The sequence below is a fragment of the Furipterus horrens genome, unplaced genomic scaffold, assembly GCF_987537825.1.
Source record: "Furipterus horrens unplaced genomic scaffold, mFurHor1.1.pri manual_scaffold_17, whole genome shotgun sequence".
Classification (NCBI taxonomy): Eukaryota; Metazoa; Chordata; class Mammalia; order Chiroptera; family Furipteridae; genus Furipterus; species Furipterus horrens.
This window is the reverse complement of record NW_028327187.1, coordinates 118,323,251-118,462,730: the sequence shown is the minus strand read 5'-3', so window position 1 is coordinate 118,462,730 and position 139,480 is coordinate 118,323,251. Positions and strand designations below refer to the sequence as shown.

The 139,480-nt window shown below is 56.4% G+C and overlaps 5 protein-coding genes and 1 long non-coding RNA gene across 6 annotated transcripts; 4 read left to right on the top strand and 2 right to left on the bottom strand.

Annotated features, from left to right (window-relative positions):
• The first annotated feature begins 18,896 nt into the window (after positions 1-18,896).
• On the top strand, positions 18,897-33,792 carry LOC149991916 (uncharacterized). Its single transcript, XR_016508620.1, has 4 exons — positions 18,897-19,042; positions 31,478-31,504; positions 32,543-32,587; positions 33,747-33,792. It is a non-coding gene; the product is annotated as an uncharacterized LOC149991916 (long non-coding RNA).
• Positions 33,793-34,008: 216 nt separating this feature from the next.
• CD99 (CD99 molecule (Xg blood group)) lies at positions 34,009-47,447 on the top strand. The gene is made up of 7 exons (XM_090264181.1): positions 34,009-34,296; positions 34,349-34,439; positions 35,931-35,975; positions 36,913-36,999; positions 37,509-37,622; positions 45,468-45,524; positions 46,934-47,447. The coding sequence occupies exons 1-7, from the start codon at positions 34,009-34,011 to the stop codon at positions 46,957-46,959; spliced, it is 708 nt and encodes a 235-aa protein (XP_090120307.1). The 3' UTR covers positions 46,960-47,447.
• A 5,044-nt stretch (positions 47,448-52,491) lies between these two features.
• On the top strand, positions 52,492-75,815 carry XG (Xg glycoprotein (Xg blood group)). The gene is made up of 13 exons (XM_090264180.1): positions 52,492-52,868; positions 61,220-61,261; positions 62,984-63,007; positions 63,643-63,705; positions 65,003-65,065; positions 65,783-65,868; positions 65,921-66,119; positions 66,217-66,273; positions 66,881-66,940; positions 67,732-67,854; positions 68,664-68,699; positions 71,208-71,324; positions 75,595-75,815. Exons 1-13 carry the CDS (start codon positions 52,799-52,801, stop codon positions 75,615-75,617), a joined length of 963 nt encoding a protein of 320 aa, XP_090120306.1. The 5' UTR covers positions 52,492-52,798; the 3' UTR covers positions 75,618-75,815.
• A 2,435-nt stretch (positions 75,816-78,250) lies between these two features.
• Positions 78,251-98,303, top strand: GYG2 (glycogenin 2). Its single transcript, XM_090264179.1, has 10 exons — positions 78,251-78,507; positions 81,519-81,660; positions 84,080-84,254; positions 85,347-85,509; positions 86,334-86,460; positions 92,904-93,126; positions 94,831-95,001; positions 97,570-97,671; positions 97,755-97,877; positions 98,028-98,303. Exons 1-10 carry the CDS (start codon positions 78,354-78,356, stop codon positions 98,187-98,189), a joined length of 1,542 nt encoding a protein of 513 aa, XP_090120305.1. The 5' UTR covers positions 78,251-78,353; the 3' UTR covers positions 98,190-98,303.
• Positions 98,304-105,210: 6,907 nt separating this feature from the next.
• On the bottom strand, positions 105,211-118,774 carry ARSD (arylsulfatase D). Its single transcript, XM_090265125.1, has 10 exons — positions 118,492-118,774; positions 116,928-117,077; positions 116,175-116,296; positions 115,589-115,711; positions 114,805-115,228; positions 113,542-113,678; positions 111,985-112,122; positions 109,167-109,329; positions 107,323-107,519; positions 105,211-105,756 (listed from the first exon to the last, which is right to left on the bottom strand). The coding sequence occupies exons 1-10, from the start codon at positions 118,524-118,526 to the stop codon at positions 105,392-105,394; spliced, it is 1,854 nt and encodes a 617-aa protein (XP_090121251.1). The 5' UTR covers positions 118,527-118,774; the 3' UTR covers positions 105,211-105,391.
• A 500-nt stretch (positions 118,775-119,274) lies between these two features.
• Positions 119,275-130,900, bottom strand: ARSL (arylsulfatase L). The gene is made up of 9 exons (XM_090264178.1): positions 130,494-130,900; positions 129,860-129,981; positions 127,933-128,055; positions 126,838-127,261; positions 125,426-125,562; positions 124,538-124,672; positions 122,457-122,619; positions 121,620-121,741; positions 119,275-119,630 (listed from the first exon to the last, which is right to left on the bottom strand). Exons 1-9 carry the CDS (start codon positions 130,736-130,738, stop codon positions 119,275-119,277), a joined length of 1,827 nt encoding a protein of 608 aa, XP_090120304.1. The 5' UTR covers positions 130,739-130,900.
• Between the last annotated feature and the right edge of the window lie 8,580 nt (positions 130,901-139,480).

Sequence of the window (139,480 nt, the reverse complement as noted above, 5' to 3'; positions counted from 1 at the left end):
TCTCTGTCACAGGGGTCCCTGTGCTCATCGACATTGAGAGTCTCTTTCCGTGTCCTGGGAGAAAGAGAACACACCTTTTTGTCTAGAAGGAGCCTCATGGCTTTGGGCAATGATTAAAAAACAGGGTGGTTCTCCAACACCCTGAAAATCAGGGGAAATCCTGCCAGGTTCCGGCCTGGGGACTTCTTGCCTGAAAACGCTGAGCTGGAAAAGGGCCGTGGACGGTGGTCACTTCTGTGAGCAGCCCAGCACCCAGTGTCCTTCCAGAGATCCAAGGGACCCCAAGACCCGAAGCGGAACTTGTGGGTATTTGTCAGCTGCATTGTGGACAAGCAATTTTCTATTCTTTGTAAAAATACTACCCCTGGGTGGTCCATATCCCTGATCACCAGCATGAATGGAAGGTAAGGTGGGGGTGTTGCAGAATGAGAAAATGTGGGACCCCTGGATTTTGGGGGGCAGGGGGGTGTGCAGACAAGATGGATTAATCCATTCCTCTTCTATGCTTTTTATTGTGTTGAAATACTTCACAGAAAGCCCTCTGAGGGAGGTAGAATGTGGCCCCCTTCTCAAACGAGATCTCTGGTGGCGTGGGAACCCCGAACTTATGTGGGGGACAGTTTTAGGAGTCATTCCATGTTTGTAGAGAATTATGTTCTGTTTCCCAAAAGGTAGAAGAGGACGGTGGAGAAATCATCCGGGATAAGCGACTGAACAGCAGCTGGAGGGGAGCCTTGTAACCCGGACACACATGTGTAACATGTGGGTCAGTTGTATGATGCCTGACACCTTTCCCGCCTTCAACACACGTTCTCCGCTTGCCAGCAGGGCGGCTGGGTTTGGGAGCCCATGTGTGACCTCTGAAAACTCATATAGTAAAGGGTTCTTTGTTTTAGTGTCTCCGTGACGCACGTCACGCCGTAGCTGGAGTCCCTGCGGGGCTGGCAAAGGTCACCTGCGTTTGCATGGGAGGAAGCTCCCAGGTCGGGGGTCGCTGCGAGGTGCAGCCTATTTGCAGGCAGGTAGCCGAGCTCAGCCTGGATTCTCTTGTCTGAGGGTGCCACCTGCCGGTACCCAAGCGCACAGGCGCCTCTGCCCGGGGCACTTTCAGCCGCAGCGCGTGCCCAGCAGGGCGGTGGGGTCTGCTGGGTCCCTGCAGGTGGGACGCTCTGTCCTGTGGCCACCAGTCTGCTGCTGTCCCACCTTGTTGCAAGGCAGGGCGGTTGGGAGGTTGAGCGCTCCACAACAGTTTGCATTGAAGCTTCTATAACAAAGCAGACTTTTCCCAAAGCGGGGAGAGAGGAATGGAGGCATGAGCGCGGGCACAAAGGAAATCAGAGCCAGGCGGTGGTGCTGACGGCTGCGCCCCAGCGAACGGTGGCAGGAATTCTGCACACGGTCCCCTGGTTCTGCGGCTCGGGTCCAGGGAGGCCGGCCTTGGCACGGATTCCCGCATCCCCAGGATGGATTCCCGCTCCCCGATGGAAGGTGTGGGGGTGCCTTCATGTTGGTGGGCAGTTCCCCAGCCACCTGGAAGGAGAGCAGGACCCAAGTTCGTACGGGACTCTGGGGAGGACAAGATTGGGAACCACAGAGACAGCCAAGACGGCATGTTCCGTGGAGGCGCGGGTGGGAGCCAGTTCTGTCCGTTGGATTGAGATAAAACGGTACCAACGGCAAAGCGCGGTGGTTCCTCCAAAGATGAACCAGACACTTACCGTGGGACCCGGCAGCTCCATTCCTAGAAGCCCCTGCAGGGTCCTCCTGAGGACACACAGGGTGGCGTTTACAAGGAAGGGAAGGGACCGTCACCCCCGCAGCAGGAAGGCAGGGCTGGGGATGCAGATACCAGGATGTCCTGACGCTGGTTCTAAACCACGTGTGTCCTGCTCAGCCCTGGGCTCACCCGTCCGGTCGTCACGTCTGCTTCCTCGTCCCCTGTGCGGGCAGCTCTTTGGGACCCAGGGCGGCTCTGGGCCCCGGGCAGAGGTCCCTTTGTCCTGTTTTCACATCCGCAGGTTTGAGGCCCCCGACGGGCCAGGCAGGTCCTCAGGGCTCCTTTGTAAAGGGGGGTCCTTTTATTCTTGATTTTATTTATTTTTTATAATACGGATGGAAAGGAGCAGAAAGGCGAGATGGGAAAACACAAAGCTGAGAGTCTGAAATTGCTCACAGGGGCTACCGCCCAGGGGTACCCAGCCCCATCGCAAGAGCAGACGTCCTTATGGTTCAGATGCGCAAGCCGGCAACCTCCCCTCCACCTTTTTCCAGCCCACCGAGATGTTCCCAGACGGTAGATCTCTACCTGAGCATGGCGCTCAATATTTAATGAGTTGGAGCTCCCGGAGAGCAGGACGCTCCTTCTAAAATAAAAAGGAAAGCTGTTATGTTTCTCATCCAGATTTCCCCAGATGCAGGAGACGCTTCCTTTTATATTAAAAATATAAAGAAACTTGACTTCTCATTAGCCCCGAAAAGCATCGTGGTGATTTCCATCCGTTGAAAACGCCAGAGGCACCGCTCGCGGACCGAAGACGTCACCGTGGCTTAGTTTGCCTCTGGTCAGGGTGCCTGGCTAGTGATTGCATTTTGTGTTTAAATTATTCAACTCCATTCACTGAACGGTAAAATTTCATATCCAGAGTCACCTGCAGGGCACTGAGCATCTAGACCGGCTCTGTCTTCATCCCAGAATAGGGCAGGTGCACTGGGTGGCCTCGGGATAGGAGACGTCACCGAGCTGACTCATTCCATCTGCCTAGACGTCACGTGTGCCTGTGATGCTTGAAGGACAAGGAGGAAGGAAGAACGGGGGGCAGAAGACCCCGCGCTCCTTCCAATGATGAAAAATCTCCTTCTAAACAAATACTTCTGCGGACCCCCTTCCACCTCACCCGTAGGGACGTCTTCTTCCCTCTGCTCCTGGGGTCTCTCCTCAAAGGGGACAAGTTCTTCCTCAGTGGGGACCCGAGAGGCTCTTTCTGTTCCTTGCACCACCTGCTGGGAACCATGCGAGATGTGATCCCAGAAAATGTGTGAGTACATGTCACCTGTGTTGTCTGTGCTCAAGACATGAATAAATAGAGCGAGGTGGTTGGATAGATACGTAAGTAGGTGAGGGCTCATATGAAGATAGGTAAGTACATATGCAGATAGATGTACAGATGGGTGATACCTGGGTGAATAGGATGGATGGTGGGTGGGTGGATGGATGGGTGGGTGGATGGATGGATGGATGGGTGATGGATGGGTGGATGGATGGACGGACGGACAGATAGGTGGATGGATGGATGATGGATGGGTGATGGATGGATGGATGGATGGATGGATGGATGGATGGACGGATGGGTGGATGGATGGATGGTTGATGGATGGACGGATGGATGGATGGGTGGATGATGGATGGATGGATGGATGGATGGACGGATGGATGGACAGATAAATAGACAGGTAAAGCGTGGATACAACTGAAATAAAACGTGGACAGCCCACCCCAGTGGAAGGAAACACAAGCCTTGAGGATGTCCTTCTGGGCGGTACATGCTTACAAAGACCTGGGGCGCTGCCTCCGCCATAAGAGAAGGACTAAGACATCGGAAATGGATGCATTTCCTGTCTCCCTCTCAAGACTCTGGCCGTGGCCAAGCATCTTGAGAATCCTGTGATATCTGTGACATTTCCTGAAGCCAGCCCCCCAAGATGTGACCTCCCCAGGGCGCGCATGGGCAGGTACAGCAGGAGGCGTCCTGAGGAGAGGGGGATGGGGCACAGCAGGGTGGCCTGATGAGCAGACAGGCCGGGGGGCAGAGAGCTGTCCAGCAAGGAAGACCCCAGACCCAAACGCCCGTTATGTGGGGGCCGAGAGCTGGGCCAGCTCCTTTGGGGGCCACGGCTTCCGGGGTCCTCCCCCATGAAGAAGAGGAGGACCTCCCATTCACACCGGACGCTGTGAGCACCCAAATGCTGCCCAGATGTCACGGAATCCTCCCCTACACCCATGAGATGGGCATCAGCACGGGGACTGACATTGCTGGGACGTGTGTCCAGGGTTCTCCCATGGCTACAGAGTTGTGGAGCATTTATTTTCCACCCTCAACCCAGGATATGTTGATTGATCTTAGAGAGGAAGAGAGAGAGAGAGAGAGAGAGAGAGAGAGAGAGGAACACCGATATAGAAGAGAAGCACTGATCAGCTGCCTTCTGTACGCGCCGTGACTGGGAATCAAACCTGCAACCTTTCGGTGCGCAGCATGAGACTCCAACCACAAGCCACCTGGCCAGGCAGAGTGACATGCATTCTTTGCGCTGCCATCTTGGGTCCCTTTGGAGAGCTCAGAGGGACGGGCCCTTGGATATTAGTTCAATTTTTCCTTCCTGACTCCCCTGGCTAATCCCCTTCATGCAATGCATGAGCTCCCACATTGGGGTCTGTTCAGAAAGGAACAAAGATTCCCGTTACATGGCAGGCACATGGACTTCTTCTTTCTGTGCCTGTGTGTGTGTGTGTGTGTGTGTGTGTGTGTTTATCAGCCCAGGCTGAACCTCGCTCCCCCTGGGAGATACGATCCGTTCATTCATAAACGGAAATACAATAGAACCATTCACTAAGGAAGTTCCCACGGTGACACCGTGACCCCCCGGCATGGTGCGGCAATCAGGACTGCCACTCCTCCTGAACCCGCGGGGCAGAGCGCCAGGCAATGTCATTGCCATCCGTGGGGGCTGGCTCCTTGGGTCCCGGCAGGGGACCGGCCAGGGGCTCTTGCCCATCTGTCCCCAGCAGGGAGGGGATGAATAATTCACAGCCCTCTATGCCCCTCATTTAATCAGCAAGAGGATCATTTCAGTGTAAGGCATTTTTAAAAAAAAAATCAGCGAAGAAGGAATTTTTTCTTAGACTCTTGTAGCTAAAAGGAGACCCGCTCCCATTTTATTCATTTATAAACACTTCAAGGGAATAAGGCTATTTCTGGGGGGGTGGGGGGGGGATATCCAACGTCTCAATTTCTGCGCAGTGGAGAGGCCGCAGGTGAGAGGCTGCGTTTCCCAAGCCCGCGTTTGCCCCCTAAGGACGGCGAAGGATGGACACCCTGTGTTCTTTGCTTCGGCTGCTGGAAAGCTTTTGCAAATATTGGGTTGGCCAAAAAGTCCACTGGGGACGTTTTTTTTTTTTTCTTTTTTCCATCACAGAAAAGACACATGTTTCCTTTTTCGCCAAGAAATTTATTGGTGTGGATATTTTGAGTATGGCGGCTGTCTCCTGTGTGGTAGCACGTGGATCATTCTCTATGAAGGTCTCAACTGGGTCGCTATCAACACCAACCAGTCTACCTGACCGTGGAGCAGCATCCAGCGAGAAATCTCCGGCACGCAACTTTGCAACCCCGTTCTGACACCTTCTATCCATCCCAGCAGCTTCTCCGTACACGGCGCAAGTGTTTTTCGGGGAAGGTTCCGTCTGCCGGTTTACCTCTCTTGAAATGCTCCATAAAGCACGCTATGCTGGACACGATGCGTCATTTCTTTGATCTTCGTGCGTACAATGGCTGCGCACAAATGCTCCCATCGGGTGAGCTTTCTTGAAAGGCACGCGGCCAGGGCACCTGTCACAACACGGGCCAACAAGGCTGTTTCAGGTGACGTTAAAGACAGCTGAGCGCTACTAGAGCCATCGTATGGGGGGGGAAGCAAATGAACCCGCAGGCCACCCCAACATCGCTGTTTCGTGGATAAGGCGCAGGGTCCCAAGCCCGTCCGGGAAGATGCTAACCTCAGGCTTGCTTCCCCGTACCTTCCGACGCCTGGCCATTTTCGTGTATTTAAGCACGTTTTCCTTTGCCCTTGGGAAGGAACCCACGGTCCTCTTTGGACTTGGGAAAGGCTGTGAGAAGTTTAGTCTGTATCCCACCACGGTTACGTCAAATGAAACCAAGCTGCAAGCCAGCTCCGTCTTCCCTCAGCGTCGGCCTGGGTCTGCCTGTCTCTGTCAGAAGCAGAGCCAATAACTCAGGGCCTCCCGGGAGCTGGGAGGGACCTCGTTTTCTGGGGTCCCTTCTGCCTCAGCACCTGGTATGCAAAGCCTCCATCTTGCATTATGACGATTATTATTATTGTAATTATTATTATTGCAACGACAGTCCTGGTCTGTGATTTGCAACATTTCCCTGGCTCCCGTGGACTCTGGGGTCTGCATGGAAGTCTACAAACTCAGGGAGGAAACAGAAGTCCTCTTGAATCCGCTTAGAATCCACGTCACACTGGGTGTAGACTCGGCAGTGGTTGGGAGGGGCCTGTCACTCAGCATCTGGTGACGGGACCAGAGCCTTCCTCCCGGTTCAGTTCTTTAAGACACAGGTGACCTTTATGTGGGGCCCTCAGGCTCTCGGCGGCCTTCAGCGCCGCATGATCTGCTTCCCAAACTGACGGACGTAGGGAGCCTGTTCTGCCCCCCTTCATGTCTAGACCAGGTGGCCCAGGATGCTGGTGGCTTTCCAGGGATCCGTGCAGGGTGGCAGGGGAGATTTGGGACAAGGACTGGGAGCGTCCAGCCGAGAGGGGGTGCCCCCTGCACTCAGAGAAAAAACTACCCGTTGTATCTGCAAGAGGAACTCCCCCACGGTGGACAAGTTCACCCTCAGCGAGAGGGGCCCCAGCGGTAACCCCTGGGGCGCTGGCCATAGTCCCCTGAGGGGGTTGTTTGGTTTGGTTGGATTCTTTGGGTTCTCATGGTTGTCCCTAATAAGCACAGGGTGCTTTCATGAGGGGGAAATGAACTTTGCACATTAGCCACAGGGACAGGGCTGGGAGCCTGGGGACCTGAGAGCCGAAGACAAGAGTGGAGAAATGGGCAGGGGCTGGGGGTCAGGGGTCAGGGGCAAGACGACAGAATGAAAGGCGAATATGGGGCTGGCTGGGTAGATGAGTTTGTTAGAGCATCGTCGCGATGCACCAAGGTTGCAGGTTCGATCCCCGGTCAGGGCAGATACAGGAATCAACCATTGAATGTGTCAATACGTGGAACAAGAAATCAGCATCTCTCTTTCTCCCCCTTCCCCTCTGTGTCTAAAGTCAAAAAAAAGGAGAGAGAGAGAAAGAAAGAAAGAAAGAAAGAAAGAAAGAAAGAAAGAAAGAAAGAAAGAAAGAGAGAGAGAGAGAAAGAAAGAGAGAGAGAAAGAGAGAGAGAAAGAAAGAAAGAAAGAAAGAAGAAAGAAAGAAAAAAGGAAGCAAGCGAAGCCGCCGGCTCCTGGGGACAAAGGAACGTCTTCTGGATTGGGACGTGACTGGGGACACACGCACCGGTCACACCCTGCCTCGTCCTGTGCTCCTAGTAACCTCGCCTGCACGCACACCCCATCTGCCCCAGGCCCTTTGCACGTGCCAGTCCCACACGCAAACCTCCCTTCCACCCCCTGTGTGAGCCGCTAACGCTTCTCTGTTCTACAGATGCCCGTTCAGTTGTCTGCTCTGTCCTGGGGAGCCCCTCTGGCCCCCCGCCCCGCGGTCCCTGCCACACCCCGGGTGTCCACGTTGGAAGCACCCAGCAGGTCTCGCGTTCATCACACGGAGCACAACCAGCAGAGAGGCACTGGGAGACGCCCAGAGCCCCGGTGGGCGGGTGCCCCGTGGGACGCACGGAATGTGTTGACCCACAGGAGAAGACCAGCAATGGGACGAACTTTTTAAAGAATGTGCTGACATCAGCTGTGCCCACCGGGGTCCCCGTCCCAGAGGCGGCCGCCACTCAGCAAGCCCCGAACAAGGGTGCCTATTCAGGGCGGCGTGCTGAGCACAGAGGCCAGGAGGGAACAGGGGAGGGCGGGAATGTATGGGGTGGGAGCTCCCACAAACACTCCCCACAGAAGAACGGGACAGTCCATCTGGGGACACTCCGTGCCCACGGGGAGGCCGGAGACAGGCCCCGCTTCAAAGGACGGGTCTGGGCTCTGATGTCGGGGAGAAGCCGGGCGTTTGGCACCGAGCGCCACGGCCGGGTGATTTTTGGGGTGGCCTGCAGGGCGGGGCCACGAAAGCAGGTCCTGGGAGATTTGGGGGGCTGGGTGTCCATTTACCTGCTCAGGAAAATGGCGTAGGCATGCCTCCGTTCTTCTGGAGCGAAGGGGAAGCCTTTGTCACACCTGAATGAAGAGAGGACAGGACACGTCCACCCCACTCAGCTTTCCCGGGCAGCGCGCGTGTCCTTTGTCCCGACGGCATAACAGAACGGGGGGATCAGAGGCGGAAAGCGTTCCCTGAGGCCGTGGCTGCAGGAACCTACCGATTTCTGCCTCGGGGCTTCAGCTGCAGGGGACATCGCATCTGCTGAGGTCATTGCCCACAGGTGCGAAAACAGGAAGTGCCGGCTGCGGCATCTTTTACGTCCTGTTGGGAACAGCCTTCCCGCAGGGTACGCGCCCAAACTCTGGGTACTAGAACCTCCAAGTTCCCTGCAAGCAGCTGGGGGGTTCAGAGGACCGAAATCCATACCCCCTGGAAGGAAAATCAATTTGCACCCTGGCCAGGGGGGCTCATTGGATTGGAGAGTTGCCCTGTGAACCATAAGGTTGCAGGTTCGATCCCCAGGGAGGGCACATAAGGGAGGTCTGAGCAACTGTGCAGACCCCAACATATCATGAGGGTGCTTATAGTGTTTAAAAAGGAAGGGACGCAAGAATTGTTGATGAGCTGGCGGGGACGTTTCAGCCCGCCTTCCTTGCTGGTGGGGAGGTAAAAAGGTGGTGATTCTCCCGAGAGGTGTGTCACCCCGAGGGCATTTTATAACAGTTTTCAAACAAACACTTGTACACAAATGTTCGTAGATGTGCTACCCAAAATAGCCAAAAGGGGGAAGCAACCCTAGTGTCCGTGGATGGATAGATGGAAAAACAGAATGAGGCCTAGTCATGCAGTGGAATATTATGCAGCCCTGAACAGGAGGGAGGCCGAGAGTCAGGCTGCAGCATGGATGGGCCCATCTGTGTCTCCTTCTAACTCTGCCATCCCTGGAAGCACGTCCAGGGAATTATCCACCATCAAAAGCTCTGGGCACGTCTCCCACCGCTGTTTCTACAAAACCTAACAAGTCTCATGCTTGGGGCCTCTGGATCTACCCAAGGTCAAGTTCTCCCACCAAGCGGAGGCCAGGAAACACCTCCTCCTCAAATCAACGCCGGCTGCGAGTCTTCCCAACACCTGTTCCCTGGTCTGAATCAGGAAAAAGGATAAGGGAGAATAGATGGTTTTTCTTTCAACAGGTGCCGTCCCCCCAAAACTCTGCTAACTCAGGATTGGATGGGTCCACACTCTTGGGGACGCCACCTGCAGCGAGCTCTCCCTTAGCTGCTCTGGAATCACCTGCCCAGATTTTCAATCACGGGGGCCCTGGCCACACGAGCATCTTGAGGAGACCAGGCATGCGTGTTCTGTTGCCCTGGGTGACGCAGCGTGTGGCCGGGCTGGAGGACCCCCGTCTTCCTGGCCTCAGCGCAGACAACCTCCCCTGGGGACTGGATGAGGAGAGCGGCGTGTGCCTGGCGACGACCCGGCTTTTGAGGTGCATAGTTTTGAGAGTCCACGCGGCGCCACAGTGGGGGGGCGGGAGGGCGCTTTCCTGCATCTCTGGGTTCCGGGTTGGTCCCACACTGGACGGCGTCGAGTTGACCGATAACAGGGTTATCACGTAGGTCACGTGAAGACATGCGTGGATCGCCTTTGCGAACGTTGTTCATCATCATCCTCCGCACAGGTGTGGGTGTCGCACCTGCCTGGGCTCCCCTGTGTTTCCGGAGACCACGGCGATCCCCCAACGTCGCCGGCTCTTCCGTGGGGTCTCCAGCCTGCCTTTCACGGGCGCGCCATGCCCTCCGGCAAGGAAGGCATGAGCCGAGCTCAGCCGGACTAACAGCGCCAACCAGACGGGGCCGTCATCTCCCCGTCGCTGCGGACCAAGAGCGCGTCGCGGGAGGACAACCCTTCGCGCTTCAAGAATCCGCGTTCCTGACGCGTCCCGCGGGGAGGCATGTCCGGCTCTGCGTCTGGGAAGCATGACATCTCCGGGCGCGTCCTGGGCGCCCGGAGATAGCTGCCCTACCGTCCTAGAGGGGGACGCGTCTTAAAATGTCCTTTGTCGTCCTACTCACTTAAAAGGAGGCACGCTCATCAGACCCGTCTCCCGGTCCCTCGGCGTCAAGGGTTTCTAAAGGCGCAAGGGGGGGGGAGGGGCTTCCTCGCACCCCAGAAAACCATGACTGATCCATCTCGCCCAGGCAGTGTTGAACCTCACCTGGGGGAGTTTTCAGAAACGCTGTGCGGGTCACGATCCCGAATCCCTAGCCGGCCAGGTGCTGTCCTTTTACCCTCCATCCCCTGTCCCCTGCGTGCCATGGTGAGGGCGGCTTGGTCGCCTCAGCTTCCCTTTCTCCCGAATGCAGACATTGCCAATAAAATGGCCAGTACGTCTCCCCTCCAGCAGAGATGGGGACTCGGTGTCTGGCCCTTCCTGTTCTGTAACAGACACGCAGCGGGGGGCCGGGTCCGTATCCGAGGCAGAGACGCTTGGACGGTATCTGCCTTCCTTTTTCTTTCTTTATATTTTTTGGTGATCCTCATCCAAGGATAGAGGTATTGATTTTAGAATGAGGAAGCGCAGGGAGAGAGAGAGAGACAGACCGACAGACAGACAGACAGAAACATGGGTGCCAGAGAGAAACATCCATGGCTTGCCTTTTGTAGGCACCGCGACCGGGGATCGAACCTGCAGCCTTTGGGTGGCCAAGACGGTTGCTCTAACCCACGGAGCCGCCTGGCCAGGGCTGGCTTTCCTGTTTATTAACTTTATCGTTCTGTGTCAGTTGGCATTCAGCGTTATCTCCGGTTCGGCTGTACAGCCCACAGGGACCAGATATCTCCTTGCCTTCGGTTTGGGACTTGCCCGTGATCCCTCAGAGTCAAAGGGATCTTAGGTGAATATTTGGGGAACACGCCCCCCCTTCCAGGAATATGATCAACGTAGAGCTGTTGACGGGGCGCAGAGGGGCCTCTCGTGGGGGGATCAAGGGACGTCGAATCACCCCCGCAGTGGTAGCCGGGCGCGGCCAGACATGCGTCCTCGCTCCCTTCTGGGCTCTGGTTCTGCGCTGTGTCTTTCAAGGTTTCCGTGGGAAAAGCAAAGCGCTTTCAAGATAGGAAATCGCTCCGAGGAAGGAGCGCGCCAGAGAAAGACCAGATGGTCTCCGTTCCACGTGGGAGCTGAGGAGCAAAGTTTGAATAAACCAACCAAGTAGAGACAGACTCACAGACGCAGGGGACAGGTGGACGGCTGTCACAGGGGAGGGACGTGTGGGCGGGGACTGCGTGGAAAAGGTAAAGGCCCTGAGCAAAAAAAAAAAAAAGAAAACTCAGAGACACAGGCCACAGTGTGGGGGTCACAGACGGAAGGTGGGGGAGGTAGCAGAGGAGAAAGGGGGGCTAACGGTGCAGGAAGGAGGCCTGACTTGGGGTGCTGAGCGCACAGGACAACATACAGCAGGTGTGTTATAGACTTGGACCCCTGAATCCTCTCTGATTTCATGAACCAATGTCACCCCAATACATTCCATCAAAATGTATTTAACGCGACCATGATTGACAACTGCCAGAACCCGTGTGCTAACCCCCCGCGCCCCGAAACTGGGAGTTTCAATCGCTTTTTTTGTTTTTTCGTTGTTTACAGCCTGCAGGGAGCGGATGTGCATCGGCAGGAAGCAGCCGGTCTCGGGGACGCGCCCGTGTCCATGGAGACGCGATAACAAAACAACAGAGTCCAGAGCGCGCGCAGAGCGCCGAGCTGGGCGCAGGCGCGCCGCGGGGCAGCCTCGGGGACGCTTTTCTTTTCCTGCTCCTTCGGTCAGTTCATCTCTGGACCTGTCTGTTGACTGGGATTCTAGGAGGCAAGCCCCTCCGTCCCCAGAACGACCTTCTTGGAGCGCCGTGTCTGGAGGAACCCCATTGAGAGCTCGGCGTGCCCCCCGAGAACATGGACTGATTTTATGACTTGAAACTGGGCGCTGTGGTTCAAGGGTCACCCGCAGGCAGCCGGGACGCCGGGCAAGGCCTCCGGGGAGAGAGAAGGAAGCAGGGTTTGCAGTAGGGAAGGGCTGGGGTCACCCCCTTCCCCCCGCATTTCTTCCACCCTGGCAGTTGGCGAAGGCCTCGGGGGGCCTGTGGGGCAAATTTGGAAAGAGGACGACGTTCTCTCGGGCTGGGGAGGGCTGGGAACCCCTCCCCCCAAACACACACACGATTGGGGTTCTCTGAGTCATGCAAAAAGGGGGTGGCTTGTCTAGCGTCCCCCAGAAGCAGATGCTGAGGTTGGATCTCCAGAGAGGGGGTCTCCTGGCTTCAAGATGGGTCCCAGGGGGGCTGCTGTGGATGAGCCACGTCTGCCCCTGCGGTGCTGAGTGAGACCCTTCCCAGCGGAGGCCCCAGCGCGTGCCCGGAGCCCAGGACCCGGCCGCCCACCCCGGCTGCGGGAACCAGCCCGGGGGACGCCACCCCGGCTCCCCATTTCCATGGGCCTTTGAGACCGTCCCATCCGCCCGGATTCTGCGACCCCGGTTCCAAACAAACCCGCCCAAAGCTGACTCAGAAGAAGGCAAGCCCTTCCCCTGCCTCCAAGGCTCCCACCCACGGGCACGGAGCCAGAGCCAGAAGCCCGCTCCCGCCCCCCAAAGGCTGCGTGACGCACGGAGGGCAGCGTGCTGGCCATGAACAAGACACCTTGGTTGGTGTTTCTCAACATTTCTCCAGAATGATAACCCCTCTGCCAGGCTTTGTACGTACAGGGTTAGGCTTAGAGCCACGCATGGCGGGAATGTGTTGCCTGAAAGTGGATGGAAGGGCCCTGGCCGGCTAGGCCAGTGGGTTAGAGCGTCGTCCCCGCTGCGCCGAGGTTGTGGGTTCGATCCCCAGTCACGGCGCCTACGGGAATCAGCCAGTTGATTTTGCTCATGGTTCCGCGGCGTGGCTGTTTGGGGTGGGGTCCGTGGGTCGGTTCTTCTGGGGACGGCCAGATTCACTTGGGGGTCTGCGGTCAGCCGCTGGGTGCTGCTCTGTGGCTTTAGCGGCGATGGCCCGTCCAGGTGCAAGTGCTCCTTCAGAAGCGCAAAGCTGTCGCGGCACCTCGGCTGCCTTCCATTGGCCGACGCCAGCGCCAATCCTGGCGCAGACAGAAGGGGGCGGGCGCAGGCAGTGGCCCCTGGAACTGGGAGAACTGGGAGAACTGGGAGAAGCCAGAAAGCCCCCCACCGGGCAGAAACTCACCAACGGCGTAACCGTGAGTGTATCGGAGACGTGGAGCAGGGTAACTGAGCCACTGACTCTTCCTGCTGTGGTCTGAATTCAGGGGTCGCCCCACCCCCAAATTCGTAGTTGGAGACCCCCACACCCAAAGCCATGGTATTAGCAGGTGTGTTCTTTGGGGCGTGGAGCTGCCATGATGGGATTCGTGACCTTTATCAAACAGGGCCCTTGGCCCCCTCCCCCGGCGTGAGGAGGCCCCAGGAAGCAGGTGGCCTTCCTATATCGGGACGAGGGTCCTCACCAGACACTGCTTCTGCCAGCTGCTGGATCTGGGACTTCCAGCCTGCGAACTTGGAGAAGTTAATGTCTGTTCTGTCTTCTCCACGCGACGGCGGGAGTCCTGCGAGACCAGCCCGAGAGAGAAGGGACGTCCTGAATGGGAACTCTGTGGTCATGGCTTGGGTGGGGGATGACACGTACTTTTGGATGCAGGAGACCGGGGAGAACAGAGCCCGAGGGTGTCTGTGTGGCCTCTCTTCTCTCCTGGCCACGCAGGCGCCAGAGGAAACCGTCACGGAGAGAGAGGGGCTGTGTTTCCTGTGGACTCGTATCAGGGGGAACCACCAACTCCTGACAATGATTTACAACAGGTGGGGCCTGACCAGGTGGATATTTTTTAAATAAATACACTGGAGAATGTTTTTTGGAGACTGGAAAAAAAAAAAAAAGAAAAAAACAGTTACACAGACTCAAAGTATAAAAAATTAAGAAAAAATTCAGGTATCTCCCAAATGCATAAAAGATATGTATGTGTTTTCTCTTCCTGGTCATTTTCTTAAAAAGATTTTCTTTTCCTGGTTCGTGGGTTGTAGGAACACGAGCTGTTATACACGTTCTGTAGAAAATGTGTCCGTAGACGGTTCGTGGGATCGGTAAGGCGCTGTGTCCACAGGAGGCGGTCAGTAGTTACGTGTCGGGGGGTGGGGTGGGGGAAGCAAGATTTCTGGGCACGTTTTCGGCTCCAGAAGAGGAGCTGGGGCCCGAAGGCCCGCCTCTCTCCCTGAGACGGAGGGAAAGGTAAGGAGCGTTGGTACCTGAGTGTCTGGCTTTCTGTGATGAGCTCAGGTTCACGCTGATGCATCGGGTTGTGCAATCAGGCACCTCCACGGTCCGGTGTCTGTCCGTGTGAGGCTTTCAGGCCAGGCGCTGCCGTGGGCCACGTGCCCACGGGTCAGACCCGGTCAGGAGACTCAGCTGTGGAGAAAGAAAGCAGACGTCCGCGCCTGCTCAGCCGCACCGTGTCTTGGGCGCGCCCCTGCGGGCTGCCTTCACACCATGACCATGACCATCCCGGCCCACACCTGTCACCCGCCCTAGGTCCCAGACACGGAGCCAGCAACACACACGGTCCTCACGCCCGAGGCGGTGGACCGACGGAAGCAGACGAAGAGTCAAAGAGGATTCATGACGGAAACGCGGGGTTGTGGGATGCTGATTCCTGGTTCTGAGCCAGACAAACGCCCGGCTTCAGATGCATCAACACCATACTTGTTCCTACAGTGAGCAGGTCCCCTACCTCACTTGCTTTTTGCAGAAGACCCAACTGGCGCTCTGTTTAAGAGGAAACACACACACACACACACACACAGCTTACATCAAGTTTTGGCTAAATTAATTAAACTACCGTATGTGAAATGGGTTGGTCCTCTGATGGGCAGAAGCCATCACGCTTCTGATGCGTAAACTCCAGGCGAAAACAGGCTTTTTGTCTTCAGACGCCATGAACGAACATGCGGGCAGCTCAGAGGCTTGGAGGTGCAAGCCGCTTACACGTGGAGCTAAGGACTCTTGCTCGCGAACCCAGCCAAGCACTCAGGAGTGTTTTGAGCCCAGACCGTCTCCTCACCAGCAGAGGGGGGCCCATGAATTCAATATTCCCGCTTCAAGGTGGTTTCCCAATGTACGACTGGTAGTGAGTTACAAAACAGTACCCAAAGCTCAGGTAAATAAGTCACGTGTTTGTTTGTCCATCCGTTCATCCCTCCAGCAACCCATTTATTCACTACTGCAGCCACCCACGTATTTATTCCATTCCTCCATCTACCCATCCATCCATTTATTGATCCATCCATCCATCAGTCCATCCACCCATCCACCCGTCCATCCGTCCATCCATCATCCATCCATCCATCATCCACCCATTCCTCCATCCATCATCCATCCATCCATCATCCACCCATTCCTCCATCCATCATCCATCCATCCATTCCTCCATCCATCCATCTATCCATCCATCCATTTATTGATCCATCCATCCATCAATCCATCCACCCCTCCACACGTCCACCTGTCCATCCGTCCATCCATCCATCCATCCATCATCCATCCGTCCATCATCTATCCATCCATCATCCATCCGTCCATCATCCATCCATCCATCCATCCATCCATTCCTCCATCCATCCATCCATCCATCCACCATTCTCCTGGTTCAGAACATTCTCTAGAGCATTTGTACAACGGGCATCATGAGTGGTACCAAGACACCTCTTGGCCGCTTTTGTTGGCACAAGGACCTCCCATTAGGGCGCTATTATAAATTGGGCCCCATCTCTCATAGCAAAAACCAGAAATAAAGTAGTTTAAACGAGACTGAACCCAACCTGACTTTAAGAAAGAAGAGTAAGAAAAGCCTTAGGTCTTTGTCTCCTAAAAGAAGTTGAGACAGTGGTCTGAGACTGGCACGGCCATTCTGTGGTGACAGCATGTCCTGTCATTCTTCAAGAGCGGCTTTCATCCTCTAGGTTTTCTCCTGCTCCGGGTGGGATGCTGGGGCTCCGGGCATCCCCTCTGGGTCCCAGGAGGCACAAGATGAAGCACAGAGAGCTGAAAGTGGCCCTTGCCAGCCACAGAGCTGCCTCTAAAGGGATTTTTCAGAAGTATTCCCTCACCATTTCTGCTGACATTCATTTTCTTCTGCAGAAGTTACTTTCTTTCTTTTTTTTCTTTTTTTTTAACAGACTGACCAAATAGTCTCTTAGCTAGGATGTTGCCAACATAAATGAAGTCAGATTCCCTTACTCTGGCAGAAAGTAGAAGGAATATGGGATGAGTAAATGATAGTCTCATGTGCACAAAACATGGATGGGCAGATGGGTGGATGGATGATGGATGGGTGGGTGGATGGACGGATGGACAGTCGGATGGATGGATGGATGCATTAGCAGACAGGTAGATGGATGGATAATATGCACATAAATGTAGATGTGGACATTGACACGCATGAATACTGTGTGTTTTAGAGGAAGTATGTACACATACACATATAACTGGCTTGGAGAACAGGATAAAAATAGAACAAAGTCAGGTGAATTAACCAGTAGAAACCGAGGAGGTGAGCAAGGGTCCGTCAGAAGCTGGGCGCTGCCCAGGGGAGCCATGGTAACACAAACGTACAAAATTGCCATTGGAGCCTGTCAGAAAGGGTCAGAACTTGGCCGCGTCCTGAGGCGGAGCCGGTCTAACGCACAGGAAGCAAGAAGCGCTGGTCCCTGCCTCAGTCTAGCTTACGGTCTCCCAATGCGCCTCTGTGGAGTTTGGATACGACCCAAGAGACATCTTCAACAGATGTAATTTTCATTCTGGAAGATCAGCCTTGGTCGCCAAAGTGTCTGCAAAATATCATGGGCATTTTAATTTTGAGCCAAGCCCTTGGAAATAACCCAAAGGCGTCTTAATGGAGGAGAGAGAGGCGTCTTCAAAAATGCCTCCCTGCGAACCCATAAATAAAACCCTCCAAGTCTGGCCTTCAGCGAGTGACGGCGCACATTCATTACGGCGGGTGACGGGGACCCAGCCCCGCCGCGGTGAGAGGCACCCAGACTCCAGAACTTTCTGGAATGTTAAAAGTGTGTAAAGAGAAGGGTTTCGGCCACGCACGGTCAGAGGTTTGGGATTGCGCAGGTAGGGATTTCTTCCGAAGGCGATAAGAGTGAACCGGACATTTCCCAGGAAAGACTCTCTGGATTTTGCAGGAAGCACTCCTTCCTTCCTTCCTTCCTTCCTTCCTTCCTTCCTTCCTTCCTTCCTTCCTTCCTTCCTCCCTCCCTCCCTCCCTCCCTCTCTCTCTCTCTTTCTTTCTTTCTTCATTTTGACTCTGACCTCAAGGTGCCAAAAAGGCTGCAGTAGCTCCAACATCCCTTCTTCCTCCATAAGAGTCCCTAAGACTCCCTCGGGCCCTTCCGGTGGCCCTGGCCCGGGCTCCCCACCCCCCTTTGGCCCCAAGGCTGTGGCCCAGGGAAAGGAAAAGTACTCATTGGCACTTTCAAGGCTCCATGGGGGAGGCACAGAAAAACATGTAAAGATTCAGAATGCCCCAGGGCAGAACGGGGTGGGGGGGTGCGCGGCGGGGGGGCCCACCCAGGTTTACTACCCTGAGCAACACTTCAAAGGCAGGGCTGTTCCCCCCTCCCCCGCCCCCGCCCCCGAAAACGATCCATCGTCTGCACGTCTTTGGGATTCTGTGCGCGGAGGAGAGAAAAGCCGCGAGGAGCGCTGGGTGCCCAAAACGCCGCTTCCGGGCCAGCAAAGTGCACCCTCGCGCCTGCCACCTCTGGTCACCAACCTGTCTGACAGCTGAGTGAGTGACAGCCGAGGAGCTCGGCCACTGTCGGGAGGGTGGGGGAGGGGCCCTGAGTCACGCTGCGGGGAGGGGAGCCCAGTGCTCGCAGGATCAGGGTAGGGTTTGGAGCACGGAATGCCCGGAATGTGACTCAGGGATCTTTCACCTTTTGAGACGCTGTCCCAGCACCCTCCGGGAACAGGGACAGAATCTGAAGCTAACGTCTTCATTAAAAGATAGATCCATTGTAAGCCTGACACAGAAAAAGACCGCCGCACTTCGGGGGGTGGGGGTGGGGGCTTTGGATGTCACCGGAGACCCCCCCGCCCAGGGCGCAGCCGCCTCAGATGGGAGAGTGGAGACATGTCCTGCCGACCTCTCCAGCCCCCACTCCACCCCACCCTTGCCTGGGGAGATTTTCTGGAACTAGAGTCCCCTGAAAAGGCAGTTCTTGCTCAGGCTGGAGAACAGAGGAGATGCAGGATGCCCAAAAGCCCCCACCACCGCTTTGGGGGGGTCGGTGTGGGAGGCAGTGCGCCCCCAATGTTCCCCCAAAGCTAGAGGATTTCACTTTGCTTTCTTCAGCAGTTTCCCTTGGAGCGGGGCGGGGGGTGGGGGTGGGTCCGTAACAGTCTGGAAGGGGTTGTAGAGACAAGGAGGGGGTCCCCACAGTTTCCAGACAAGGGAGGGCGTTTCACTGTGTTACTTAGAGACACCGTTCTGGGGGGGGGGTCCCCATTAAACAGAGGTAGAAGAGGATTTCATTTGCCCCCTTGGGGTTCCCGTTAAGAGTGCGTAGGGGGTCCCCATCGTTTCCCAGGGAGGCACGGGGCTCTTTTCCCCAGTCTAGGCCGCCCCGAGGAACCCTAACCAGGACCTGTCAGCTCCGCGCCCTCCACCAGGCGGTTGGGTGGGCACGGGCGGGGCGAGCGCGGGTCTGGGCGGGGTGACAGCGCCTCGCCCCTGTTCCCACTCCCGCGCCGGCTCCGCCCCGGCGTGGCGGTTAGGGGGGTGGGTCTGGCCACGGCCGCCGGCGAGCGCCACTCCCGGGACCGTCCTTGCGCCGCAGCGGGCGCACCATGGCACGCCGGGCTCTTGTCGCGCTGCTGCTACTCGGCCTGCTGAACACGCTGGTGTCCGCCCAGGGTGAGCGTGCGGCAGGGCCCCGGGGGCGGGGTGGGGCGCCCCGGCAGGGCCGCGGGCGCACGGAGTGGGAAGGGGCGCATGGAGGGGGCGCAGCGGGGACACCCGGACTCTCCACGCCGGGCGGGACACACGCTGCCCGCGGGTGGCCAACGCCCCAAGGAGGCGGCTGGCCGCTGGGTTTCCTCCAACTTTCTTCCTGGGCCACTTGGGACGCACTCGGAGGAGCAACCTCAGCCTTGTTTTTCTGAAACCGCCAACTCTGAAAAATCTCAGGGGCTTGAGGGAGCGGAGACGTTCGGGTTCCCCACCCGAGGGGCAGCCTCCATTCCCGGGGCCCGCCCTTGCGCCCCCACACGGGCTGGGCTCCCCAGCGCACTCCTTTGTTCTGGGGCGCGGAGGCAGCTCGGAGCCACGCCCTGCGTCCCGGGCCTAAATTTGGAGCGGCTGTGCTGGGGGGGCGGGGAGGGAGACCGGAGACACTCGGGGCCTTGGGCAAGTCCAAAAGCCCGCACTGTGTGTAGGCCTCGGGGACTTGAGCGCTCGCTGGGCGCCCGGCCTGGAGCACACGCTGCGCGAAGATAGAACTGTGTTCTCACCAGATAGTCGTGGTGTCGTGGGAGAGGGTCCCGGAAGCCCGGAGAGAGTTCCCCTCCCGGGAGCGCGCACGCTTGTCCCGGCCTGTGCCCTGCCTGTGCCCGGCCTGCGCTTTCCTTTCTGCGCCCCCCGCACTGCGCCCCTCCACCTCCTTTTAAAAGGAAAGTTGGGAATCCCTCCGGGACATGCCATTTTATCCGTTGGATCCCTAACGGTGCGTTATTTTGCCCTCTGCCCCTGTTAACGCGGCCACACTTGTAAGGGGCCCGGCAGGCGGGCTGTGCAGTTTCAACCCCGGTCTGATGGGCACGGGACATATTTTTGGAACCAGAAATAGGCCGGGAAGCCAGAGAAGAGCTCTTTGGTGATTTTGGAGGAAAGGAAGCCTGATCTATGGGGGTGGGGGTGGGGAGCGTCTCCCTGCTTCTCTGTTGCCTTCCAGAATGTTCTAGGGTTTTGTTTTTTTTTCCTGTTCTTTTCCGTGTGTGTGTGTGTGTGTGTGTGTGTGTGTGTGGTATTTGTTCCAGTCACACCAGCTCCCCCAAAGTTCCCAAATGATCCTTCCCGCTACTTGATTATGGGTTCCTCATGCACTTTTTTTTCTTTTTTCTGAGCACCTCTTATGGGCCCACCTCCAGGGAAGTGGGTGAGCAGTGGCCCTGGGGGGAGGGGGGCGGAGAACTATCGGAACAGGTGAGTGGCACCCGGGGACCCAAGAATGGGTGTAAAGTGGTCAGTATCCGCCAGGGAGACTGTCTCCGGCTGTGGGTTTCCGGGCAGTCTGGGATGGCACGTCAGGGCCGCCTTCTTGTCTTTGGGCCCCCAAATGAGTCCGTGTGAAGTTTTTAGGGGGAAAAAAAGAAACCCACAGCGCTGTTCGCCTGGGGTTGTCTGCTTGGCAACGGGACGTTGGCTGATGCTTTTCGGAAGCTGTTGCTGACCTGGTGGCAGGGGAGCGTGGGGACAGGGACGTGACGGGAGCCAGCCGGCCCCCCAAAAGCGGAGAAATGTGGGTGTAGTAGCCGCTGGCTTCCCTGAGGCCCCCTCCCGGCCCCCACCGTCAGGTTTGGGGACAAGAACAGGGAGTTTGGAAGAAGCAGATAGATTTTATCGGAACAGTCTCTTTGTGGCTTGGCTTCCATTCTGGCCACGAAGGTCCCCTGTGGCTGGGACAAGTGCCCACCTTGCGGCTCGTAGCACCAGCGCGACTTCAGAGTCTTTGGGCCCCAGGGCTCTGCCTTCCCAGGTTTCCTCAGACATTTCTGCAGGACCAGGTGAGAGGTGGGGACGGACAGGCCAGAGAAGGAAAAAAATGGAGACATTTTTCTTTGGCCTAGCCGGGCAGGGCGTGGTCTGGGGGGTGCAGACCCGGGAGGCTGCTTCATGCCCTCAGTGCCCAGGACGCCCCGCATCTGAGAGTCCTCACGCCCCAGATGCCTGCGTGGGCAGGGCGGGAAACTCTGCGCTTTGGGGGACAGGCTGCTGGTCATCAGGGTGACCTCAGGGGTGATGGGTGTGAAATGGGTCCCCGGGAGGCCGCATGCAGGACCCACGCACCCTCATCCCCAGATCAGTTCAGGGTCTCCAACGCCCACCTGTGCCAATGTCCTGCGGTCAGCACGAGGTCTCCCGGGGTCCCCGCTGTCCCTGTGCAATAAGCGTCATTGGACTTCACCCCGTAGGTGCGTGCTTCCACCTTCCCAGCGGGAAAAAGGCGTCCCTTGTCCCCTCTGCCTGATGGGCTCAGATACAACCTAATTGCGTTTCATGGACTACGTCCTGCTTCCTCTTGGAACGGTGCTCCCAGACATGGTGTGTGCATCTCAGGCCGTTCCTCAATGTCATTTCAAGGGAGGGGGATGCGCGCGGCAGACTGTCCCTTAGGAAAGAGGGCCGCATGCCGTCATGGCGGCGTTTCAGGGCGCTCCTGGCAGACGAACGGACCCCCTCGGGGACCGCCTGGCAGTCTTCCCCCTCCACATTTTCTGGTCACGATGAATCTGTTTGAGGGGAAAAGGGTCCCCTGCGGCGCCAAGTGGCGTGGAGAGAAGTCTCTCGCGTCTCTGGAGGCTGGAAGTGACTGGATATTCTGGGTCTGCGTGGCCTTGTTCAGCCCCCCCAGATGGTCGAGCAGTGTGCAGGCCCGGGCCTCATGCGTTCCCCCGCTGTGCTGACATTGGGGCGTCGCTCCCCAGGGAATCCGCAGAGCCTGTCTTGGGATCCACTTTGCCAGATCCTGTGGTTGGATCAGGGCATGTGTGTGCATACAGACGAATCTCCCAGGTTCCTTTTTTTGTGTGTGTATGCGGGGTGAGGGACTGACATACTGGTTTAGAAACTATTTCCTATGGAAATGGGGATTTCCTCAGCCCCCAAGAACAAGACAGACCCACGGCAGCAGAATACCTTGTATACATCCCGGGCGAGCGCGTGGCCGAGGAGGAAGGCGGCCCCGTTCCCGTAGGCTTTTCCACGCGCCACAGACACCACCCCCTCAGCCCACGTTTTAACAGAGGCCCCGTAGCCGTTGAAGGAGGCCCAGACATGTCAGCTTCTTGCACAGATGACCGGTCAGCCCCCCGGCCCGTGAGGCTGGCGTCCTGCCCTTCTCTCTCGGGTGAAAGGTGCTAACTAATCAAATTCCTCTGCGTATTTACCTGATTGATAGTATCTTCCACGGTCCTGCCCAGGGCTTCCCTTTCTTGAAATTCCTGTTCTTATTCTCGGTCTAGTTTTGTTTCAGTTTTTGGCTTCACCAGCTTTGGGAGAGGAACATCTGGGTGTGTTTCAGCTTTTTCTTCAAATGACTCAGGGCTCCCGCCATCCCTCATGTGGTCTCGCTAGTCACCCCGTGTTTTGTTTTTATTAAATCCCCTGCACAGGAAGCAACAGACTTCCTTTGAGTCACCCCAGAAGTAGAGGCGAGGGTGCCAACTGGACTTTTTCAAGCAGCACGCGGAGGCTCACGGAGCGGCCATGAATGCCGCGTGGGGTCACTGGCGTGGAAGAGGACACGTGGGCAGATGAGGGCGGGCACACGGGCCAGCAGGTTCTTCCCGGGCCCTGCTCAGCGGGTATCGGCCGGGCTCGGCTCCCGCTCCGTCTCTCGGGGGGCTCCCCAAACATCATCTGAAGCCCTTGCAGCGACGTGGCTCTCTCCGCGCTCACATTTTGGGTAGAATCCCTCTGTTTTGGGGAAAGGCCTTCACGTGGCAGCTTTTCAAAGAGCAGCGTCATTGCTCCAAGGCTGCTTTTGAAAGAAAAAGGATTCGTTTTCATTGGGGGGTTGGCGGGCGGTGGGGACAAGCTTTCTGAAGGGCCCGAGATGCCGTAACTCATCTCCCGAGTCAGTGTGGTCAGAGCTCCTGCTGCTTCTGTCGGTCTCTGCGGCACCAGGGCCGCCCCGTCCGTGTCCGGGACGCAGGCCAGACGAGGCGCACGTTTCCGCGGGAACGCACGGCCCCCGAGTTGTCTGTGGACGGAGAGTAAATAGGTTACGCTGCCTTGGGGGGCATGGAGATTTTCTAAGCCCTGCAAGCAGCCGGGTCCTGCCAGTCAGCCCCGGCTTTGGTTGGCTCTCGTCTTGTGCAGGAAGACATGGGTGCTGTTCACGGTGTGAGTGCAAGGGGGGCCGTTTGTCACGGACTCAGCAGAAAGTGGACCTCACCCCGGGGAGGGACTCGGTGAGGAGAGTTGTTAGGTGACTGACAGACAGCCGTGGCCGTCGTCGGTAAGGAGGGGTCGGGCTGGGTCCCAGAGTGAGCAAGGACGGCTAAGGACGGGTGGCTCACGGGGGCGGGGGCTGCATGGATAGCGAGGGGGCCTGTCCTTGTGGAGGGGTGCACTTAAGGACCACGGCCAGGCTGGAGGGAGGCAGCACACAGTGGACCTGATAGAGCGTGCGTGGATGGAAAGACGAGTGACTGGATGGATGGAAGCAAGGATGGACGGACGGATGGACAGATGGATGGACGGATGGATGGACGGACGGATGGATGGATGGATGGGTGGATGGATGGATGGACAAATGGATGGATGGGTGGATGGGTGGATGGATGATGGATGGACAGATGGATGGACGAATGGATGGATGGACAGATGGATGGATGGATGAACACATCGATGAATAGATGGATGGATGGATGGACATTATAAATGATGGGTGGATGGATGGATGGTGGATGGATGGATGGATGGATGGACATTATACATGATGGATGGATGGATGGACATTATACATGATGGGTGGATGGATGAACAGATGGATGGAAATTATAGATAATAGATGATGGATGGATGGATGGATGGATTGACGGACAGATGTATGGACGAATGGATGGACGAACGGATGGATGGATGGACAGATGGATGGATGGATGAACACATCGATGAATAGATGGATGGATGGATGGACATTATAAATGATGGGTGGATGGATGGATGGTGGATGGATGGATGGACATTATACATGATGGGTGGATGGATGAACAGATGGATGGAAATTATAGATAATAGATGATGGATGGATGGATGGATGGATGGATGAACAGAGGGATGGATGGATGGATGGACATGATAGATTATAGATGGATGGATGGGTGGATAGATATGAGGATGGACTGATGGGTCAGTGCATAGGCATGATAGATGATGGGTGGATGGACAGATGGATAGATGCACATGAGACATGATAGCTGGGCAGGCAGAGGATAGACAGAAGCTGGAGATACAGAGATGGAGCCTACTTTTTATTCATCCATCCATCTGTCCATCTACCCAGGTATCTTTTTTTTCTTTCTTTTTCTTCCCATCTCTCCGTCATCCATCTATCCCCTCTGTGTCCAGAGAGGTCGCTGCCATAGCCCGTCTGAGGTGGTTCCCAGCCGTAGGTGCAGCTCCTCTCCTTGCTGCGAAACCCCCAGCACCTAGACCTCATCCGAGCTCATTGTAAACACAGACCGGAGTGCCGCGGGCCACGCTCTGCATGCTCAGTGACATCAGGAGCGGGCGTGGAGCTGGGGGACAGATCAGGACGTGGGGACAACGAGGGAAAAAGTCACCTCAGCTGCGGTGCGATTGCACCCTGCGCTTTGCTTCCATAGACAGAGCTCCTCCGGGGTCCCACCCCAGTCTGTCTCCGTGGGAGGCTTAGGCAGGCCCCCGCGGATGGATCAGGTCCCTCCAGCTGTACCTGTGCTCTCTCCAGGACACCTCCCCTGCTGCGCCCCTGCGTTTCGTGAGGCAGCCGTCAGCTCAGACTCTCCATCCGGAGAGCTACCTGTCCCCGTTGCCAGCGCCTTTGGAGACTCCCTCTCAGGACGCTTTATGTTTTTCACGCAGAAGATGAAATAGACGGGTAAAGCAACTCCCCACGGCTCAGAGAAGACGCGGGGCTGTGCTCTGGGCGTCACGGGACTCCCTCCCTTCTCTGTTCTCTCCGTCCCGATGCCTGAGCGGTGCTCGCCATGCCAGGCTGCTCACCCACCCTTCAGTGGCTTCCAGAAACCTCGCTTTGGGGGGCCAGCCGTGGCCCCAGAGCACGGTGCCCTCCGGAGCTGGGAGGGGTCCCTCCTGCCGAGGCCCACCCGCATCATCTATGGGCATGGGCGGTGCGCTGCGTCCCCCTCCGGGCTCATGAGAAGCTCACAGAGGCGTTGTCCCGTGTGACAGGGTCCTGAAGCCCGCTGGTTGTTGGCCTCCCCAGGCTGTCCACTTGCGTGGTGTTTCCCTTGGCGGCTGGAATGTTTTCTGTAACTGCGGAGGGCGTGACCGTCTTCCAAAGGGGTCCGCTCGGTTCTGTTATCTTTGCAGAGCCCCCGAATGGGTCTATTCCAGCCCTTGTGTAGGAGAAGTCTGTGAGGCTGCAGCGGCCCCGTGGCCGGCGTGGGGGCCGATGGAGGTGGAAATAAGTCCTGTCAAGGGCAATACCTGGCTGCTAGGCCCCTCGGGCTCAGGCATGGACGGCCGCCTCCGCAGGCAGCCTTAGTTCGCCAGGCGTGCGCCATGCATGGGCGGCTGCCTCTCCCAGCGACGTGGCTCCGCCGGGGAACAGAATGTCACGTGTTTAGGGAAACAACTCCATACAGAAGAGGACTTTCTCAGTCCTAGTAGTGAATGTGTCTGTCACCCATCACCAAGGCGTCTCCAGCTTCTTCTGCGTTCTGCCATCCATCTGTCCATCAGCTCATTCACCCAGCTGTCAATCCATGGATGCATTCACTCAGTCACCACCCATGCATCCATCCGTCCATCCATCCATCCACCATCCATCCATCCATCCATCCATCTCTCCACCCATCCATCCATCCATCCATGTATCCATCCACCATCCATCCATCCATCCATTATCCATTGAACATCCATCCACTCATCCACCCACCTTCCACCATCCACCATCCATCCATCCATCCATCCACCATCCATCCATCCACCCATCCATCCACCCACCCACCCATCCATCCATCCATCCATCCACCATCCATCCATCCACCCATCCATCCACCCACCCATCCATCCATCCGTCCATCCATCCATCTGTCCATTCATCCATCTATCCATCCATCCATCCACCCACCACCCACCACCCATCCATCCATCCATTATCCATCCACCCACCACCCATCCATCCATCCACCCACCACCCATCCATCCACCATTCATCCACCCATCCGTCCATCCGTCCATCCATCCATTTGTCCATTCATCCATCCATCCATCCATCCATCCACCCACCACCCATCCATCCATTCATTCACCCATATCCACCCATGCATCCATGAGGAATGATACAGGCTTCCCAGAGGAGGTGTCATTTTCTCAGGGCTCTGAGGCATAAATAGGAGTTTTCCTGGTCCGTTTGACATTGACGGTCAAGCGGAGGATCCGAGTGAAGACTCAAAGAGGATGAAAGTGCCCAAACTGCTTGCCTCTGAGGGCCTCACCACTCATTCTCAAGACGCTGCGGGGGATGATACGTTTTCTAGTGCCACGCGGGGGGCTGTCTGTTGGGCACCAGAGGAAGTGTGACAATTCCGTTCCGAGGAGGAAAGCCGGGACGCAGCAGGCTTCTGGAAACTGCCCAGTGCCGCAGGGGTGGAGGAGCAGTTGGAGTCTGAGTGTGCCCTTCAGGAGGGCCCCCCAGGGCAGCCAAGCTAGCGACCCCCCCAGAGGTTGTTAACCACGCACGTCTCCGCCTGATTATGAAAGACACAGTAAAACAACGGACAGGACCCTGCCCTCTCCTCTCTGCGCCCTGGCGCTAACGTCCCGCCCTGAAGTCCCCTCAGATCTGGGCTTAGGGCGGCCGCCTGCGTGTGGTTGGAAAACTAAAAATGCAGACTCCTGTGGAAAGCATGCGGTGTCCCCGGGGTTCGTTCCTTCTCCTCCTGGGCCAGCAGAGGATGTTCCGGGGGCCCGGCGCCCGCCACCCGGGTCGTTACGGCCACGCACGCGCGTCCCGGCGTGCCAGACTGTGAGCTCCAGCAGGCGAGCAGGCGGTCTGTGCATGCTCTTCCCTCGGTTTAATAGCGCCGTGGCCTGCATTGTGTGTGTGCGTGTGTGTGCCTGTGTGTGTGTGCTAGAACATTCTTCGTGACGCAGCTTCATCTATGAACCCAGGACTGTACGGCTTCCAAAACCAGCGTGACCCCGAGTCTCAGGCAGAATGGCAGGTGCATGTGCCTAGACAGGACGATTCCAGAAGCTCTTCCAGCACGTCAGGGTGTTGCCCGTATTCGAAAATAAAATAAACTAACACGCCAGCTGCCGGATCTCTTTTCCTCGCTCCTCTCGTCCCCGGGGAACTTGGGGCTCCGCCTCTACCTGTCCTCTCCGGGTGGCCGCTGCGTCTTGTCCTTGTGGCTTTGTGAGCTGTTGGGCAAGGTCTGTTTTTAGGGGGGTTTGGAGGGGCCAGGGTCAGGAGGAAAGGATTCTCTGGATGGGGGGCTGGGGGCAGGGCTGCAGGAGCCGGGAGCAGGTGCGACCGTCCCACCTGGTGCAGGCCTTCGGGACGCTGGCGTGGCAGTGGGGTGAGGGGTGCGCAGTGGGGTGGGGTCTCCCCGTCTCCCATCCTCACTACGGTGCCGAGGGGCTCATCCGATGATCTGGAAGGTCACGGGAACACAGCTGGCCGCCAGGGAACGCCTCCTGTCTCTTCCTCTTGTCACTCTGTCCTTAGTCTGTCCTTCTTGCTGTTCTTGAGACAACCTGAGCGTGGGAGGGACGCGCAGACGGCCTGGTTTCAATTTCCATTCGGATTGCGTTTCTAGCCTTCATTTCTGTTTTATGTAGACGTGCGTTTATTTACGGAATTCTCAGGTTCTGTTTTAAAAGTATATGATTTATACTTTCTGCAATTTATTATTATAGAATGTCATTTATTTCTATTCTAATTTTATGTCTACAATTCATTTGTTTTAACGTATATATTTGTATGTTTCTAACTTATGTATAAATGATAAATTATGCCATTTATCATTACATATCATTTGTTATTATAAACATTCATATTTCACTTCTATATCTATATTTTACATCAGTTTATTTTTATAATTTATAAATCCTCTGTATAAGTAAGTTCAATATTTAGTAATTGCTTTAATTTATTATGCATATATATATATATATTTTTTTTATTTTTTATTTTTATTTTTTACCACAACAAATATTTACTTCTCATAGTGCCCGGACCGGGTATCGAACCTGCAATCCTTTAGTTATGGGACTATGCTCCAACCAACTGAGCCATGCCAGCCCGGGCCTATTTTATTTCTATTTTACTTATTTCCATTTTGGTTTATATATTCACATAATTTACAGATCCTATAGGTAAGCTGCCTAGTTTTTAATTTTTAGAATTTATTATCGGAGCTATATTTCTATTCTAATTTTAGTTCTATAGCTTATTTCAATTTTATTTTTATTTTTTAAAGTATATTTTATTGATTATGTTGTTACAGTTGCCCCCATTTCATTTCCCCTTGCTCCCCTTTGCCTGGTACCCCTGTTCCCTCCAGCAATCCCACCCCCTTAGTTCATGCCCATGGGTCATGCGTGTAAGTTCTTTGGCTTCACCCTTTCCTAGATTATTCTTAACTCCCCCCTGTCTGCTTTGTACCAACCGATTATGCTTCTCAGTCCCTGCACCATGTCCCCATTTCTCCCCCTCCCCCTCCCAGCTGATAACCCTCCAAATGATCCCCATACCTATGATCCTGTTCCTATTCTGGTTTGCTTAGTGGGATTTTGTCATTTTAATGTTCATAGTTTTGATCTTCTTTTTCTTAAGTAAGTCCCTTTGACATTTCATATAATAATGGCTTGGTGATGATGAGCTCCTTTAGCTTTACCTTGTCTGGGAAGCACTTCATCTGCCCTTCCATTCTAAGTGACAGCTTTGCTGGATAGAGTCATCCTGGTTGTAGGTTTTTGCTTTTCATCACCTTGAATCCTTCTTGCCAGTCCCTTCCTGCCTGCAAAGTGTCCTTTGAGAAATCTGATGATTTCAGTTATTTCAATTTGATTTGTTTCTTCTGTCACATGCAAGGTCCCTGTGCAAAGCGTATGACTTGGACCTCTCATTCCTGTGGATATTTTAGGTCCGCTCTGTTTTGAAGGCGTTGTTTGTGTGTTCATCATCGATACTGGGACGTGCTCCGTAGATCAGGGACGCGAGTCTTACAAGTCGTGTTTGTGAACGGGTCTGTGCCCTGCGTTCCCACGTGGGGACGGCGCCCTGGCGGATGCAGGGACCCCGATCCTAGCTTCCCAGGGAGCACGTGTCGTGGTCGGGGCGGGTCTGTCACAGGCGAAGGTGCCCCCTCCTGGCAGCCCCCACACGCAGGGTCTTGGGGACTCGTTCGGGTCTCCCCCCACGGTGGGCTTGTTGGGGTGAGCCCAATAAAAATGACAAGATCGCTGCCGTCGGAAAACACTCAGAAGGGAGAGTGCCTTCCCGGTGACTCACGCGGGCCTCTGGGGGCCGGAGCGGGGCAGCCTCGCCCAGCGTGAGTCACCACCTGCTGTCACAGCTCGGGAGCGGGAGGGGAACTGAAAACCACAGCCTTCCGGGCTTCCGCTCGGGGACCAGAGCAGCGCCTCACGTCTGCCCAGACGCTGCTGCCTTCCCCGTGCCCGGCGGCAGAGACTGGTCCTTGTCCCCGGCCCAGCCCGTTCCTGCCCAGACCCCAGGGGCTGGCCTAGAACGGGCAGTCCACGGGTCCCCGATGGTCCCCTCCATCAGTAGATTAGGAGGCGCACAGGAAGGGTGGCAACCTGCCACGCCCCCGGGTGCCGTCCCTTCACATTTCCCGATGGTGCCTGCGGGGACTTCCCTTTGCACACGGCTGCACACATGTGGGGCAGGACTCTCTCCCTCTTCACGTCCCTCTCGGACCCGCCTGGGGGCCCCCGGCTGGCCTCGGCATCCGGGAGCACTTCCCTGTGGGGTCGGATGGGGGAGGGGACGGTGCCGGGCACCATGGTCCCCAAGCGGAGACTCTGCAGGCGACAGGTGTCGCCGGGCTGTGTGTGGGTGAGAGACGGTGGGTTCAGGGCTCGGACGTCATGCTGAGCGCTGCTGTGGGCACACCTCTGCCCACGCACACACTCACCGTACACACACACACAGGCAGACACGCACGCCTACACCACACACACATTACATGCATGCATGCCTCCATATGCACACAGAAACCACACACACACCCATGCACCAATACACACATACACATGTGCACACACCATATACAGATCTACACACACACCTGCAAGCTACACACACATGTACTGTACACATAGACCACACACACATGTACACACCTACACACACAAATGACACATAAATGCATCTACACACATGCACACAGACCACACACATCTGCACACACCTATACCACACACATATACATGTATGCACACACGGACATCACACGCATGTGTACACGACTACGCACAAATGACACACAGACACATCGGCACACATGCAACACAGACCACACACATCTACACAAACACACACCAAGGAACTACACACACATGCACATGCACATACAAACACACACACTCCATGTAGAGACACATACACACATGCACAGCCCATACACACATCTACACACACGCTTACAAGCAACACAAGCCACAATACATACCCCTGCGCAAATGCACACACCAACCACACCTGCACACACATGCACACACGGGCACATACATGGGGCGTTAGAGACTCACCTTCCTGACACAGCCTTAGAGCCAAACCATCTGCGGGCCCCTGGGGGTGCCCGCCCCCGGCCGGGAGCGCCCGGCCCTGCACGCCGACCCCTCCACCCCCCTCAGTTCCCTTCCGTCCCGTGGGGTTCCCTCAAGCGGCGTCCGTGCGATGGACGGGGCCGTGGCGCGTTTCCCCTTCCTCTGCGATCCTGGGAGATCCCCCAAAACTTTGTACGCGTGTCTCTGCCTGTCTGTTTCCACGAGAAGCGTGCGTGGGCCGTGGCGCTGCAGAGACGCGGCGACCCGCGTGGATCGGAAACCGTTCCGTGGCTGCTTCCAGGGGCCCCGGTTTTAGCATCGTGCACGCACCAGGTGACCACGGTCCGCCCTTTTAGTTTCTACTAAATTCTACGGTCGGCAGTTGTTTGAAACAGAAAGCCACGTGACTTTCAGGCATCGAAGAGACGATTTAGAACGAGAAGACACACCAGAATGCGTTCATGCATTTTCAACACCCGCCGGGTGTCCGGGACGTGACGCAGCCCGGCGCTTGGCTTTGCAGTTTTCTTTGTTTTCCAGTTTACGTTGCTTTTCCTTTGTTCTAACGGGACTCTTTTTTTTTTTTTTTTCTTTTAGACCTCAGTTTAGCGGATGCTCTGGACGGTGAGTAATATTTGTGAACAGCATTTTAAAGGAAAGCGTGTTCCTATTCCAGCGGGAGGCCCCGCGAGGAGATTTAGACGTGTGGCGTGGGGAACACAAGATGCGTGAGAAAAATCCATGTGCCCTCGGGGGGGTAATGTTCGCACCCTTTGGTGGTCATGCCTGGCACAGGGGTGCAGGCAGGAGCCTGAGGAGGCGGGTGGCCAGCGGTGCACACGTCCTGGGCTTGGGTGTCATCTCTGCCTCCGGCTCTGGCCGTCCCTGTGTCTGGAGCTCAAAACACGCTTTGAGAAGTGAGTTTCCAAACCCTTACTTGGAGTTTTATTTTGAAGTCTGTTTTTGTGCAGCGGGAAGAATCGCCATAAGCAACGTGATAGTCCCTGAAATTCTTTGCATTAAAGTCATCAGTCTAGCCCTGGGTGGGTCACGGAGTCGGTTAGAGTGTCATCCCGATGCCCCAAGGTTGTGGGTTCGATCCCCGGGCAGGGCACATGCAAGAAGCAACCAATGACGCGTCCATAGGTGGAAGAACACATCCATGTTTCACGCCCTGTCTGTCCCTCCGTTCCTCTCTCTGTCTCACGTCAATCAATAAAAAGTTTAAACACCTGATCAAGTCCACCCGCACTTTTATCTCTGTGGTCAGGTGGCCTTGTTTCCGGAAAGACCTCGGAAGAGCGGCTTCAGACCTTGGACGTTTTTTAATGAACTTTTCGGATATCTTTAAAATACAAAACGGTTGCTTTTAACGCTCCTGACTTGTGGGAGAAGTTATATTATTGAAAACGATAAACTAGGTGAAGAAGCAGCTATAAGAGTGTTCCGTCTTCCTCAGGATCCCCAATGTGGATATTTTGGGTGGATCCAGGAGGTCTTATCATTCTTGTGTGTTGACTTAATAAAAGGGAGATGTTCAAAATTAAAACAACAAACAAACATGATTGGACCAGAAAAACAAAAAGAAAAAAAGAATCCTCCTTGGCCATTCACTGTTGCCCAGCCGTGCGTTTTACTGACTGAAATGTCTTTTCTTTTTAGACATTCACGAGAAATCCACACCAACCCCCAAAAAACCCAGTTCCGGTAAGAAGCCAATGGTGTTTGCATGCAAAGAGAGGGGGCGCATGCTTGTGTTGCACCCCGGTTTCCCCGAGAGCTGGATGAGACAGACACCCGTATAAAACCCCGTGATTTGGGGGCTCTGGGCTGTTTGAATTGCTTGGGACACCCACGGGTTCCCGCAGGGAAGGGCGGTGACTTTTCAGGGAGACCCGCTGGGTCTTTGGGGCAGCCTTTCCGGTTGTCTTGACGCTCAGAGCATCCTTTCCTCTCCGGCGGGGGGTGGAGGGGCAATCATTTTAGGGGCCGAGACCCCCGTAGACGCCCTGAGAAAATGCCACCTGTCAGCCTCCAGGACGTCAGCACCGCTGCGTTCCTGCTTGCTGACGCTTTCTAGTAAACCTCAGAAATTCGGGATGGAAAGGAGGGTCTCCTTTGGGGGCCTGATGTTATCCAGTTCTTACCTCTTTGATTTTCAGTCATGATAGATCAGTTTCGTTCTGGAGATTCTTGGTAGGAGGTCCTATTTTGGGGGAAGGGTTAGCATGTGTTCGTGCCAAGCCAGGCCCCGGGAGTCTCAGGCCCGCGGACTATCCCGGAGAAGGCGCGCTGAATCAGTCGCTTTGCACGGGAACCCCCTGAGGTTCACGGTCGCTCAGGACGGAGCGTCGGGCGGATCCGAACGCGTCCAAGACGTCGCTGGGATTTGAGAAGAGTTCTTCAAACCAAAGAGTTTTAAAACCCTTTGAAACGATCTTGAATCACCCCGATCCTCATCTGGGAAACCTGGGTCCGCGTGAGCGCTACTTAGGGACCTGGTTGCCCACAGCTGGCCTCCAAATTCTGTCCCTTTGACCACCCGTGAGCTACGTCGCAGGGCGTGTGGCCCGTTTGCGGGCGGGATGGTCACGGACCGGAGAGAGTTCTCTGGGGGCAGAGTTGGAAATGCACCTCCATCCGTGGGGCGCAACCGATCGACCACTTACTAGCTTGTACCCCTTTCTTCTGAGAGACGGGGGATAGGAACCCCGGCTGGGGAAACGGTCTTTCCGCGGACATCCTGGTCCCAGTCAAGTTCAGAAAAGTGTTCTGGGAGGTGGGGGTGCCTCTCTCCCAAGGAGGCCCCTTTCCTTCGCTCTGCACCCCGGAACTCGGTGTCTGACGCTACTGTCCCCCACTCCAGGTGATGACCTCAGTTTAGAAGACGCCCTGGGCGGGGGAGAACACGGTGAGTGTCTCTCTTCAACCTCCTTCGTGGCTGGCTGGCTCATGAGCACCCACCGAGCGTCCTTTCAAAGAGTTTTATCTTTTTCAAAAGGAGGCAGAGCGTTCGTTTTTGGATTTTTGTTTTTTCAAACCAGGAAAACCTAAGGGGTGGGTGCAGGCTTATTGGCTAAGGTTGTTTGTGGGTGGAACCTGTGTGCTCAGTTATTTTTAGAACCCTGATGGTCGTGGTGGGGACAGAAGGCAAGGTCACTCGCGTCGCCTGGGCAGGCTGGACGCAGCCTCCTGCCCCCCCAAAGGGGCCCGTCCGCGGCGCGGCGCTGCGTGGCTGCCATATTGGAACGATTGAGACGGATGGAACGGAGCGGGGCCCCAGGGAGCCCCTTTTGCCCTGGGACCCACCGATCCGGCCGCCGGCCCCAACCCCCTGCGTGTCGTTTCTATCAGAGGCCCATGAACTTGACTCTCGCTCCTGGGAGACGCTGGAAAGGAACCGGCCCGCGGTGGCCGTGGGCAGATGGCTGTTGCGTTTTCTGGCCTGAACACCCCTGCTGATTGCAGCTCATGTCTTTTTTACCAACAGACGGCCCCGTGACTCCCGGGGCGCCGAAGCCGAGACCTCCTCCGCACCCCAACCAGCCTGGGTCCTCTGGTAAGACTCCAGATCTCTGCACGGGGTCCCGTGGGCAGTTTTTGGGGCGCAGCGATTTCCCCGCCGGCGGACAAGGGGGTCGCTGTAGATTCCCACGTGGAGGCTCTCCCTTCTCCGTGCGGGGGTGGATTCTGCTTTTCCCCCAGAGGGGGACAGTTTTCAAAAAAGATACGTCTGGCGTGCGTGTGACTTTGATGGCACGGTTGCTTATTTTCCTTTGCAGGTTTTAGGGGCCCTTTCAAGAATTGAACGCAAGGTTTTAAAAACAGAATCGATACAAGGAAAGGAATCAGCTTGTTTTTTAAATCCCTTTGGCCTTGTTGGATCCATCATGGGACGCGCCGAGGGACGGGCTAGCACCCGCTTTTTGGAATTGACGAGTCTCTCCCTCCTTGGGGTGTCACGCCGTGCTCAGCCCAGCGTTACGTGGCCTCGTTCTCATGGGGCAGGATCCCTGACCCCCAGGGGGCTCTTTAAAAATCCTGGCTTGGCTCCCATTTTGCTCACCTCTTGTGGCCCCAAGGAGTGGGTTGGCCAAGAAGCTCATTTATTTTTTTTCCCTACGACGAGGACCCCCGTAGCGCTGAGTTATCTGTGACTTCATGCTCAATAGTTTCGTTAGGTGGCGCGGTGACAGCACTTATATCAGCATGCGCCTTAAAAGAAAAATAATCCAAATTGCTGACTTCCTGAGCAACCACTTTCACATTGAAGATGGAAGAGAAGAGGCCACCTGTTGGGTGTCTGAGGCTGTCGTAGGCCCAGAAAGGTAAAACCTCAACCGAAATGCAAAAGAAAACAAACTATATTTGTGCCGCATCTGCAGAAGGTTGCGTCACTGATCCAACGTGTCCAAACTGGTCTGCGAAGCTTCTGGCTGGAGATTTCTCGCCGGACGGAGCTCCACGGTTGGGAAGACCCGTTGACGTTTCTAGCGATCAGACTGGGACGGCCATCAAGCGCCGCCAGCGTTCTACCCCGTGGGAGGTCGCCAACCTCAAAATACCCAAATCAGTTACCCAGATCCATCACGTTATTAGAGAACCTGAAAAACGTGTTTTTTACTTTACGGAGGAAAACCACGCGGACGTTTTGGCCCACCCCGTACGCCGCCGGGCTGAGTCCGGAGTGAAGAGGTGGGAGAACCCGGGCTGCGGAGCGGGAGCGGGGGCCGTCGGCACGGAAAGGAACCGGCGTGAGACCAAGCGCCTTCCGACCGTGATGTGTATATCCATCCAGAACGTCGGGATACACTTTGCATTTCTTTTCGGGTTTATTCGGGTTTATAGCCAAGACGGGTTTTTGGAGCTTTGCCATGGAAGTGGAATTCCGTGGGGGTTGCCTCTCTGAAAGGTGTCTTCCGTGAACTAGCACGTTGGTGGGGCCCCCCCGTGGTCGGCTTGGGGTTCTAATGGGGTTCCCTTCGGTCTGAGCTATCGTGACCCTCCCAGCAGGTGCGATATGACCGGTGACACTCTTTTTCTTTCCCAGGTGGGTTTTCCGATGCTGACCTCATAGACCACACGTCCGGCGGAGGTACGTGTAGTAACCTCTGTCTCCTTGCTCCGTCTGTCACAAGTCGTCACGGGGTCCGAAGGCTTAGCCCTTGGGCCTGTCGTTCTGTGCACTGCCTTGGACTAATGCGTCCACGGTGCAGACCATTGGCCTTTCCGTGTGGAGGCTGCTGGCCAGCTGTTCCGCGGATGGTTCGGGGAACGTCCCTCGTTTTCCGCCGGGGTGCCGCTCAGTGGGAGCTGCCCGGGCATCTGTTATTCCTTCGCGTGGCTCATGTGTTGGTCCCTGTAGCTAATGCACGTTGAGATCATGACCCCGAAACTTGAATCATGGGACCTTCCCAAAGGATGCTCATTGGCCCCATTACCATGACAAAAGCTCTTTCTGCTTCTGCCTTTAAAACCTGAGGTCATAATAGCGTTCAAAGTGCATTTAAAGTGACCAAGCCACCAATAAGAAATTCTATAATATGTTTACAATTATTAGAATGTGTATATACGTCTTGGCTATATTTACATATCGTTCGTTTTAATATATTTTGTATATCCCGGGAGTCCGCAGAAATAGGTCTTGATTTCCCACCTCTGTAGTTGCCCTGGGCAGGGCCTCCGGCGGGCACTGGGACCCTGGCCTGGGTTGTCCCCGGGCCCAGTATGAGGGGACCGAATTCCTGAGGCACCTGCAAGACTCACTATACACGGTGCTTCTGCTGAAGCCCACCATGCAAGGATGGTTTGAGTTCCGTGTTTTCGGTCCCAGTGAGGGAATCCGATGATACCTTCCCCAGAGCAATGACATCTGCCCAACGATGGAAGCAGTTCAATGTCCTGCTGTGGCCTCTTCCGTGAAGGCTCCTCCCCAGCTCAAGGTCACAGGAGCCGGTCGTCGGTGTGAGTTCCCCTTCACGAAAAATTGTCGTGTTACGATGGATCAATAAGTGTGTCGTTCTCTTGAGCAGGAGGCGGTGGTGGTGGTCACGGCGGTGGTGGCCACAGTGGCAGTGGCGGCGATGGAGGAGGCCCGCGGCATGATGGGGAAGGGCAAGGTACGTGCGCCTGGTTTCTGACATCTTGCTTTCGGATTTTCAGAAAGGGCATGAATGGCTGGGTTGCATGTGGCCCCCCCGACCTCTGAACGGTGGGTGCCACCTGTCTCACCCCTGTCAAAGGTGACTTGTCCCCTGAGGGCTTCTTTGTGGAGGTGTGAGGCCCCTGTGCTGCTCATAGGACGGGGAAGAGACAGGGTCGCTTGTCCTACGGGAAGCCAGTGGGAGTAGACACAGTGCGGGTAGCAAAATGAATTGTCATTGTAGGTGTGACTTTCTGGGGCCACGCAGCAGGATGTGACCCTCTAGGAATAAGAGCGTGGAAGCCCTTTATATCACGCAAAAGCGTGTGAGGCTGTGTTTGGGGGTCGGGCAATACTCAGGAGTGGGGTTCCTTCCGCAATCACCCCGTGACGCCCGCCCTGTGCCCCAGCCTTCTCTCTCCGGGCAGGCCCTGCAGTCGCCCCGTGAATGTTCTCCGGTAACGGTGGGCTGTGTTCCTCCCACAGCTGACGCCCCGGGGGTGGTCCCCGGCATCGTAGGGGCCGTGGTGGTCGCGGTGGCCGGAGCGATTTCGAGCTTCATTGCCTACCAGAAAAAGAAGCTGTGTTTCAAGGAAAATGGTAAGGTCTCCGCTGCTGCGTCCTTGGTCCTGGGCCTTGCTTCCTTAAAAACGGTTCTTTCTCTAAAAATAAAATACGTAGGGAGGGAGAACTCAGGTGGCGCTAAATGCAAGGACACTGGGTGACGGTTCCTGAAAGCGCTGGGAGGCTGGGATCAGACGGCCTGCGGTCCCGGCACGCCCCGTGTTCAGCCGCGTTGACCTGTGCGCGCTACTAACTGCCCCAGTCCTTGGTTGTTCCGTCTGTCAAGTGGGAGAAGAGGGGCCTCACGCCGAAGAATTTCCGTGGGGTTCACTATGGTTGTCCAGGAAAGTCTTGACGGGTTGCGCGGCACAGAGCGAGTGGCGAAGGACTGTTAGCTCTTACGATGCGTGGAACATCCCTGTCATTGGCATGATCATTATGGCCAAGCGGCTGCCATGTTTTTTCTCTACCCCATGGGATTACCATGGAACGCAGGGACCCTGGGTCCCTTCCTGCGGGGACCCGGTACCCGCGGACCCTGGGAAGGTCCTCAACAGGATATAAAATTAACCAGGCAGGTGGGCACCGTGCCGCACTAACCAGCTCCGTGGTTACAGCTCCGTCCTTGGGTCTTTGCAGACCTTGGACGCCAACGTTGCTGCATGCCTTCGGGGTGGTCCTGCTGATGTTCACGCCTGTCTGGACGTCTCTTTCTAGGGGTGGTCTTCACTGTTGCAGGACTGACAACGGGGTGGGGGGCAGTGGTGTGGGTTGTGGGAGGGACTCTCATGGGCTAGATCCCCCTTCTCCACAGGGGAACCTTCTGGCGCCTGGGCTTCTCCTCCGTACTCGGAACTAACTCATGTGGACCCATGGACCTCGTCTGCCTAAGGGGCCCCTTTCTGGGGTTCCAGGGAGATTTTGCAACCATTGGAATAGACGCTGAGGCAGGAAAAGCTGGATTTATGGGGAAGGAGTCCAACCCTCTTCTCCCCTCATTGGAGAGGCTGACATCTGCAAACTCTACTGATAGCCTGAAATGAAGATTTTCATTTCTGAGACCGAAAGGGAACTTCTGCTTTGTACCCCTTTTCTGGCAGTGAAGGGTGCTTGTGTGCCTCTTATTTCCCACCTATGACTGGGAGCCTTCTGTCTGGAGGTGCCCCCCCACGCCGTGGTTGGTTGACTTAATGGTGCCCGTCCCTCAATGCCAAGTCAAGAAGATTCCTAATAAAGACCAACAATTATAGCCCTGGCCAGTGTGGCTCAGCTAGTTAGAGCGTCATCTCGAAAGGTCACAGGTTCGATTCCTAGTCACGGCACCTGCCTAAGTTGTGGGTTCTGTCTCCAGTTGGGGTTCATATGACACACAACGGATCAATACATCTCTCTCCTATTGATATTTTTCTGCTTCCTTTCCCTCTCTCTAAAAATGCCTAAGCATCCGTGGATTGAGCGTCGGCCTGCAAGCCAAGTGTTGCCGGTTCGATTCCCAGTCAGGGCACATGACTAGGTTGCACGTCATGTCCCCAGTTGGGGGCACACGTGAGAGGCAACCACACAGGGATGCTTCTCTCCCTCTCTTTCTCCTTTCCCCTCTCTCTACAAATAAAACAAACAAATAAAGCCTAAGCATGTACTTGGACGGGAATTTAAAAAAGACCACCAATTATAACTCAGAAGGAAGAAAACACCGTTTCCTCTTGCTTCTAGAAATGGCGGAGAGTTGACATGAAATAGGGGTTCAGTGGACGTGAATGCACATTTCTTGATCAGTTCCGTTTTTCCTCCTCTCTGAAAATTCTCACTGCGGAGCGCGATGCTCAGCCGGGAGAGGGCACCAGGCCCAGGAAGATTTTCAGAAACCTTTAGGGGAAACCGAGGCAGATTCCGGAGCCGCAGCGCATTTCTGTTTCCTTGCATATGGGATGTCTGGACCCCTGGTTTATTTGGGCTCTCAATGGGGAGGGTGTTTAGATACCAAGGCACAGGGATGTGAGAAGCCCCCAGAGGGTGTGAATAGATTTGATGTCAATCCTAGTCGCTTGGGTGACATTCCCGTCAGGGGCCACTTGAACGCTTGACTCTTGGATGGTTCCGTGGGCTTCCTGATCCGGAGCTCATGGAAGATGCAGAAGAGAAACGGGAAGCGCAGTGAGGGAAGGAGGCGGGACCTAGTGATGGCACTCATCACTGCCTCTCATGTCCGGCACCAAATGCCCAGCGTGGTCACAAAGGAGATTCGGGGCTCTTCTCTGAGAAACCCCTCAACGCCGAAGAAGAACGACCCCCTGGAGAGACACGTAGGCTTTTGAACTTGTATTCTACAACAAGTTTCGTGTTTACATGTCAGCGACACGTGCTTATGGACAGAAATAGAGTTAAAATGTGGAATCCAGGTGCTGGGCACGGGACGAGCCTAGATTGTCAGGGTCTACGCAAGACGGCTTCACGGGTTTTATATCCGGGACGGTCCTTGGCGGGACAGCACACCGCGATGTAGGGATGACCTTGGAGATTCCCGACAGAGGACAAACGTATCGCGTGTCCCGGTGCTTGAGGAAGCCATGGCTTTCGGGGAAACTTATTTATTCTACCAGAGTGGCTGTTTCTTCAGGAAGTGACTTTCCAGGACCTGGTCATTGTGTGGAGTTCTAGCGTCTGTTGAATTTGCATCAGGATGTGTCTCAGGCGTGTGGGGAGGAGCAGAGGAGTTTTCTCAACATGGGGCTACATGGGTCGCACGCCCTCGGTTTTGGTGTCAGCCTCTTGGGGGGCCTTTCGGTCATACGTGTGGAGTATGAAAAAGTAGCTGTAGGCCCAGCCCGTGAGATTGGATAGATCTGGTCTCGATTCATGAAGAGGTGAATTCATGGTCCTGAAACTGGGATCAGGTGTGTCTGGGGTGCGGCTCACGCTCCCTCAGCTATGGGCATGCGGTTGGGGTGTGGCTTTGTGCTCTGGCCTGCTGGCTGCGAGTGTCTGGTTCCGGCGGACCCGTGCCGGGACCCCTGCGCTGCATCGATGGAGCCCAGCTGTGGGCTGTTGTCCCTGCATGGGAATGACGCTGGTCTCTGTGCACAGCTGGTTGTGGCTGCTCAGGGCACGTCCCCCAGCTTCGTCTAGCATCTGCCTGCTAGTGGTTTCTTGGGGCTCTGGCCCAATGAACTCCTGGGATGTCTTCCTTCCTTCCTTCTCTCTGTCTGTACATCAGTTCCATCTGTCTGCGCTTCAACTCATGATTCCTTCCTTCCATCCATCCATCCACATATCCATCCATCCCTCTGTCATCCATCTGTTCATCCATCCACCATTCATCCATCCATCCACCATCCATCCATCCATCCCTCCATCCATCCATCCATCCATCCATCTGTCCATCCATCCATCCATTCTTCCATCCATCCATTCATCCAGCCATCCATCCATCATCCATTCATGCATCCATGCATCCATCCATCCATCTGTCCATCCATCCATCCATCCATCCATCCATCATCCATCCACCCATCACCCATCATCCATCCATCCATATATCCACCCATCCATCCACCATCCATCCATCCATCATCCATCCATCCGTCCATCATCCATCCATCCATCCATTCTTCCATCCATCCATTCATCCATCCATCCATCCATCATCCATTCATGCATCCATGCATCCATCCATCCATCTGTCCATCCATCCATCCATCCATCCATCATCCATCCACCCATCACCCATCATCCATCCATCCATCTATCCACCCATCCATCCACCATCCATCCATCCATCATCCATCCATCCGTCCATCATCCATCCATCCATCCGTCCATCCATCTATCCACCCATCCATCCATCCATCCATCCATCCATCATCCATTCATGCATCCATGCATCCATCCATCCATCTGTCCATCCATCCATGCATCCATCCATCATCCATCCACCCACCACCCATCATCCATCCATCATCCATCCATCCATCATCCATCCATCCATCTATCCACCCATCCATCCACCGTCCATCCATCCATCATCCATCCATCCGTCCATCATCCATCCATCCATCCGTCCATCCATCTATCCACCCATCCATCCACCATCCATCCATCCATCCATCCACCCATCCATCCACCATGCATCCATCCATCCATCCATTCATCATCCACCCACCCATCACCCATCATCCACCCAATCCCTCCTTCTCCCCCTTTCCCACCACCTTAATTTTGGTTCCCACTGTGATTCCCCCTCCCGTCGCCCTTGGGTCTTTAAGCCGCTCTCGCTCTTCACGGAGCCAACACCGCCATGCTTCTAACAGCCCCCGTGCCGTTCTAACAGCGTGTGCTGCCGTCTGGGGCGCTGGCCACACCCGGAACAAGCCTCTCAGAGAGTTGACTTCTGTCTTCTCTCTTCTCCAATCTTCCTTTTCAGGTGAACCAAGCCCTCCTGTGTGATGGCTGTGTCTGTCCCCTGAGATGCAGAGCCAGCGCGTGCCTGGCACTCCCCCCCTCTCGTGCTAGTGACTGTCCCTGCTGTGCCCTGCCCCCTGGACTCCCTGCCACACCACGGCTCCCCTTCTTTTCTCCCTCTGTGACGCCCGTAAGCTTCTTATACGAACGTGCTGGCCGCTTCGGAGAGGGAAGATCGATGCCACATTTCCTTTTCAAGTCAAAGCCTACCGAAAGAAACGGGATGGGCAGCTTCTATGTACGAATCAAGTTCATCACCAAGTTCATCCTTGGCGTGGACTTGGCCGGAGGGCCGGGGTCAGCCACCGCCTCCCCTGCATTGTCCTGGGGCCCGGCTGAGCCCGGCCATGGGGTCTGACCTTTCAGGCCATGGATGCGATGTGGACCTTCGGACGCATAGCCCTGAGACTTCTACGGGGCACTTTGGGCTACGTGTCTGGAAAGCCGTCCCTACCTCTCTGTCCGAAATCAGAGTTTCCAAATATGGGGAGAGGGATGTCCACGTGTTGAGGAGGACCCGAAACACCCCACGGCTTTCTAACTTTAAGGCGGACTCTTGTCTCAGAATCGTGTGTGTCCCTGTTAGCGTGGGAGCATCGCTGACTGTCTGCTCGGTCTTTCCACTTCGGCCGCCTGCTCCTTGAGGGTCAAAATGATGTCCCTTGTGTTGATCTGGGGCCGGTGACCTGGGGCGGAGGCACAGGTTTTGGAGTTGGGATGGGGGTTGATGGGGAGGCAGGTGGAGAACCCTACGATGCAGCCTCTGCAGGCCCCCACGTGAGCTGGACGGCCTTCTAGGTCTTTACAAGCTGTGTGCACAATTTCTCGGTTCTGATAAAGTGACGCTTGGGTCTCCACGAAGTCCGTGTAGCCTGAAGACTGAGCTATGCGGGTCTGCGGTCCCCGTGTCCCCGTGTGTGGTGCGTGTACCCCTAACATTCCCCTGGTGCCCCCACGTTTGCTGCCGTTACCCTGACTGCTGTCCATCCTCCCGCACCGCCGCCCAGAAGCACAAAAATTGCTTTGATTTAATTTTTTGGCCTTTGCGGTGTTGAGGGCTGAAGCATGCATCTTGGGGGGTCCCTGCTTTGGCACCTGCTCTCCTCTTTGGGGCCTGTGATGTTGGGGACAGGGGCTGCGTGTCTCCGGGGTCTGCAGAGGCGTCCGGGAGTCTCACCTCTCTGTCCGCTGCCTCCCTTCCCAAAAAGGTCACCTGAGGCCCGACTTAACGGTGTCCCCACAGGTCAGAGTCTGGGGGCCGCGCAGAACTGCCTGGAGACACAGATGCATTTTTACAGCCACACCCAGGGGGTGCCCCGTTACGGCTCTGTCCCCCAAATGTGCTGAGTCTGGGGGCGTGGGGTGAACTCTGGAGACCTTCTCACGACCCATCCAGCGTGCTGGCCTGCCAGGTGCACCCTGAAAGCTGTGCCTTCGGAAGTGGCCCCCAGTGCCGAGGGTGGTGACCCCCTTGTCCAAACACTGTGTCCTGACAACACCGTCCTGCCCCCAACTGTCTATTGAGGGGCGAGTGCCCCGACCCTGCTTTCCCTTGCTGGAAATAACGTTCTCCCCCAAATGGATTTTGCTTTTGCTTTATGACATGGTTTCACACGAGCGTTTTCTTTTTGTTTCTAAAAACGTGTCTGGAGTTGATGTAGCCACGTACAGCCGTATTAGACTCTCTTTGCTGTTCTGTAATTCCCGTTTTATTGGGGCAGAAGCAAATCATGAGTTGTGAAATTCAAGCCCGTCCGTAGAGGAGCGGATAAAAAAAGCGGTGGTACGCTTATTCAGTGGAATACTACACAGCCCTGAAAAAGAAGGAATCTTACCTTTTGAGACAACATGGACGGACCAGGAGAACACGGTGCTGAGTGAAATGAACCAGTCAGAGGAGCACAGATACCGCATAATTGCACTCATACGTGGGATCTAATGAACAAAATAAATGACATAGAGACGGGGTCATAAATACGGAGGACAGACAGACAGCCGTCGGAGGGGAGGGGGTTGGGGGCTGGGTGAAAAAGCGGAAGGGATTACGTGGAAAAATAAAATAAAAAACCCCGAGACGCAGACCACAGTGTGGTGATGATGAGTGGGAGGGGGGAGGGGGAGGAAGAGGAGGGTCAAGGGGAGACTTGGCTTGGAGTGGTGAGCACACAGTACAACATACAGATGATGTTTTCTTTGGGCCTTTTTCCTTTCGTTTGGATGGGGGATGTTGCGTCTCTGACACGGGGCTCTTTGGGGGTCGGGGGAGGGCGTCACTGCCAGGGAACTATTTTCTACATCCCGTGACGCGCTTTTCTGTGACCTGGATGGAAAGTGGACAGGTGTGTCTGTGTGTGAACGGGGTCTTTTCGGAGGCCCTTGTCCGGGTCCCTCTTCCTAGTGGAAGAGCTTCGTGTGCCCGTTCTGAGGCAGAAGAGAAATAACTACGTCCTGTCTGTGACTCTCTGGCGTCTGTCCCTGGGTCGCCTCCGGCTGCACCCCTGGGGGACCCGGTGGGGGCGCGGTCACCTGCGTGTGGCCGCGTGTTTGCAAATTTTAGAAATAAAAACGCTCGCTGGAAGTCAGACATGAGACGAAGGAGTTCTTCGTTTTATTAGGTGTGAACCCGGTGATATCGTTACGATGTTCAAAGAGCCCTTACCAAGTCCTTGTTTGTTACATGTTTTAAAAAAAAACTATTTTAAAACCATTTAAAAAATCCAGGAGGGAAAGACGGCAAAAGGTAACTCCTAAGAAATCTCGGTGGTTACTTTTCTACATTCCTGTTCCTGGAAAATGTTTGGTAGTAAAAGGTAACAACGCACAGAAAGTTCAGACCTTCCGGGCGATCATTCCCATTTTAGAAACGCCCCTTCTCCGAAACGATTGATCTATGAAGATCTTCGTTTGCCACTATGGATGCTACAGCCTGTTACAATGTAGCAGAATGTCCAAGATGAAGGAACAAAAGTATCTCAGATCATGAGACGTTCCTATACTAGAAGAGGAGACAGCTATCTTTAAAAAGTTAGGTTAGCAAAGCCAGCTGCAAAACCCAGACGGTGTAATCTTTGGTAAAAAATAAATACACACCTGGAAGAGACTAGCAGGATCTGCGTCGCAATGTTAAGGGTATTTGTATTTTCCTCCTGATAACTTTCCACGCTCCCCCCATTCTCTATGATGCTTACGCACCCTTTTGTAATAGGAACATATTTTTGAATAAAAACAGACGTGTTTGGTCCCCAGAATGATGAACATAAAGGACTGGGAAGTTTTGAAAAAGGCTGAGGAAGTAAAGTCAGGAGCCAGCAGACAGGCGGCTCTGGAGTCTGGGCTGGGCTGGAAGGCAGGGAGGGGCCCCTTCCTCCTGAGGCTGATATGGGGGTGTCTTCATCCTGCGGGGTGTTGTCTGCTTGTTCACAGGTGAGCAAGGACCCATCGACATGGAGAGCAATCGGACCACCAACACAGAGCCGCTAGGTGAGCAGGGCCCCTGGCCGGCAGCTGTCCCCATTCAAATTCCAACCCTGATATCTTGATAATTTTTTAAGATTTCATTTATCTATTTTAGAGGGAGGGGATGGGAGGGAGAAACAGAGGGAAAGAGATATCCATCCGTGTGTGGTGGCCTCTTGTGCACCCCGAAATGGGGACCTGGCCCGTAACCCAGGCTTCTGCCCTGACTGGGAATTGAACCGGCGACCCTTTGGCTCTCAGGATGGTGCTCAGTCCACGGAGCCACACCAGCCAGAGCTGTCTTGCTCCTTTTGAGGGGTTACATTCAGGAGGTGATCTTTCAAGTTTCCCGGGCTTGAGGCTGCAGACTCTCTTTAAAATACGGGGTGTGATCATTTTCCGAGGGGCCAGGGAACGAGCAAGAATCAGAGGGCATCTTTAGAGATGCGGCATTGTGTCCCATTCCGGGGCCACTTGGATGAAATCTTCCTTCTCCTGGGGACAGAGTCAGGTCAAGAGCAAATTGTTTCAATGATGGAACGGCTTAGGGGCGGAAGGCAGGGGGTTCGCGATTTGGACCGCTTTTGAAAACGGCCAAGAAAAAAATAAAAGTGCGCCTACCCAGACAGGACACCCATTAAATTGAAACTGTGTTTAATGGCATTTTAAAGTATTTTGAATTCTAGAAATAGAGACTTTTAGAAAGTTAGTGTCTAGCTCCCTGCTGTTTCCAATGGGGAAAAATTGGTTAAGATGAGCTATTGTCTTTATTCATGAAAAATGCAAAAGAGCCCTGGCTGGTGCGGCTCAGGGGATTGAGCGCTGGCTTGTGAACCACGGGGTTGCCGGTTCGATTCCCGGTCAGGGCACAGGCCTGGGCTGCGGGCCAGGTCCCCAGTTGGGGGCACGTGAGAGGCAGCCACCCATGGGTGTTTCTCTCCCTCTCTTTCTCCCTCCGTTCCCCTCTTTCTAAAAAGTAAATACATGAAATGTTGTTTTTGAAAGCACAAAGAGCTCTAAACCTTGAATGATCAGAAAATTGGAGCCGCCCATCATTGTAAAATCACAGAAAGCAAGGACCCTCACCAAACGATTATTTTTCTCTGAACTTGGGGAGGTGAGAGAGGTTTTCTCCCGTCTCAGAGACGCCGCTTGTGGCAAATGCCTTCTCCTGTTTTCGTCCTGCGTTTCCTGAAGTGTTTGTTTTTTTCTAGCTACAGGCGTATCCTCGCGCTGCCAAGGGTGTTGAGTCTTGTCTCTAGCACGTTGGCTCTAGTTTCAACTCCCTGTCCGTGAGGAGTTTTGATCTTACGTTGAAAGAGTCCGTGCCCAAGTTTGAGAGTCCCCCCTGTCCAAGTTCGGAGGAGCCGATATTCCCGTGCGTGGCGGGGGGCGCCGTGTGACATCTCTGCTTCTCTCTGTGTCCCCTGCAGTTCAGCAGACCATCGTGGAGAAGTAGAGGATTGGCAGGACACGCAGCCCCCCAGGCAAGCAGGATGGGAGGCTTGCCTGCTGCTGCTCCAGAGACTGGCTCCACGGGGCAGGGCAGCCCCGCCTGCACCAGCCCGGACTCGCCTGCCTCTCTGCTCAAGCTAGATCCTTGGATCTCATCTTCAGACGTGGTTTGCCTGTCCCCGTCCCGGGGAGGTGGTGGGGGCGAACCATGAGTTTCACACCCCGAGGAAAATGGCCCGCCCCTTCGCCAAGGCCCTTCCGGGCCCCTGTGTGGCATGGAAAACGCTCCATGACGAAGCCCTCTCATTCCAGTGTTAGAAACCCCGAACCGTGGACATGTTCATGACATGTCATCTGAAATGCCCCCTGGCATTGGCAAGTTTACACAGCGCGGGAAGCCTTTGATCCGCTTCCTCAGAATTTCGTTTCTTGGGATATTTTTACAGCAGGTGAATAAAAAGAAATGAGGAGTCATGTCCTTTTTTACTGGAATGGTGTGCTGCGGGCTGACTTTTAAAGAAGGTTCTGGATTCCGTGCCTCCATTTCTGGGACCAAGGATCCCAGAGACCAAGGATCAACCTAAGTCCTTGCTCGTAATGGCAGGGTTTTTTTTTTCCCTTTGCCCTGTTCTTTTTCATTTGTCATATCTGTGACAAGTACTTCTCGGCATTCAGATACTCCCCCGCATGCAGATACTCCACCTACATTCAGATACTCCCCCTGCATTCAGATACTCCTCTGCATGCAGATGCTTACCCTGAATTCAGATTCTCCGCCTCCAGATACTCCCCCTGCATTCAGATACTTACTCTAAATTCAGATACTCCCTCTGCATTCAGATACCCCCCTTATTCAGATGTTGCCTCTGCATCCAGATACTCCCCTTCATTCAGATGCTCCCCCTGCATTCAGATACTCCCCTGCATTCAGATACTCCTCCTGCGTTCAGCTACTCCTTCGCATGCAGATAGTCTTCTTCCACGTGGGCAAATGCCACCAATTGGTTAAGTGCTTGCGCCATCTTTACAAAATGTTTTGACCGCTTTGGTGTGAGAGCTCATTTTAGGGGTAACACTGCGCTGTAACACCAAAGTCCCCTTATCTACTTCCTCACGCCTTGGGATGAACAGAAATCTTCTGCTCTTTCCTTGCCGTGAGTGATGACTTTTCCACCCTTGGAAGCATTAGTTAGTAACGTTAGTTACTTTGCTGCCTCTGATACCGTCATCACATTTGAGTAGATGAAACAGGACAAAAAAAAAAAAAAAAATGATTGAGCCCTGCCTCCCTCACCCCAGGGATCTGGGGCGGGACATTCTGCATTCTACAGGATGTAACACGTCCGTCACTCACCCCGTCTTTCACTCAACCAGGGGCAGGACTCACCGGTGGTCAAGGGCGGATGTAGCCAACAAGTCAGGGCCCCCTTGCTAAGTACTGAGCGACACCCGGGTTATAAAGCTGGCAGAGAAGATGCCTTTGCTCCCAAATCCATCACAGATCACCTTCAAGGTCACACAGACTTGCCTTGCACGTGATAATTAAAAATGCATATATTTTGTTACTCGGAATAACACGGACACTTTATAAGCATAAGAATTATGTACTCTGTGCATACATGTTGAGATAAAGAAGGCAACAGTGAAACAGTGGGTATTTTTAATAAGTATATGCAATTATAGCTCATTACTAAATCTAGACAGTGAAGAAATGTGTCCGCTGGGCTTACAGTTTATGGAGGGCGTATGTGCATTTTTCTAGACTCATTCTATTTACGCGTTCTGTACAAATACACAGGACTTTATCCAACGTGGATCTTTTGGAAAATTGCATTTACATTAGCTGGGTTGTTCCATCATTAAATATTTTGGCCAAAAATAAATAAATAAATGCTTTGTTTCATCCCTTTGGACTCACTGGAAAGAAATCACAGAGCAGCGGCTTTTAAAATTGGGATACAAATTTTCCTGGGACCCTAACAGATGAGGGTAACTCTGTAGAGGATTTGTTACAAGTCTGGGCTGTCATGGACTTAACCAGCTGCGGTCAAGGGTTTGCCATCCAGAAAATGCTACAATGAGTCTCTTTCTCTGTATATTATCCTAGAACTTTGCAGGGAAGTGTGTGTGTGTCCCGGAAAGGCCTGCCACTGTCTTGGTGAAGCAGAAGGGTGGGTGGGGGTTTCGTTGTGATGGGTCCCACCCAGGAGCACCCCCATAATGGTTGTGAAAATTCTCAGTAGCCCCACAGGTCCTCAGGGGTGTTTCCTTATGACCCTGCAATGTTTCTGATCATGCAATGTTTCTGATCATTGCCTGTTGAAACACGGTATCAGATCAATGATTTTACAGCGTCTGTGTCTTATGATGGAGATCGAGAATCTCTGAGGGCAAAATCCATCCGCGTTCTGTTTCTGGGGGCGCGTTCTCTGAATAGGCCCTTTGCCCATGTGTACCTGTGTGGTTGGCCCTTTTCTTATTGATCTGCCAGAACTCTTTACATATGAAAGGCAGTGCCATGGGACCCTGAGGCAGAGAACGCCAATGCTTTTGCACTTTTTCCGTAGTCTTTTGGTGTTTTCCCCATTTTGGTCTTTAGTATTTTTATGTCGGGAAATTAGTTAAGGGTTTCTGGGCTTTCTGTCATGGATGAGAAAAAACATTGACCATTCTGATATTATTATTTTATTATTAGTTTACATAAATGTTTTATTGATAAATATGCAGTGAATGTAAAATTGATTTATAATGTATGCTTTTTAAAATATAATTCCATTCGAAAGACGAAGACATTTTACTTTCCTTTGCGTTTTATTTTATTTTTTATTTCGCTTTTCAATTATAGTTTACATTCAGTATTATCTTGTATTAGTTTGGGGTAGGCGGCACAGGCAGGTGAATAAAAAAATCGGTGATAACATACCTACAAAGGAATATTACTCAGCCGTGAAAAAGGAAATCTTGCCATTTGCAACGACACGGATGGACCTAGAGGGTATTGTGCGTCAGAGAAAGCACGTACCATAGGATCTCACTTCTATGTGGAATCTAAAAAACAAACAAAAATAGTTATTTTTTAAAAATTTGTACTTTCTTCTTACCGTTTTATTTAGTTATTTTTTACATGAAAAGACTGGATCCCCCTAGGCGTTCATATTTGTATAGGCAGTGAGGAAGCGATTCCTCTGTATGCATAATTCTGCCCCCTCCACTCAGCATGGATAATCCCATTTTTCCCCAACCGTTCACTGCATAACCCACGCTCTCCCTACATGTATAAAACACAGCTTACACCATCCCAACGACCCACATTTCTAGGGGCCAGAAAAATGCAGGCAGCGCCGTGATTCATTCCCCGTTCAGCTCACGTTGGCCTCCGCCCAGCGTTTCTGGGGAGTTAGAAACTCTGGCTCAACCGGGGTTTATTTTTGTATTTTCTTGGGCAGTCATGCCATTTATCAGAGCGGTTCCAAGCCTTGGGGCTGATGTTGGCTTTTTCTTTTTCCCCGATGCTTTGAAGTGGGGGGCTTGGAAAGTTTAACTGATCTGTGTATTTGGATAAATCGGGCACAAGATAAATGACTTAGGGCAAAGAAGGAAGGAAGGAAGAAAGGAAGGAAGGAAGGAAGGAAAGAAAGAAAGAAAGAAAGAAAGAAAGAAAGAAAGAAAGAAAGAAAGAAAGAAAGAAAGAAAGAAGAGAAAGAAAGAAAGAAAGAAAGAAAGAAAGAAAGAAAGAAAGAAAGAAAGAAAGAAAGAAAGAAAGAAAGAAAGAAAGAAAAAGAAAGGAAGGAAGGAAGGAAGGAAGGAAGAGAAAGAAAATTGGCTCGGCTTCAAGGCTGTACGGCTTGTCCAGGGAGACTTCCCGTGGGAGACCCAACAATTCGGTTGTTACAGAAAAGCCTTCTGACCTCGGTCATGGACGCTTGTCCCTCTTTGCCTGTCGCGAGGAACAGGGTCCAGATGAACCGACGTGCGTGGCCTGGGCGGGGCGGTTCATTCTTTAAAGTTGCTGCTCAGGCCATCGCCCCCGTGGGCCGAGGACGCTTGATGGTGGCATTCGTGTCTGTGACGGTTCCTTCCTTTGGGTCGTCCTCATTCGCCCACGGGACATGCCGGGCGGGGGCACGGGATGGCTTTTAAAGGGAGTGACGGCCGTCGGCGTGCAGGGCGGCCTCTGGAAAGGAATTGGGTCCTGCGGCTGCCTTTGTCAAAAGGGCACAGTTTTGTCCTGATCCCACTCTTGTTGGAGAGGAAAACAAAAAACAAAACACTCCTAAAAGGTCTGGTGTGTGATTCTGCGCAGTTGTTCTGATGAACGGTCTATGAAGCGTGTGTATCCTGGCGTTGAGGGGGGCTGGGGGTGCGGAAGGCTTATTTCTGGGCTCGAAGAGACGTGGGTCGGTTTTTCTTGTTGTGATTGCCGTTCGCAAAATAAAAGCTGTATCAGGGTCCTGCTGCCATTGTGAGAGGTGATCACACACCACGTGGGCTGAAAGAATAAATGTGCGTAATATCTCATCTCCGTCCTGGGGACCACGCGGCTGAGGTCAAGGGGTCCCAGGGTCGCGCTCCCTCCGCAGGCCACAGGGAGGGTCCCTCCTGCCTCTCCCAGCTCCGGGGGCTCCGGGCGTCCCTGGGCGGGGGGCCGCGTCCCTCCGTCTCTGCCTCCGTCTGCACGTGGCTTCTCCTCTGGGTCTGTGTCTCCTCTGCTGTCTCTTCTAAGGTCACCGTCACTGGATGTAGGGCCCCCCTGACCCAGGACGGCCCCTCTCAGATCCTTCCCTCAAGCCCACCTGCAAAGACCCTGTGTGCCCATAAGGTCCCATTCTGAGGTCCTGGGAGTTAGGACTTTTCCATGTCACCCCCAAAACAGCGACAATCTCTTTCCTGAAGCCACAGCACCTGTCAGCGAGCTTCGTATCACGTGCCACGTTTGCGCTTCACGCAAATCAGGATTCCCCGAGTAGTTACCGTGTAAAGGGACTTGGGTCTTTTCCTTGGGGACAGTGGCCATGACGAGAGGAGACAGCTGGCCCCTTTATTCACGGAACTGTGTCCCGGTGCCAAACACTGGGGCACCCTCTGGACTTCACGCTGTCCGTCTGCGCCACCCCAGCCCGGTCTGAGCAAAGTCGGAACCCCGGGTCACCTCCATTTCCTTCGCCTGTTTCCAGCTCCGTGGAGCTGAGCCACTGATTTTGGGAGCCTGCTTTGGGGTCCCCGCGCGCAGCACAGCCAGGGGGAAGGTGTGACTCAGAGCTGGGCCACTGGCAACGTGCAGACATCTCCCCAGATTCCTGGGGCCGGGCCTGGAGGTGACGTTTCCGAGAGCCATGTCTTGTGTGGGGTGGAAGCCGAGACACTCAGGTGCGTGCGATGACCTGGCGTGGACCCAAGCACGCCGGGCCTCGCGGGGGCGCCGGATTCCTGGGCAGCTCCGTGGGCGGGGTGCGCTGCGCTGAGGGGGGGCCCCTTTGGTCTGGCTCCGCCTCCCACGCCCACAGGGAGCACAGGGCGGGCCCATCGGTGGGTGGGGAACGCCTGCTTCTGCCTCACCTCCCCCGGGCCGGCCATCGAGGCTCAGGGAGGCTCCGGGAGGGATGCGGAGCGTGCGCCCTCCTGTCCGTGGGGAACCCGGCTCCGGGCTTTGCAGTCTGAGGGCGCAGCCCTTGTCTCGTTGGCCACGGATTCTAGTTGGGCGCATATTTTCCATGTGAAGACATCGCTTCCCTTCCTTCCTTCCTCGGGAAAGCAGAAGTCAACAACAGCCCGCAGGGGCAGGAGGGGACCGAGTTCCCAAGTCCCTCGGCAGCGACGGGGACCCCGGAGGGTCTTGCCTCCCGATGCAAGCCATGAAAACGCAGTGGGGCCTGGGCGGGCTCACCCTCTTGTGCCTTCTGCTCCACGCCCGAGGTAAGAGGCGCTTGGCGGTCTCAGAGAGCCCGCTTTGATGTAAAAACTCCTCCCGAAGGGGCAGGAGCCATGGCCGGGAGGGGACAGGGGCCCCGTGGCCGTGGGCAGGTGCACACACGGAGGCCTGCGTTGGCGGGTGCAGGCAGACTGACCCAGGCCCCTTAGCAGCAGACGTGATGTTCTCGGTGAGAGTTGGGTGGGTTTCTTGCTTCGGAAAACTGGCCTTTTGTGCAAGACCCTGGAAGCAGAAGGGAGCATCTGCTGGGATTTCTAAATGGCTTCAGGCTGATGTGGCGCATTAGGCTGATGGTTTTTGGAGAGAGAGAGACAGAGAGAGAGGGAGAGAGAGAAGCAGTTGAAATACAAGTCGGTCCGAGGCAGACTTTGCTGGAAAGGAAGTCTCCACTCAGAAACTGAAGTTCTTTTTTTTATTAATGTCATGGGTCCTGCTGGTGTGTGGAAAGCATCGGAGTTGTTTACGCCCCAAACTGCCAACACGCCCTGGCGGGCCGGGTTATCTCCGGAGGCCAGGATGTCGGATTCCTGGGGAGGGCGGAGACCTCGCTTGGAAACGCATGTCGTTTTGTGGGACTTCCACAGCCGTTCTGTACGCTTTGGGGGTTCTTTTAGCTTTTGTATTCCTGGGAGAGGCTTTGGGGTGGACCTCGAGAGAGGGCCGTCGGTTAGGAATCGCAGGATGGCACCGGCCTCGCCACGGAGGGTGGCATTTCCTGTTCATCCTGTTTGGGGCGTGTCGAAGGGTAGGGAGCTGGCTCTTTATGGACAGAGGTGAGAATAGGGACCGTGATGGACAGACCCCAGGATCTTCCTGCAGACCCTCCTCTAATCCCCGTGGTCTGCGGGCCAGTGCTCCTCCCTCAATTCCCAGAGGGAGCCGCAAACGAGGAAGGTAGGTGTCGGATTCACCCAGAGCGGCCCCAGCCCCCAGAACAGCGCATCCCAGAGCTTCTTCCTCGCGGCCTGGGCGGCCCTGAGACCGGCGGGCTGGCTGAACCCCACAGGCAGGGGACGCCCACGATCCAAAATGTGCTCCCTCCTGGACGCATCCCGGGACGGCAGGTTCCCTCAGCGAGCCACGCACGTCATCAGAAAGCTGTGGGCCACTCCCACGTTCCTCGCTGCAGAAAAAACCAAGGCTTCCGCGTAGGCAGGTGTCCTGAGCTGTTTTTTTTTCTTTCTTTCTTTCTGTTTTAATGTTCATTGAATTTAGAAAGAGGGAAGTGGGGGAGAGAGAGAGAGAGAGCAAACGTCAGTTGGTTGCTTCCCGCATGCACCCCAACTAGGGATGAAACCCACCACGTGGGTATGTGCCGTGACCGGGGATCGAACCTGCATCCTTTTGGTGTGTGGACGGTGCTCCAAGGCACTGAGCTACCCAGCCAGGGCTGAATCTTCCCACCTTCTCAAACGTGTTTCCCGGCTCGGGCCCAGGGCACACGCAGTGGCTGAGACGCTAAAGGAGCGCAGACCGTTCAAGCCAGGACTGGGAATCCCTTCTCTCCGTCTTTCCTGGGGTTGCTGGATGGAATGTTCGGGAGGAACCCAAGGAGCAGCCGCGTGGATATTCGTGGAGGTCGTCATGGCGGGTTCAAGGCCACTGTCCCTCCTGTCTGTGGGGAGGAGCAGCCTGGGGTCTTCACCACAAACCTCGTCACTGAGGCGTGAGGACCCCCTGGATCCTGGGGGGTTCGGTCCACTGGGTTGTATTCATGTTCCCACCACGAACTTCCAAAGTAGGGTCCCAGACCAGCAGCACCCACACCCCCTGGGAGCTGGGAAGCAAGGCAGGTGGCCCCACCCAGACCTGTTCAGCCGGGGTCAGCAGGTGGCCAGATTCCGGGGTGATTGGCACGTGCGTTTGAGAGGCACCGAGGCTGAAGGTCTCAGGCAGATGGGACCACGTTGGGGTGAGCCCAGCCCCCAGCCTGCAGCCTGCAGCTCACAGAGAGGGGCCGCTCTTCAAAGATCCCCTCCTTTTCGTCCTTGCCCCAGGGGTGGCCTGCCTGGCTCCCCGCTTCTCTCCCTGGGGAGCCGAGTGAGGAAGACTCTATGCATTCAGCCTCCCTCCACCCTTATGTTGACCTCTGAAGCCCCAGGACCTCAGGAGGGGGCTGCATTTGGAGACAGGTCTTTAAAGAGGTAACTTCGGGGGCGCCCTGATCCCACAGGACGGGGGTCCTTCTAAGAAGAGGAGACAGGGAGACGGCCTCCCACACGCCCAGGAGAGAGGCGTGGGGAGGGGCCCGCCCTGCCCACCCCTGGGTCCCAGCCTCCAGCCCCCAGGACAGGAGACAGCAGTGTCTGGCGTTTAAGCCGCCCCGTCCGTCCATGGTACTCTGTCATGGAGGACGCAGGAAATTCATGCCACGTTCTTCTCCGGGAAGGCAAGGGCGCACACCTCCTTGATGCCGTCAGACGTGGGTGCAGGCAGGGCGGGCACTGCAGGGTCTGGGCGTCCCCTGCATCTGCAGGGATCCCTGTGCGTGGTGGGTCCCTTCCGGAAGGCAACGTCAGGACAGGCGTCCAACGACACCCCGTGGGACGCTCAGCAGCACTTTTCTCGGGTCTACGTTTCACGGCAGATGTCTTGCCTCTTATGAGGCACGACCATTTCTTACTCTTCTGCGGCGAACGCTTGTCTTTCTGGAGACGCTGCGGGTGCACCGGGCACGGGTCTCCCGTGGCACCAAGAACTGGGGCGATGCCCACCTGCCCTCCGGAGGTTGCTGAAGACAAGCGTCTGTGAGCGACAGGGAGGTCGGGGCTGGTGGCAGTCCGTGCACCCAGGTGTGTGCTGGGCTCCACGGAGGGGCACCTCGTCACTCAGTCCTTGAGGTGTGGACGGTGTGCACCCAGCTCCGTGGAAGAGCACCGGCTGTTCTCCTAGAAATGAAAACCTCCTGGAAAACTCAGGACTTGGAGAGGATTTGGTCACACGGTTGCTCCGGGGTGGGCGTGGGCGGGGCGGGGCCCCACCAGCGAGGACCACGCACAAGCCCCGCCTCCCAGGAACCATGTCCCCTCCTGTCCCCCGGCTCATGTTCATTGCCCCCCGAAACTGCTCACGGAGGCAGAGGACTTCTGCCCTCTGTTGTGTGCGTCCTGCTGGCTGAGCGCTTTTTTTTTTTTTTAGATTCCTGACTCAGAGTCAAAGGGGGAACATCAGGGTTGGTCGCGGTGTGCTCCCCGGGCGCGCCTGGGTCCTTCCGTGGACTTCCTCAAGGACAAGGGGGTCATGCACGCCTGAGGCTCACGGAGCAGCTGCGTCACCCACAACCGAGCCTCCAGCTTTGGTTCCGACGAAGCCGCCCTTTCGGGGAAAGAAGGGCAACCCTATGTAGGCAGCGCACGGCGGCTCGGGCTGGGGTCCTTCTGATGGAAGCTCCTAGGGGACCCATTCGACCCAAAGCTGAACGCTGGAGAAAAGAGCAGACCCAACACGAAAGACCGTTGTCACAAAGGGACAGCTGTTCCCGAAGGAAGGACAGCATCTAAGGGTCTGTCTGCGTCCCCGGGCAGCTCGTGTGCGGGCACAGAGGCCGAGAGCGGGAACGGGGGTGACGATTCTGCTGTTGAGCCCAGTAATGGGGTGAGAGCTTTAAGCAGTTATGGTGCCTGCCTCTTCTTCTTCCCCTTCCTCGGCGCCGGCCTGGGTCTGCCTGTCTCTGTCAGAAGCAGAGCCAATAACTCAGGGCCTCCCGGGAGCTGGGAGGGACCTCATTTTCCGGGGTCCCTTCTGCCTCAGCAGCTCATATGCAGAGCATCTGTCCTTATGCAAAGCATGTGTCTTGCACAGTAGAATTTTTAAATCATCATTTATTAATGAATAATAAGCAATGAATAATGATCAACAACAATGATTATTTTAATAACTCGTCGTCGGCAGCCGTCCGTCTCGAGAGACGATGGTGTAGCTTCTCAAGAGTCTATTTGCACCGCCGAGAATGGCTGTGCAGTCCGACTCGGGAGTGACATGGTAGTATCTGTCTCCTCCCGTGTTGAATCGACATCTTGCGATGACGCTGAAGCTACAGAGCCTGGGCAGGGTAATATGGAGGGTCTGCTGTTGCCCATGCAGCAGACCCCCCCTCTCTTCGCAGCTGAAGGATCCAAGGGAAAGACGGAGTCAATACAGCTTGGCTTCAGGTGCGCCGCAGGAGTTGCCGGTGTTGACTATAACGTCAAACCGCCTTAGGGACTCCGGCTCCGGATTTTCTGTCGGGGTTTACTCCCTTAGCCTTTTCCCTGAAGAGGTATGCCGCAAGGCAGCGGAGGTTTTTTGGAGTCAGAGTTTTCCTTCTCTGATGTACCCTGACTGGAAGATCGAACCAGCGACACTTAGCTCGCAGGCCGACGCTCAATCCACTGAGCTAAACCAGCCAGGGCATTTAATAACTAAATATTATTTAATAGTCAATATATATTAATAATTAATAACAGCAATAATTATTTTATTATTAGTGCCACAAGACCCCTGGTCTGTGCTTTGCCACATTTCCACGGGTCCTATTGAGATATTTAGGGAGGAAAAGTCCACTTGAAATACCTGAGAATCAATGCCACACAGGTAGACTCAGCCCTGGGTGGGAGGGGCCTGTCACTCTGCATCTGGTGACTAAGTATTGATCATGGCGAGTGCTTTGCTCTCAAAGGAGAGAGGAAAAACCCCGAGAGAGGTCATCAGTGTCACACCAACCTCCTCCCCTGCAGCTCAGCCCCTTTAAACCCAGACCATCAGGGAACAAAGACCCACGTTGGTTTTGCTTTGTTTGTTTCATGGACGCCATGAGACTCGAATGGTTTTCTACCACGATCCTTGGCATTTACGTAACTGTCGAATCCGAGGAGCAATTTTTTAAAAAGATTTTATTTATTTATTTTTAGAGACCGAGGAAGGAAGGGAGAGAAACATCCATGGGCGGTTGCCTCTCACGCGCCCCCAGCTGGGGACCTGGCCCGCAAGCCAGGCACGCGCCCTGACTGGGAATCGAACCAGTGACCCTTTGGTTCTCAGTCCGGCGCTCCATCCACTGAGCCACACCTGCCAGGGCCCGATGAGCATTATAATGTACATGAACCTATTTAACATTTATCACAATCCTCTGTTGAGCAGGGTAGGAGCTCCGCTTTCCACACCGAGGCACCCATTAGGATACTCTTAGGACGATACCAGTATATTCTTGGCGGGACAGCAGCCAGACAGTGGGTGACGAGGAAGGTCTCGCACGTCGCCTGGCAGATGACAGGTGTGCCGCGATTATGTCCTAAAGCATCGCTTGTGCGCTTTGGTGTTGAATTGGGAACACCGGCTCTGCAAACGCAGGACCCAGGAACCGGCAGAGCGCTTCCTCGCCGGTGTTTCCGGACCGCAAGAGCTAGCGAAGCAAAAAAAAAAAAAAAAGAAAGAAAGCAAATGGGAAACAGATGTTACGCTCCACGGCCGGCGTTTGTTTGCTCTGCGCAAAAAAGCTGCGCCACGAAAGCTACCGCCTCGTGCGTGAGCAAGCGCCCCACCCCCACCAAGATGGAGGCCCGGGACCCCTGCAGCGGGCGGGGATCCTGCAAAGGCTTGGCGCGCTCGCCTGCAGAACCGGGCGGGGCGGCTTCATGCCGGGGCCTGCGGCCGGGACGGGGGAGTCGCCCCGGTTACGCAAGGGGGCTGTTGGCATCGGCCCGCGCCCCACCCGCCTGAGTCACGCGCGCGCGCGCGCCCGCCCGCAGTTGGAGAGGAGAGCGGTGCTGACAGCCACCAGCTGTGGCTCCCCTCCTGCCACGTCCCTCCAGGCATCCCCAGCGCCCCCAAGCCCCAGGCATCCCCAGCGCCCCCCAAGCCCCAGGAGGCAGCTGATAAGGGGACACAGAGGGAAGGCTGTTCGCAGAGACGCGAGGGCCAGGCCCTGCGCGCGAGGGCGGGGGCGAGCGTTCCGGGGTCCCACGTCCCCAGAAACGCACGGGCCTCCCTCCGCGAAGGGAGGCGGCCCAGGCGCTTCGGGGCGACGCCCGGAGCCTCGCGGTGTGTGTGTGTGGGACAAGGCGGAATGCGATTCTCGCAGTCGGGCCGGCTCGGCGGGATGCCTGGAGGGGCGGCCACACCCCTCGGGCGGCCCCGGAACACGGGCCTCCCAGGCGCCTTCTGTCCCCAGACCCTGGACGATGGCGACCCAGGGAGCAAGGAGAGGGGCCCGGTGGCTGCGCGGGGAAGGAACGAACGAGCAGAGGCCGGAGCGGATGAGACCCCGCTAAGCAGAGGGGCGTCTGCTGGGACCCCTAAAGTGTAGAGACGGCTCCCTGGGATGGGGCCCGTAAGTGTATCAGCGTCAGGCCTCCAGGCTGGGCGCCGGGGCTGCTTGGTGGGGGCCTGTGGGCCTCAGTTTCCCCGGCCCGCCCATGCCTGTGGCTGGGCCTGACTCAGAGGCTCCTGCCTGGGGACGCGCCCACCCAGGGGTCCAAGGGCCTATGGCACAGCCTCTGCGTGGACCCCAGGCCGAGCTCAGCAGAACTTCCTCCAGGGCAGGTTCCAGGGGACAGCGCCTGGGGGTGGGGAGGTGGGGAGGTAGGGGAGCACCTTCTCGCCTTCACCCACCACATGCGGCCTCCCTCTGGGCTGTGGGGCTGGGACTGAGGTCGCGGGAGGGCCCTTGAGCTCCGGGAAACGCAGGGGCCTGGTCTGGGGCCGGTGCGCCCTAGCGACACCAACATCCTGGCGCAGCGCGGGCGGAAGTGCGCACGCGGAGAATCTTCACGGACACCCGCTCCAAGGTGGACGCACACACAAAGCCCCATCGCGTGGATTCCACGGATGCGAAGCGTTCCAAACAGGCAAATCCACAGACACAGAGAGGGGGTTCGTGGTCGTCAGCGGTTGGGGGGCAGGGAGGCGCTGACTGCTCATGGGGTCGGGCCTCCTTTGGGGTTGCGGAGAATGTTCTGGAACCAGGGAGAGGCGGCAGTTACCCTGGTGAAGGCGCTCCGTGCCGCTGAGTTGTGCCCTCGGCAAGGGTGGGTGGTGTGCCCTGCGCATTGTACCCCAATGAAGCCAAAGATGAAATGCAAGCTGGTTGGGATCACCTAGGTTTTCTGACCTGGTTTCTCTCATTTTAGAGGCTGGGGGTGGGGTAGGGGGGCAGAATACTTGTTGCAAGAGGCATTTGAAGGGGCAGGAAAAGACGCCTGGACAGCCTGCAACTCTCCGCTCATTGAAAATGTACATTTTTAAGCCATGGCCGGGTAGGTCAGTGGGTTACAGCGTCGTCTCCCCGATACGCCAAGATTGCGGGTTCGATCCCTGGTCAGGGCACAGACAAAAAATCAACCCGTGAGGCATCCATAACTGGAACCACACGTGGATATTTTTTTCTCTCTCTCCCCTTCCTCTCTCTCTAAAAACATCAAAAACTATGTTTTTCAATTGACCTAAAATCCACAAGCACAAAGGTCACCATGTGAATCATTTTAAGGTAAATGACAGTAATATGCAGCCAACAGGACCACCTCATTCCAGAACACGTCACCCCAAAAGTAACCCTGCGCCCGTGACCAGTGTCTCCCGGGGTCCCTCCTGACGTTTTATCCATCCCACTTTCTCAAAGCGGAGCAGGTAGCGAAGGCAATACACAGCCTCGTTGTCATTGCACGCGGCAGGACATCCTTTTATCATGTTTAGAAACTGAGAAACCCACATGTAAACGGAATGTCTGAGGCCTCCCTTCTGGAGAGGATCCGTTCTGTCTTAGCCGTAAAGGAAAATATGCCAGACTGTAGCCCTGACCGTACCCCATTTCCCATGAGCTCAAAACGAGGTGAGAAACTCCTGGTGAGTTAACCAGCACCTACACAACAGCTCACTTGCCACCTCCTCCAGGCAGACCTCCAGGTCTGCTCACCCAAGCCGTTGAGTTGCCAGCTGGGTTTTGGTCCCTGCTGTTTCTCAGTCATAGGTTTCATGTGTCTCTTGCTCTGAAGACTGGGGGGACGGGCTTGAGGGGGCCCTTGTCTGGCCCCCACACCCAAGAGCGTACCTGGCACATCTGTATAGCTTGTAGCATTTGCAAAATACAGTGGTTTGCCTAAATGCCCCCGTGTTTTGCTCGGTAGGTAGAGGCAGCTGGGGTCCTAGAAGGATCTTTGTCCTCTGCTTTAAGACAGTCACAAAATCACTTTTCCTTAGACGTGTCCGCTATGAGGGGACCCCGGACACACGGGGAAAGATACGATATTTGTCTGACCAACCTCTGAGACTTGGGGCCGACCTTTGCTCCGAGGGACGGTTCAGTGGCTTCTGGAGAGGGATCCAGGGACCCTGACCTTCCTTTTTGCTGTGACTTCCACAGGGCAAGGTGACTTTGACCTGGCTGACGCTCTCGACGACCCGGGTAAGTTCTTACACCTTGCTGGACCTTGGCTTCTGCACCTGCTTTGAGGTGGGGTGGCGGCTGGAATTCACAATCCCCCCCCCGGCCCACCCCATGACAGCGAGGTCCCTGCAGTTCATACGAGGTCCCCAGCTCCTGTGCACGTGTGTGGGCTGAGGGCACCTTTGGGGTGGGACACAGCTCCATCGCTCTGCGAGTCTGGGCTCCCCAAGTCTGAGCTCCAGACGCACGCTGGTGGCTTTTGCTTTTCTGAAACATGGGCTCTCGGGCCGCTGAACCGATGGGACACAACCCGTCCGGCACCTCCTTCCTCCCAGCGGGCCCTCTTTTTTTTTTTTTTTTTTAAAGTGATATTTAATGTATTTTAATTTATTTTTAAATCACACAAATTTATTATCGTATGGTTTTGGGGGTGAAAAGTCCGGTAGGAGTCTCAGCAAACCAAGGCGAAGAGGCGCCCCAGCTTCCTCCCTTGCGGACGGTCTGCGAGGGGCCACGGCCTTTTCTGGCTCAGAACCTGTGTCCGCTGCGCTTTACGTGTTCGCAGCCGTTACCGCCCCGTCTCCGTCTCCGCGTCTGCGTCCCCGCCGGCCGGACTCACTGTCCGCTGTCTCATTCCAGAGATTTTGCGCAAGTTAAGGCCGGGGGCGTCCTCTCTGAAATCTTCAACGGTCCCCCTTGACACAGCTCTAACGTGCAGCCTGGACTTTAAAACGACTTCTAAGCTCGGCGGGAGGGGTGTTCAGACCTGCCTGGGTGAGAGAAGGAGAGGGTCAGGCCCACGGGCAGAGAGGAACGGGGTTTGCTTTAAAAAGGAAAAAAAAATACCCATGTCTGTCTACTTCCGTCCTGGTCACTGAGCACCCAGAAATAATTGTGGGGGACACAGGAAATGAAATAGGGGCCTGAGGACCAGACCCCGGGATGAACAAGGTGCACAGAGAAGCACAAACCACCCACCTCCCCGATTTCCCTCCCTCCTTGAGGCTTTTGCTGATCGTAAGCACAGAGGAGCGGATTTCAGATTAATAGCAGCGCCAGGGAAAGACCAAACTGTGGTCCAGTCGCTCCGTGGAATAGTACGCAGCCCAGAACAGGAGCGAGGCTCTGACTCAGGCTACCGCACGGATAGACCTTAGACACAGGATGCTCCATGCATGGAGTCATGTCCACACCCATGAGCAGGGAGCAGGAAGCCCCTCGGTCACGGGCAGGACTCTGGGGGTCTCTGTTTACTTACTCCCGGGCGGCAACCTGCACCCCATCAACGTTTGTTGAATGAAAAAGAAAAACGCACGCACCAAAGAAACTGAGAGGAGCATCCTTCTGGAAGCTGGCAAGCTCGATTCATGTTTCATTCTGCCTCCTCCGGCCCTACGTGCCGGACGCGCGGGCTCCCGGCGGCCCCAGATGCTCTTGGCCAAGCAGACCCTCCAGCGTGTGTCTGAAATCTCACTCCCTCGCCTCCTGACGGTCTTTGCTGAAACATACTTCCTGCTGAACTGAGCGGACCCCCTCTTTGAAGCTTGGCCCCCACCCCGCACCCCCTCACGGCCCCAGCAAAGCGGCTCTTCTTTGTTCTCTTGGTTTCCCTCTGAACACAACATGGAACTTGTGTTCAGATCCCGTAATTTTTAGTGCCTTCCCTGGTTCATTTCTTAAATGTGACCGACGAGTCTTTCCTCGATGCTTATTGAGTGTATTTTCTCTCTTTATTCCCAGACCCCACCAAGAAGCCAAACTCAGGTGAGCGATGCGGGGGCGGGGCAGACCGGGGGCTCCGCCCTCCCTCGGGGGTGTTGGAAGCCACGTGTGAGTGAGGGTGTTTCCGGGGCCATGACGTGTGTGAAGGGGGGTTAATGATGGCCAGCCGGTAGGTGTTGAAAGCGAGCCCTGGTCCCTGGGGACAGGCACATGACAGTCACAGTGAGATACATCAGCTCCTTCCTGCTAGGGCGGCGCGTGGACTCATTGGACAAATTGGCGCCACCCGCTGTGGGAAACAGTCTAGAAGTTCTTTAACGGTTTCCACACAGAGTTGCTCTGGGATCGGGCCATTTTACTCCTAGGTACAAAGAACTGAAACACAGGGACACCAGCAGATGCGCATGTATGTGTGCACGTGTGTATTGTGCATGCACACATGTGTATGTGTGTGCACACGTATGTGTGCATGTGTGTGCGTGTGTGCTTCTTCCTTAAGTTTGACGCTGGCACTTTATGTCCCGGGAGCTCAGCGATGCTCAGCCGGGCGATGGTCACGGGCCCCCCATGAGCAGCAGAGGTGAACAGGACGGTAGCAAGGGGCCCGTGTCGCAGGCGGCTGCGGACGGGAGGGGGCCTCTGGCCTCTGCTGCAAACACCCGTTTTCTGCCCTGCAGACGTGTACCCGAAGCCCAAGCCCCCGAACCCCCCAGCGCCGGGAAGGCCCGAGAACAGTGGAGGTAAGGGTACTCGGGGTTCCCGTTCCCGTTCATGTCAGCGCGGGCGTGGGGACCGTGGCCTTTCATTTCCTAGCGCTTCTGCTGGGCCTGCGCCCGAAATCATGTCCACAATCACGTCCGCCCGGGACCTGCCCCTGCCGGCCGGGAGGTCCCCTCTTGACCTGGGGGAGCGGGGAGGGCGGGGGGACCCCCATCACTTTATTTCCCTCTGTGGCTCTGATAGCGGGACAGTGCGGGGTCCTCAGGGGACACCGTGTGTTATCGGAATAGACTTCTCAGGACGCTGCAGGATGCATTGATTTATTTTTGTAGCTTCTGTGAACAGACCCGAGAAAGAGGCTTTTTCGTTCAAGAGCGCTCACCTCCACTGTGCGCTTTAATGTATATCCTCGCTCCCCTGCTTCTGCCTTGTTTCCGAACGTTGGCAGACGCAGCTCCCGTGGAGTCTTTGGGGTAAAACTAAATACGAGGGGAGCGGTGCTGCCCTTCAGGTCCATCAATTTTACAGCCGTGCGCCGGCCCTAAAAATGGAAAACGTCACCGGGCAGAGCTGCGCGCAGCTGACTATGTGGAGGGCTTCCTTCTCGAAGCTTCCTGCCAGCTCGGGGTGGGGGTCTTTGGATGGGTAAGCTCACCTCCTCCCGGGAGGGGTCCACCCCTCACCGCAAGGACTGACGTTCGCGGGCGCTGCCACCCAGTTGCAAAACAGCAGCCAACACGAGCGGGATTCAGGAAGGGACCGTCCGCTCACCCTGTCGTCCTTCCGTGGGGGGTCGGCGAGGCAGGCGGGAGCCTCTGGGGTTGGAGAAAAGCTGACGTGACAGACACAGGCGGGCACAGCAGAGCTAACAGCTGACGGCATCACGGGAACCAGGAGGGGTTAGTGGTCTCCCCCAGCTGCGCTGCCTGAGCTCGGAGGGCTTCTGGAAAAAGAGCGATTATTTTGTTAGTGCCAAGACGTGTGTGTCAGGGATGTTCCCGGAGACGCAGGAGACCAGACGGGCTCCGTTTGGGTGAAGACCGCCCTGGGGTCCCACGTTGCCGAGCGCTCTGTGCCGTGCGGGCAGGGGCGCATGTGGAAACCATTCCCAGGCTCTCACCGCGACGCCCGCGGGTGCACGGATGCAGGGGGGCTCCTAGGACACTCACCCGGCCGGGGAAGCCGGGACCACCAGGGGTCCGCCCTCCAGAAGATGCTTCTAGGGCTTTTGGGGGGTCCCCCCGTTGTATTGTGTAAGAAGCTCACTGTTGAACGGTGTTATTCATTTCCTGAGCTCACCTTGGCGTTTTCCAACAGATATTTACCCGCGGCCGAAGCCGCCGCCCCCTCGCCCACAGCCCGCCTACCCCGACCACGGAGGTAAGCGCCCCGACTCCCGCGGGTGCCTTTTTTTAGAAGCGCGGGGTACAACCTGTCCTCTGGGGGTTCTATCCTGGACGGGGAAACGGCTGTCGCTTCGAAATACTCAGCCGTTCTTCTGCCAGGGGTCCGACCCCTTCGCACACCCCCGACCCGGGGGTGCACCCAGAACATCTCCTTGTCTTTGTGGTGAATGAACGGGCTGAAGACATGAGCCGTGGTCCAAAGATGCTGTGTGTTCTTACGGAGGAAGGCGACTCTGTCTTTGTCTTTCCTTGTATGTCGGAGTATTCTGTTGCGTTTAGTTTTTTAAAAAATTATTGTTGATATTTAATATTATGTTAGGGTCAGGGGCACGGCACCCTGGTTAGACAATGATAGACTCTACAAAGTGGCCCCCCGATATTTCCCCGGCACCGTTCATACGGATGGCAATGTTGACGCTCTCCCCTGGGCGGGACTTCCCATCCGGTGACAATTCCCTAATTACAACCGGTTCTTCTCTGTCCCTTCACCTGTTCCACCCGGCCCCCCACCACGCACCCCGTCCTCGGCGGCAACGCCCCGTCTATGACTCTCTTCTTGTTTTGGGTGGGTTTGTTTCTTTTATCCTTTAAGATTCCCCATGTGGGTCAAACCCCACGGTGCGTGTCTTTCTCTGCCCAACGCGTTTCTCTGAGCACGGTACCCTGTCCGTTCACCCCGGGTTCTCTGCAGGTTTGCATCTCTGCCAGGAGCTCTTGGGGGGCCCGCGGCCCCAGCCCCCGCAGCCTTTGTCCTCAGACGTGGGTGAACCCCCACAAGTAAGAGCAGCCCTCTTAAACACGCCAGAGTCACGGTCACTGTATGGCGCAGGCAAAGGGGTGTCCGCGGGAGCTGCTGGCTGTCACACCTGCCTGCTTCCGCCCCAGGGGGTCCCCGATGCTCTCAGGATGTCGGTTGGACCTCAGAGTCCAAGGGTGCCAAGGACCCCGTGATGTCCAGCTGCATGGCGTGGACATTCGTCTGCCCCGTCTGCAGGCCTCGGCGCAGGACCTGCCAGCTGGGGACGTGGGTCCCGTCACCGACCTGGCAGACCCTCCCATGAACCTGGGATCTGGGGGGGCTGTCTGGTGAGCATTTTGGGAATCGCTCCATCTTTTCTCCCTCAGGTTACTTCAATGACGGGGACGATGGCCGCTACCCACCCAGGCCCCGGCCCCCGGCAGGTATATGCGGCTTCTATGGGAGACCGGGGCCTGGCCCCCCATCCCGGGCCAGATAACACCTCCACCGCCTCACAGAACACCCGCTGTTCTGCGTGGGGCCAACATTGGAGATCTGTTCTCTCCGTACCTGTATTTACACATGTACACCTTTATAAAATCCTGATATGCGTACGTATCTCTGTTGATACACACACACATGCATCCACCTTACATATGTACACACAACACACGTAGTATATAAAACATGTAAGTCACATGCATGTATGCATATAGTATACAGATGTTCATGTAAGTTCCATGCATGCGTACATATAATATGGATATATATTCATGTATCTATATATTCATATATACTTATGTGTGCGGTTATCACTTTATATATGCATGTTAATGATATGTTTATATTAATATATTCTTTTATATATGTCATGTGCCTATATACATGTATAGCTACACACACACACACGCACCCGCACGGCTCCGCAATGGTCCCTGCTCCCGGCCGCCCTGTGCGCGGGGCTCTCTCTGGGGGACCCTGAGACGTGACTTTGGTGTCGTTACCGATGACACCTCCTGAGCGTTCCTCAGCCCCTTCTTCTCTCTGCAGGTGGCGGCGGCGGCGGCGGTGGCTACCACCCCAGTCATGACGGCTACGGAGGCTCGTACGGTAGGTACGCCCGGCCCCGAGGCCTCGGTGGGCGGTGGGCAGGGAGGTCCCCTGCAGGCCTCCCACTCGGGGTCCCCTCCGTCCCTCCGGCGCCGGCTCTGCTGGGTGCGTCTCCTGAGCCTTCTTTTTTGGCCGATGCTGACCGTCCCTCAGCTCCCCCTGCACCAGCGCAGGGGGCCGCCCCCCCCCCCCCCGTATCCAGGTGGACGGGGCAGAGAGAGAGCATTCTTCAATCAGGGAGAAGCGGGTCACCCCCGCCAGGCTCCCAAGGGCTCCGTCCCTGTGCGTTTTCCCAGAAAAGGGGTCAGGTGTCTGCTCACACGGCACTATTTCTTGGAGACCGGCTCCCACACGGAGCAAAGTTCCAGGGGACCCTGAGACCCTGGGGGCTGTGCTCTGGCCCCGAGCTGGGCTGGGCGCGCCTGGGAGTCACCCATCAGTCTGCTTCTCACGGACGACCGAGAGCCACCCAGCTGCTGCCGGCAGGCGGCCAAATGTGCCAGGCATGTTCCCTCCCTGGCAGGAAGCTGGCCAGGCGCCAAGGCTGACCGGCCCGGGAGGGCGCGCCCCAAGTCTGTCCTCCTGCCGGGTGATGTCAGGGAATGGGTCACTCGTTTTCTGAGCAGCTGGTGTGATAGGAGCCGTGTTAGGGACCCTGGCTGACAAAGAAAAGGACCCCACCCCGGACGGCTGAAACACCAGACACCGCTGTCTCCCGTCCTGGGGGCTGGAGTCTGAGACCCAGGGGTGCGCAGGGCGGGCCCTCCCGTGGCCTCTCTCCGGGGCGTGAGGGCGGCCGTCTGGCTGTCTCCCGGGGGCTGCCGTCCCGGGCCTGGTCTTCCCCGTCACGCCATCTCTCTGTCCCGCAGGAGGAGGGGGGCGCTACGGACCCAACTCCCATGGATATAATTCTGGTAACGGGATTAGTTCTTTCGAGCGGTGTGGGGAGGAGCTGTCTTGCCTGGGCGCACGCTGGGTCTCCCGCATGGACCTAACTCACCGCCGGGGCCTGTCATGCGTGTCCCCGTCGGTCCCCGGAGCTGGCCACGATGTTTTGCATGGGATGAGGCCATAGTTTCCTGAAGGGATTGAAGCCTGCTGACAGCTGTTATTGTGTGTATGCATGCACATATGTGTATGTATGTATACCCGTGTGCCCACGTGCACGAGTGCAGCTATGGACCCCCTGTGCACATGTGTTCCACAGGCGTGCATGTGTTCATGCATGTGCTTGGGGCTGCGTGAAGATTGAGAGCCTGTGTATTGTGTACAAGTGCACACGAACACATGCCTGCATACATGTCTGCGTGTTTTGTGCATGTGCACACACGCACGTGGCATTTGCATTCACATGCACATGGATGCATGTGTGTTCACATGTGCTGCCCACACAGGGGTCATGCATGTGTGTTCACACTTGCACGCATGGATGTCTGCATGTGCACGTCCATGTGTGTGCATGTCCCCGACCCCGGAAAGGAGAGCTGTCCTCCGGGCCCCCTCCTGCCCCGCCTCATCCTCACCGGGCCTGCTGCATTGCGCCCTGCACCCCCACATCTTAACCGTGTGTCCCCTTTCCCACGGGACGGGGGCTGCGGAAGGACATTCATTCGTGTCTTCTTGCTCGCGGCTGCGCCCTGGCCGGTGTCCCGCTGGTGCGGCAACGCAGGGCCCCGTGAGCGCGGCGGAACGCCCCCGTGACCCTGTGCTCTTCCTGTCACAGGTGGAGACGGCCACAGCACTTACGGCAACCCACAAGGTGAGAACCGGCGCGCCCGTCCTGGGCGTCGGGGAGGGCGTGCGGCGGGCCACCCCCGTGCACGCTGGCGTCCCTGTCCCAGCCGGCGGCGTTCCCGCGGCCCCGGCTGGGTTTCTCTGCGAGGAGGCTCCTGGGAAAACGCATCCACCCTTCAGGGTGGGATCCGGGCTGTGCACTCAGAGAAGCGGAGCCGAGATGGGCTTCTCGGGGTGTGACGGCCATGCAGCCCTAGCAGAACCCCCGAAGTGCACAGCCAGCCCGTGGCAGGCCCCAGCATGAAGGGACTGAGGTCACAAGGGGACTTCTGTCCTGGGGAGCTGGGAGATGGGTCGAGCCCCTTAGCAATGTCACATTTGTGTCAAAGATGAGGAGAAAGCTGCCCGCCCACTCGCGGAGGGGTGACTGTGACGTGCCAGTCTTAACGGAGAACAGGGAGTGAAGGGGCCAAGGCGGATATTTGTGCAAAGTCTCTGGATTCCTGTTGGTTGCGTGTTTGGTGTTCGCAGGTGGTCCCTAAGGTAGAAGGAGGAGGCATCACACGTGAGACAAAAATCCAAGTCGGACACATAGTTTGATGAGTCACATGGGGCCCCATCCTAGACCAGGCCGGGACGGGGTGGGTAGGAGCTCTTGGGAGGAACTAGACCTGAGCTGTGGTCTAAGGGATGAGGGGCAGGCGGCCAGGCCAGGGCAGGGAGGTGTTAGGGATGATGGTGAGCGCGGTCAGCTGGGGCACAGCCTGGAACACCACAGATTTGTGTGGCCAAGCTGTGGAGAGTGTTGGACAGATGGCGTTTGAGAATGGCCAGGTGCACAGACAGGATAGAGCCGGCCCCTAGGGGAAGTCTAGGTCACACGGGGCCGCCTGATCCTCGGGGACACCGATCATAAGACCCACTTAGTTCCCAGACTGGAGGTGCTGGTGACCTACATTATAGGCAGCAGAGGTGGAGAGAAGAGGTCGGCTTGGAGGGTTATTTGGTGATAGTATTGATGTGATGGATCTGTAGAGGGCAGCAGAGAGCACAGGTGTATCAGTTAGCTCTGCCGCGTAACAAAAGACCCCACAATGCGGTGGCTGAAAACACAAGCGTTTGTTAGGACCAGGATGGCAGGGGTGGGCCGCTGGGCTAAAATCAGCCCACGCCTTCCGAGCGGCCAGGCCAGGCTTGTTCAGAAGACAGGGAAGCACGTCCGGGCTTGGAACCAGCCCGCCTGTATTGCTGCGTATTTCCCTGGCTGTCGTCCATGTTCCGATGGGGCAGTGCGACAAAGTCACATTGCAGAGGGTGTGGACGCAGGGCGGGGGACGCTGCACAGTAAGAGCCTCATTCTTGGAGTGGCCATGTGCCCACCCCTGTGACAGGCCAGGTGCTTGAGACATGCGAGGCTATGCAGGAGTTGTTCACCAAACAATCAAAGGCTTTCAAAGGGAGAAGCCATCAGTGCTTACTGAGATCAATAAGAAGAGCTGCTGGGGGAAAACAGGGTCCCATGAGGACACACAGGGTGGCGTTTACGAGGAAGGGAAGGGACCGTCACCCCCGCAGCAGGAAGGTGGAGCTGTGGGCACAGATACCAGGATGTCGTGACGCTGGTTCTAAACCACGTGTGTCCTGCTCAGTCCTGGGCTTCTCTGTCTGGTCGTCACCACGTCTGCTTTCTCATCACCTGGGCCGGCAGGTCTTTGGGCCCCAGGGCAGCTTTCGGCCCCGGGCGGAGGTCCCTTTGTCCTGTTTTAACACCCACAAGTTTGACGCACCGGACAGGCCACGCAGTTCCCCCCGGCTGGCAGCTCCAGCTCCGTTGCAAAGCATCTTTATTTATAGTTTGTTTGTTCTTTTAATGAAGGAGACAGTGATTTCCACTGTGGGGCAGTGTTGGCCGTCTCTCCAAGGCCCCCCACCTTGGCTGTCTACGCAGGAACCCCAAGCTTTGCATGAGACTTGCTTCAAAGGCGTCCGTGTCTGGTGTGCGCCTGTGACCGGCCACGCGGCAGGCTCTGGGGGCAGGGCCGGCTGCCCACTACCGGGTGGCACGTTGTGTTTACAGATTTTATTTATTTATTTGTAGAGAGAGGGGAAGGGAGGGAGAAAGAGAGGGAGAGAAACATCACTGTGTGGTTGCCTCTTGTGCGCCCCCAACTGGGGACCTGGCCCGCAGCCCAGGCCTGTGCCCTGACTGGGAATCGAACCGGCGACCCTTTGGTTCGCAGGCCGGCACTCAGTCCGCTGAGCCACACCAGCCAGGGCTAAACAATTTTTTAATAAAAAAGCATATTAAGTGCGTCTTCTGTCCACAGCCTTGGGGCCCCTGGGTGGGTCAGCCTCAGTGAATCAGCTCCGCTCGGGGTGCACGCATCCCGCTCCCATGGGCTGCGTTTCCGGCGCGCGCGGCTGTGCGCGCAGGAGGATAGTAGCTGTGCCCGCGATGTTCCTGGAAGGGAACGGGCGCCCCCGCCGGCTGCGTCCGCGTCCCCGAGCGCCTCGCTTTTCTCGATCCCTGCAGGCAACACGGTGGCGAGGATCGTGTCCCCCATCGTGTCCGTGGTGGTGGTGACGCTGGTGGGGGCAGCGGCGACCTACTTCCAGCGCAACAGGAGGAGAGGCTGCTTTAGGACGCACGGTAAACGGCGCTCCCTTCCCTTCCCTTTCCCGCGCGCAGAGCCGGGGAACCACCCTTTCCGGCGCCTTTTGGGAGCCGTGATGTTCCTGCTCCAGTCCCCGCGGGACCCTCTTGCCGGGTGTAATGATTCCAGGTCGTGATCGCTCGGCCACGCGGGAGAAACCGACGCGCGTGTTTTCAGAGAAGATGCTCCATCTTCTATTCCTGGTTCAAGCCGTTTTGCGATCTGCAAGATGGGGTCCAACTGCCCAAGAACCTCGATACACGAACCTAAACTGGCTCCTGATGAGCGTCGGGGTGGGGGGCCTGTGGAGGGGCTTCAGGGAGTCTGATGCACTTCTGTTTTGGTGACCTGTGACATTGTAAGCCCAGGGGACTCTGAAAAAATATTGGAGTCACGCCTGACAGGTGGGTACCTGTGTCCCCAAAGAAAACTCTGGAGGGCTGTCACTCTGACGCGTCCTGCCGGATTCAGATGCTGTGCACAGACCCAGGAAATGAGTGAGGGGGTGCCTTCCGGTTTAACTCCCGGTCCAGGCTCCCCAGTTTGGAGAATCCCCCCGGGTTCACTTCTCTGAAGAGCTCTCTAAGGGAGGGATGTTTTATCACACAAATTTTCACTTGAGGCCTCTGAAACCTGCCTGTGGTTTCCCTCTGCTGGTGGCTGGGAGGTACTGACCCACCCTGGCGGGGGGTGGGGGTCGGTGGGGCTTGGTCTCTGCCCCACCCCCCGAGAGTGGGGGTTGAGGGGGCGCGCTATGCAGAATTGGGTAAAAAGAAGCTGAGTGACTGGGCAGCGTCCCTCAGCGGGACAGAGCAGTGCAGGTCCATTTCGGTTGCATCTGCCAGGGTGAGCTGCCAGCCCTCGGGGACCCCGGGATGCTAGCACTGACACAGACGGGGAGAGGGCGCTTTCGCTGTCCCCGATACATAAAGCAAACAGCAACCCCACCAACTCCGTCGTTGAGGGAGAGAGAATTTCACGCAACGTCCATGTACTGCTGTTCATAACATCGGCCAGCTTCATGGCGCAGGCTTTATTTTATGTAAATAAAGTTTTACTACAAGCAGAAGGTGCCCACGGATCCGCAATAGGAGGTCATGCAAATACACGTGGTCCTGCCTCCGCAATTAGGCGCTTCTGTGAATATTTACTTTCGGGCAAGGTCGCCAGACCGTGCCTGGCTTCTTTCAGGGCGTTGGAAACCCCTCCACCAATAGCAAACCCTCTGAAAGGGAGACCAGGCTGGGGACGGGGTTTCTTCCTCAGCGGTGACCCTCGTCTTGCCCTCTCGCCCTGCAGAACCCGAGAATGTGTGAGGCCTGCCAGCCCCGTCATCGCTCCTGTGGAAAGTCTCCTTCCTTCTTCCCTTGGTTCACCTCCCCGAAAGGGTCTCCTCTCCCGTGGGACCCAGACGAGCTGCTGAGCAGAGCCCCCCACGCGCTGAAGGGGGTGCACTGTTTCTACAGACCACCAGCTTGGACACCCGGTTCCCTAGAGGTGCCCGCGGTGCTGGTGGCTTTGTTTCCTTGGACGCGGACGGTTGGGTCTCCGCTCTGCGCTCTGGCACCACCTCCGTGTGCGATACAACCCCGCCTGGTGTCGGAGCCTCTGGGCACTGTCACCAGACATGACGTCAGCAAAGGGGCCAGGGGTCTTGGGCAGCGTTGTGGGTGCTCAGCTTCTGGGAGAAAAGGGGTTTCCGGCAGGTAAGGTCAAGAATTCGACTGATGCTCCGTCCCTCAGGGAGAGGTGATGTCCTAGCGCTCTGGTTGCAGGTGGGGGGGGGGGTGATGGCCCAGGGTTGGGGGGCAGAAGCCGCTCACCTGCTCACCTCCCACTCACCTGTCCGCCTGCCGCTCACCTGCCCACCTCCTGCTCACCTGCCCACCTCCTGCTCACCTGCCCACCTCCCGCTCACCTGCCCACCTCCCACACACCTGTCCACCCCCCACTCACTTGTCCACCCCCCGCTCACCTGTCCACCCCCCACTCACCTGTCCACGTCCCGCTCACCTGCCCACCCCCCGCTCACCTGTCCACCTCCCGCTCACCTGTCCACCTCCCGCTCACCTGTCCACCTCCTGCTCATCTGTCCACCCCCCACTCACCTGTCCACCTCCTGCTCACCTGTCCACCCCCCACTCACCTGCCCACCTCCCGCTCACCTGTCCACCCCCCAACTCACCTGTCCACCTCCCGCTCACCTGCCCACCTCCCATACACCTGCTCACCTCCCACTCACCTGTCCACCTGCCGCTCACCTGCCCACCTCCCGCTCACCTGCTCACCTCCCACACACCTGTCCACCTCCCGCTCACCTGCCCGCCTCCCGCTCACCTGTCCACCTCCCGCTCACCTGTGCACCCCCCACTCACCTGTCCACCTCCCGCTCACCTGTCCACCTCCTGCCACCTTGCACACAAACTTGGCATTGCCTGCAGAAAGGAAGCCTGGACGGGGGGGCGGGGGGGTCTCAACTGCAAGTTGCTCCTGGGAAAACTGCGTCAGAGAATCGGTCTTGGGGTACCTTCTCCTGGGAAAGCTGACGGTTTCAATACCTTGTTGGAACCTGTGGGGCAGAAATAGCGCTGCGCAGGTGCTGAGCCGTTTTGTGTTATTTCTCGTCCTTCGTCCTCGGGAGGTCGCAGGTGCTGAAGCGACCGTGGGCCTTTGCTTTGCTCCTACTTTTTCTTGGTCCTCGCGTAGGAAACCTTTTGTCCTTAGACATCCACAGATTCTATCAGCTGTCTGCTTGTGTTTTCGTGATACTTTAGGGGAGAGGAAGAGGGGGGATTTGGGTATATGGCTACAGTTTCATTCAGCGAAGAGGAATGTGTATGGACTTTTAGACTTGGCCATGAACTTGAGAAGCAAGAGGAGCACCATCCTGGCAACGTGCAACTCATAAAGAAAACGCTTAAACACCCCAAAGGGGCAGCCTTCCATTACGGGCCGGGGGCTCGGTCTCCAAAGAAAGAATTCGAAGCAGAAGGTCTTTGAAAAAAGACGTTAAAACTCGCGACTGAGGGAGAACAGGGTAGAGGGCGGGATAAATGGAGAGAGAAGGGGTCTTGCGTTGGATGGGGAGCCCACAATGCGGTGTACAGGGGTGTGTCAGACAACCGTACAGCTTCAGCCCATGTAATTACATTAACCAAGGTCACCCCCATAAATTCAATAAAAAAATAAAATAAAATAAGAAACAGCCGGCATTGTTACACATCTCTGTACGCTGATACTGAAAGGCGACCGGTGGAGCGGAACTGGGAAATCGCCACAGCTCTTACAGATTTCGTGACGCGCGTATCTCTGAGGTGCCTTTTATAAAGTAATTTACAGTAAAAAAAATAAAAACCAACTAAAAATCGTGAAGAGATGGCTTGGAACGGCCCGTCACGCATCATGGGTGGAGCTGGGGTGTGAGTGATGTGAACACGGCCCACGGGTCACATAAGAAGACCTACTGGGGGTTGGGGTCCCGGGCGTGAGGTAATTTAAGGGTTCAGAGGTGTCCTCCCGTGGCCGGGTTCTTGGGATCTCGGGATCCTGCCCCTCCCAGCGCGTTGATGCGTGTCACTCGCGGTGACGGAACGGCTGCTGTGGCTCCGGCCATCACAGCACCACCTCCCGACGTCCAGAGGCCAAACTGGGATTATTTCTTCTTCGATGTCTTCTTCTGCTGCTGCTTTTTAAAAAAGTATATTTTATTATGTTGTTACAGTAGTCCCGATTTCTTTTCCCTTTCTCCCTTCTGCCCAGTAACCCCTTCCCTCCAGCAATCCCACCCCCCTGAGTTCATGTCCATGGGTCGTGCATATAAATTCTGTGGCTTCACCCTTTCCTATATTATTCTTACCTTCCCCGTCTGTTTTGTTCCTACCAATTATGCTTCTTCGTCCCTGCACCATGTCCCCATTTCTCCCCCTCCGCCCTCCCAGCTGATAACCCCCCAAATGATCCCCAGGCTCCCACTCAGCCTGGAGAGAGAGCTGTGTCAGCCAAGTGGCGCAGAGGGAGCTGGCTAGAGGGAGGTGGGAGGTGGCCCTCTGCCCGGGTAACCAGCAAAGGGGCCCGTCACAGGAGAGACTCCAGCGTGAGAACGCAGCCCCGACTGTGTTTGCTGGATGTCACCAGGCAGACGTCCCTGAGACCCAGCTTGAAGAAGCCATGGGGGTCGGGCAGGTGGAACCCTCCCATGTCTTTCTTTGCATCTCCCCTGGGGGCAGCCCCCCCACTGACTCCTACCCAGGTTCTCTCTTGCTACAGGACGGTTTCTCAATCCAGCATGACTGTCCCCAGAGGCCACTGGGCAACGTCTGCAGATATTTATGGTTGTCACCACTGGGAGAGAGGTCCTGCAGTCCCCAGGACACCCCACGTCTGAGTCACCACCCCGATGTCAGCGTCTGCGGCGGAGACACGCTGACCCAGCGCAAGACCGTTGTTATCCTGCGTCTTTATCTCTTTCTCCGTATCTGCGTCACCGGTCACACGTCCTCATCGGCTCGTCCATCCCACCATTATCAATCCATTTGCCCGTTCCGCATCATCTGTCTGTCCATCATCTATGTATCATCTCTCTGTGTACTGTCTTCTCAGGCAGCCGGACAAACATCGCTGTCTAATGCGTGATGGCCACGTTTCGGCTTCACCCCACCCATGACTCATGGCGTGGGGACCGCTTGACACCCCTGTTAAAACTGCTGTCTGCGTGGCGCATTCTTCCTGCGATTGTTGACTTTTCTGAAAATGTGACATTAAACAAGTTTTCATTTCCTTTTTTTTTTTTTTGCATCGTCAGTGAAGGTCTGTATTCGAATGTTCATCTTTCAAACCAAAATAAAAATAAGATAAAACCTCAGAGCTCTCCGGTCTGAGCCTCGGGTGAATGCGTTCTCAAAGTGTGAGGTGCGGAACCCTGAGGGGGCTGTCCCCAAGTGTCAGAGGTCCGGGAGTGTGTGTCTGTGTGTGTGAAATTCATTTGCATAATAATACAAAGACCTGGCTTGTCCTTTAAAACGATGCTGGTTGTTTGCCTGGATGGTCTAGCAGTGACCCAGGCTGACCCTGCTGGGGCAGCTGGCTGGTTTATTGGGGACAGGCTCTCCCCTGTCCCTCGCCCAGGGACACCTGCAAGGCAGGACGTCCAGACCTTCAGTCCTGCAGAGCAGGAATATCAAGACCCTGCCGTTTGTCCCCTGGAGCCTGCAGGACAATGACAGCTGGTCTGACCGCATAGCTCCCCAGAGCCCTCAGAGGTCCTGAGTAATTGCTTCCTTCCCCTGCCCCCTCCCTGGGGAGGTCCAGGTCTCCTGTTTCCTTCTCCGCCCTCTCTGCGGCCCCTGTGTCTGCAGCAGGGCGGGCCTGTGAACTCCGACCCTGGAGCTTCCTTCTGTCCCTTCGAGGTGAGCGTCTCAGGTGCATGGCCCTCCAGGGCCGCACCCCTGGGTACCCACCTTCCCTATCCTCCTGGTCCACCTGCACACTTAAGCGTACAGACGCTGCAGCCAGAGGTTTCACACAGGGGCGACCCAGAACCGCAGCTGAGCTGCGGACCTTCCTGGTCTGCCCAAGTCTGGCCTGGCGTTTGTCCGTGGAGCAGGCTGCGCCCCTCAGGACAGCCCTCAGGGCTTCCACCCCAGGGCGCATCCATCCCCAGCAATGGCGGGGCCTGCGCGCCTTCCAGACAGTCGCCTGCTGGCTTGGTCACGGTGGCCCTCATCTACATGCATTTTCACCCAAGGGGCCCTGATAGGGCCTCATCTCCAGCTCTGGGGCTTTGCAAAGTCAGAAGGAACGTGAATGCAAAAGGCCTGGGGGGGGGGGGGGTGGAGACTGATGTTCATCTGAATCCATTTTCGCAGGCACACCAGCCAGCACTCAGTCATTCATTAATTCACCCAGCTCACTGACGCCTGAGCGCACGCACTCGTGCGTCCAAGCCACTCCTTCCCTCTCCGCGCGGCGCACGCAGGAACGCTCCGCTCGTGGGCTCCTTCCTGCGCTCAGCTGGCTCTCGCATGGGACCCCAGATGCGCTCCTTCGTGTCTGCGTTCAGCGTGTATTCTAGTCACCTCTTCATCCCTGCGGTCCCTCACTCCCTCATCCACTCCCGCAGCCACCCGTGCGCGCGCGCGTGCGTGCGCTCTTCTTTCCTTTGTTTGCCCCGCGTTAACAAGATCGCGGAAGGCAGGTCCGGGCTGGGCGGTCTCCAGTGCGGCCTCCAGGCAGGCTGCGCACGGGCCTTGCGCCCAGGCCCTCGAGGCCATGGCAAACATTTACTTTACGGCTGGCTGGTTAAAGGTTAAATGTGCCAACCTAGAATCGGCGGACTCCTGGATTCCGCGGGGAAGGGGCCCGCAAGGGGGTAGGGGCGGGGCCCCTTCCCGATCCTCTCCGGGGCGGACCGCGGGAGCCCGGCAGCAGGAGGCGCCCGGGAGGGCGGGGCGCAGGGGCGGTGGAGACCCCCGCCCGAGGGGCTGGGCGGAGGCGGGACCGGGCTTCCGGAGGGAGACCAATCGCCGTGCTCTGGCCCTAGGGCCTCCCAGCGCCCAGGCAGCCAATCTGGCCGAGAGCACACGAGGTGCTGGGGGTGAGGACCTAAGAGTCCCAGAGCTAGAGGCTGCTGGAGCGCGCAGAGGGTACTGGACGCTTCTCGGGCGCAGCTGGGGACCCGGGAGGGGGCGAGCGCGCACGGGCTGCCGAGCGCAGAGGGGCGGAGAGGAGCTGGGATGGGGAGCGCAGAGGTGACGGGGCTTGGGGGGGGGCACTGGGTGTGGAGTACACCGGGGGGGCGGGGCGCAGAGGGCCGTCCAGGACCCGGGAGCCCGGAGGAAATGGAGGGCGAGGCGGGGACGCCGATGACTCCGGAACGGATAGGGGTGAGGGGAGCTTGGCAGGAAGACAGAGGCGGCCCCCGAGCGCGGAGGAAGAGGTGCAGGGCGCGGGGTCATGGAGGTGGCCGGGCTTCGGCAGAGCCCAGGTGACACGGAGCGAGTCGTGGGCACTGGGCTGAGGCTGCAGTCATGGGTGTGTCCCGCAGGCCTGGGACTCAGCGCGGATCCCCTGGAGACGTCGCTTCTGCTAGGCCCGGCTGGAGGCCGGAGAGTCCACCCAGCGCGCTCAGGCGCACGGCGGCCCCTCGGTGCCCACGGTGCGCGGAGCCTCAGACCATGCCGGGTGAGTCGGGGGGGGGGGGCGAACGCCCCTTCCATTCAGCCTCTCTGTTCCTTCTGGGACGCATGAGGTTAGTCTGCGCTGGGGAGAGTCCCCGCCGTGGCCCCACGCCCAGCCCGAATCCCTGGTCTCCCATTGTCTGCTTCCCCAGCGTCTCCCAAGTCTGGAGAAGCTGGCTGCGCCGGGTGCCGTTGGAGATGCGGATGTTTCAGCCGTTGGGGGGCGGACGGGGGTCATACACATGGTCAGGGGCGGTCAGATTCCATAACGTTCCTTCTGTAAAATGCAGCTCTGGGGAGCTGCCCGTGGGCTACTTTCTTGGCCAAAGTGTTGGAGTGGCTTCGATTCCCACTGAGTGGAAACAGATGGGAAGAGGCCAATGCCCCCCAAACTCTGGGAAGGCAGTGCCTTGGGGTTCTCCTGAGTCCAGACCACGCGCGCACTGAGTTCTTACAATCCATATCCGGGGTGACTTCGGCGGCAGATGGCCAACTTGAGGCGTCTTTGGCAAAGTCTCCACCCCAAGAGCTCACATGGAGGTTTTGTGTCTGCCCTCGGGCTTTGTGGACGTCAGGTTTAGACGGCTGAGTTCAGAGGCCTCGCGTTGGCCCTCGGACCCAGGAGAGGGCAGCTGGTCCTCTCTGCATCCTTAAGACAGCCCCAGTCTGGGGCCAGACGGGACCTGATCATTCCCAAGCCCTCCCCCACTTTTTAAGTAGGTTGCTTTTGATTCAGGGGAGCAATTGGATAAATCAATAAAGCGGCTTGCATGTGTGGTGTTCCTCCGGTCTAGCCTTAGAAAGGGAAATTTGGGGGGGGTGGGGGCTGAGTCAGAGGACCGTTTCCCTGGGAGCAGAGGCAGAAAGGAGTTTCTGTTGCACGGAGCGGCGGGAGCTCCCCCCCCCGCGCCCCCCTCCCCAAATAATGGCAGCATTCAGCCAGGGACAGGAGGGCACATCTCCATCAGCGCCGGGACGGATGGGCCGTGCCGAAGACTCTCTGTGCGTTCTCCGCACGGTGCCCGAAACAAAAACACCTTTGAGCAGGGAGAGGAGAGGCGCGGAGAAGGCCGCCCGTGTTATTTCAGGGGCCTGGCTGGAACGCGGCTTGAGTCCGGGCCAGGCCAGGCGTAGAAGTAAACACGGCTCACCGATTCGTTAGAGAACTCGCAGCCGGCACCATCTTCAGGCTCAGCTTCTTGGTGCAGGAATATCTTTAAAAAAAAAAGAAACAAAAAACTGCGTCTGGAGTCCAGCAACCAAGTTTCTTTCCTTCCTGCCACCTTGCGCCCTGGCGCCAGTTCGGGGGTGCAGACACCTGCAGAACGTGGTGGCCTTGGATCATCGGATCATGGCTCGTTTGTTCCACGCAAGGCCGCGTCAGTGAATTTCCATCCCGCGTTCCGTGAGAATCCACGGGTCTGTCTTTGCGTTGGGGACGGAGCTGTCCATGGATGTGCCATGCCGTGCCCGGGTCCACGGTGGCCTTGGAGGCTTGGGGTCGCTCTCTCGTCCTTGTATCCGTCAGGTGGACGGTCCTTCTCCCACGTCAGCACACCGTGCGTTGAGTCATTTCATGAACGCAGCTCTGCGGACGCAGCCCGGCCTCCGTCCTCCCTGAGAATGTGGCTGCGGTTCCTGCCACCCTGCCTCTTGTCCCCAACGCCTCCGCCCCTCGAGGGGGGAGGGCCCACACACCTGGAAAGTGAATGCCCTTTCCAGCCAGCTGTTAAAAAAGCTAGAGAGTATTTACATGGTCCACAGATGATCGGTACGAGAGTCATACATTGGGCAGACTTGGCTTCTGACGTTTGCTCTGTGTTAACACCCCCCTCACCCTGGAGATGCCAGGAATTCTTCACTCAAGCCAAAAAAAAACACAAAACACCCAACACCACCAGGGTGCAGACGGGACCCTGCTGGGACAGGCTCCTTTGAGAATTCACTCCACCGGAATGTCAAGGCGTCCGCCCCCCGGGAAACACACCTCGGAGTCCGCCCTCGCCCAGGTCCAGAGAGCGTGTCTGTGAGTCTGTCCGCCTCGCTCTTGGGAGCTGCCGGGCGGGGCGCGGGGCCCCGGAGCGGGTCGCTCTGGTCCACGAAGGCTGAGCTCGGAGTGTTCCGGCGAGCGCCGCGGGCTGTGCATTTTAATTCCCGCGGACGGCACGGCCGCCGGCTCAGGCCCAGATTTCTCTCTGGCTGCCATCTGTACCCCGGTCCCCAGCTCCCAGGGGCCCCAGAATGAAATCGTTCCAGCTCCATGTCCTGAGGGTGCACCCCGACGTCACCTGGCCGCAGCCCGGACCTCCCGTTTGCGTTTCTCCCTCGCCTCTTGAGACGGGACGCAGAGAACATTTGGCAACTGAGACAAGCTGGTTTCTTTGTCCCCTTGTGCCGGCTTCCTGTGCCCTGCCGTGGACGGCTTTTCAGCGCCCGGTGCGTGCCGAATGGAAGGGGTCCGGCCGCTTCTCCACGGAGCACTGTGCCTTCGGGTTGGGGGGCGGGCACATTGTCATGGGGAATCAGATAATGCAGTGGCTGCAGCAGAAGAGAAAGAGGGGTCGCTGTGGACACCCACAGTCTCTTAGCAACAAGAAATGTATTTCATTTATTTATTTTTATTGATTGATATGAGAGAGAGAGGGGGGCATCGATTTGTTGTTTTAGCTGCGGGTGCATCATTGATTGAGTCTTGTCTCTGCCCCCATCGGGGATCGAACCCGCGACCTTGGTGCATCCGCGTGACGTTCCAACCAGCTGAGCTCCCCGACCAGAGCCGAGGAAATGTCACTGGACTCTGGTAGACGTTGCTATGTGTCTGGGTCCTTTGCATTGTGTGTGTGTGTGATTACGTGACAGTACACACATGAAGTGCTGGCACAGAGCGTTTTAGAACACTGACGAGTTTATTCTCCCCGAGTGGGAAGGGTCAGCGAGGAGGCAGGCTGACCACCCACACCGCCGCGTCCTGCGATCCACCGGGAGCGTAACCGGCGTTTCTGTGTGTATCCGCAGTGTCGGACCAGGCCTTCGTCACGCTGGCCACCAATGACGTCTACTGCCAGGGGGCCCTGGTGCTGGGGCAGTCCCTGAGGAACCACAGGGCGACCCGCAAGCTGGTGGTGTTGGTCACTCCCCAGGTGTCTAGCCTGCTCAGGTGAGACTGGGAGACAGCTCTGGGCCCAGTGGGCCGCTCCTGCAGAAGCAAGGTCACCCAGGAGTTGTTCGTGGGTGGTCCTGGGCGCCAGGCAGGGATGGAATAGGTGCATTGATAATGGATGGATGGATGGATGATGGATGCACGGAGGATGGATGGACAGACGGACGGATGGATGGATGGATGGGTGGATGGATGATGGATGGATGATGGATGATGGATGGATGGATGATGGATGGATGGATGATGGATGGATGATGGATGGATGGATGATGGATGGATGGATGATGGATGGATGATGGATGGATGGATGATGGATGGATGGTTGGATGGATGGATGGACGGATGGATGGATGGACGGACGGATGGATGGATGGATGGATGGATGGACGGATGGATGGATGGATGGACAGATGGATGGATGGATGGACAGATGGATGGACAGACGGATGGATGGATGGATGATGGATGGATGGATGATGGATGGATGATGGATGGATGGATGGATGATGGATGGATGGATGAATGGATGATGGATGGATGGATGGATGGACAGATGGATGGATGGATGGCTGGACGGATGGATGGATGGATGGATGGACGGATGGATGGATGGATGGACGGATGGATGGATGGATGGACGGATGGATGGACGGACGGATGGATGGATGGATGACGGACGGACGGATGGATGGATGGATGGGTGATGGATGGATGGATGGATGGATGGACGGACGGATGTATGATGGATGGATGTATGATGGATGGATGATGGATGGATGGATGATGGATGGATGGATGATGGATGGATGATGGATGGATGGATGGATGGATGGACAGATGGATGGACGGATGGATGGATGGATGGATGGACGGATGGATGGATGGATGGATGGACGGATGGATGGATGGATGGATGGGTGATGGATGGATGGATGACGGACGGATGGATGGATGGATGGGTGATGGATGGATGGATGATGGATGGATGGATGGATGGACGGACGGATGGATGGATGGATGGATGATGGACAGATGGACGGATGGATAGATGGATGGACGGACGGATGGATGGATGGATGGGTGGATGGATGGATGGATGATGGACGGGTGGACGGATGGATGGATGGATGGATGGATGATCGATGGATGGATGGATGACGGATAGATATTGTAGGCAGATATCAAGACTCTGAAAGGACCCTCCACCGTTATTCAAGTAGGGAGCCCCATGCAGGTGTGCGCTCCCCATCAGGGCCGTCGCCCAGAGAGTAAGTGTGTGTCACGATCATCGTCTTGACCGTGGAAAATCAGAAGTCAGCTCGTGGGTCGGGGGGTCTTGGGAAGCAATGATCACGAACTCAGTTGAAGATTGAGGCCTGAACGTCCTGCCTTCTCCTTTGGCTCCGCGGAGTTTCCAGCACGTAGCGCAGATCTCTGCTTCCTCCTGAAGGAGCGTCCTTGCCTTGGGGTGCTCCCCATCCTTGTGCGGACAGGTGTGTCGGCGTGGCCAGGCGTGGGGCTCTCTCCTGTGGACCGTATGTCTGTCTAGAAAGCACCGCTTTGTGTCTGTCTTGATTGGTATGAAAAGAAAGGATGGGTGTGGGGAACGCAGCGAGGGAGGAAGAAGAGCCAGGCCGTGCGTGGGAGGCCTGGCAGGTCAGGATCAAGAGCAGACTTGTCACGGCGACCTAGTCCGTGGCTCCCGGGAGCTGCAACTCCTGGGCGAGCGCGGGAGCATTTTCGTGGTCGGCGTTAAGTGGGCCCCTCTGTGCACTCACTGTGCACACACACGTGTGTGGCCACCTCATGGCTCTTCTGGGCTCGAGCTAAGATACCAGTGTCCCTGGACGTCACCATCCCCCAGCGCTGCCCCAGGCCTTGTATGGCTCCCAATGACAGCTCGTGACGCGGCCTGAGGTGTTGGCTGATGGAGGGTCTGAGGAAGCCCAGGGGACGTTCTCCATGCGTTTGGCGTGGGCATCATTTCTGAGCAGGCGTGAGAAAGTGCGCGCAGCTCTAAGACATCCCTGGAAAGACAGATAAAGCCTGGCCTTGGCCGGGCGGCCCAGCGGGTTGGAGCATCGTCCCGTGCACCCAAAGGCTGTGGTTTGTTTCCCGGTCAGGGCGCGTACCTAGGTTGCAGGTTCAATCCCCAGGCGGGGTGCGTACGGGAGGCAGATGATCAATGCTCCTCCGTCTCTCTGTCTGTCCGTCCGTCTCTCTCTCGTCCTTGCTCTTTCTCTACAATGAATGACTGTCTCCCCGGGGGAGGATGAGAAAGTAAACATAAAGCCCAGCTAGGGAGGCTGCGGAGAACGTGGAGGGATTTGGATCCGTGTCCCGTGGGCGTGAGCAGTCCCGTGGGAGGGCCACGCGCTGGGCAGCCCTCCTGCTACTGGGCCGCCGTCTTTCCCAGGGTCATCCTCTCGAGGGTGTTCGATGAGGTCATCGAGGTGGACCTGCTAGTCAGCACGGATGGCGGGCGCCTGGCCTCGCTGAGGAGGCCGGACCTGGGCGTCACGCTCACCAAGCTCCACTGCTGGACTCTCACGCGCTACAGCAAGTGCGTGTTTCTGGACGCGGATACCCTGGTGAGTGCCGTGGGGCCGAGACCCTGCCCTCCGCTCCTTGGCCAGGCCGCTGCCTCTCGTTGGGTTCCCACCAGGGAACGGGCACCTGCCACCAAGCCCAACACTCACTCTGTCAGGATCCAGGGCAACATGGCTGCCTGCCCCGCAGGGAGCCGCCTGGAATCACATTCCTTCCCTGGGGGGTCGGGGCGGGGGGCGGGACTGAGACCGTCCCGTGGATGATAGGAGGGCCCTCAGGGACATAACGGAGGGCTGAGAGACTCCGTGACTGCCGTCCCTTGAGGCGAACGGAGAGCTGTCTCTCGCACGGCCCCGTCTTGGGAACATGGCCTGGCTCCCCTTAACGTCGGGGACACACCCCAAGATGATTCCGATGTTGCATGCGCGTCATGGAGGCTCTGAGACCCACCGGGACGGCACCGTGTCCAGCCCGCCCGGGCTGCGTGCTTAGCCCGTCGCTCCCGGCCACACGCCTGTCCGGCAGGGCGCTCTCCAGACAACACGGGAGTAAGTGTGCGCAGGAGAGTCTGGCACCGTCAGGGCACCGGGTAAACATGCGACTTCTCGGGCAACTGCCCAAGTAACACAGCGTGCAGTTTTCTAGGAAACTGGTCCCTAAATACACGCTAAAGTAACAATAAAACGATAGTGCAGGGAACCCGTGAGCTAGTAACACTGTTGTACGTGACCGGGGTTGAGTATTACATGCTCTCCAGAGTCGTACCTGCTACAGTTTCCTGTACACACCTGGTGGTAGGCTTGTCGACACCAGCATCCCCCCAAACGCGTATGTAATATGTTGTGCGATGATGTTACGGTGTGTGACTTGGCATGTCATCCCACGATGGGAACATTCTGGTTCCCTGGGACCCCGGTCCTAGAGTCAGACCACCGTGGACCGAAACGGGACGTGCCTGGACGGTTCAAGCTTAACGGAAGACATGTCACCGAAAAAGCCGGGCCTGGTCGCGATCACCCAGCTTCGTCCGACCCTCCCTCCGGTCCCTGCTGCGTCTCTCGCCTGCGATCCGGAGGTCCCGGGGGGGCGGGGATGCGTGTGTGGCCCCAGGTCCCCGCGTTCTGTCCCGCCAGGCGCTGGCCAACGTGGACGAGCTCTTCGAGAGGGCAGAGCTGTCGGCGGCCCCCGACCCCGGCTGGCCCGACTGCTTCAACAGCGGCGTCTTCGTGTTCCGGCCGTCCCTGGAGACGCACGGCCTGCTGCTCCGGCACGCCGCGGAGCACGGCAGCTTCGACGGTAGGTGGGGGGCGGCGCGGGGGCGGGGGACGCCCCCCGAGCTGTGCCCGCAAACTCCTGTGTCCGAACGGCCGCGGGGCGTCGGTGAAAGACACCGACCGCAGGTTGCCGCCGGCAGGGTGGTAGGGAGAAGCGAGGGGGTACCGTCGGTGAAAGGGCAACCGAAACGCATGGGCCCTCCGCGCAGGGGTACAGACAGTGACCCCCAATCCTGGTTGCACGACGGGTAGGCAGCCCCTCCTGTAAAGGGCCGGGGGCGCATCGTTGAGCGACGTCTCTTAGAAACATTTAATGCTGCCGTGGCCCCGCGACGGGAGCCACAGATGAGACGCTGCCCCTGTGACCGTGGCTGTGTCCCCGTAAAACGTAATTCATAAAAACGGAGACAAGGAGTGAATGAAAATGGCAGAAAAGATATTGTCAGCACCGGACGGAATTCCCTGTGGCTGGCGTGGAGGGTTTTGAAGACAGGAGGCAGTTTTATGATGACCCACGGGGGGATCTGCGGAGAATTTTGGAGGGACCCTGGCCTCTTCAGGCTCACGGCTGTGTAGGCGTGGTAGTCGCTCCCGGTGTCTATTCAGAGTATTGATGGTGGTGTTTCACGGTCCCGCCACCTATGGCATCGACCCAAAGGAATCCATAGCTTTTCCGTCCATGGGGCCGTGTTAAGGGTGGTCCCCGTCGGATGGATGAAGGCCGTCCTGGCGGCCGAGGGTGATGTCTCAGCAGGCAGGGAGGGGAAGGGGCTGCGGACCTTGAACGCCCTTCGGCCGGCTTGGCGGCCTGAGCGACGCTGATGGCCCCCTCTGCGGGTTTGTTAGGCGCGGACCAAGGCCTGCTGAACAGCTTCTTCAGCAGCTGGGCGACGGCCGACATGCAGAAGCACCTCCCGTTCGTCTACAACCTCAGCAGCAACGCGGCCTACACCTACGGCCCCGCGTTCCAACGGTGAGTTCCCCGCGCCGCGGCCGCGGCCGGTCCCCCGGGGCTTCCACACAGCTCCCCTGCGTGTCTCCGGAGACCAGACCAATTAAACAAAAAATAAGATGCTCTTTCTCTCTCTTTTCACTCTTGTGTTTTCATAACCGTACGGCGGGATTTCACGGAAACTATAGGAGGGCATAAGGCGGTGGATTGAACAAAGGCACAGACAGAAGTAAATAGCCAGCTTGAAAGGATCAATATCTCTGCTTTACCATCTTGGGGGAGGGGACAGACCTTTTCAAAAGAATTTTAACACCTCTAATGACTACCATGCATTAATGCTAGAGGATACCACGCGTAACTTGATGCGAACCTAGTATGGGTTGATTTTTTAAAAAAATTCATGGATAAACATACTTTCTGGCTTCTCAGTTTTCATTTCTGGGGCAGTGTGTGTGTGTGTAGGTTGAGTCCACACGCACCGAGGTCTTGGGTCTGCAGTGATTTTTTAAGGGTGTCAAGAAGCCCCGGGACCAAAGCGTTTGAGATCTGCTGCTATAGATCACATGCTTATTAAGTGAAATGAAACTCTGATAGGTCCAGAGCGGGTCTTTCTAACAAGAGTAGCATGACCCACCCGCAGGCGGAAATTGGTACTTAGGGAGGAAAAACAGGGTCCTTTTTGATGTACAAAGCACACACGGACCACAGAGAGGCCCCAGTGCAAATGAGGTGTTGCTATTTCATGGGAATAGGATGACAGGGGGAAAAATATTTATTAATGTGCTGGGGGAACCCTTGGCGGGAAGGTGCACTGGGGCAGCCATTGTAGAACGCAGTGTGCAGTTTCCTCAAAAATAGTAAAAGGAGAGCTACCCTAGAACCTAGCAGGCCCACTTCTGGATATTTATTCGAAGAAATCAAAAACATTATTTTGAAAATGTATGTGCAGCACCATGTTCATGGCTGTGTTATTGAAAGGAGCCAAGCGATGGAAGCAATCTAGCTGATTACCAATAGACGAAAGGTCGAGACCTTCCATTTGTGCTACAATGGAATATTACTCAGCCGTGAAAAAAGCCGAGACCTTCTGCTGGTGCTGCAAATGGAATATTGCTCAGCCACGAAAAAGGTCGAGACCTTGCATTTGCGCTACAATGAAATATTACTCAGCAGTGAAAAAGACCGAGACCTTCCATTTGCGCTACGATGGAATATTACTCAGCCATGAGAAAGTTGAAGCCTTGCGTTTGGGCTACGCTGGAATATTACTCAGCTGTGAAAAAGGCCAAGACCTTACATCTCCACTACAAAGGAATATTACTCGGCCATGAAAAAGGTTGAAAGCCCTTACATTTACACCGCAATGGAATATTACTCGGCCATGAAAAGGTCGAGACCTTGCATTTGTGCTGCAATGGAATATTACTCAGCCATGAAAAGTTGAAAGCTTACATCTGTGCTACAATGGAATATCACTCAGTCATGAAAAAGGTTGAAACTTACATATTTGGCACAATGGAATATTACTCGGCCATGAAAATGGTTGAAACCCTTACATTTACGTCACAATGGAATATTACTCTGCCGTGAGAAAGGCCAAGACCTTACATCCCCACTACAAAGGAATATTACTTGGCCGTGAAAATGGTTGAAACCCTTACATTTGTGCTGCAATGGAATATTACTCAGCCATGAAAAAGGCTGAGACCTTCCACTTGCACTAAAAATAGAATAGTACTCAGCCACAAAAAGGCTGAAACCTTCTATCATAGCACAAATGGAATATTACTCAGCCATGAAAAGGTTGAGACCTTGCATTTGCACTGCAATGGAATATTACTCAGCCATGAAAAGTTGAAAGCTTACATTTGTGCTACAATGGAATATCACTCAGCCACGAAAAAGGTTGAAACGCTTACATATGCGGCACAATGGAATATTACTAAGCCATGAAAAAGTTGAGACCTTACATTTGTGCTACAAAGGAATATTACTCGGCTGTGAAAAGGACCGAGACCTCCCATTTGCACTACAATGGAATATTGCTCAGCCATGAAAAAGGTTGAAATCCCTTACATTCACATCACAGTGGAATATCATTCGGCCATGAAAAAGGCCAAAACTTTCCTTTTGTAGCACAAATGGAATATTACTCAGACATGAAAAAGGCCGAGCCCTTGCATTTATGCTGCAAATGGAATATTATTCAGCCATGAAAAAGGCCGAACTCTTTGCATTTGTGCTGTAAATGGACTATTACTCAGCCATGAAGAAGGTTGAAACCCTTTACATTTATGTCACAATGGAATATTACTCCATTTGTAGCACAAATGGAATATTACTCAGCCATGAAAAGGGTTGAAACCCTTACATTTACGTCACAATGGAATATTGCTCGGCCACGAGAAAGTCGGAACCTTGCTGTTGTGCTACCATGGAATATTACTCAGCCGTGAAAAAGGCCAAAACCATACATCCGTGCTACTCATGGAATACTAGTCAGCCGTGAAAAAGACCAAGACCTCACATTCACGCTACAGGTGGAATATCACTCAGCCAATGAAAAAGGCTGAGACCTTCCATTTGCGTTGCAATGGAATATTGCTCAGCCATGAAAAAGGTTGAAACCTTCCATTTGCGTTGCAATGGAATATTGCTCAGCCATGAAAAAGGTTGAAACCTTCCATTTGCGCTACAAATGCAATATTACTCAGCCGTGAAAAAGGCCGAGACCTTCCATTTGTGCTGCAATGGGATATTACTCAGCCATGAAAAGGTGAAAGTTTATATCTGTGCTACAATGGAATATTACTCTGCCATGAAAAAGGCCGAGACCCTGCATTTGTGCTGCAAATGCAATATTACTCAGCCATGAAAAAGGCCAAGACCCTGCATTTGTGCTGCAAATGGAATATTACTCAGCCATGAAAAGGACCGAGACCTTCCATTTGCACTGCAATGGAATATTGCTCAGCCATGAAAAAGGTTGAAAGCCTTTACATCACAATGGAATATTATTCAGCCACAAAAAAGGCCAAAACTTTCCATTTGTAGCACAAATGGAATATTGCTCAGCTGTGAAAAAGGCCGAAACCTTACATTTGTGCTATGCATGGAATACTAGTCAGCTGTGAAAAAGACCAAGACCTTACATTCACGCTACAAATGGAATATTACTCAGCCATGAAAATGGAGAAATTTTACAGCTGTGCTACAATGGAATATTAGTCAGCCACGAAAAAGCTGAAACCTTGCAGTTGTGCTACAATGGAATATTACTAAGCTGTGAAAAAGGTCGAAACCTTCCATTCATGCTACAAATGGAATATTACTAAGCTGTGAAAAAGGTCGAAACCTTCCATTCATGCTACAAATGGAATATTACCCGGCCATGAAAAAGGCCAAGACCTTCCTTTTGCACTATGATGGAATATTACTCAGCCATGAAAAAGGCTGAGACCTTCCATTTGTGTTGCAATGGAATATTTGTTGTGTTGATTGTGATTTCAGACGCTGAAATAAATCCGGCAGGCAGGATGATTGGCCAGTAACGAACGGAGGACTGTGGCTTGCTCAGACCGTCAGCGGAGAGCGGGAAGCCTCATCCTCTTTTTATTAGGGTTTCAAAAGTTACTAAAAATAGAACGGAGGGTGTGACATTCCAGCCAACAACAGGAGAATTTTACAAGTGAAAGGATTCTTACAAAGTGTCATTAATATGTAAAATACGGCCAGGGTAACTCCTGTTTTATCTAGCACCTATCAAGGAAGCAAGGCAGATCCACTAATCCTCAAGGCCAGCTCCATATCAAGACTTCATTAACAAGGAAGCAGATGGAGTACACAACAGAACCTGTTTTACCCAGGATTCCACGACTCAGTGGCCTCGACAGCCTAAAGCTGAAGGCAGAGACAAGAGTTGCTCATCATCTCCTGAGTCATGGGATGCCACCTGGGTGGAGGGGCATGAGAATGCCCCTACCCAGAGATCTGTCTTCCTGCAACAATATTGCTCAGCCATGAAAAAGGTTGAATCCTACATTTGCGCTACAAATGCAATATTATTCAGCCATGAAAAAGGCCGAGACCCTACATCTGCGCTACAATGGAATATTACTCAGCCCGTGAAAAGGCTGAGACGTACATCTGCGCTTCGATGGAATATTACTCAGCCATGAAAAAGGCCGAGACCTTCCATTTGTGCCGCAGTGGGATATTACTCAGCGGTGAAAAAGGCCGAAACCTTCCATTTGTAGCACAAATGGAATATTCCTCAGCCATGGGAAAGGTTGAGAACTCATATTTGCACTACAGTGGAATATTACTCAGTGTGAAAAGGGCCAAGACCTTCCATTTGCGCTACAATGGAATATAACTCAGCCATGAAATAGGTTGAACCTTACATTTGCGCTACAAATGGAATATTACTCAGCATGAAAAAGGCCGAAACCTTTGATTTGTGCTACAAATGGAACATTACTCAGCCGTGAAAAAGGCCGAGACCTTCCATTTGTAGCACAAATGGATATTACTCAGCCATGAGAAAGTTGAAGCCTTGCGTTTGTGCTACAATGGAATATTACTCAGCCGTGAAAAAGGTCAAAATCTTACATTTGTACTATGATAGAATATTACTCAGCCGTGAAAATGGTTGAAGCCTTACATTTGTATTGCAATGGAATATTACTCGGCCATGAAAAGGACCGAGACCTTCCATTTGCACTGCAATGGAATATTGCTCAGCTATGAAAAAGGTTGAAAGCCCTTACATTTACATCACAATGGAATATTATTCGGCCACGAAAAAGGCCAAAACTTTCTGTTTGCAGCACAAATGGAATATAACTCAGACATGAAAAAGGTTGAGACCTTGCATTCATGCTGCGAATGGAATATTACTCAGCCATGAAGAAGGCCGAAATCTTTGCATTTGTGCTGTAAATGGACTATTACTCAGCCATGAAAAAGGTTGAAACCCCTTACATTTATGTCACAATGGAATATTACTCCATTTGTAGCACAAATGGAATATTATTCAGCGGTGAAAATGGTCGAAACCCTTATACTTGTGTTACAATGGAATATTGCTCAGCCATGAAAAGGGTTGAAACCCTTACATTTTTGTCACAATGGAATATTACTCGGCCACGAAAAAGGCGAAAACCTTGCAGTTGTGCAGCAAATGGGATATTACTCAGCCATGAAAAAGGTCAAACCCTTCCATTTGTAGTGCAAATGGAATATTACTCGGCCTTGAAAAAGTCGGAACTTTGCCGTTGTGCTACAATGGAATATTACTCAGCCCTGAAAAAAGCCGAAACCTTCCGTTTACGGCACTAATGAAATATTACTCAGCCGTGAAAAAGGCTGAAACCTTACATTCGCGCTGCAAATGGAATATTACTCCGCCACAAAAAGGCCGAGGCCTTGCGTAAATGGAATATTACTCAGCCGTGAAAAAGGTCAAAACCGTCCATCTGTGGCACAAATGGAATATTACTCAGCCACGAAAAAGTCGAAACCTTGCTGTTGTGCTACAATGGAATATTGCTCAGCTGTGAAAAAGGCTGAAACCTTGCATCCGTGCTACGCATGGGATACTAGTCAGCCGTGAAAAAGACCAAGACCTCACATTCACGCTACAAATGGAATATCAGTCAGCTATGAAAAGGGTGAAATTTTACAGCTGTGCTACAATGGAATATTACTCAGCCATGAAAAAGGCTGAGACCTTACACTTGTGCTGCAAATGGAATATTACTCAGCCACGAAAAAGGTCGAAACCTTACGTTTGCGACAACATGGGTGGACCTACAGGGTATTATGTTTACTGAAATCCGTGAGACAGAGGAAGGCAAAGGCCATATCATTTCATTTCTAGGCGGAATCTCAAAACCAAAGACACGAGCAAACAAAAAATAAAAAGAAACAGGCTCCAACACACAGAACTAGCTAAAGGTTGAGAAAGGGGAGGAATTGGAGGAAATGGAATGAAAAAAAAAAAGACCATAAAATTTTTTTCAAAGAGTGAGGGGGGAAACACCTCATGTTGTAAAAGAAGCCTGTCTTTCTGCTGCGTGGCCTGCCTTATGTCTGTCAAAGCTACCAGTTCTTGATGTTGTCCCTGGTGTTTTAAAAAGAGGATGCGTTTGGCTCCCGCCCTGTGGGTTTTAATAAAACCCTTGGTTTATTATCCTTGTTTTGGGGGATCGTCCCCATGGGTTCTGCTTAGGTTGCCTGGTGTTCGGAAAGCGAAACAAATGGCCAAGGTAGATCGCTTTTTAAAATACAGACGCGACACGCAATTATCTTGAAGCAGAGTCACTGCAAGCGAAGGGCCAGGTCATTCCACAGGGTCGTTAACACAGATGACGACGCGCGTCGGACGAGCCTCACGCCTGCCGGGGGCTTCTCGTGCGCGTCCGCTTGGTGACCCGTGGGCCACGACTGTCCTTCCTTGGCAGGTTTGGCGCCGGCGTGAAGGTGGTGCACTTCGGGGGGCCCGCCAAGCCTTGGCACTACAAGTACAACCCGCAGACCGGCTCGGTGTCGCAGGACGGGCACGGGCGGGCCCTGCCACAGCAGCTGTCCTTCCTGAACCTCTGGTGGGACATCTTCCACCGCAGCATCCTGCCTCTGTATGCAAGCAGCCGGGCCGCCGAAGGACACGCGTCGGCCGGACACGCGGTAAGGGGGCCGGGCCCCGGGGTTGCAGCCGTTGGCCAGAGAGTCAGTGATGATCTTGCTCAGCGACCGATGGTTGCTAGACTTCCCGTAGGGATGACATTGTAAGGGACGCCAGTGTGGAACACCTAAAAATAACGGTGTATGCCAACAGTACTTTAATTAAAAAAAAATTCAGCCCTGACCGGTGCGGCTCAGTAGGTTGGAACGTCATCCGATCCACCTGTAGGTTGTGGGTTCGATTCCCGGTGGGGGCGTGTCCAGGAGGGCACAGATCGATGCCTCTCTCTCTCTCTCTCTCTCTCTCCCTCTCTCTCTGTCTCTGTCTCTCCGTCTCTCCCTTCTCTCTTAAAAGCCAAGAGTTGAGAACGGAGAGAAACTCTCCACCATCCACCCCTTGTCTGGTTCCTTCAAATCTGTCCCTTCTGCCTCTCTGACACAGGACGGTAATACACAGAAAGGGGACTCGACATTGGAACTCTGAGGAGCAGGAAGGCTGCTGTCCCTTAGGGGACAGACCCATAAATAGTGCGGAAAACAAATTACGTCCGTGAGCTCCTTCGTCAGGGGAAGAGCCGCTTGGACACACACGCGGCTGAAGAGGGCTGATCAGCCCGTCGTTTGAAGAGACCGTTTCCGTGGAGATGGCAATCAAAGGGAGCTTAGCGGGAGGGTCTCTAAGGACCGTTGACCCCCCCATGTCACGGTTAAAAAACAGAGCGATAACCTTGCGTGCCACGTATGGGGAAGCATCTGCTATTGATGTCATCTGCACGCATGTATTTGCCTTGCACATGGACCTTCCGAAATTAGGTCTTTGGGAAGTATTCCCTGATGAATTTTAATTTAAGTTAATTTAATTTTAGAGAGACGGGGAGGGAGGGAGAAAGAGAGGGAGAGAAACATCCATGTGTGGTTGCCTCTCGTGCACCCTCAACTGGGGGCCTGACCCGCCACCCAGGCAGGTGCCCTGACCGGGAATTGAACCGGCGACCCTTTGGTGCACAGGCTGGCGCTCCATCCACAGAGCCACACCAGCCAGGGCTCTATTCTGGTGACTATTTAACCCTCAGATTCGCCAGGACAATGGAGTCACGTATCCGCAAATAAAGGCGTGACTTGGGGGAACGGCAGACCCTTCCTGCTTGAGGGTCGACTACGGCCATGTGTCCGCTGGGTCTCGGGGCCCTGGCTGAGCGGACCGAAACCTTTCTCGGCCCCTCTGACGCGAGGGAACAGGGACTTATTTTGGTTCGTGGTTTCTGCCGGGCCCTCGATGGACATCGGGCAGGACGGGAGCAGCTGTGGGGTCCACGCGTGTGCGGGTGGGTTCTTCTCGACGGGGAGGCAGCAGCCCCGGACGGCCCGTCTGCTTTCTCCCGGGTGAGCTGTCCCGTTGCCAGGACTCCTCAGCCGGGGGCTCCTTCCTGTCTGTGTGTCCCGGGGTGACGGCATCTGGGGCTCTTCTGGTCCGAGCGCCCGGCTCCACACGGGGCCGGCTCAGGACGGTGATAGGTCCAGGGCAGGTTTTGGGGGTCCGTTCCCCAGGAGCGGTCCTCGTGGGGTGCACTTATATTTAATAGATGCTGGGGAGGGCTGGCTGCCCAGACAGTGGGGCAGGACTTGGGGCCCCGAGGGCAGCCAGCCAGTTGAATACCTGTCAGGACAACTGACGACATGTGTCCGTGTGTGTGTGTGTGCGTGCAGGCGTGTCTCGGCGCTGAGGTACCGTGTGCAGACCCAGCGTGTCGTGCCGGAGGGCTGTGTGCAGAAGCAGAGGTGGAACCCAGCCGGCCTCGGCCTTCTGAAGACCCTTCGGAGCCGACCGTGGTAGCGAAGGGGACCCCACCCCCGCCTGGAAGCGGCCACTCAGACGGCGTAAGTACCCGCACCCCGTGCAGGACCGGGGGACCGTCCGACCTTGGTCCCCAGTGGGGCGGAGCCGACAGCCACCAACGCGACCTTCCGTGGGGTCAGGGCCTCGGCCGGGCTGGCTTAGCGACGGACCATGCCCGGAGGCTTCGCTCTGTGAGGCAGAGACGCAGAATTCCTGCAACGCAGATCCTGCGGCCTGTCCGCTGTCACTGAAAAATAGATTTACAAAAAGCGCTGATCCTGCGCGGTGGAGGCTCTTGCCAGACCCCAGTGGGAACATGACGTGCGTGGGTTCCTCTTCCCCCGCCGGCCGGGTCTCTGGAGGCTGCAGAGCTCTGTCCTCCGAGGAGAAAGACGCACCCAATTTATAGCAGAACACACCGGAATCCTTCAACCAAGCGGCCCTGTCTCCGTCCCCCGTGTCTGAGCAAACACAGTCAGCGAAGGCTGGTGTTCCAAGATCTCTTATTTTAAATGCTCCCATGGGCGGTCCCTTCGGGTCCGGCGAGACCTGGGACAGACTCGTCGCGGGCGGCGGATTTGGGGACTGTTTGGAACACCCGTCCCAGGCTCACTGTTTGCAGATCCGTTTCCCGTGGGTGAATTTCCATGTTAGCCGTCGCTTCTGGAGGAAGGCACCCTGGGCTTCCCTCTCCGTGGCCTCCATGCCACGTCCCATGTTCCTCATGTGTGCGTGGCGATTTCGGGCCAACGCCCCCACGCTTGGGAAGGACCCTGAGGTCTGCACAGGGAAGAGGAGGGTGGTAAACACAAAGGAACGTTTTCTTTCCTGCTCGTATTTCCTGACTCCTCCCCGTCACGGCGCTCTGGCCCCGGCCCCAGGAATGCTCCGTGGGAGTTAAATATAGGCCGTGGGGCAGCGCCAGGAATGGGAAGAATCTGGCGGGACGCTCTTAGGTTATGTACAGAACGGCCGTCTCGTCTGCCCCTGGGGGCCACGCCGGGAGCTGGACGTTTAAGAAAAAAAATCTGGGTGACCGAGGCCAGACCAAAGGGAACCCGTGATACGTGTCGCGGGCCATTAGGGTCTACGATGTCACGCAGAAGACCCCCGTGATACACGCGCATTCACGAAGCGGCCAGCAATGATCAGAAAGGCTGGGCTGGCCCCAAACTGTTCTTAAATTCTTGTTTTCCCTCCTAATAGGTTTTATTTGGAAACACGCTGACTAAGGCGGTGGGAAAACATAGGACCACGGACAGGCAGACACGTGTATCCTCCACCGACGTCCGTTCAGTGTTAACGTTTTGCCTGGCTTGCTTTATCTCTTCCACACACACACGTGTCCACACACACGTGTGCATACACACACGTGTGCGCACACACACGCTACACACACACACATGGTCCCACACACACACACGGTCACACAGTGTCTTCTCTGAAGCCTCTGAAGGCGTTTCAGGCATCGCGAAACGATGCCCAGAATGCGGCAGCAGACAGGATTCCCGCCCTTGTCGCGGGCATGACGTTCTAGACCCGCCCGCGTGACAGGTGACAATCCGCCAAGTACGAACCTTCCGTTTATTTTCGTATTTATATAGATTTTAAGGCTTTAGAAACCCTTCCCGCAGACTTATACACTGTTCCCAGTCCCTTCTTAACCTTTTCCACGCTTCGACACGCTCCTGATGCTCCTAAACGTATTCTGCGCCCTTAAACTTACATCCTTTGTACAACACACGTATGCGGGGCTCACCTGCTGTCTCCTCGGCGCCGGCCGCGTCCCCTCGGCGGTCAGGACACCGGGACGTGGCGTCCGGTCTGCGCCCCCGGCGAGAAGGCTGGCACAGGCTGTTGGGACCCCGGCGGTCTGCCCCACGCAGAGTCCTTGGCGACCCCGAATCTCATCCTGGAGCAGGAAAAACATAGGGGGGCGTTTTCAGCGAAGCTGCGTTTGCTGGCAGGAAGCGTTGGCTCACGCGTCTGTGTTATTTTATTGTTTCGTGACAGATGCTCAGTTGCCCAGACACGGAGACTCCCGCGGCTGTGACGCACGGCCCAGGCTCGGCACTGCGCCTGCCATCTGCAGACGTCACGGAGACCCCCGGCCCCTCGGTATCCCTCCCCGTCCCTCTCGGGGGTCTGCCATGCGTCCTGATCCGTGACCTTTCTTCACGGTTTTCCCAGCCGGGACCACGTACCACGTGGGACGGGGGTTCCTCTGGCACCCCATCCCGGGGCGGGCGGTGCCCGGCTGCCTTCTCGGGTCCTCGCTCCGCTGTTGCCGCGTTTCCTACACCACGGGGTCATGCTCTTCCGTCTTTGGGAAGAGTTAGAAAAAAAGAACCCAGAGCCTCGCTACGGCTCCCATGGGTCCCTTAAGTAAAAAAAAAAATTCACGCCGCCCGCCGCCGGAGCCATGTTTCATATGAGGGCGTCGCAAGGAGGCGCGTCCCTTTCTGTGTTTCTCCATTTCCCCTCCTGAGTCCGGGCTCCGTGCCCGGGTCATCAGAAGACTGAACCCCGACAGACGCTTCTTAGGGAGACGGTCCGTGGGTGTCTGTCTACAGGGGAGCAGCCTGAGCTTGAGGGCCCGACGCTCACAGGGAGACGTCCCGGGCCATGTGCGCGTCTGGAATGTGGGCGCTCCGGCCACGCTGGGCTCCCTGGCCTCGCGGAGGCCGCAGAAAGGGCACCCGCCCAGCACGGTCCGCCCGCGGCCTCTGACCTCCAGCAGGAGGAACAGTCTAGACGGCTGTTCTCCGAAGGCCCCCCGGACTAACGACACGTGTTATCTTTCCAGCGTCCGGCAGATCCGACAGGAGGCCGCCCGCCACCGGAGGAATCCGCAGAACGAAGCCCGGAGCCGCCCGTGAATGTCCCCGGGGACGCCAGCCCTCAGGATGCGTTGGAGGTGCTACCCCCGGCGTTGGCTTTTGCTCGGGGTGCGGTGGGCTCTCCGCGGGGCTCGCTGCGTGCGGAAGGGAACCGCCATGCGCAGCCACGCGGGCAGAGCGGACGGGGGGCCGGGCCCCCTCAAAGACCTGTTGGCTTGTTCCCGCAGGTGGACCTGGCCGTCTCCGTCTCTGAGATTTCCATCGACGAGAAGACGCGGGAGCTGAGCCCCGAGGAAGAACGGCGGCAGTGGGAGCAGGGCCACATCGACTACCTGGGCAAGGACGCGTTTGCCCGCATTCAGGAGAAGCTGGACCGCTTTCTGCAGTAGCCGGGGCCGTGCGGGGTGGACCCGCGGTGACCTCTGCTCCCGTCCCAAGTGCCCCTGCTGATAATCGACCCCCGTGAGTGCCTCCCAAACAGGACCGAGCGGCTGAGCAGTGCCGGACGCCACGGCCGATCCCTGCGACGGTCACCTACCTCTTCTCGCCTCTCAGCCACGGGGGCGGGAAGACACTTCTGGGAGGCCCTTGACCTTGGCCTCGCCCGACGGCGCTTTGGACAGGTGCTTCCGTGTGGATCCTCACTAGGATCTGTGCAGACGTCAACACAGATGTTCTTCAGCCCCCCGGCGAATCGCAGCGGGAATCTGCGCCCGGCAGCTCGGGATCCCTCCTCCGGGAGCATCCTGTCTCTGAAGACGCCGGGAGCGCGCGTCTCGTTTCGATTCTGCGAAGCCCGTCGGGGAAAGGCTGCGCGGTCGCTCCTGTTCCGGGAAACCCGGCAGGGCTTCCGAGGGCCGTCCACGGACACCCGATGGGAGAGGCACCGGACAGATTTCGGGGGGAGATTCCAGCTGGCGTGGGAGACGGAGCATCTTCCGACGGGTTGACAAGGACCGAGGGCCCACCCCGAGGGATGCCTGCTGGGAACGGGCTGGCAAACGCCACGTCGGGACATGCTCTTTGGGAGGCAGATGCGTGTCTTGCCCGCGTCCCTCAAGGGCTCCTTGCTGGGTCTCGCTACCTCAGTTCCACGTCACGTATGGACTCCGTATTCTTCAAGCCATGTCCTCTCAGCGCTTTTGGGGGGCAATTCTCAGTCTGAGGAGCTGGGACATTCTTTCTCTGGGAAGCCTCATCGTCCCAATTGCCCTAATGTGGGGATGTCGCGCACGGTAGACCATCCCGCGGCGCTCTTCTTCCACGCCCACCGCCATGATTATCATTGGAAACGGATGTCGCTGTGCATCACGGAAGGTCATGGGATTTGTTACATACGTGAGCGGTTTATTTATCATGCACCCGCTGTTGGCAAAGCCCAGGTTTGGAAGCAGGTGAGCCGGCTCTGCTAAAAGCCCCTGGGGGTATTGGGGCATGTTTTTATCTCGGGGAGCCGCTGAGCTTGGGGGAGTCCATGGCATCCGCCGTGGACTTTGCTTCTGAGAGAGGAGGGGTGCCTCCTCTTGACCTCGGGGTGCGTGATGATCTGACGTCGCGGATGAACATCACCAGAAGGACAGAGCCTTCGGGGAGTTGGTGGGGCACTGAGTGACGCCCGGGAGAATGCCATAAGTTTGTCCCCCGGAGAGAAGGCCGGTGCTTTCCGCTATGGTGTCGAGGCAGGAGACGCAGAAGCCCGAGTCAGGCGTGTTGGAGAGGGAAGTCGTCGGACGGGGGGCTGATGAGTCTGGTTCAGCTGCCGCGCAGAAGAGAACCCACGTCCCCGGGCGGCGGCTCGCGGGCCTACGGAACACGTCCCATGCAGACGTCTGTTCTGCGTTCTGGGGACGCTGGATGGAGGCGAACACAGTCGGTGAAAATTTTACGACCGCTTGTGGTCTCCCGTCTGGTGTTTTTGCACGCGCGCGGAGCGAGCCGAAGAAAGGTTCCCGTTTCACGGAGGAAAGGCATGTGGCCGCCTGCCTCTGCGCCAGGGTCCGTTCACATCACCAGATGGGTTTGTTGAAGTTGCCGGTAACGGCCCAGCACAAAGACGAGCCCTTGGCACGCCAGTGTCGCTGTGAGGGACGCTGACGAAGTTTCCCCAAAGTGCCAGCGTCATTCCCAGTGACTCTTTTTTTGGTGACTATCCATGTAAGTGGCAATGGAATAATTCGTGTTTTATGTTGTTCTCTTTTTTTGTACCTCGGGTTATATATGCATATAACTTTCTCATGTTGATCCAAAGTTTGAATTATGCATGTCAGCCAAAGGGCAAGGGAAGCTGCCTTTTTTCTAGTATTGGCTTTACCCATCCATCCATCCATCCACCCGTCCATCCATCCATCCATCCATCCATCCATCAACCATCCACCCATCCACCCATCCATCCACCCGTCCATCCATCCATCCATCCATCCACCCATCATCCATCCACCCATCCATCCATCCATCCATCATCCATCCATCCATCCATCCATCCGTCTGTCCATCCATCCATCCATCATCCATCCATCCATCCATCCATCATCCATCCGTCCGTCCATCCATCCATCCATCCCTCCGTCCATCATCCATCCATCCATCCATCCATCGTCCATCCATCCATCCATCCATCCATCCGTCCATCATCCATCCATCCAAGCATCATCCATCCATCCATCATCCACTCATCCATCCATCCAGCCACCCATCCATCCATCCACCCATCCATCCATCCATCCATCATCCATCCATCCATCCATCCATCCGTCTGTCCATCCATCCATCCATCATCCATCCATCCATCCATCCATCATCCATCCGTCCGTCCATCCATCCATCCATCCCTCCGTCCATCATCCATCCATCCATCCATCCATCCATCATCCATCCATCCGTCCATCCATCCATCCATCCATCCGTCCATCATCCATCCATCCAACCATCATCCATCCATCCATCATCCACTCATCCATCCATCCATCCACCCATCCATCCATCCACCCATCCATCCATCCACCCATCCACCATCCATCCACATCCATCCACCCATCCATCCATCCACCCATCCATCCATCCACCCATCCACCATCCATCCATCCATCCACCCATCCACCATCCATCCATCCGTCCGTCCACCCGTCCACCCATCTGTCCATCATCCATCATCCATCTGCCCATCCATCCATCCATCCACCCATCCCACGGTTATTGAGTTCTCTCGATGGCAGGCACCCTGACACATCCTCAGACAGGGAATGAGAGGCTCCACCTCCTTTTGACGGCGTCTGAGTGACATCCCTCTAACAGGTAGAACTGTTAGGAATAACACCAGTGCCGGCATCTGTACGGCATCATGTCCGGACTAAGGATGCAGACAAGCTCCGTCCCCGAGAGACGTGATGGGACCCGTACAATCACGAACATTTTGGTAGAGACCAACGACTTTTAAAAGCATTTTATTGTTCTAGCAAGAGTTGCTTCTTGGGGGAGAAAGGAACAGGGTCGGGGAGGAAAAACATTTCCAGGTGTGTTGTCTCGGCCAGGTGGGTGACGATGTGGGATGTGTAGCTGGAGAGGAACAGGGGTCGTACTTAGGTACCTGTCTCTAGCTGCCTTGGCCAAAGCCTGCCGACCCTGTTGTCTGGGACTTGCACGCCCACGGACAGTCCTAATGCTGATGAGTTTCCGTGCGAAGAAGCTGAGGCAGAAAGCGTTCCTCTGGGCCGCCCGTTCTGAATTGGACCGAGCAGACCCGGCCACCCTTCCTGACTTTATAGACCTCTGTTCTTCAGCGCTCACATCTCAACAGGGCCGAGGGCTGAAAGCGGGACAGCTTCTATCCCAGCTCTTCTCGGCCTCCTCCGAAACAAAACGAGTAGCAAAAAAGAAGAACAAAAAGAAAAGAAAAGCATGAGAGCTATTTCAAGACAAGTCCGATGGTTAACCGAAAATAATGAGCAGAGAATCAGGAAGGAAAACCTAAGGGCCAAGTGCCCCTGGGGAAAAATAAATTATGAGGAGAATAGGACCGAGGGAGTTGGCCGGGGCGCCTGATTAAAAGGGCTTCATTGGATACACGTAGGTTTGTTTTCTCTTTCGTTTGGTTATCTGGTTCTTTAAATTCCACACAGAAGTGAGATCATATGGTGTTTGTCTTTCTCTGACTGATTTCACGGAGCATAATATGCTCTAGGTCCGCCGGTGCTACGGCCAACGGTAACAGTGCCTTTTTCATGGCTGCGTAGTATTCCCTTGTATATTGGGATCACAGCTCCTGTTATGCACTCCTCTGTCGATGGGCCCTTAAGCGGCTCCCAGACCCCAGCGATTGTAAATCACGCTGCCACGGACACAGGACTGCGTAAAGTCTTTCAACATCACGCTTGGGTTTCTTCAGCTCTCTACGCAGAAGTGGCATCGCTGACGGGAAGTCCGGCCCAGGGTCTCTAGCCCACAATATTGGAATAGCTACGTACGGTGCCAGGTGGGGACTGAAAATATGGGGGTGGGGGCACTTTGCAGGGTATAGGATTGTCTAAACACCAGGCTGTACCCCTGAAACGAATACAAAATCCCCCTGAACGTAAACTGGAATTGGGAACATTTTAAAAATAAATTTGAATTCTACAAGAGCGAACGCTGTTCACATCTTTGCGTCTGTCCATGTTTTAAGGTCACACCAGAGTGTATTTCTCTAGAGACAGAAAGAATCCTCTAACGGGCAAGAGGCTGTTTACCTGCCCGGGCTTTTTCCCTCCCCTCCTTCCGGGAGCCTGTTTGTGGGTGCTTCCCGGTCCGATTCCGCCACGGGCCTCCGTTACCCGGCCTCTCCAAGGCCACACGCGACATGGCACTTGTCATTTTGCGTCCTGCTTCGTTATTTTTCATTCCGGGGGTGTCGCTTGGGGATGGAAAGGAAGCCACGAGGCCGCCAGCGTTCAGGGCAGAGCCGCGGCGACGGGAACATCTTGTCCGTGCCTCCTGACGGGCGCCGACCGTGGGCGCTGCCCGCGTGGCCTGTCTGAGCACCTGGCCTGCAAGGAGACCAGGGAGCCTGTCGGGAAAGACAGTGCCCACTGTCTTGGGGTTCTCCTGAAGGTGCGGGGAGTGGGGCTGCGGAGCAGTGTTGTGGGGTCTGTGAGGGGTGGTCTGCGCCCCGGCCCCCTCCACGCCCCCGCCGGCAGCACCTCACCGGAGTTGAGCCAGGTTTGCTTGCTTGCCCCCCGATTCCAGTGGTTGTCACCTTGGCCCCCACGCTGATGTCCACCGAGCCGCCCTCCTCGCGGGAAGAAGACGCGGCCCCGTCTGGAAGCTCGCCCAGAGGGGCGCCCGGAATCAGAAACGGTTTGCTGGGTCGGCTGACGTCTGATCAGGAGAGACGGGACGATGGGGGATGTTCCGCGCCGGGGCCGTGTCCCGTGGGTCGGTGTGAGATGTTTGCTACTGATCGCACGGCACCTGCACTGCTTATACAGAGGGACAGGTGTGTAGAGAGCATGTAGCGTCACACTGTGGCCAAACGAAGGTCAGAGGGTGGAGGGAAGAGGCCAGACCAAGAAGCACCGTGGGAGCAGCTAGCGCTGCCGCCACCCAATCGGGAACACCAGGGAGTGTCGTGTGGGTCCCCGCGGGTGTCCTTGGCTGCGGAAGGGTCACCTGCCCCTACTGCCCCGCGTTGTACCCGGTGCGGAAGGGAGACCCCGTCAGTGCTGGGCGCCGTGTGCCCCAGTGCCGGCAGCGACCGCAGAGACAGAAGGAAGCGCAGGGTCCGCGACGTCTTCCCTCCTCCCGCTCCCATAACCAGGGCTGGACGTGCGTGTTTTCTCAGACACTCCTGGCTGCGTCGGCACGAGGCCCTGAGGGAGTTGGGGGGGCCGAGAGGGCAGGACGCTCCGTGGAATACGCCGGAGAAAGGCAAAGACAAAAAATAGGAAGACCCACGGGAGGAAAGATCAGGTGGGCAGTGCCCGCCCTCTGGGGCTGCGGGAGGGGCCGTGCCGGGAAGCGGCCCCAAGGGGCAGACCGGCAGCTCCACAAGCCCCAGGACGTGGCCCCGGCTAAGGCTGGGGGGGCATATTTCAAAGTCACAAAGAGAGGAAATCCGAACAGTTCTCATCAGGAGCCAAAAAAGCATTTTCTTGTTCTGTTGTATCTCCAGAGAGGATGGTGTCGACTCAACATACCGGCCCGGTCATGTCAACCCATGTCATGTGCTTCTGCGGCGTGCCTGACATACACGGGTGGGTCACTTCTATGACATACACGGGTGGGTCACTTCTATGACATACACGGGTGGGTCACTTCTATGACATACACGGGTGGGTCAGTTGTATGACACTGTACACGGATGGGTCATGCCTATGACATTATACACAATGGGTCACGTCTACGACATTATACACGGATGGGTCACTTCTATGACATTGTACACAGATGGGTCACTCCTATGACATACACAATGGGTCACGCCTATGACATTGTACACGGATGGGTCATTTCTACGACATACACGGATGGGTCACACCTATGATATTATACACGGATGGGTCACGCCTATGACATTATACACGGATGGGTCTCAGTTCTTTGCCAATAGCACCGGGGAAGAGAAAGAAGGACAAACAGGCAGTGTGTCCTCTGGAAGGGACTCCCTCCTGCGGGTATAAAGGACTGGATTTCGGTCTCCAAGGGCCTACGGGAGGCGATCATATCTGGTCAACCTTCCCAGCGCTGGAGGTTCCCAGTGTCCGCCTGAGAATCAAAGGTTTTCAAAGGGACAGGTAATCAGCATTTACTGAGGTCAATAAGAACAGCTAGTGGGGAAGCAGGGACCCGGGCAGGAGCCCCTGCAGGGTCCCCGTGAGGACACATGGGGCGGCGTTTACCAGGAAGGGAAGGGACCGTCACCCCCGCAGCAGGAAGGAGGGGCTGGGGGCGCAGATACCAGGACGTCATGATGCTGATTCTAAACCACGTGTGTCACGCTCAGCCCTGGGCTCACTCGTCCCGTCGTCACCACGTCTGCTTCCTCGTCACCTGTGCGGGCAGCTCTTTGGGACCCAGGGCGGCTCTGGGCCCCGGGCAGAGGTCCCTTTGTCCTGTGTTCACACCAGCAGGTTTGAGGCCCCCGACGGGCCCCGCAGCCCAGACTCCATTGTCCAGGGGCCCCCCCTTATTTTAGTGTTCATATCCCTTTCATGTGATCCTCTATTCTGCTCTTTACAGATTCCTTGTTTCTCGCGAGTGGATAATATTCCAGGGCAGACGTGCATATAATATCGATAAATAACATCGTCTTTATCCTCGGAGCCACGGGCGGACCCGTGGGCCGTTTCCACGTCTGGGGTGTTATTAATAACGCAGCTATGAACAGAGGGGTGCCTATCATTTCTCATTGCTGTTTTGGGGTTCCCAGCATTTGTTCCCAGAGGTGGGGTCGCTGGGTCAGAAGGCAGATGCATTTTTAGTGTTTTGAGGACCCTGCACGCTGGTCTCCCCAGGGGCTGCCTTCCCGCCCACTGTGCCCCGAGGGTCTCCTTTCTCCACGTCCTCGCCGGCCCGTTTCATGCACTGGCTCTCTGAGGGCGGCCATGTGGATCCCACGAGGTCACGCGTCCTCGCGGTCCCCGTCCAGGTCGCAGGCGCAGAAAGGGAAGGTCCCGCAGCAGGGCTGCAGCCACGGCCGCCAGACAATGCGGCTCAGCGACAGCTGTCCGGGCACCGGGCTCAGCGTCTCCCTGTGCCTGTCCACCGCCTCGGCCAGCCTGGCGACCACCGCGTGGAACAGGGGCTCCGCGCCGGGGGACAGGGGCCGCGCCTCCGCAGGGTCCCGGGAGAGGTCGAAGAGCAGAGGGGGGCTGTGCTGGGTCACGCCGTCCCCCGAGCAGGGGCACACGCCTCGGCCGTAGCAGGCCCCGGCTCCCTGGGGCTGGAATGTGGGCGTCATGTAATGGACCTTCCAGAGCCTTCCACCTGAACGCAAACAGGGCGGCAGTCAGGGCGGCAGGAGCCCCGCGGAGCACACACGCCCGGGTCAGGGACCGGTGCTGGGCCACGGTCGTCACCTCCCGTGTGACTCAGAGAAAGGGAGAGGGGAGAGAGCAAGGGCAGAGGCGCACGTGAGGCAGCCACACTGCCAAATCTGCGTGCAGGCATGCACACACATGTGCCACGTGCGCACACCCAGGCAGGGCACACGTGTCACACTTGTACGCGGGTGCCGCTGTGCATGGACACAGGTCACATGTGCACACGATTGCAGTGCTATTGTGCATGGGTGTGCACACATGTGCTGGTCTGCACAGGTGTGCACGCGTGCGCTGTCTGCACAGGTGTGCACACGTGTGCATGTGCATGCGTGTGCTGTGCTCCCAGCACGGAGAAGCAAAGGGACTCATTCCAAAGTGCTCAGCGGGGATCAGAATCCCAGGTACCCCTGCGATATGCTTCCCCTTGGCCCTACTTTCCTCGCGGCACCACGTCTGCAGGCAGGCAAGGAGGGCAAAGGCCTTGCTATGTCCTCCCAGGGCGCACTGGGACCCGTGGTCCCTCAGGAAGCTGGTCACGGCACAGCACGGAGGGAAGCCCGCGCATCCCTCCACCCACCCCTGGGGCCCTGGCTAGGGGCCTCCTGCAGACACTGAGGGGCTCTTCTCGGCTGTGGAGGGAAGGGTCTGCTCCGTGACAGCGAATGTCCCGTGTGTGCGCGGCCCGGCTGCGGGGCCCAGGCGTGTCGCGTCACGCTAGCCTCGCTGTCACTGTGAAGGTGGTTTTGTTTTGTTTTGTTTTTTTGGTAGATGAGTTTAACATGCACATCAGGAGACATGGAGTAAAGCAGATGGTCCCCCCTCGTGTGGGTGGGCCTCATCCCATCACCTGAAGAATTTAAGGGAACAACGGCGGACGGCGCCAGGGAGGACATCCTGCCTCCCAAGAACAGCACAGACCTTCTGCCGCAGCGTCCAGCCCGCAGACTCGAGACAGCAGCGTCCACACCATACAGGCTTCCGGCCTGCCCGGCACGGTTGCCTTTGCTACCCCACAGCCACGGGAGTCAGCTCTTCAGAACGTCTCTCTCTGTCTCCATCCACCCGTCCATCCATCCCTCCCTCCATCCATCCATCCATCCATCCATCCACCGACCCATCCATCCACCCGTCCATCCATCCCTCCATCCATCCATCTATCCATCCACCCATCCACCCATCCATCATCCATCCATCATCCATCTTTCCTTTCATCTATCCACCCATCCACCCATCCATCATCCACCCACCCATCCATCATCCACCCACCCACCCATCCATCCCTCCATCCCTCCACCCACCCACCCATCCATCCATCCCTCCATCCATCCATCCCTCCCTCCATCCATCCACCCATGCATCCATCCCTCCATCCATCCATCCCTCCCTCCATCCACCCACCCACCCATCCATCCATCCCTACATCCATCCACCCATGCATCCATCCCTCCATCCATCCATCCACCCACTGACTCATCCATCCATCCATCCGTCTGTCCACCTACATACCCACCCTCCCCCTTGGTCCCATGTCCCTGGAGGACCCTCCCAGACAGCAGCCGCCACTGTCGGGCCGGCGTGGACTCACGCTCCCTGTCGTGCCACCGCGCTGCGTGCAGATGCGTCCCGCAGTAATGGAACAGGAACTCGTGGGCCGAGTGGTCTGCGGTCCCTTGCAGCAGGGGCAGCAGGCTGCGGCCATCGATCACCCTGGTTCAGGGGAGAGACACGAGGGAGGCATCAGACCAGGGCCCCTAGGACGGCGCTTTGCAGCTGGGCAGAAAGCCCAAGGCCACGGGGGCCGCAGCTGACAGAGCGTGGGGCAGACACCGCCATGTCCCTGACCTGCCACCGGATTGCAGGCGGCTGAGCAGGACACAGAGTGTTGTAGGAAGACCCAAAGGCATGACCTCCCAGGGGCGTTTGTTACGCAGCATTGTGTACAGAGCGCACACACGCACACACACGCCACTCTGACCCTGGATGTTAACACAAGGTCTCCAATCCCAGCAGCACCACCCAGGCCCATGACACATTCCACATGTTGTCACACGTATGACCGGATGGGCATGGCACCTGCAGGTCCTTCCTGACAAACATGGTAGAATCATGGAAACGCCGTAACCTGAATTTAACGTAGAGATGTAGGGCCTCTTCTTACAGCAGGAAAGCCCTGGGAGCTACGTGTTACTTTCCGTTTCACGGCACCCACACTGCGATGGTTTCCTTTCTGCGTGCACTTGGCCAGGCGTTTGGTGAAACCCTAGTCTGCGTGTTATAATGAAGGTGTTTTGTAAGTTGGCCGGTGCCCACGGCCGCGGCCGCCGAATAGCACACAGCGGCCCCCAGGACGAGGGCGGGCCGCGTCCGGTCAGGTGACGGCTGCCCACGGCAAAGACCGAGGCTTCCGGGAAAAGATGGGATTCAGCCCCACCGCCAACACGGAAGTTCTGCCTGCACGTCCAGCCTGCCGGCCTGACACGGGACGTCCATTTGTCCGCGTCTCCAACGGCGTGAGTCCCTTTCTCAAAAGAAATCTCATTCTATTCTCCTGCAAACACATACACACACCCGGGCTGCGGCTTTCTCTCGTCTCGTAAACAAAGAAAACGAATAACATGCTTTTTCTGTGATGACGGCTGCGGGGGGCGGGGCACCTCATGCTATCATCCCTTACACGAGAGTGTTTATTTCACGCATGAGTTGAAATAAAATAAAAGGATCCACATATTGGCTCAGAGCCGTGGCTGGGCTCAGAGCACCGTCCTGAGCACCTAAAGGTCGCAGGTTCGATTCCCAGTCAGGGCACGTCCCTAGGTGGTGGGTTCGATCCCCAGTCGCGGTACGTCCACGAGGCAACCATGCGATGTTTCTCTATCTCTGTCTCTTTCTCTCTGCCCCTTCCTGTCCAAGCCTATTTCTGGGTGAGGAGTAAGCAACGATATATCGATGTCTATTCTCTTTTCTCTTGTATGAGACGGACCCTTTGCCCAAGGGCTCGTCTCCCAGCGAGAAATCATTTTTAAATCCTAGTATCGTAGCTTCCCCCACACGTGGGCGGAACGGCATCTCAGGAAATGATGGAGCAACGTCTTTCCAGGGCTCCCGTTCTACCAAGTTCATGTCTCTCCCCCTGGATAAGGAGCGGCCTAAAATTTCACTAAAACTGCGGAACCGAGAGCTTGACCCCGTAGTTTATGGGATCTTAGGCTTTACCGCGCTGGGTTACTTCACAGTGATGTGTCCCTGACCTTGGAGGAGGTGCAATTTCTTTTTTACTGTTCTCACGTGGTCTGTGTTCCCCCTCAATCTGAACCATCTCCAGAGCTGGGGAGCGGGGTCTCGCCGCACACGTACCTGTCCCGGGGCACCTCGCCGCCGCCCAGCTGCACTACGGTGGGGAAGACGTCCATGAGGGTGGTGGGCTCCGGGACCACCCTGCCGGCGGGCAGCACCCCGGGCCAGCGGAATATCCCGGGCACGCGGATGCCGCCTTCCCAGCCGCCCATGCCTTTGCCGCCTGGAAGGAAATGATGCCGTTAGGACCGAGCAGATTGTGCAAACGAGACATGCACCTCCATGCACGTGTCTGTCTGTCTGTGTACAGACACCCCCGTGCTGAGCTGCCCATGGGGCAGCTGCTATTTCCCAAAATTGGCCACAGTGATTGTTCTAGAACCTTGTGATGCCCTCCCCGCCCCGGGCAGCTGGAGTCCCCATCCTTTCCCCGTGAAATTCGGGGTGTCTTTGTGATCCCCCATCACACAGGACAGGGATATCTGTTCAGAGGCATCCCTGGGATTTTGCACAAACACGCAGGGGTCCTCATCTGTTTTTCTTTCTTGTTTTTCTGGACGGAGTGGGCATGGGGCCTGGGGACCTCCTTCCTCCTCCTCCTCTCTGAGCTCCGCAGCGTCCCCGCTGTCCTGCGTTCTCTCCCTGACCGTCCAAGTCCTTCCTGTGGAAGGGGAACCCCCGCCAGGGGCCTGTGGCGATGGGAGGGCGTCCCGTCTACCTCTCGCCAAAATGCAAACGGCGGTTAAGCACAGACGACTAGTATTTCTTCGTAACATACAGGTAACGATGAACCGCACGGTCGCCTCCTGAGGAACTCCCGGTAGGGAAATGAGGGCGAGCATGGCATGGTGGGAGACTGAAACAGGACCGTGATCAATACGTGCTTCCGTACGGGGGTTCTCATTGTGACGCTATTGCTGTAGTTCCCCCAGGGCAGCGTCCAATGGCGGCCGGGCAGGAGGTGTCGGTGGGGGGGCGGACGTCTGGCGGGGCTCCGCGGGGTGCTGCTCTGGGTCCCACGCATCTGAAAGCAAGGCGCCGGCTCTCCGCGCTCCGACATGAAGCCTCAGAGGAGGAATTCACCTCGAAGCTTGTTCGGGGTGTTGGAAAAACACCTTCATTGCGGTTGTAGGACGGAGGTCCCCAGTCCCGTGCGAAGGGGGTCAGCCTCACGTGTTCAGGTAACCGGCACCGTCGCGGCAGCAACGGCTGGTCAAGGCCTCGTGTTTCACGTCTGTCTCACTTCTTCCACTTTGTTGGGTTCTCCAGGGAAACAGACGAACAGGGTGAGTGGATGCACAGGTGGATGGACGAATGAAAGGATGGATGGAAGGATGGATGGATGGAAGGATGGATGGATGGATGGAAGAACAGATGGATGGATGGATGGATGGATGGATGGATGGGTGGATGGATAGATGGGTGGAAGGATGGATGGATGGATGGATGGATGGATGGATGGAAGGATGGATGATGGATGGATGGAAGGATCGATGGATGGAAGGATGGATGAATGGAAGAACAGATGGATGGATGGATGGAAGGATGGATGAATGGAAGAACAGATGGATGGATGGATGGATGGATGATGGATGGATGGAAGGATGGATGGATGGAAGGATGGATGGATGGATGGGTGAATGGATAGATGGGTGGATGAATGGGTGGATGAATGAATGATGGATGGATGGATGGATGGATGGGTGGATGGATGGATGGAAGGATGGACAGATGGAAGGAAGAACAACAGATGGATGGATGGATGGATGGATGGATAGATGAATGGAAGGAAGGATGGATGATGGATGGATGGAAGGATGGAAGGAAGAACAGATGGATGGATGGATGGAAGGATGCATGGAAGGAAGGATGGATGATGGATGGATGGAAGGAAGGATGGATGGATAGATGGGTGGATGGTGGATGGATGGATGGATGGAAGGATGGATGGGTGGAAGGAAGGATGGATGGAAGGAAGGATGAATGATGGATGGATGGATGGAAGGATGGGTGGATGGAAGGATGAATGGATGATGGATGGATGGAAGGAAGGATGGATGATGGATGGATGGAAGGAAGGATGGATGGATAGATGGGTGGATGGTGGATGGATGGATGGATGGAAGGATGGATGGGTGGAAGGAAGGATGGATGGAAGGAAGGATGAATGATGGATGGATGGATGGAAGGATGGGTGGATGGAAGGATGAATGGATGATGGATGGATGGAAGGAAGGATGGATGATGGATGGATGGATGGAAGGATGGATGGGTGGTAGAGAAGGTAGAAGCATAATAGATAGATATATGAGAGGTGAAGCCAGATAAATAAAGCCAACAAAGCGAAAAGTCACGGCGTCCAAGCTCAGCGCGGAGGGCCTGTCGGGAAAGTCAATGTTCTGATGCCATTTCAGTGACTTCCAATGCCCTGCCTGTCTTGCTTTGGGGGGTTCCCAATGCATTTCAGCAAAGATGGGACCCCTATTTTTTTTAAACTCTATCAGACTTAAAAAAAAAAAAATCAACGTACTCATGGAAAGGAATTATGCCCTACCCCTGAGGCGCTCTGTCGGAAGAAGAGCATGTGCACCGCTTGGGTTCCGCCTTTCATTTAGAACCAGATTTCTTGTGACTTTAGCTTAATTATCGGTATCGCCCTTCTATAGAAATGGAGGCCCTTTCAGGGGAGGGCAGGTGTCTCTCTCTCTCTCTCTCTCTGCGGCATTGAGGTACAACGTGGTCTAGAGTAGAGACCCCGAAACTACGCCTTGAATTCGTTCGTTTTGGCTCCTGCAGCATCTGCCGCCGGCATGACTGGGGCTGCGGGCATCGGTCACGTATGTGGACTGGGCCCCTCCCGTCCGTCTGTCGGCCTTACCTCTGTAGATTCCGTTCCATCCCCCGAGCTGCCCGAGTCCTTCGTCCCTTGCCTCCAGGTGGCCCCCGTGATCGGAGGTGAAATACGTGAGCGTGCGGTTTTCCAGACCGCGTTCTTCCAGCGCACGGAGAATTTCACCTGTTTTCCGGAAAACGGGCCATGTCAGGAGCAAGGGAAGAAAACGGGGTCAGGGCACGGAGCCCCGGTCCCCGTTTCGGGAACAGCCAGCCCTCGCTATAGACAGTCACCCAGAGGGGCCGCGGTCCCCAGGAGGCCACCGTTACGAACAGGAGCGTGACACGGGGAGATGGAGCTCGCGGTTCCGACGCCGGAGGCATCGGAATCTTGCTTACAAAGGTGACCGCCGTTCAGAGAACGCGAGAACACACTCCGCCGATAGGCTGCCCATGGCGTGTTGGCGATGGTTGCGTGTCTGTAAGTGTGTGAAGGTGGAAATGTGCTGAGCAACGGTGATCTTGGTGGTCCCTGTCCGCACGGGACAAAGCCGGGACTCTGAGCCTCCGTGGTCGCTGGCATGTGGCATGTGGCATAGGGCGGCCAGGACGCATCAGGACAGAGCCCTGCAAAGCTCACAGTTGCTTTATCCATGGGGACCCCCCAGACGCTGAAATCGTGGAAAGTCTAGATGATAAAGCATAAGGAAATCTGGGGCCCCGGAAATACAGGCTGAGACAACAGCCTGCCACCCACGTCTCTGCGCTGAGGTCATCTGCCTGTTGACGTGACCCAAAGCCTCGTGGCAATTGTCTCAAGACACCCTGTTATAAACAGCATCATAAACGGGGCCCCTTTTAAAATGCAGCCGGAATTCAGACCCAGAGGGGCTGCCCGGCATGTCGGGGGCCTCCAACCTGCGGATGTGAACACGGGACAAAGGGACCTCCGCATGGGGTGCAGGGCTGCCCTGGGTCCCAAAGAGCTGCCTGCACAGGTGACGAGGAAGCAGACGCAGTGACGACGGGACGGTGAGCCCAGGGCTGAGCAGGACGCACGTGGTTTAGAATCAGCGTCACGACGTCCTGGTATCTGCGACCCCAGCCCCGCCTTCCTGCTGCGGGCGTGACGGTCCCTTCCCTTCCTCGTCAACGCCACCCCCGTGTGTCCTCACGGGGACCCCATGTCGGTCACTGCTTCCCCACCAGCTGTTCTCACTGATCACAAACACACATGGTTGCCTCTCCCTTCGAAACCCTTGTTTTCGGGGGAACCGTGTCCCGGACGGCCAGGAACGTCACGTCTACGATATTTTAACCGTCTGCCATCGCTCTGGTCTCTTGAGGCCACAGAAGGAAAGCGACGTTGGGCCGCTGTCCCGGAAGACAGGACTCTGCGTCCCTTCCCGTCGCATCTCGTGAGGGCTTTCCAGGGTGGCCTTTGCGGGAGGGTGACGTTGCGCCCATAGAAGAAGGCATGGCCGACACCCCAGGAGCGCGCGCATGATGACGGGGCAGGATTTTCTCGCTCTCCTTTCTTCTCTCTTGTTCTGTGACCTGGTTCATCGTCAAAGGGCCCATCTGTCAACATTCTCTGACTCACCTACAAGCCAGTCCATCTCCTCCACGCTGTCCCCATACAGGCCGTGCCGGCTCCTCCCGAGGAACGCGTCCGTGGTCACCAGAGGGACGTGCACGTGCAGCAGAGACACAAAGAGCAGGAACGGCCGGTGCTGGTTTCTGGAAGGAGGGAAACACCCTTCAAGTACAACGGCACCGGGTCCGGGGCGATGGGATCCGTGACGTTGGAGCAGGGACCTGCGTTTTGGAGACCGGTCCCCCTCCAACCCATCGGCCCAGAGTTTTGCTTTCAAAATCCCAAAGACGATGAAGAGATGCAGATGCCCTGAGAACTCCTCTCTTCTTTGCCATGTCATGCTTTCAGATGCGCAGCGGCCATAGGAAAGGACGCTCAAGCTCACCAGCCGTCAGAGAGATGCAAAGTAAAACCACAATGAGACACCACTTCCCACCTGTCAGAACGGCCGTCATCAACCAATCAACGAAGAACAAGTGTCGGCGAGGACGTGGAGAAGAGGGGACCCTAGTGCGCTGCTGGTGGGAACGCAGCCTGGGGCAGCGACTCTGGGAAACAGCATGGAATTACCTCAAAAAACTAAACATGGAGCTGCCTCTTGATCCGGCGATTCTACTTTTGGCTACTAATCAGAAGAAACCCAAAACACTAATTCAAAATGAGAGAGGCACCCCTATATTCATCACAGCATTATTCACAGTCGCCCAGAGATGGGAACTACAGAAGTGCTCATCAATAGGCGGGTGGATGAAGAGGCCGCGGTACGTTCACACGAGGGAATACTACGCAGCCATGAAAAAGGATGGATTCTTACCCTTGGCGACAACATGGATGGACCTAGAGGGCGTTACGCTCGGTGAAGTAAGTCAGACAGGGAAAGACAAAGAGCGTAATATCTCACGTATGTGTGGAATCAAAAAAAAAAAAAAAAAACAAAGCAAAAGAATTAAACCAACAGCCCAGAAACAGATGCACACACACACAGAACAGACCGGTGGTGGCCCGAGAGCACGGGGTGGGGGCTGATTGTAGAAAGTGAAGGGACATTGGTGTTCACAGAACAGTCACGGGTCCACCCCGGGGAACACAGTCAATAAGACGGTGCTCACTATGCGTGGGGCCAGGCGGGTGCTGGAGATATCGGGGGGATCCCTTGGTAAGGGACATAAACGTCTAACCAGTCGGCCGCACGGCTGATAGTAACAGGATATGGAATGTCCCCTGTCATGGAAAAATACATCGAGCCGAGAAAGAAAGTGGGTGAATGACCTTTCAAGGAAGGAATCCGCTTCCCTCAGCAGAAGACCGGTGGTTCTTTCCAAAACCATGGGTTGCTGGATGACGTCATAGTCCCTCATCAGAAGACAGTTCCAGCGACGCACGAAGCCGAAGCTGGCGTACCAGGCGGCGAAGAACAGGCAGAGGAGGCCGGCCGCCCCCGTGACCGCCTTCCAGGGGACGGAGAGGGCCCCGGACGCCTTGGCCGCGGCCGTGGTCAGGACGCCCAGGGCCATCCACTGGGTGTAGCGCCAGAGCCTCGCTCTGAGGGCCGCGTCCACCTCGGGGGGCCGGCCCGGGTGGCAGTCGTTGACCAGCGTGAAGGGCGTGCCGTAGAAGTAGCCGAAGCCGTGGGCCAGCGGGTGGTGGCAGGCGTCCGTGCGGGACTCGCAGTTCAGGCCCTGGTGCCATTTTCCTGGGGACAGGAGCAGACCGTCACGCGAGAAAACGCACCCGTGCCGTCCTTGTCAGACGCGGGTCCCCTCGTTGGGCTCTCCGGGCTGTTCCCAGGACCGCAGACGCGCGGGACAGCGAGAACAGGACAGACGTCGGAACGAGAGAAGGAAGGATAGAGATTTCAAGGAGAAAAGGGCGTTGGCACATCCAGGGAGAAGAAGAGGCCCATCTGCCGAGACGGTGACGTCCGTGAACACCTCCCACGTTGGAAACAACCCAAGGGAGTCTGGGCACCAAATGTGGGTTCGGACACGGGCCCTTCTCCCGCCGTAGGGACCGCGGTTTCGGTAGCCACGGCTCCCCCGGGGGAACGCAGTACCTATGAGGCCCGTGGTGTAGCCCCGCCGCTGCAGGATTCTCGCAAACGTGGTCTCGTTCTGGGGGAGGCCGCCCGAGCCCCCGTTCCACATCAGCGCCCGGTACCCGTCGTGGGCGTCCATGCCTGTGGGGTGGAGCAGAGAGCACTCGCTCGGATCCTTTGGGCGGCTGTGGGCACTCGCCACGGGGGAGGAGCGTGCCCGGCCCTCCAGGGGACCCTCGCCGGGCCTGGCGTGGCTTTTGATGGTCGCAAGGCTGGAGGGAGGGGGTCCTCATGGCATCTTGTGGGTCGAACAGACGCATCGACGAGAAGCCCCCGGCCCCAAACGTCAGGAGGGCTGAGGCTGAGAGGCCCGGAGTCTTCCCGGGAGTCTGCTTGTCTGTCTGTCTACCTACCTACCTACCTATCTATCCGTCATCTATATCCATCCACGCATTTATCATCGGTCTCTTTATCTGTCCATCCATCCGCACATCCATCCACCCATCCATCATCCATCCATCCATCCCATGGACGTTTCTCTCCCTCTCTCTCTCCCTTCACGTCCCTCGACAAAGACATAAAACCTAAAAAGAAAGAAACCCACCGGATCTGAGAGCGTGTCTCCCGGTCAGGAACGCTGCTCGGCTCGGGGTGCAGAGCGGGGCGGCCGCCAGGTGCTGGGTGAGCCTCACGCCTTCCCGAGCCAGCCGGTCGATGTTGGGGGTCCTGAGCAAAGCGCACCCACGTCACTGTCAGGAAGGGGATGTACTCCCAGCTGCGGCAGGTCCCGGCATGAGTCCCTCCTTGGAAACAGGGCCTTTGCACATGAGACTAAATAAAGGAGCTGAGAGGAGGCCGTCTTGGATCAGGGGAGCCCCGCGTCCAGGGACAGTGACCTTAGAAGGGACGGCAGAGGAGACGCAGACCCGGAGGGGAAGCCACGCGGAGACAGAGGCAGAGACGGGAGGGACGCGGCCCCCCGCCCAGGGACGCCTGAAGCCCCCGGAGCTGGGAGAGGCGGGAAGGACCGTCCCTGGGGCCTGGGAAGGGAGCGCGGCCCTGGGACCCCTGGACCTCAGACGCCTGGTCTCCGGGACGGAGACAGGATGAACTCTTGTGGTTTTAATCCCCCCGTGCGTGGCCAGTTCTTCAGGCAGCAAAGGAAGCAGACACCCAACCCACCATAGTCCCATGTTGTGGAGAAGGGGACTTATTTCCCTCTGGAAAAATCATTTTTTTTCAGTGTTGAGATCTGACATAGTCAAGAATCGCTGCCTTTCCGCAGACAGATTTTGACTGCATCATGGATGCAGACACCCCCTCACAGCCCCACCAGCGACACCACCAGCCCGGGTACCTCAGTGTGTGGTTCCCGTAGCAACCGAGGTCCCCGATGCCAAGGTCGTCCGCCATGATCAGCAGGATATTTGGTGGCAAGGCATCCGCTGCTTTGAATTCGTGAGCCCTCAGAAGCAGACACAGCGTGACCAGCGCCGGCCAGAAGCCCCTGGAGAGAAGCGCAAACGGCGTGCAGGGATGTCTATACTTTGGAATGAAAAGTCACCCTTCCCACCTTGGCTGGTGTGGCTCGGGGGACGGAACATCAGCCTGTGAACCAAAGCGTCACCGGTTCGATTCCCAGTCAGGGCACAGGCCTGGGTGGTGGGCCAGGCCCCCAGTTGGGGGCGCACGCGAGGCAACCAGACAGGCATGTTTCTCTCCCTCTCTGTCTCCCTCCTTTCCCCTCTCTCTAAAAATGAATAAAATATTTCAAAAAAAAATAAAATAAAAAGTCACCCTTTCCAACCAGCTCGCCGGTCACCCGTGCGCTTTTCCACTAATTCAGGGCTTAAGCAGGAACTGCGTCGCCTTGCCCAAGGACACGCACCGCGAAAGCCTAGATGAGGCCGGTGTGCCAAACTTGGTTTGTTTTGAATCCAGGCCCCTCCTTCCCGCCACTGCCTGATTGGGCCCCAGAAGCGTCACCGAAGGGCGGGTTAGGAGGGTGACGCGCGTTCAGGGCGGCGCCGCCTCCGTTTCCCGGTGCGGAGGGGCTCAGAGTCCCGGGAGTTCGGTGCGCCATGACGCAGGCGGCCCGGGAGGGTCGGGGCGGAGGGGCGTTCACATGTTAAAAGCACCCCAGACAGGACCCGGAGATACAGCACAGCCGTGTGGACTGTACCGATCCCTCGAGGATTTGAAAGGCCCGTTGTCCGCGGGCGTCCGGAGCGCACGGGCGACCCTGCGCAAGGGGACTTGGAGCGGACGGGGCGGATCCCAGGCTCTCCTCGCCCTATAACCCGAAGGGACGAGGCTACGGTGTGGCCCTGGCGGCGATCCACGGCTCTGGGCTGTCAGCCCCAGCGTATCCTGGGGTCCCGAGCAGGGCCCCCGGTCTGTCCGCATTCCGCGACGGCGCCCAGGTGCGACGGCCCTTCGGAGACTCGGGGAGTGATGGCCGTGCACCGCAGGGCCCAAAACGGGGGTGGCCCCGGACGGGACGGGGTGTGGCGGGAGAATGGGGTGTCTTGGGGAGTATTGTGGGGGCACCGGGCGTGTGCGAGTGTTGGAGGAGGAGGAGCGCGGGGCGGGCCGTGGCGCTGTGGCGCGTGTGGAGTGAGGTCAGGCGGCAGGCACTCCACACGAGGGCGTGTCTTGGAGAGCGGGGGGCGGACCCAGCCGGCCTGGCTCTGACGTTCTCCCCTTCCCCCCCCCCCCCACTTCCTCCTTTTTCCTCCACTCCGCCTCCGTACCCCGCGGGGCGGGGCTTTGTCGACACCCCTGCTCTTTTGTGCCGCGTCCGGAAGCCCACTCTTCCCCGGGTACCCACGCTCACCCTGGACTCCCCTCTTCTTTCTTCCCATAATCTCCACCCCATGCCCCAAGCCGAGGTGAGGGCTGTGTCCCGGGGTCCCACGCACCTGGCAGCGGGTGTGGCGCGTCCCCTCTGCCCCATGGGCCCCACTGCGCTGAGCCAGCAAGACGCGCAGGACCTTGCCCCGAGAGCTCTGGGCGCCCGAGTCCCACCCCCGGGGCTGTATAATCTGCGGGGTGGGGCCTCTCCCTCCCTAATCCGTTTAACCTCCTGGGCCTTCCGGGAGTTAATCTTTGAAACCGGTTCTCCCGGGTCCTGCCGGTTCCAGTGGCCGCCCCCCTCCCAGGCAGACCGGGACGGAGGAGGAGCTGAGGAATCCGGGCTGGATTTGGGCACACCTCCCGAATTCTGGGTTTCCCCGAATCACCGGGGCGTCTGCGCACCAAGGAGCGTCCCCTGGAAACGGTTCCAACCGGAAAAACACGACGTCCTCATCCATGTCGAAATGATAACCCCACGCCCTTTAATGGGGTGCCCGCCAGCGCGCACCGCGGCCCCTCGTCCCCCTTGGTGTGTACAGACCCGTATGACGAAGAAGCACGTTACTGTGGGACTTGAGCTCTGGGGCCGCGGAGGACGCTGGGGTCCTTTGTGAAGAAACCCAGTAGCGGGAGGGACTTTGCTTGTCCCTGGCTTGTTGCCTGCGTGGGCAGCTCTTCGCCGTGCGTTTGATTTGGGGGCGTCTGTGGCGTTCTGGTTCCTTTCTGATTACAACGGGCCTCTTTCTTCTCCAACCACACGGGAGATTGGAGCTCACAGGGGCGTTTTATTCGGTCCCCAGTGAGGAAATGCAGGCCCCAGCCACTCAGGGTTCCCCGGCTGCTGGGCTTCACGCGCCCCCTTCGCGGTCACACCAGCACAGGGGGAACACACCGCAGCAGGGCTGCAACCATGGCCTCCACAGGTTGCCACGCGTGTCCAGCTGCAGGGGGACGGGGCTGAGGGTCCGGCGGTGCTCGTCCACGGCCTGGGCCACTCTGTCCACCACCTGATAAAACGAGGGCTCCGTGGCCGGGGTGAGGGCGTGGGCCTCGGAAGGGTCTCTTGAGAGATCAAAGAGCAGAGGCGGGTCGTGGTGGACCACGGCGTCCCCGGAGCACGGGCAGACCCCGCTCCCGTAGCAGGCACCCGCTCCGTCTGGGTGGAAGACGGGAGTCACGTAGTGGACCTTCCAGACGGCTCCTCCTGGAGGGAGACAAGAATGGCAGAGGGTAGTGGAGAGAAATAGGGTGTGCTGCTGGACAGAGGCCCGGGTGGGAAATGGGGGGAACGTCCACCCAAGAGTCAATGGAGAAACAGAATCGGCATGGCCACGCAGTGGAATAGTACGCAGCCCTGAACAGGAGCGAGGCTCTGGCTCAGGCTGCAGCGTGGGTGGAGCTTGAACACAGGATGGTGCATGGCATGTGATTCCGTGTATGGGAAAGATCCAGAACAGGCAAACCCATGGACAGAGAGGGTGGGTTGGTGGTCTCCAGGGAATGGGGGCATGAGTGATTGATGGTGACGGGGTCTCCTTTTGCAGGGTGAGAATGTTCTGGGATTAGACGGTGGTGATGGTGATACAGCCCTGTGACGGTGCAAAACGCTGCTGAGTTGCACACGTGAACGTGGTAGGTGAACGGGGCTGCCTTACGTGTTTGCGTCTGTCCCTTCCAAAAATTCACCTATCGGAGGCCTGACCCCCGGGTGGGAGGTGGGGCCTCTGGAGGTGATTAGGGTTAGAGGAGGTTCTCCAGATGGAGCCCCTGGGATGGGGCTCATGTTCTTAGAAGAAGAGAGGCCAGAGGCCCCCCTCGGAGACGCATCCAGCCGCAACCCAGGAGAGGTCCTGCCGCGTCCCAGCCACGCTGGCGGGCGCCTTGACTGTCCAGCGTCCAGAACTGAGAAGCAGGGTCTGCGGTGGACCCGCCCCCGCGTCTGGTCCGCGGTGTTCCGTCTCGGCAAGCCCAGCGGACTAAGCCCCTGAATCACACGTCAATGAAGCGGCTTCAAAGAGCTTGTGTGCGCGGGAGTTTCATCCATGCCTGCTCAGAGGCTTGCCGAAGCAGTAGGTGTCCTCGGTGACATTTTTTTGCAAGAGACTCTGTGGCTACGAAGGAGCAAGCGTGGGTGGGGAGAGCTGCTGCCCCTAGACCTAGTTCAGCCCCGGAGCCGTCTTGGCCAGGAGAGACTAAGGTGCCCCCCAGCCTGTGTTCTGAGGTGTCTGCTGTGTTGGGAGGGAGGACCCAGGCCCCCCGTAGCACCCTTTCCGCCCCTGCACGGGCAGCCGCTGGGCGGGCGCAGAGCAGGACTCTGGTGGCCTGGCCTTATGCAGGTCACAGGCACCCAGAGGTTCAGGAACAGAAGGACAAGGGGAGCCAGGAAGGTGGCTGAGGCTGGCACCTGGGAAGGAGAGGCAGAGGCACCCCCACATGCCCAGCAGGCGTGGGCCACCAAGAGCTCCTACGCGGAGGTTGGGGCGACACCTTCCTCCACGGCCTCGGAGGCAGGACAGGGAGACGCGGAGAGGCTCCTTGACATGTGGAAGAAGGGAAACCGAGGCAGAATAGTTCAGGAAGGCCCGGCAGTTAACAGCAGTTTACAGGCAGCTGGGGAATCACGGGGTTTTATCTTCCGCAAGCAAGGACGCTTGGGACTGAATGGTTGACGCAGGCCGGGCCACTCCCGAGCAGAGTGGCCTCGCCCCCGGCCCCTCTCCAATGTTGCTTTCTAAAAATAGAACGAGGCCTGGCTGGTGGGGCTCCGTGGACGGAGCGCCGGCCTGCGCCCCAAAGGGTCGCCGGTTCGATTGGGAACAGCCGTCCGGGGGAAAAGAACAGACTTGTTAGGTTAGAGACAGGCTTGCACACGCATGCACATGTGCGAGTACGCATGCATGTGAGTACGTGTGCATGTGTGCCAGTGCGTGTGCATGTCCGCGTGCCTATGAAAGTACTGTGTGCAAGCGCGCATGCATGTGCGGGTGCGCGCGTGTGTACGGAAAACCCGCGATGTAACGCCTGCGCCATGGGTAGCAGCCGCCCCCTACGAGGAACAGCTGGAAGGAAGCTGCTGGGAAGAGGGGGGATCCAACCACAGAGCAGACGAGGAGCCCGTGGGAGAGGTCAGCCGCCCCCACGCGGAGGGCGGGGGACGGAAGCCCGCGTGGCGCTGTCACCCCCGCCTACTCACGGTCGCGCGGGTGCCAGCGAGCGGCGTGCAGGAAGCTCTCGCAGTAATGCAGCAGGAACTCGTGGTGCGCGCGCGGGCCGGTGCCCAGCAGCAGGGGCAGCAGGTCCCGGCCGTCCGTCACCCTGCGGGGCGCGGCCGGGCACTGAGGGGCGCGGCGCACGGACGGGGGGGCGCGCGCGCGCGAGCCTCGGCCAGTGTCAGGGCGCACGGGGGTGGCCGCTCGCCTCCCCAGCTGCCCGCACACCGTCCACGCAAAGCTCCGCAGCAGCCAGCTCGCTCGGGGTGCTACCTCCCTCCGACCTGACCCTGCACCCCCAAATAAGCCACCGTGTCGCTGGAACACCGTTTTGTGGGGGGATGATTTTTAAACGTATGTCAATATATAATATACACACGGAGTAAGTAAAACTATATAAAGTATACATTATAGAGGGGCTTCCGTAATTTAATTATGTATTCATCTCTAGGCTGTTAAAATTATGAAAATAATTTTATTTCCTGGCTCGTTCTCCCCAGGTTTTGTAGGCATATTAAGGGAAGAAAAACGGAAACCCTAGAAAATTTCTGTACCGCCCGGACGTGACAGTGATTCCTTATGCTGGATCGTTAGATGTTCTCCTTGATGGGCCCCACTTCCCAGCCGGGAAAAGACAAATTGGCTATTTCTTGGGTATAAAATGCAGTGGACACCTGACCCCAGTGGGCATTGAGAGGGGCCTGGAGTCTCCCCAGGTCCTGACTTCCCGACCCCTGGCCTCGCACCGGTGGCAGCCCCGTGGGGCAGCGATGCCGCCTCCAGGCAGCACACCGGGAGTGCCCCCCTGCGCCTCCCCGTACCTGTCCCGGGGCACCTCGCCGCCGCCCAGCTGGACCACGGTGGGGAAGACGTCCATGAGGCTGGTGGGCTCCGGGACCACCCTGCCGGCGGGCAGCACCCCGGGCCAGCGGAATATCCCGGGCACGCGGATGCCGCCTTCCCAGCCGCCCATGCCTTTACCACCTGTGTTCACAGAGGAGCAGAAAAGAGGGGGTTTGAAATGAGTTGTGATTTAACCTTTCTGCTTGTTTTTAAACACATTCTCTCTCCCTCTCTGTCTGTCTGTCTGTCTCTCTCTCGTCCCCGTTCTCTCTTCCTCTGTCTCCCTCCCTCTGATTCAATCGTTCCCCGGCAGAGGTTAGATTTTATAGGCTTTATATTTTGCCTGTCGACCTCCTATGTCAGCCACGGACAGCAAACCATTTCCCTCCAGCTTCTGACTTATCCGACGCATTCTTTGGGGCTCGTTACCTGCCCGGTTGAAAGCATAATAGTCCATCTCAACATTCTTTTTTTTTAAATTCTGAAGTGAGGATAGGTTTAGTGTTTAGAGGGGACGGGAGGGAGGGAGAGAGAGAGGAGAGGCATCACTATGAGAGACATCCATCCGTCGCCTCCTGCATTCAACCCGCAACCTGGCTTTGTGCTCTGACTGGGGATCGAACCTGCAACCTTTTGGTGCACAGGACAGTCCTCCAACCCACAGAGACGCCCGAGCATAGACATCTCAGAATTCTTCGTCATATCTGCAAAGTCCATTTTGCCCCTGAAGAGATTAAAACATGGAGCATTTGGGGACCGTGACCGTGTCTCCCAGATGGTCACGGGGCCTCCTCTAAATTTTGTGGCTGAGCCTTAAAAGTTCCACATCCTTGATCTGACCATTTCCAGGGGCACGTGGGTTTCTAGTCGCTAAGACTGGGTGACAGTCGGCACGCAGCTACCGTTGCCTGTGTGTGCGTGTGTGTGTGTGTTAAATCCTGCAGATGGGAGTCAGAGAAACGGAAGGAGAATCTTCATGGGACTGTGGTACCGACCTGCCTGATGGAACAGTGGGCAAAACCACGTGAAGAAACACAGACGTGCATGACGTGGAAAGGCTTTAGGGGAAGAGTTAGACGCCCTATAGGATGTCCATATTTATATAGACTATTCCCCTTTATGTATGTCACAGAATGATGTCTGTTAAACACATAGCCAATGTCAGACTAAAATTCACCGGTATGAAAAAGTAAACTCTCTAGCTAAAAGACTCTTCAGCCACATCACTTTGGCCGGCATGTTGGTACATCCAATAATGCCTTTATAATCCATAGAGTCCCAATTTGAATAGAATCCAGCCACCACGGGTGTCCATCCTCCCTGAATATGAAGTTCAAACCTGAGTGCATTGCCAAGTGGGCAGATGTACAAAAGCTGGTCTATTTGTACAACGGAATATTACTCAGCCATGAAAAAGGAATAAGACAAAATACATGATGCAATATGGATGGATCTAGAAAATAGTATGCTGCCCCGGCTGGTGTGGCTCAGTGGATTGAGCGCCGGCCTGTGCACCAAAGGGTTGCCGGTTCGATTCCCAGTCAGGGCACATGCCAAGATTTCAGGCTGGGGGGTTCATGAGAGGCAACCACACATGAATGTTTCTCTTCCTCTCTTTCTTCCTTCCCCTCTCTCTAAAGATAAATTTTAAAAAATTTTTTAAAGAGAAGGAAACATTATGCTGAGTAAGAACAGTGACACAGGACTACATATGGAATACTTTCACCTACATAAAATGTTCAGAACAGGAAAATACAGAGAGATGGTAATGTTAGTCATTGCCAGGGTTGGATGCAAGGGAACATGAGGGGTTATTATAAATGGGGACCGGAGTTTCTTTTTAAGGGGATGAAAATATTCAGTGTTTCAGTAGTGGGGATGGTTATACCATCCTGTGAACATACTAAAAACCAGCAAAAAAGAGTCAAAGCGAGAGGGAGACAGGGTACCTTCTGCCCTCAATCGAAAAGCAAGGTTCTTGGTGCCTCTCTTAAGGGACATAACCCTGTCCCCGCGGCAGGGCCGGGAGCCGGAGCGAAGACCGATCCGTCAGCCTTACCTTTGTAGATCCCGTTCCAGCCCCCGTACTGGTTAGTCCCCAGCTGAGCCTCCAGGGATCCCCCGTGATCGGAGGTGAAATACACGAGCGTGTTTCCGGTCAGACCCTCTGTATCCAACGTGTCCAGGATCTGCCCTGCAAAGAACGGGGGCGTCCGAGCCGGTCCAAGCGGAAGACGGTCTTACACCAAATGATTCGCGTGGGCTTTAGCATTGGGGGCCTCCTCCGAAGGAGCCTTCAGCGTTAGAGGATCATGGGGAGATGATCGTGGAGTTCTGCGCATGCTTGATTTAACACAGATGCTTCTTTCTGTAGCCCTTGTTCTGCTTCTAAAAAAGTTTGACGCAAACCGCAAGAGTCTGTTATAGAAGGAGTGAAATCTTAAAACGGAGAAAGAAGATTATTACGAGAGGGAGAGAGAGAGAGAGAGAGAGACAGGGACCAGGAGAGGTTAAGGAAGGAGGCTGAGTCTGGAACGGGCCACGCACACCCGTGGGAGAAAAACAGCGTCCAGCGGTGCGTCTGAGTGGTCCAAAGTCCCACAAAAGACGTCTTCACATGCATCTTCCTGGCCCGGTTGTTTGCCATAACCCAGGTGTCCGTCAGTGGGTAACTGCATGCAGGTGGGCGGTAGCCACCCAGCGGAATATTACGCAGCCGTGAAAAGGAAGACCCTCCAGGCAAGGGCGACCTCATGGATGGACCTCCAGGGCATGGCGGGGAGATAAATAGGCAGGTGTACATTGGAGGACTTTAGACCCTTAACGACTCACGAGGTCGTCATCCTCACGCTTGGGTCTTCTGTGCGTACCCTTAACCTGCCCCGCCGTCGCGTGCCTGCTCCCTGGCCCCCGTGCTGGGTGAGGAGGCCCTGACAGAGCCACTCACCTACCATCCAGTCCATTTCCTGCACGTTGTCACCGTAGAGGCCGTGGGCGCTCCTCCCGAGGAACTTCCCGGTGGTGACGAGAGGCGTGTGGACGTGGAGAAAAGACACGAACAGCAGGAATGGTCCCGGCTTATTTCTGCAAACAGAGACGGCAGGGCCAGCGTCCGTGTGTTTTGGGGAACAGGGAGACGGGAGCGCTAGAGCCCCAGAACAGCCATGGCAATGACCTCAGATATTCGTCTTGGTGGCTCCGCCCACCTGGAGCAAACGTGCAAAACTCTACACGGAAGACGGTTCTTTGAGTATCTTTCACGGGGTGACCTTCCCCTTTGAAAGGCTGTCGAAAAATCGATGCTGGTTTTGCGCAGCTTGAATAGCATTAATTTCTATACCCAACACCCTGCTGACACACTGAAAGGAAGACTATCAGTTGGGCCCTGTGATGTGACGTTGATTTCATGCAATCCTTTCTGTATGGGTTTCCACCTCAAACCGAAGCTTATAGCAGAAGGGATGTTGCGTCGTGGGTGAAATTCAGGGCGTGACATTTTTATGAGAGAACACACTTTAAAAATAACGTGCAATGAGCCCCGGCGGGTGTGGCTCCGTGGACTGAGCGCCAGACTGCGAACCAAAGGGTCGCCGGTTCGATTCCCAGTCACGGCACGTGCCTGGGTGGTGGGCCAGGTCCCCAGCTGGGGATGTGAGAGGCATAGACTTTAATACGAATTCTTCAAGGGCAGACGCCAAGGCGGAGGCCTTAGTCTGAATCGGGGCCCATCCGACGCACCTGTTTCAACGTGCAAACGAACCCTCAGCTTCTTACCTCACACGCAGAGCAGGAGATTCCATCCAGACCTCTCCAAGAATGTTCTAGAACATGCCCACACCCTCATCGCTGGAAGTTGGGGCTGGATGGTGTCCCCCGCTTTACCGGAAGCCCCTTGGGGAGCACAGGCCTGCCTCTCTGGGTGGTGGGACCTTTCCTCATGTCCCTCTCGCTTTGACATAGTTCCCCCGTTGCTCAGATTGAAATTAGTCTGAAGGGAACCTCGGGGCACCTTGGCCTCGATGACGGAGATTTGAAAACATGTAGACATTTTTTTGTAACGGGTTTTGAGACGATCCATCGGGTGATGCTAGTTAAATGGGGCCTGGGGTGGTTGGGGGGCTCATGGAAGGGGCTTCTCCCCGAAGGAAAAGGGGAGCCCAACTGAACTGTCCCTTGTTTGGACGGACACCCTGTGGCCGAGCGGAGGGGACATCACTCATGGCTCATTGGACTGAAAACGTCTTTGGGGACCCAGTAGCGTTTCCCCGTCTGAACACCCACGACAGAAGGAGAAGACCTCCGAGCGCGTTTTCGTCACGACCCAGCGCGGGAAGAGGACGCCGGCCCTGTGGCGCTCACCTTTTGACGAAGGACGAGACCTCTGCGAGGAGCAGCGACGTCGTCCTCGAGAGGTTCATGGGCTGCTCCGTGATGCTGCGGTTTCTCATCAGGAAGCAGTCCGCGTGGACGATCAGGACGCCCACAAAATGAGAGATGATAAAGCAGAAGAGGGCCACCGCGCTCGACCACACGGCCGGCGCCCACGAGCCGGCCAGGAGGCCGCTGCGTTTCCCAGCCGCCAGCGTCAGCCCCAGGAGGGCCATCGTGTGCGCCCCGACGCGTAGCCTGCGCTCCAGGGCTGCCCGCTTCTCCGACACGTCCCAGCGGGCGCAGTCTCCCATCATGGAGAAGGGCATGCCGTAGAAATGGTCGAATCCGTGGCGGACGGGGTGGTGGCAATGATCGTTGGAAGATTCACAGTTGAGTCCCAGGTGCCATTTTCCTGAAAAGCAAACAGAGTGTCGGGGTGACACCCGGCTTGTCACCCCTTGGGAGGCATGGACGGTGTCCTTCGGTTTATTTTATCGTAGGCAGGACCGCGTCCGTGGACCTAGGAAAAGGTAAGAATGCTCTTTGCGGGAGCAGAGAGAGGGACGGGGCAGTCACATTTCTATTCAGAAAACCGAGAAAACGGTATCATGGAAATAGTTGGAAAATGGGTCAAATGACATAAAAGGGAATGTTTTTTATTATGGGGTGGCTATTTCCCGAACATCTACTCTGCCCCACGCAGCCTGGGTCATCACGTCAAGGCTGCATGCGTGAAATTTTCCCTTGATGAAAAAAAAAAAAGATTTTTAAAATTTATTTTTGGAGCGAGGGGAAGGGAGGGAGAAAGAGAGGGAGACAGACATCCGTGTGTGGTGGCGTCTTGTGCGCCCTCAACTGGGGACCTGGCCTGCAACCCAGGCCTGTGCCCTGCCTGGGATTTGAACCGGCGACCTTTCGGTTTGCGGGCCGGCGCTCCATCCACGGAGCCACCCCAGCCAGGGCTGCGTGAAACTTTCTGTCCGGTGGGAAAGCCACGGCATCACAACCGACGCACTTGCAAATCTGTTAGCTGAATATACTCTGGAGAAAATTACCGTCGTGGAGGCTGGAAAAGGAACGCACCTACGAGTCCGGTGGCGTAACCTCGGCCTTTCAATATCCTCGCGAACGTGGTCTCGCTGGCCGGGAGGCCTCCCGGGACGCCCGCCCACTGCAGGACGCGCTGGCCGCGGCTGGACACCATGCCTGCTGGCGGTCATGTTTGCAGAAATGTTAGCACCCAGCATTGCCCGGTGTCCTTCGTGGTCTACGTTTAAACTTAAAAAGTAATTTTGGAGTGTTTCAGTGAGAGCTGACATGCGATGGGATTAGTGTCGGGGGTACAACATCGTGGTTAGACATGCAGAGACCTGACCAAGCCGTGTCCTGACGGTTCCCGTCCCCACCTGGCCCCGCACGTAGTTGTGACAATACTATTGGCTGTGTCCCTGGGCGGGACTTGACGTCCCTGTGGCTGATCTGTGCCTGCAGCCTGTGCTTCTCGGTCCCTTCAGCGTCTCACGCAGCGGCCCAAGCCTGTCCCCTCAGCCAGCTATCCATCCGTGTTCTGTATCTAAGAGGCTGTTTCTGCTTTGTGTGTTTCTATATGTTCTTCTTGAAATGGCACATGTTAATGAAACCATGCGGCGTGTGTCTTTTTCTGTCTCACTGAGTTCGTTTAGCCTGATATCCTCTAGACCCATCCATGTTGGCACAAAAGCTAAGACGTCATGGATATTCGCACCCAGTCCTTTACGGATGGGCGGCGTTTAATCCTCATGATGAGTTTGAAATTTAGACTGTCGTTGGGTGAAACTCTCCATCCCTTGAAACTACCTTGAAAAGGGACTTCTGACCCGCACTTGCAACCTCGGTCCTATTTTGTGTGTGTGTGTGTGTGTGGCAAATAAAATGATCCATGAATTGAAAAAGCCGCTGAGGAGACTTTGTGTCCGGGTCTGTGAAGGTTGGAAACAGACAGAATGAAGGGGACAAGGAAGCATTAAACATGGCTGGAGGATGTCATCAAATGCTCGGTACAGGCTAGTGGTCCTTAAACTGGTGTGCACGTTGCGATCACGCGGGAACCGTGCACACAGTCGGACGCCCGGTCCGAATCCCCATCGCTGGAGATTGTGATTTTATGGAGCGGTGGATTTGGGGTGGGATGGGTGACTTGGAAGGATTGAAAGGTCTCTCCAGGGGATGCTAAGGTGTTGACAAGGTCACACATGTTCAGATGGACAGGAAAGAATGTAAACAATAGAAGTGTATTGTTGTATGACATTCACACGTCAGCATTCCTAAATAAAGTTTCCCGGGGACACACCGAGCCCGTGGGTGTACGGAGGGTCTATACATGCTTCCAAGCTACAATATGGTTGAACACGCACTGCCCTCAAAGCCAGAAGGACTTCCTAACCTGGCCCTTCGCATAAAACACGTCACGTCCTTCCTCCGGCGGCTACTCACGTCCCAGGAAGCCATCAGACAGGCCAATCCCTGCGCAGGTCCCTCCTCCACAAGGCTCTATCGATCAGTCAGTTCACTGTCCTGATGTCACTTTGGGGCACCGGCTCTGACCAGGCAGCACCTCACGGTGGGTGTGCACACATACAAGGATCCACCAGTCGCCCTGGCTGGGTGGCTCCGTGGGTTGGAGCATCGTCCCGTACACCAGACAAGGCCACCGGTTCAATCCCCGGTCAGGGCACATACCTGGGTGGCGGGTTTGATCCCCAGTTGGGGCGTGTTGGGGAGGCACCTCATTGATGTCTCTTTCCCATGTTGACTCTCTCTCTCTCTCTCTGTCTCTCTGTCTCTCTGTCTGTCTGTCTCTCTCTCTCCCCTTTCCTCTCTAAAACCAATCAAACATATCCCTGGGTGAGGATTGAAATATGGGGGACCCGGACCACTCTCTCGCACGGCACGGGAGGATCCATATTATAACGGCTGAATCAGAGGAAGTAAAGGCAGCCGGTCCCCGTGAAGAGACACAGGACGGGCCCACCTGATCGCAGCGGGTATCTGCCCGTCAGGAACGCGGCCCGGCTTGGGGTGCACACCGAGGCAGCCGCGAGGTGCTGGGTGAGCCGCACGCCGTCCTCCGCCAGGCGGTCAATATGGGGCGTCCTGCGGGTGACACCGGGGGTCGTTTTATTCCTGAGCCACCCACCAAGACAGCTTTTCTAATAAACATGTGCCGGTCACTCCTGAACCCATGCAGGTTGTTCTTAAGAATGACCAAAGGCTGTGGCAGGCACGTCCCTTGTCTTCTGAACCACTAAAGAGATTCAGCCGGGGGCTCCGTGGGTTGAGCTCTGGCCTGCGCACCAAAGGGTCGCCGGTTCGATTCCCAGTCACGGCACAAGGCTGGGTTGCGTGCCGGGTCCCCAGGAGAGGGCGCACAAGAGGCAACCACACATGGATGTTTCTCTCTCTCTCTCTGTCTCTCTCTCTCTCTCTCTCTCTCTCTCTGTCTCTCTTCCTCCCTCCCTCTGTTTAAAAAATGAAAGATGACGGACACGTGGGATGGATCTGTGTGGGGACCGTGCTGGCTGAGGCGGCGGCGGGATTGGGGACACCACACGCTGTGGGCGTCCGCGGTCAGTCCTGACGGGGAGAGTGGACCCTGTCTCTCTTGCCTGATGGTGCTGTTGCCATAGCAGCCGAGGTCTCCGATGCCGAGGTCGTCCGCCATGAGGAGCAGGATGTTGGGGCGGGAGCCCGAGCCCGGCCTGCCGTCCGTGGGAGTCCAGCCCAGCACGCCGAGGCCCAGGGCCAGCCAGATCCTGAAAAGCGAGCTGCCACACCAACGCTCACGCTCGCGGGGGGTCTCCGTGTCTGGGGACCGGGACTTCATGGTCCCATGGTGGCGGCGTGAATGCATCTCTAAGGCATGTCTTTTCCCCAGCTATGGCTGTCACCCAGGGGTGCCCACAGAGAGGGACAATAATCTTCCCATCCCCGGGGCCAGGGAAGGAAGATGCCCCGTGGGCTCCTTGGAAATGCAGAAGGCCACCTAGTCCTGGGACCGGAAAGACGTCCGACGTCCCAGGAGCGCTGGGTGCCAGCTGGGCCCAGAAGCCCGCCCGCCTTAGACGCCCCCAGACCCGGACGCCTCCTTGGAGAGGGAAGTCACCCCGGATGGGCCCCGGCGGGGGCCGCAGGGCGTCCTTCGGTGCATCAGGAGCCTCATGACCTGCAGCTCTGTGCTCACAGAGGGACACCCCGCTGGTCCCCGCGTGTCCCCCCAAAGACAGGCGCGGGCCGGGGTGGCGGCCGGCTCAGGGTGCCGCCTTACCTGGAATGCCCCGCCGGGGACATGTTCTCTCTCGCTTCTGAGTTCCTAAGAGGAGGACAGAGAGCCGTCACCGCCGGCCACCAGACAGCAACGCCATCGATGAGTAACGCAGGCGACCGTGCCCTCGGGGAGACCCTGAGGACCCCTGGTGTGATCAGCACGACCTTAAAACAACGACCCCACGCTCTGCCTTACGGACAACGCGTGGGGAAGGTACCACGTGTGTGTGTGTGTGTGTGTGTGTGTGTGTGTGTGTCCAGGGTCGCAAGGTGAATAGTTTGGGCTATTCTGCCTGCGGAGGAGGGGGGTCACGGGGTGGGGGATGGGGGTCACAGTGCTCCCCCTTGGCCGTGGCGGTTTGAAAGCCGTCCCACACCAGGCAGCCGTGATGGCGGGCGGCTGTTTCCCGACAAAACCTGATTGACAGGAGCACGTGGGGTGTGTGGTGGCGGTTTCTGGTCCCCCCTCTGGCGGTTTCTGGTTCCCCCCTCTGGCAGTTTCTGGTCCCCCCTCTGGCGGTTTCTGGTCCCCCCTCTGGCAGTTTCTGGACCCCTGTGGCAGTTTCTGGTCACCCCTCTGGCGGTTTCTGGTTCCCCCTCTGGCGGTTTCTGGTCCCCCCTCTGGCGGTTTCTGGTTCCCCCCTCTGGCGGTTTCTGGTTCCCCCTCTGGCGGTTTCTGGTCCCCCCTCTGGCAGTTTCTGGTTCCCCGCTCTGGCGGTTTCTGGTTCCCCCCTGTGGTGGTTTCTTGTCCCCCCTGTGGTGGTTTCTGGTCCCCCTCTGGCGGTTTCTGGTCCCCCCTCTGGCGGTTTCTGTTTCCCCCCTCTGGCGGTTTCTGGTCCCCCCTCTGGCGGTTTCCAGACCCCCCCTGTGGTGGTTTCTGGTCCCCCCCTCTGGCGGTTTCTGGTTCCCCCCTCTGGCAGTTTCCGGACCCCCTGTGCCGGTTTCTGGTCCCCCCTGTGGCGGTTTCTGGTCCCCCTGTGGCGGTTTCTGGTCCCCCCTGTGGAAGGGGCAGCGTCAGAGAAAGCAGAGCACAGAACGGAATGGCGGGGCGGTCTCTGTGACATCACCTCCCGCCTCGTTTGCTACATGCACCCAGCACCGACGCTCGGGAACCCTGTCCACGGATGGTTTCGTGACCCGAGGAACCTTCCCTTGTCCCCCGGTCACCGCTGGCCGCCTGCACAGCTGTGGTCATCTTGCGAAGCCAAACGCCTGTCCTCACCCCCCTGGCACCCCCGTCTTGCAGCCACGGACCCTGTCAGCTCTCCCGTCTCTGGGCCCGACCCCCCCGGGGACTCAGGGGACCAAGCCGCCGCTGGATTTGTCCTGCTGGGGGCTGGTGGCCGGGATGCGGGGTGTGTCCTGGCCGCCTGACCCGGGCCACAAGCGTTTGGACGTCCCAGCGAAACAGCAGCGAGCGGCCGGGCTGAGCACCCCTCCTCTTCCTCGCTGCCCCAGTGACGCACGTGCCGTCCTTAACTGGCTCCCCTTTGGTGATAGGGGGGGCACCGGTCTTCAATCATTACCTCCTGGGGCGTCCCACATCCGTTATATGAGGCACAGGGCACATGGATGACATAAAACACATGGATGTATCGTATCCTCTAAGGGAGCTATGACTGTGTTCATTGCATTTTCCCCAGAAAAAGCAAAGTGGACGAGTGCGTCCATCTGCAGAATGGAATGCTACGTTGCCGTGAAAAAGGAAGGACGTCTTACCCTTTGCGGCCGCGTGGATGGCCCTGGAGGGTCTTGGGCTCCGTGACGTGACAGACAAGACCGCAGGGTGTCCCTCCTCCGTGGGGCCTAATGAGCCGGCCGAACGGAGGGACAAAACAGAAGCACAGACGTGGGCCCCCGGACAGACGGACAGTGTCAGAGGGGATGGGGCCCCTGGGTGAGACGAGGGAAGGCAGCAGGAGCCGCAGAACACGTGGGCCTGACCCACGGACATGGACGACCATGCGGGGACGGACACACAGACGGGGTGTGAGAAAACCAGAAGCCACAGGAAATAGAACAGGGGTGGGGGGCGGCAGAAAGGGGGGGCGCGCACTGCTTACGCGGGCAACCTGGCCGCTGGAAGCCGATAAAGCCTGCACGTCTCACGCCCACACGGGCATCGCAGACAGCGAGAGCGTCACGGACACCACACGGGTGGCCCAGGGCCCGCATCGGAATGCTTCTCCACGCGAACACGTGACCAGCCACGGTGGGCCGGCCGCGAAGGGGTTTGCACAATCAATCCTGCGCCCCAAACCCTCCCGTGGCCAAACTGGAGTGCGCCAGCACACGCGTGGGATGATGATACGTAGCCCGTGTGACCTGTCCGTGCTCCCCGGGGTCAGGAACGCAGGAAGGAAGGAAGGAGAGCCGGCCGTGTCGCCTGCGGCCCTGTTCCCAGCGGAGCTCAGGACGGCCACCCGGTGTCCCTGCGCAGGCAGGACGCGCCTGCGGGTGCCCCCGAGGGAAGGCAGTTACCTGAACGCTCGCCCCAGCCAGCCTGGGCCTGGAGGACGTCCCCGCGCGGCTGCTTGTCCCGGGACCGTCTGCTGCCAGGACACAGTCCCCTGCCGGCTCCGAGCGGCCCCCTCTCCGGCCGGGCCACGCCTGTGCGCGGCAGATTAGCTCTCCAAACAAACACGAGCTCCTGAGGAGCCAGGGAACGGCCGGAAGGAACTCTCCGGTCGCCAAGGGTCACGGCTTGTCCCACGCAAGGCGCCTGTCGCCGGCCCGGGTCCCCCCGGAGGCCAGACTGCCTCTGTTAAACAGTGACTCCTTTATTCTCCAAGAGCCTCAAGTCCTTCTGGCTTTCCTTCAACCCCCAAAAAAGGCGCAGGGTCTGGCTTCTCGCCAGCGCCGGGCAGCCGTGGCCTTGAAGGTTTCGTAGGGATTTTCCTTCCTTCACCTTGGACCGCGGCTCAAACACAGAACGAAGACACCAAAGCAGGTTCGAGGACCCCCTGCCGTGACCGCTCCCCGGGTCCCCGTGTAGCAAAGCAACGCTCCAGCCGCGCCACGCGGAAACTTATTTGGGGCTGGCTGCCAATTCTTTTTTCTTTTTTAAAAATTTATTCAGAAGCATTTTTTTTCCGCCGGACGAATGCAGAGCATCTGTTTTAGGCAGCGTCGGAGGGAAAGATGATTCTTTTCAAACACGTTTTCAAATAAAAACGGCACTCGTCCAGGTGCTGCACCCCATGAAGAAAATGTTGATTTGAAAGCTCTCCGTGTGTTTTTATACGCAATGGCCTGTGTGCTGTACGGTTTTTAGTAGAGACGCACGTGGGTGAAAAACTATCGTATCGCGAGCTCCAGAGCTGGGACGGTGGTTTGTGTTTTCTTTTTTATTCTCCCCCGAGGCTCATGGATTTGAGAGAGAGAGGAAGGGAGGAGGGGAGAGAGGCAAAGACACATTGACACGAGAGGCAAACATGGACTGGTTGCTTCTTGTCCGCGTCCTGAGCGGGGACCACACCTGCACCCCACGCCCGTGCCCTGAGCAGCGCTGGAAAGATTCTTGACGGAGCTGACAGACTCAAGGAGCAAAGAACAGGGGCCCTTTCCTTCGGAGTAGCTACCGCTGCAGGGCACGCGTGCCCGGTGCTCCTGCTCACGAAGGAAGGCGCTCAGAACACTTCTCATTCTTTCTGCACGGCTCTGACCGACACGCACACACATGCACACACATGCACACACACGAAAACACTTCTAATGCTTTCTGCACGGCTCTGACCGACACACACACACACACACACATGCACACACACGAAAACACTTCTAATTCTTTCTGCACGGCTCTGACCGACACGCACACACATGCACACACACGAAAACAGTTCTAATTCTGCACGACTCTGACCGACACACACACATGCACACACATGCACACGCACGAAAACAGTTCTAATTCTGCACGACTCTGACCGACACACACACATGCACACACATGCACACACATGAAAACACTTCTAATTCTTTCTGCACGGCTCTGACCGACACAGACACATGCACACACACGAAAACACTTCTAATTCTTTCTGTGCGGCTCTGACCGACACACACGCACACACATGCACACACATGAAAACACTTCTAATTCTTTCTGCATGGCTCTGACCGACACAGACACATGCACACACACGAAAACACTTCTAATTCTTTCTGCATGGCTCTGACTGACACACACGCACACACATGCACACACAGAGACTCACACATCGTTGGGATGCCTATGAAAAATTCCCAGGTTGTCTGAAGTTCACGCTCCTTGCCCCAAGTTCAGCGCGCACAGTGTGATCTGCCCACCCTGTTGGTATCCGGGGTCAGGTCATTCTTCGCTGCGGGGCGTCCTGTGTGCTGTTCCGCGCTGAGCAGCGTCTCTGGTCTCCACGCACCGGCGGCTCACGCTGCCGTCTCTGTCCCAGTTCTGACAACCGAAAAGGCCTCAACACTCTGCAGAACGCTGCTCGGGGCAGACCCACCGTGACTGAGCTTCCTTCCTTCCTTCCTTCCCTCCTTCCTTTTCCTTTGATCCTACGTCTGACGCGGCCATTTCCCTGTAAGCGTTCTAAAGGGGCGACCTTGACCGCGCCCGTGTAGAACAGGAATGTTTCCGAGGTGTCCCGCGCAGGAAGATGAAGGTCAAGTCCGTGTTCCTACACGCGTGGCCTCGTCCTCAATGTCATTAAAAGGGGGAAGCAGGGAATGGGCCTGTCAGGGCCCCACGGATGCTTGGCTTCCACGAGAAAACGCCCCAAGTCTCGGGGACCTGTTTATGACAAGCCCGTCCAGGCCGTTTTTAATCTCAGCCGCGTTGGAAACAGGCCCCAACGAGTCGTGTGCAGATGCTGCCCCGTTCCCTCGGATCGCGGCTGGATTTGCTAACGTCTCTGGAATGTTTATCCTTCCCCTAGTTCTGAAGCGGGACGGGTTTCTGGGCCGTAAATACCTGCTTGTCGTTTAGAAAGTGGTTTCCAACGCTGGGCCGCGGTGCCTCCCATGAAAGCGCTCGTTCTCCTGTGCAGACCGGCACCTGAAGGCCAGGTGGGAGCCGGTTACCTGCGGCGCTGGATCACCTGGGGGTGTCAGGACGCAGCCTGGTGCTCAGGTGACCGGGGGATGGGGGGGTCCCTGCTGCCCCAGCTCCCAGCCCTTCCTCACGGGACCTCCCCACTCCTGACACACGGCTGCGCAAGACATGTTCACGTCTGTGTCCCAGAGCAGACACGTCTTCCGACGACACTGCATTGCATGCATCCTCAGATAAAAGGAAAAGGGCTGAGAAAGCTATCTAGGGCAACTTCAAAAAAATCTCTATGCCGCACGCGTTCCCACCAGCGGAACGGGTCAGGGGTCCACCTTCCTGTCACCGAAATAACAGGTCACTGCATGGTGGAAGGTCACACATGGAAAATTAGAACCCTGGGCTCCTGCTACTCTCTCTACCCACGCAGGGAGGTTCAGAACATGATGAATCTCCTGAGCCACCATCTTTGCGAGAAACGACGCGTCCCCCTCATGGAGGTGTATCCTGTTCATTAAAAAAAAAAAAAAAAAAAAAATTGACCCGGCCGCTGTGGCTCAGTGGATTGAACGCCGGCCTGCGAGCCAAGGGTCGCCAGTTCAATTCCCAGTCAGGGCACATGACTCGGTTGCACGCCAGGTCCCCAGTTGGGGGCGCGTGAGAGGCAACCACACCGTGACGTTTCTCTCCCTCCCTTTCTCCTTTCCCCTCTCTCTAAAAGTAAATAAATAAACAAACCAATAAATAAATTATTTTTTAAAAATTGAATCTGTGCCCTGCGTTGTACGAAACTGGAAATCAGCCTTTATGCAATGGAATATTATGCAGCCATGAAAAAGGATACACTCTTACCCTCTGTGACCGCATGGATGGACCTTCGAGGGTGTTAGGCAAAGGCGGTGATAAAATGCTTTCCTGTCCAAAAAGGCTGAGTCTCTGAGCCCGTTGGAGACACGGTGCCGATAGAGTTCCTCCCTACGGCGGCGTCACGAACCTTCGATTTCCAGAAAAAGACACAGTATCTGTGAAGGACAACCAAGCAAAGGGCGCTAAAGCAAGACGTCTTGGAAACACCTCGATTCTCCAGCGGGCACCGTGCAATCCGTTCCCTTTCCCTTCCTCTTCGTGCCTAAGTTTTTATGTTATTAGTTTATTTCATTTTTCCTTTATCAGCAGGGCGGACCCTTGGGCAAGACCACCAGACCGTAGAAAAGAAGGCATTTTACCTTTTTGAGGCGGGCTGGATGGGACAGGTTACATTTTTTTTTTGTTTTTGTTTTTCTTTTTTAAAATGACCGTGGCAGAAAAGCTACCCACCATCATTCAATGCCGTTCATGACGTACGTGTGTGTGTGTCGTCCATTTGGAGACGGAGGGGAATGGGTTCTCTGCGAAAGAAGGATGCCACAGCCGTCCCGGCAGGTTCCGTGAACGTATAAAAATGATGGGCCACGTCAGGAGTATGTAATTATCACCAGGAGCTCCGACTTGCAAGACCAACGCTCACCCAGGCGGGAGGGGAAGCCAACACCCCTCACAGGTGAGTCAAATACGTTCCCTTTGCCGTACCTCCGGTTTCCTGCCCTTCCACGATCCATGCGGTTGAGGATACATGCGTATTTGTTTTAGGACAACAACCCTCTCTTGTGAAAACATTCTGGAACGTTCTAGAAATAGAATGTCGGAGCATATCGTCGTTCGTCTGCCTTCTCTCCCTCCTGCGGCTCATTTGGAGACCCACGGCTTATTCCTCATTCCTGATGCAGAATAGCTGTGCGTCCCGGACCGGGTGCGTGCGCTCCCCTCGGGGGTGGCCGGGCACGTGGCCTCTCCAGTTCTGTCTTCCGTGGTGGGTTTTGTGTGTTTAAGAATTTCCAGAGCCCTGGCTGCGGTGGCTCCGTGGACGGAGCGCCGGCCTGCAAGCCAAGGGTCGCCGGTTCGATTCCCAGTCAGGGCACATGACTCGGTGGCACGTCAGGTCCACAGTTAGGGGCCTCCGTTGGGGGCGTGCGTGAGAGGCAACCACACAGTGATGTTTCTCTCCCTCTCTTCCTCCTTTCCCCTCTCTCTCAAAATAAGTAAATAAACCAAAGAACAAATAAATAAATAATTATTAAAAATAAAAATAAAAAGAATTTCTGTGCCCTTCTCTGGAAGGGAAGGACGGGCATCAAAGATCGTGGCAGGGGGGAGCCATCTGTCTGGTCGTAAGATGATGACCTCTGTCCAAGGAACTCGGTGAGCCTCCAATTCTGTCTTTTGTTTGTTTTGAGAGCGTGTCTGTTATCGTCCGGACCGCGCCCGGGCTCCCTGCGTGACAAGCGACCGCAGGTGGTACGTGGGCAGAGAGCAGCAGCGTGCGGCCCGGGCAGACACCAGCCGTGCAGCCTCGAAGTTTATTGCATCGTGGGTATATAAGGTCCTTTTTATTTTTTTATTCGTAGAGTTTTTCTTCCTGAAAAGCGAACGATGGAAGCGTGGTGTCTGCGTGACCCAGTGGAAAAACGACCTTTCTAGCCAACGCGGGGGGAAAACAAGAACGTTTTTAATAGCAGGTGGATCGAACCTATTTTCGTCTCGTGGATGATTCTCTCCTGTTTTCAGGTAGTAACGAGGCTCCAAGAATCAGGGACGGTCAGGCCGTGTGGAAGCAGCTGGGAGCTTTGTGGGGACGCCTCCGGGAATCTCTTGTAGAAGCAGGGACGGCAGGCTGGTGCCGTGACCCCGCGGATTAGATTCTTCCCGGTGCGGGCACCGTGCAGTCCAGCCGCGAGGAAACGGCCGTCCGGCTTTGCGTGATGGCTGTGTGTGAATCTGGGAAGGGTGGGATTGCCCGGCTTCTGCGCTGAGCTGAAGGCGGGAGGAATGAGGACGGAGCACGTGGCATCGTGAGTCAGTGTTGCGTTCACTGCTGCGCGCAGAGGTGGTTTCCCACGGGGCGAGCGCCGCGGATCTGCCCACAGAGGCAGGATGACTCTGTCCGCAGGGGACCCTGGAGGGTGTCTGGGGATGTTTTTGGTTGGGGTCACGGGGGAGGGGTGCTCTTGGCACCTGGTGAGGGGAGCGGCGGCAGGGGAGGGAGCACCCCCCAGGGCAGAGGAAGCCCCATCATGGAGAAAGTTCTAGCCCGGCCCAAGCGTGACGCATCCTCTCTCGGCCTGGGATTGTCCCTGTCTCTCTGTCATCTCTGCGTTAGGCATTGATCATCTACCCATGATGTACTGTATCGATCATCTATCTGTCTATCATCTCTGCATTAAGTATCAATCATCTATCCATAGCCTACTGTATTGATCATCTATC

What these genes read in the sequence shown, in the direction of transcription:
- ARSD (XM_090265125.1), bottom strand. Translation starts at nt 118,526, where the DNA reads ATGGGGCAGAGGGGACGCGCCACACCCGCTGCCAG. An exon ending in GCGGATTCCTTCCTTGAAAG is followed by an intron (nt 113,679 to 114,804) that starts GTCATTCACCCA and finishes CCCTCCTTCCAG; the next exon opens with AAACCAGCACCGGCCGTTCC. An exon ending in ATGGAACGGAATCTACAGAG is followed by an intron (nt 109,330 to 111,984) that starts GTAAGGCCGACA and finishes ATTTCCTTCCAG; the next exon opens with GCGGCAAAGGCATGGGCGGC.
- CD99 (XM_090264181.1), top strand. Translation starts at nt 34,009, where the DNA reads ATGGTCGTGGTGGGGACAGAAGGCAAGGTCACTCGCGTCGCCTGGGCA. An exon ending in CAACCAGCCTGGGTCCTCTG is followed by an intron (nt 34,440 to 35,930) that starts GTAAGACTCCAG and finishes TTTCTTTCCCAG; the next exon opens with GTGGGTTTTCCGATGCTGAC. An exon ending in GCTGTGTTTCAAGGAAAATG is followed by an intron (nt 37,623 to 45,467) that starts GTAAGGTCTCCG and finishes GCTTGTTCACAG; the next exon opens with GTGAGCAAGGACCCATCGAC.
- ARSL (XM_090264178.1), bottom strand. Translation starts at nt 130,738, where the DNA reads ATGCATTCACGCCGCCACCATGGGACCATGAAGTCCCGGTCCCCAGAC. An exon ending in GTCTCGTCCTTCGTCAAAAG is followed by an intron (nt 125,563 to 126,837) that starts GTGAGCGCCACA and finishes CTCTGTTTGCAG; the next exon opens with AAATAAGCCGGGACCATTCC. An exon ending in GGAAATGGACTGGATGGTAG is followed by an intron (nt 124,673 to 125,425) that starts GTGAGTGGCTCT and finishes CGTTCTTTGCAG; the next exon opens with GGCAGATCCTGGACACGTTG.
- XG (XM_090264180.1), top strand. Translation starts at nt 52,799, where the DNA reads ATGCAAGCCATGAAAACGCAGTGGGGCCTGGGCGGGCTCACCCTCTTG. An exon ending in CACCAAGAAGCCAAACTCAG is followed by an intron (nt 63,008 to 63,642) that starts GTGAGCGATGCG and finishes TCTGCCCTGCAG; the next exon opens with ACGTGTACCCGAAGCCCAAG. An exon ending in AGGCTGCTTTAGGACGCACG is followed by an intron (nt 71,325 to 75,594) that starts GTAAACGGCGCT and finishes CTCTTGCTACAG; the next exon opens with GACGGTTTCTCAATCCAGCA.
- GYG2 (XM_090264179.1), top strand. Translation starts at nt 78,354, where the DNA reads ATGGGTGTGTCCCGCAGGCCTGGGACTCAGCGCGGATCCCCTGGAGAC. An exon ending in GGAGCACGGCAGCTTCGACG is followed by an intron (nt 85,510 to 86,333) that starts GTAGGTGGGGGG and finishes CGGGTTTGTTAG; the next exon opens with GCGCGGACCAAGGCCTGCTG. An exon ending in ACGCGTCGGCCGGACACGCG is followed by an intron (nt 93,127 to 94,830) that starts GTAAGGGGGCCG and finishes GTGTGCGTGCAG; the next exon opens with GCGTGTCTCGGCGCTGAGGT.